General features: G+C 45.8%; 1 protein-coding gene and 1 long non-coding RNA gene across 7 annotated transcripts; both read right to left on the bottom strand.

Annotated features, from left to right (window-relative positions):
* Positions 1-2,687: 2,687 nt before the first annotated feature.
* On the bottom strand, positions 2,688-5,422 carry LOC135918682 (uncharacterized). The gene is made up of 2 exons (XR_010569732.1): positions 4,665-5,422; positions 2,688-3,711 (listed from the first exon to the last, which is right to left on the bottom strand). It is a non-coding gene; the product is annotated as an uncharacterized lncRNA (long non-coding RNA).
* A 20,474-nt stretch (positions 5,423-25,896) lies between these two features.
* On the bottom strand, positions 25,897-129,308 carry l(2)k09022 (HEAT repeat containing 1 homolog l(2)k09022). Of its 6 annotated transcripts, none has more exons than XM_065452369.2 (42): positions 129,041-129,308; positions 123,686-123,854; positions 122,052-122,268; positions 120,757-120,898; positions 120,083-120,184; positions 118,214-118,468; positions 116,171-116,271; positions 114,944-115,171; positions 112,543-112,662; positions 103,142-103,364; positions 99,915-100,007; positions 98,575-98,660; positions 96,438-96,631; positions 92,176-92,282; positions 89,823-90,108; positions 87,393-87,544; positions 83,639-83,852; positions 79,939-80,107; positions 77,992-78,130; positions 74,566-74,814; positions 73,721-73,849; positions 68,683-68,780; positions 68,046-68,189; positions 65,485-65,677; positions 61,338-61,466; positions 60,198-60,422; positions 56,541-56,658; positions 55,720-55,856; positions 54,962-55,147; positions 52,867-53,007; positions 49,502-49,711; positions 47,484-47,659; positions 40,093-40,192; positions 39,145-39,297; positions 37,468-37,605; positions 35,918-36,022; positions 33,571-33,641; positions 33,083-33,180; positions 32,665-32,810; positions 30,155-30,310; positions 29,593-29,701; positions 25,897-26,015 (listed from the first exon to the last, which is right to left on the bottom strand). In XM_065452369.2, the coding sequence occupies exons 2-42, from the start codon at positions 123,828-123,830 to the stop codon at positions 25,927-25,929; spliced, it is 6,273 nt and encodes a 2,090-aa protein (XP_065308441.1). In that variant the 5' UTR covers positions 123,831-123,854; positions 129,041-129,308; the 3' UTR covers positions 25,897-25,926. The 6 variants fall into 6 exon arrangements, with proteins under 6 accessions (XP_065308441.1, XP_065308439.1, XP_065308443.1 ...); XM_065452367.2 differs by lacking the exon at positions 129,041-129,308 and adding an exon at positions 124,763-125,025; XM_065452371.2 differs by lacking the exon at positions 129,041-129,308 and adding an exon at positions 124,795-125,025.
* Positions 129,309-144,179: the final 14,871 nt, after the last annotated feature.

Genomic DNA, 144,179 nt, shown 5'->3' with positions numbered 1-144,179 from the left:
CTTGATAGTGTTGTTCCCTGAAATTCATTCAATGTTTTCTTGATGTTCTGCATTCCTGTCAATCATTCTACGGCACTTGTTCGATGAACTTTTGTTGAAGTGTTATCATACGTCAAAGTTCCTTCCATATCAGTTTTGTATTTGTGATGTATTGCCTCTCTTGTGACCCTCACATGAGGGTTAACAGTATGTTGTAATAAAAATAAAATTAAGGTGTGGTTGTAGGGCTCGTCTGGGTAGATCCGGGGATGACGGAAGCCCGGAAAGGAATTTCTCGGGCGAGCAGGTCAGCTCCTTCAATGCCCGGCATACCCTGCAGACCTGTGATCCAGACGACTTCGAGAGGTAAGTCTAGGTAGCGTTGAATTTGTTGAGCAACGTGTGGGAGCGAATCACGTATTACACGCTGTCAAAGTGGCTGTGGAGTCAAATATAATGGTGACAGAGGCGATGACAGCTAAGGGAGCATGGGTAATAGACGCTCCAATGGCGTGTGATTACGTCATGCAAGGCTCAAAGGGAGCAAGGATTTCTGTGTGAGTGGTATGCGAGTAGTGATGTGTGACAGCTATGGCCGTGTGTGTTCCAGACGTGCTCATACTTGTCTGAAGGTAAGGTCGGTGTGGATTGCCGGTGGTGCAGCGAAACTAGTTTGCCGTGCATTGAGTTCATCGGGCTGAACTGAAAAGTGGATGCTGCGCTGATACAAATATGATATAAGAAGATGTGAGCGAGTAGCAGTGGGAAGAGGTACGTCCCGTAGAAGGGGGCGGATGGGACATATGGTAACCTAGTTAGGCGAAAATTGGTCCCTGTCGAGTGAGGAGAATTCGGATTTCCTGACAGCCTCTATGGATGGCAACTAGTAAATTTCAAGCACGCGCTAGGTGCTGGCATTGATTATGAAGTCCATGGCCAACTTCGTCTTCTACAGCAAAGCTATTTATGGCTAGAGTTCCATGCATTTGTCGTGTGTCAAATCTGTGTGAGCAATAACTATCACCACCATTAATGGCTCGTGCCACTGCGTGTCGGTGCGGTGGTTTTGGTCTCAAACTGTCTATATATCGCGACATGAAAACACGAATACACTGAACGAATGTAGAACACGAATCAACGCGGATAAATAAAGGAGGTGTGTACGTAGCTTTCGTCACGGTGACCACCTAACAAGACAAATGTGTTCGTACCTTTGTTCAAAATTCTATGGGACCTCTTTGTCGTATGTTACACAGCTACGCTGGTCATGCACCTTCACAGAGTCGAATGTCTCGTGATGGTAATGTGCACAGATGCCGCCACTACGACCTTCTAGGTCGAGGATGATTTTGAGAATAGCATCAGGAGGAGGCTCAAAGCCTGACTTCGTGTGTTTGTTTAATAAAGTGGATGCAGACGTTGCTAATGTGCCAGTGATCGTAAGGACATGTGTGCTTCGAACATATGTCAACACTGTTGAGGTTTTCACATTTGTGGCAGCACGAGAGTAAAACAAAGCACGTTGTAGGTACGGCCTGCACATATACAAACCGGTAAGTTGTAAGTGGTGCTGGTGTTAGGGCAGCCCTTGCCGAGTACTTTGGCCATCGTGAGCAACTCATACAGTGCTGCATGCATATAAATGACCCTGGACTTTTCAGTAAGGCTTCAGGTGAGCCTAGTTATAACATATTTCGGCTTACTGTGCTAACTTTCGCACAAAACCTGTGTGTAATTTCCCTTGTATTTAACCAGAGCAGCAAGCTAAAACAGGCTCACCTTTTTTTAAATGCGAAGCATTTCTTTGCGAACATTTGCCCCTTTGACAGTATTTAGCCACCTACGCCTTGGTGCTCTCATTGCCGTTTCGTTAAGTTTGTATGTACCAAAATTGGCATACTATGACAAGAGTATGACGAACATAAAGGATATAGGTCATGATATGCGTGTAATGTAAGCCATAAAGGGCCGCCTACGTCTCGGTGCTCTCATGGTCGTTTCGTTAACTTGGTAGGCTCCCCGCACACTGTTTCGCATAACATCAATTCCCGCAGGGCGTGGGAACTGCCTATCTTTTTCTGACAAGTTGCACTCTGCCCTTTTTCCTCAGTTATCACTTTTACTCACTCGGTGACATTTGCTATTGCTGCAGTGGCTGTAACGGCTGAAAGAACCATAACAGATGTTTCCCCACACTATCGCCAACCCCTTTGTCGTTGTGGGATTGCGAGGCGACGCCATGTCCTAGGGCACGGAGTCGACACACACACATACAGAAGTCGTTTACTAAATACGGCGAGCGTACGTCTTCCATTTGCGCGGGTTCTGAGCGTGCCCTGCGAGTCACGTTGCATGTACAGTCGAGAGCAAAAGTCTAGAGACCACGGCATCATCAAAAGATCAATTTCTTGTAGCATAGCAGTGCAACGTGAAATTGATTTAACGCACGGCGCTGGTCAAACGGGCACACGTAGGCTGCACTACTTGATTTTAGCGCTTCAGCGATGGAAATCGCTGTTGGTGTTTCGAAGCAGCTGTTGAAGCAGAACTTCATGCTTTTGGAGCAGAAAAAAATGCTACGGAGCAGGGAAACCATATGAGAAAAACAGTATACATTAAAAATATCTGCATTTATTGCAAATCACATTCCACAGATTCAGTTTACTAAAGAACATAAAATGAACACTTAAATTCTCAAGGCATACGGGACAGTTTTTCTTTTGCACATTATAACAGTGTCACAGGAATATTTATTATCACAATGAAAATACAACGTCACAGATTATTCAGCACTAAAAATGCAACTCAATATCACCGTGAAATTTATCAGCGAGCCACTAAATTGAAATCTGTACTTCTAGACTGCACTTTATTTGATTCTTTAGGCCTGTAAAGGTGCTACAAAATTTGCTATGTGCACTTTGTGCGAATTGCATTGATTCATATCCAGCAAAGTAGGATCTACGTCCTCATTTAAACGTTTCTTCAACGTCAACATGACATTGGGCCCATCACTGCAAATGTAAAGCATGTTTCTCTGAGGCAAAGTTTGGATATTTTACACGCGCTAGAATGATACCTGCTGTTGCATAGCCCAAGTGAAAGGAGTGCAGATCCTGAACTACAACACGTTTTTGTGCACCGAAAAGGTGTGTGACGATGACGTCCAGCTGTTGGCAGCATTCTGGGAGGGGTGTTTCAGCATTCAACATCGTGTAATGTTACGTGTTTGCCTTGTTAAGTTCGCATGACTGCTTTCTTAGGGTAGGGTCCTAAACCATCCGATATTATGCGAAAAATCTTATTTCGCCCACACTGGAACTCTCCGGCAATTTTGGAGTAAGGGGACATCAACGGCATAATCCATGTGGCTGCATCCCAGAATGAATAGGTATCCAGACATGGAAACTCGAAGTTCAAAATATGCTTCCGTTCGAGAAGCGCGGTCCACTTCTGAGAGTCCTGGTCCAGATGAGAACATGACTACAGTTGAATTTGACTGTAGCAGGGTTCTTAAGGATCGCCAGCACATTCCTTTGTTGGTTGCAGACATTCAATGTGGCGCTTATTCGCAGCGTGACGCGGTTACTCCGTGCTGTGAACAGCTAATGACTGCGTCGCAGAAGATGCACAAGGTTTCTTTGATGCCTCCGGCGCAGTAACTAGTGATGGTTTCTCCACTGGCTTCAACCTCGCTGAGAACTTGTACATTATAAAATTTGCTGTGACGACCTGAAAAGAAACGGTTACTGAGATTATAAGAGCTGATAACGCAACCACACGAAGTCTCCTTATAGACTTAACGCATTAATAGCTAAGCGATAATAAATTTTTAGAAAATTTCTACGACATTCCTAAGAAATGTTCGCGTTTCGGGGAACTTGGACCACCCAGGGTCCGGCGCTAAATGCGAAGATAGCGAAGAAATAAGAAAATAGTGGGGCGAGCATACACACGAAGAACTACACGTCTATATTTGCCTTTCGGTTTTCGCCTCCACAACGAACGCACGGCGTGCCCAGAGCATTCGAAGGGCGAACTATGGAAAGCGGGGTTCGGGGCATGCACTCGTCGAGCAGCTGCTCTTTCGCTCAGCGCGGGGCCCGAAGTAGTAGCGCTTCAGACATGACCACTGGAAACACGAATAAAAATAACAAATGCGCGCAATTATCCCGAGCTGCTTCCTATGGAACTCACATTGCTGCCGTTGGCTTTACCAGGTGTATAATCGGAATGATACAACAAGTTGTCAGACGCGCGCTTCGGTTAGCGCAGGCGAGCGTCTGCGTCTAAGGCACGTGGTCTAAGGTAACCATCGGCTACTTTCCGCTGTTCTCGAGATTCATTCAGGCCCATACGCACGGACGTTCGGCTAACTTGGACAATTTTCGTGGTTCCGTGGAATCAGCACGAATTAGATTTTACTGGTTGTGCTTGCAGAAGCTACGTAGAGGGTGACAGTTCAACACGAGTGCTGTCAGCGGCAAACAGCACGCCATAGAATCGCGCGCCCACACTAAGCTGCGTGAATATATGCAACGTCATATACACCGCAAATTGTTGTCAAGGCAGAAAACGAACTGTAAACAGCGAGAGCGGTAAACAGCGTATAATTTTGCACGCGCTATCCATGCCCGCGTGGTTGAAACAATAGATGCCCACGACAACACGTATTAAAGGCTTACCTTTAGGCTTCGAAAGGGCCATTGCGGTTTAAAGCCAGGCGTGCAGGGACCCACACAAGTCGGCAAACTCCTGCGCTTCAGCGTCTTTGCGCACTTAAATGCGGCCCCGATGCGATCACAAGGAAGTCGAGCGTGCTGCTATCACCGCAGGTACCGCTCGGCTTGGTTGCAAAGATATCATACCAAAAGTTTTGGAACTATTACAACCCCGCATATTGTGTGAATGTGAGAGGTTACGCCGCTCATGTGCGCCTTCGCACAGGCGTGAGGCAACTTACGCGAAAAGGCGCAATTCGGCGCAGCATGTATCAGTATTTCTATTTCGACGCAAAATGGTGCACATAGCGCGGCACTTATCTTTGGCTAGGCTGCGAAGAAACATGTTTATCAGCACTTTTGGTCCCAAAAGCTTTTGCTCTAAACTGTACATGCAATAATCTAGACGTGTCTATGATTTCTACCTCGGCGCCGGGTGTATGGGACTGCACGTTGAATGGAACAGTGTTCACTGGCTATATATTCTGTATCACATATCGCGAAGCCTCGATCCTATGACGAGCATGCTGCATGTGTGTATATTATGCGGTGGGCGCTGTCACTCATGACTGACTTAGTCCGTTTGAGGTGTTTCTTGACTTGTGATTTTTGCTGCTCCGAATTCGTATTCCTTGACAATGGTCTGTTAGCTGAATGTGGTCCCGAGGCGGAGAGCACAGTAGAGGCAGTGGAATGTACGCATCGCGGAAATTCGCAACGAGCGCAATGAACGCAAGTTCACCGTTGAAGTGGAATCTGAAGGGGAACTGCCGTTCCTGGACACCCTTGTCAAGGTGTTTAGGAAGCACACTCACACGGGCCGCTATACCTAAACTACAAATCGGTGCACCCTGCTTCGCAAAAGAGGTCTGTTGTCGGCTCTCTTCTTCGTCGGGCAAAAAACGTGTGCACAACAGCGGAAGACCGCATGGCGGACAATGCACTTGTGCGGAGGGAATTAATGGCTTGTGGATACCCTGAGTTCGTCATTGACTCAGTAGGGTGCCAGCTGGCTCGCACAGTACCCACTCAGCCTGGACCCACCAAAAGAGGGGCTTCGATTCCGTACGTCCCCGGCATAAGCGAGACTCTTGCACGCGTCCTGTAGTCATATGACGCGCAGGCTGCGCACATGCCCTCCAGGAAACTTAGACACGAGCTCGTGCATGTGAAATACCCTTTGGAAAAGGACAAGTTCCCAGGCGTGGTGTCCGTCATTCCGTGTGCGAACTGTCGGTATGTCTACGTCGGTGAAACCGGCAACTTCAAAACAAGACTTAACACATGAACAGTGGCGTAGCAACAGGGGGGGGGGGGGGGGGGGAACCGTGGGCCCCGGGTGCAAAGGGCCAGTAAGGGGGCGGGGTGTCATATACGTCTGAAGACACCTCTCTTTCCACCGGCTACACCCGGGGAGGGGGGGTGACAGAAGACCTATGGGCCCCGGGTGCCAGACGACCTAGCTACGCCACTGCACATGAATGACGTCCAGAAACGACACGTTGCATCAAATGCCTTGGCCGAACACTGCGCAGCCACATCACATAAGATTAACTGGGAGAAATCTCGCGTGATTGCCAAGGAACGAAATCATTCTTCGCGTCTTTATCTAGAGTCCCTAATCATCCAAACCACGGTGCACACTCTTAATCGCAACGAAGGCAATCTGCCGCCCATGTATGCCAGGTGCCTTAATCATGTTTTGAGACGCACATATAAAGGGGCGCCAGCTCTGCCGCTTCTTTCATTGTGAACAAGGCTCCCGTGGGGGAGCCGAAACGTAAATAACTACTTTAAACGATTTTTGGTCGGTGTCCAGACCTTCATTCTAAGTATGTATCATCCCGATCAGACGTGCTTCCGTCATACTCTCAAGTTCATCAATGTACGCATCCTAGCCTAGCTTCATCATGGTTTGCTTGTGTGGATCATACATGGACATCTTGTGACAGACAGCTCATTGTGACCAATGCTCCCGTATGAGAGCCAAAACGTCTTAATTTTTCACTAAGCGTTTTTTTTTTCTTGGTCGGCGTTCTCATTTTTTACAAGGTGCACATCTTGAAAAAATGAAGTTCAGTGTAGTCGGCGAGGCCAATGCAGCTCTTGGGCATGTTAAGGAAGGTAGCGAGGAAGGCCGGTGGCTAAGTGGCGCAGTGGGGTCAATCCAATGTTTACGTTTACCTACCGCTGAGCGGATAATATGGCAGCCTCTATATCCCTACGGAAATTACGAAAACTTATAAACTCACGCATATTTCACTGTATCACACACTTCGGTTGGGATTCGACGCCCGCCAAAGCATAGCGTGAATCTGCTGTTGACTTGCATTTCAGCCAGGCGTTCACCTTGCAGTGCTTTAGGATAAATCTGACGCCACGATGACGGACCCAGCTTCGCCTGCAGCCATCGTACTAAAACAGCCCAAGGAGCCACCTACCTTCCGTTGAGCTTCAACGGACGGCCCAGAAACCTGGCTGGGGACTTTCCAAAGAATCTCAACCTTCGGCGAATACAACTCGGAGGATAATTTGCACCGTGTATATTGCTGCTTGGAAGGCAGAAGTTGGTTCGCCAATAAGGAGCCTTAAAAACTGGGACCTCGTTCACAGCAGCTCCTTTAAGGTTCTTACAAGCGTCGTCCGTATAGAACGCGCAGAACTTGCAGCACAATCCCCAAGGCAGCTGCGCAACGAGAACATCGCCGTCATCTCGGAAGAGATCACCCGTCTCTTCCGGCATGCCGACGCAGAAATGTCTTGTAAGAAAAATGCCCGCTTCTTCACGTAGCGCGTAGAGAAAGATCTCTTCGCCGAACTGATCCGAAACCCGTTGAAGTTTTGACAGGGGCGACGACCATTGAGAAGACTCTAGAAATGCGCAGCAGGCAATATAACCACCAAGTATTCACGCCGCAGAGCGACATCCAAGCACTGGGCTCCGACGACCTCCAAGAGATCAGCAAGATCATTGTACGCGATGAACTCCGCAAGATGTTCCCTTCTTCGTATCCTCAGGTGGTCTCGATCACTGACATGGCCAAAGACGAATTTCAACGGTCACTGAGAGTTTACGAAGTACAGCCCGAATCGCCGCTTTCCATGCCAGAAGTGATGACGTATGTCGCCGTGAAGGTCCTCCTCCATGCCCGCAGCAGGACCCCGTCGCAACTTCCTAAGGAAGACTGGCTTACGGCGCACTCCAGACCCCTGCACCCTCTTCTATCACTGCGGTGAAGCGGGTCTTGCCTACCGCCGTTGCGAATTACTGCGAGATGGGACTACGACGGGTCGCCGTCAAGGCTACACGGTCCCAGCAAGGCGAGCTGCCTTGTGACCATCACCGACTACCTAGCCGCAACTCAGTCAAGCCCTTGACGACACTCCCGATCGCCGTCGCCAGGCCCCTACCCGTCGCCGCAGCGCCGACCGCACGCTGGCCGAAGCTGTGGCCGGTCAGTTAGCCCATATCCTGAAAACTAAGAGCGGCAACCGATGTAGGTGCGGCTATTTGTCGAAATGTCCAAGCTCCTCCGTCGCTGACGACGGTGCAAGAACCGCCTCGACGACGTAGCAACGACACGCCACCACCAAGACGAAGACTCGATGCAAGGAAGACGCCGCCGAGACAAGACGTGACGACGAGACATAACTGAGGGACAAGGTGACGCAGCCGTGACCGGACGCCATGCCCTAACTGCAATGCAAGACTAACCACCGACATCGACGTGCTTCTCAACGGCCACGAAGTCACCGCCCTCGTAGCACAGGAGCCAGCTATTCCATCCTAAGTGGATCCTTCGCCGCCGAGCTGAAGAGTCAAGACTGAATGGCACGGCCTTCAAATCCGGAAGTTTGGGGGACACCTTAATAAAGTAGATAGGAATCTGCACAGCAAGAGTTAAAGTTCATGACCTGACACACTGAGGCATTCGTTATCCTCCAAGAATGCTCACGGCACGTAATTTTTGGCATGGACTTCCTCAGCCATCACGGCGCAGTGATCAAACTAAGTGGATAACCATGTGCACCGACCAAGTGGTACTACCGAAGAAAATTGTCAGATTTTTCTTGTACGTCCTCGAAGACCAACTCGGCAAACCGCCTCTCTCCGGCGGCATTTCCGTCGGCACCGAAACATCCGCAGACCTAGAAGGCGTCGTCGTGGGCGAACACCTACTGATCGACCGTGAAATTTGCGTCGCAAGGGGAATCGCTCGACTGCACAAAGGGAAATTTAAGCGAACGTGATGCTGGCATACTTCAGCCTCGAATACAAACACATGAGCAAGGGCTAGGCGATCGCCTACATAGAAGAAATTGTCGAAACCAGGAAACTACGGACAGCCGACGCTAGAAGCTTCGACGAAGCTATGTGGAATACCAGTCCGGCGACCATATTTAGATTTGGACCCCGATACGCCGACGAAGACTTATGGTATCCTCGACTTGTCGCCTGTATGCCCCGAAGCAGAGTCGGGTAGATCGGTCGTTTCCCGAGCTCAAAGGTAGAGGAAAAGCGCGCAAGCCGAACGTGCGACTCGCTCTCGGAGGAGGAAATTGCTGATGCGAAACCACGTGACTTCTGCCAACGTACGATGTTTCGCCTATCCAAAGCTCCCGGCGCTGCCGGAAAAACCGGCGACGTGCCGGCGGGACGAACGTTCGTCGAGACGCCAGCATGCAGTGGCCTAGGTTGCCAAGGTTACGGTGGGCCGTCGCCAACAGCAGAGACGCGGCGCTGCGATGACGTTTCAATCTCGATGACTGCTCCGACGACAGGGCTCGGAGAGTAACTCTAGGCTCGGAGCGCCTCTGAGCGCTCCAAGGTAGAGGAGAGCAATCCAGAAGAACCAGCCGAACGCAGGGCGCGCACACTCTTTCAACCAGCCGAAGACAACGCCGCTTGCAAGAGCGCTCTAGAGTGCTCAGAAACGACCAACCGAAGATAGCATTAGTAAAAAACTTTCGCAACGCTATTTCGGACCGTATAGAAGATCCTACGACGCATTGCTGAACGGTAGTAAAAGGTCGTGCCGGACGGCATTACGCAATCACAGCCGCGCCGCTCATGACCTTAAATAGCCGATATGTTGCACCTGACGCTATTCCACTACCGCTAACGAAATCTAAGACTATTTATTGCTTGTTATTTTTCTTTCCTGCGCGTGCTTTTGCTTTCCGCTCTCACGTTATGTTCGGAGCATCGAGATGATGCTTTTTAATAGAGGGATGTGACACGCGTACTTTATCTTTTACCACAGACTGCGTTTCACCAGTTGATAAACGTTAGAAGTTATCATTCAGAGCAAGACGCACCTGCATGTATCAGAACATTCTCGATCGTTCTCGCCGATTATATTGTCTATGATGTAGCCGAACCTTTTGTAATCAGATCGCACGCGCGACGCGAATAGTGTTGTACATTTTGGAAGTCACGCGACCGCCAGCGATTACCCGTTCATCTGCGACGAGTGGGGCGTTCGGCAGGACAAGAGGTGAGCTCGAACCGTGGTTCGGGATTGGACGGCTCGGCAGAACAGTCGGGACGTCGACGGCCCGGTAGGACTTGCTCCAGGAGCAAAGAGCAGCAGCAACCACAAGGGTTGTAGTAATGAGACACTACAGGAAGCTTCGGTCTTCCGTTGTAGCAAGCCAGTACAAGGCATGCAAGGAAAAGGCGTGACATACATCTCATTATCCGGAAGCATGAGTGGCGAGCTTTAACATAGCAGCTGAGTAACGAAGTGTAAAAGAACCACATGACCAATGGTCCCATGATTAGGACACGAGTTCCGCGAAGAGTAGCCTCCGCATTATCGTAAACCGCGGCCAAAGTGGAAGAGCGTGCTATCTAAAGACAAATGTGCTTCAAAAGAGTGTGGAGGTTTGCTACTTTGTGCGCTGTAGGATGACCATGTACTCAGACAAATTTTGAACATCACAGTTGCGTCTTTATTGCAAGTGTCAAAAAAGCACCAAAGCACAGAGAAGCGGCTAGGAAAAAGGAGCAGTGGTTTTGCGCGAGCTCGTGGAAGAAGCGAAAAGAAAGAGTTCAGGGCTCCACTACGCTAGACCAGGTGCTTAACGCGCTTTATACGCCGAAATATGGCTAATAACAGTGGGACACTGCACAGGGTGATGGAACATTTTCTCTTGTTAGTACTCTTTCTTGTCGCGCAAGTTTATGGTAGGGATGTTACTACATTGTGTGTTCTTTTCATTGCTTGTGTGTGATGCGCGCTTAGATGTTGCCGTTGTGCCACCTCCGGACTCAAACTCGTGACACAACGTACTGAAAGTGGGGGTGGAGTGACGAGTGGGGCGTTAGGCGGGACGAGAGGATGAGGAAGAAAAGGAAGAGTGCGCGGTGGTGCGTGGCGGGTGGCACGCGAGAAGAACTCGAGCTCTCGAGGTTCGGGATTGGACTGGTCGGCAGAACGGTCACGAGACGGCGCCGGCCTGGTGGGACCTGTTCCAGGAGCGATTGAGTCGGCTACCGGTTCGTCTCGATCGCTCAGCCGGGCAGCCCAAGCACGAGGGGCTAACGGTCCACTCGGGCAACCGTCCGAGCCCCCTGGGGACCAGGGAACGACTCAGGCAGCTGACGGTCCGCACTGGTGGCCGTTCCTCCGCTAACTTTCTACCCTACAGTGGCAAATAAAGTTGTTTCTCTCTCTCTCTCACAACCTGAGAGCCGCCGCCTAAATCGAACCGCGCTGCAGTTCGCGTGGCCACCATCAGTGCTTCCGGTCGTGTTACGTTGGCAGGAACTAGGAGTGCTCGCCGCCAACGGGCCTGTCATGCTCCTCGAGACCAGAGCGGTGAGCGTCTTCGCCCTCTTTCCCGTTGCCCGAGCTTGGAAGTTCCACGAGACGACACGGCTGCAGTCATTCGGAGTACCTTCAGGACACCGCCGTGGTTCTGCGCGTGAGTTAGTCGCCCGTCGAGTGTGAGCACCCGACGGGCAACACGAGCACCCGACGTGTCTACGCGACAGCGAACTTTGCCGCGTAGACACGGACGACTAGAAGAGAACCGGGAGCTTGCTTTTTTACTTGTTTAGGTACTTTATGGATGCTTGTATTTTGTGTGCATGTAGATGCTCTGCGCACCCTGGCATAAAAGGTATGTAGACAATGTCAATTCTCCATGCCTTTCTGGCTGTGTGTTGAGCCCTGGGCCCGCGAACCCCGGTGTATATCACACATCTTCGACGAGTAATGTATACACAGCCGACGTGCTTGACCCGCGTAATGGGGTTTCGATGATTGTCCAGTGTGCTCGCCATTATCATTGTGCTGAGTGTTGCTTGTTTTGCTGTGCACAGGCTCGCCCAATAAAGAGTTAAATTTGTGCCTAAACCAGTTTTGACGTGCGTCTTCCTTCACTGCCGCTACAACGTGATAGTAAGCAGGGCAATTTACCAGCACGGGCTACGCGAGCGTAGCTAGAGTAGGAGAGAGCGTAAACTTTAATTTCAAATCAGCAAGATTTGAGTCCGGCGTCTTTTAGTGGGTCTGGGCACCCGCCGCGGACGCGGTTCCGAGACCTTGTCTCGAAGCGGCTTCCTCGGCTCGCTGGACGGCCCAGAGTTGTGTTGTCAGGTCAGGAAGTAATTTCTTTTTAATTGACGTAGAGAAGCTGTAGCTCCTCCTGCCAACACAAACCTATTTTTATAGTAGAAGTGTCGAACAAAACTACACTTTTCACACCGTATTTTGTGTTAGTGTAGGCAGCAGACGACAGAAACAGGCTGGCGTTGCAAACGCGTGGCACCATTTTGTCTGCGACTGTCAAGACTGTCTGTGCATATATGTTCGTGTGTGTGGTGACGATAGCTAGTGGAGGTTCGCCGCAGGGATGGTGGCACCGAAGTGACCGCATGTCACACAGGAAGGTGTGCGAATCTTCCCGGATATTATACCCACGGCCCACGGGTGATGTGTACTCAGACACAGCGAAGCTGTCTATGTCTAGGATGCCAAGATTTCTCCGTGGCGTAACGTTGACAGGAAAACATCTATGGCTCATGCCCCCATAAGGCAGAGGCTACAAGCATGAAGTGTATTCTGCATGCTGCAGAATGCATGCATTCTTTGAAATCACGCATACCACATACAGAAGAGCATACGCTTCATTAAAGAACATGCTCAAAACAAGCATTCGAAGCACACAATGATAAGGCGCTCCGACGCTTACATGCAATGCTAAGCACGTAGCGCTCCGCGCATAGGTTTCCCGGTGAAGATTACTGTTGCACAAGCTGCCGTGGCGACGGCAGCTTGACTGTAGCACACGATGCAGGGAGTGACGTAACTACACTTCCGCACGTAAAATAATTAAGAACCCCCCTAGCAGCTGATTTGTGTTGTGGCAGTACTATGGGAAGGCCCCGTACAGCGAGTACTCCTGAAGAGCAGCGTGCACCATGCAGGCGCAGCGAATTGCTCTGTTCTTTGGCCCACTCTGTGTAGGTGCACGAAATACATAGCGGCGCAAGCCAAGTCGAAGGCCGTCGAAACGTCTTAGGCGAATAATTAGGCAAAGTGCAAGTGAATGTCGCCACGTTAATAAGCTCAACCTACGTCGCAATGGATAATCGTTCTAGTTTACAGCTTCGATGTTCGGCCACCTGTACAGCATGGATTGGAGACCAAATTTATATATATATATATATATATATATATATATATATATATATATATATATATATATATATATATACACACACACACACACACATTTGTTACGGGGTTATAACAGTCAGACTTGTATTTACAGAATATTTACAATTATAGCAGCTGACAAGATGGTAGACAGCGCGCGAAGACCAGAACATCGTCTTCTCCCGACGATGATTAAAACATCTTCGTCAGCGTGTCACATGACCCCCGGCGGCTGAAGCACCGGCTCGGTGCTGGTTAGGAGGCGGGCGAGTGATACAACTTGAGACGCGCGACGTGGACCACGTCGGAGCGACGCTGAGCCACGGTTGGCTAAAGAGGGGCGATTTCGTACGTGACGACAGTTACTTGACGCAAGACACGGTAAGGGCCGGAGTAGCGTGAAAGTAACTTCTCCGAGAGGCCAACGCGTCGCGACGGCGACCAAAGGAGAACCAGGGCGCCCGGTGTGTAATGGACGTCACGATGGCGGACGTCATACAAGCGCCGCTGATTGTCCTGCGACTCCACAAGTCGACGTCGAGCAATATGGCGTGCTTCTTGTGCTTTGAGGATGGCTTCACGGGCGTACTCGGATGTGGAATTCAGACTAGCAGGCAGAACGGTGTCGAAAGCTAACGTAGGGTCGCGACCAAACAAGAGGAAGAATGGCGAGAAGCCTGCGGTATCATGGCGAGACGAATATACACACACACACACATAAGGAGTCTGTTACCATGCGTTGCGCATTCGCGATGTATTTATCTGCAGTTCGTGCCCATGTGTTGCTGAAAGGAAACTGTTACATCGGCTTTTAGTGCTCAGGAAAGGGCGCATACGCAGCTATAGCGGGTGCGAACACAGGCCCAGTGTGCTATTATAGACCACAGCCCAGACATTGCCGAGTGCAGCACACGTGGTCATAGCCTCTGCCCGCACTCATCTGCACACATCTGCACGAAGTGTAGGTATAAGAAAAATATCCCTGCTGCAGTGTAATGAACTCTCGGACATGGTCAGGTTGACAAGAGCAGGCAACACTGCCCCGTGGAATGCCGCGTTGGGTGTTGTGGTTCGGGGGCGAGGCACCGCCCAAGCTAAGACAGTATGCGAGGCCGCGAAGGAACCGACGAACGTAATTATATGTTCTGGCGCCACAGTTCGGTGCTTGGAGCTCCTCTAACGTGTTATGATGATAAACGTTATCGAAAGTATTTTCGAAGTCAACTGCAAGAATTAGTTGAGCTGTGCCAAGGGCGGAGAACATTGCCTCCCGGAGTGGAGCGCTTCTTTGGTTGACGTGTCGTCGGTACCCAACGAGCGAGTGTGGGAGGCGTCTCCCGTCCAGGCGCGTGTAAAGAAGGCGGATAATTACCCGCTTCACAAGATTTCCAACAAAGCGAAATGTTTCAATGGGCGTAGAGTGAGAAAGCTTGCGTATACGCTTACATTTCGGTCGCCGAATAGCCGCCGTATTGTCCACCCCACGTAACGTGGATACATGGTGAAAAGCCGCCTGCCCGCTCCGTCGTCGTCGGTGACTCGGAGTGGCCATAGGCTTATAGGCCGTTAGCGGTATAAATGGAGAGGCGGTCGAAACAGGAATTACGGAAGGTAATCCAACTCGTTCTGGGAAGTGAAGGGAGAACACTTACAAGCAGACGACGCAATCCGACGCTGGTTAGGGGTATCCGCCGTACTTCGAGAGCCGCAGCCATTTCTGGACAGACCGATGCAGACACGTCCGACGGCGTTGGGCAAACGGAGCGCCCCACTCGGACCGCCGAGGAACAGGCCCACCGATGTTCCTGGCTACGTAAACCTGAGGCGAACGCTTTGGGCCGCACGGGCGCGTGATACCGAGGACGCCTAGCTGGTTCGAGATAGCGCGCATTCGTCTGAGCATGCGCCGCAACACAGACTGGGCTGCACTGATCTTTTTTCGCCTTACCGGTTACCGAGACTTCGTCAGATGCAATCATGTGTTATCGCCGGGGAAAACGCCGTAAGATCGAGGAGCAAAAGCGAACACCTAAACTCTCAGGGTAGCGCGTTCCGAAACGTTTCATCTCCTTTTGCTCAGCGGCCCTTTTTACATGCTAATACGCGTCTTTTAGCTAAGCAGCGAAAACCTTTCAGATGCCGCCTTCGCATCCTAATCACCGGCGCTTGATATCAGGCTGGAAGGTGCTTTGGTCCGCCATGTTCACCGTAACGTGGTGGTACGACGCTCTGGACAACGGAGTGGACGTTCAGGATTACAACGTGTTTGAACTTCAAATCGCCTAAAATCATGCCGAGAGGTCGGTGCAGGAACCGTGTACCTTGCTGAGCGCTGCTATAGCACAACGTTTGATACTCTAATGGAAAACCTTGGAGCGCTACAAACACGCAGGACGTAGAGAAGCAACACAGACCTCGCGCGCTCACCCACAACTGATATTTAATGCACGTATAATGGAGAAAAAAATACATATGTAGAAAATGAACGCGTCGCGCATGTCAAGACGAAGTATACAACAAGCACACATCCAAGCCACGTGTTAACATCGATTAATAAAATTGGATTGTTTGTCATGCAGTAAAAAGGATGGTTGGCTTACAAACAGTGCGGCGTTCTTGGTGATATGATGGGCTTCCGAGATCCCTCGTGTGGTTTGGTTAGGGTGACGGAACAAAATGACCGTGTTTTCGAAAATGGGTTTACACGGACACAATTTACAATGTGAGGCAAGGTGAGAGGATGGCACCCCGTTTAATTAATTTCCATGCTCTCTGTTTAATGAATTTCTGTGCTCGACGTTCATACATCGGCCTGTTTCGCCAACGTGCGTATGACCACAGCTTAGGGGAATTTTGTATACTGCTCTCGAGACACAATCGACAAAACTACTAGCACGTTTCTGACTGCATTTTCTATCACTCAGTGACACGTGACCTGTGCCCTTCCGTGAACAATGGAGCTAATACGACTAAGCCTGTACAGAAGATGCCTCCCGAACGCCATAACGCCTTGCTACAGTTTTCAGGCCGCGTGAAATTTCATGTACGTAGCGAATAACTGCCGATTCCTCGTTTCCCTCGTTTTGAACAGGACGACGCCCGCATTTTCCTAGCTTTGCAATGCACACGAGCTTTTCGCAAACTGATAGAGTGCATAGGGTAACCTGCGGCCTTAAGGCGTTCCACTCGCATTCGCGAATCCGTGCTCAGCTTGTGCACGCAAGTTCTTCTTCCAGGACCACGCCTAAGCACGACTAAACAATTCCGCGTTTTACAATTTCTGAGTGCTTCGACGCGTAATCTAAAAGCGGTTTTGCAGATCGTGGATTGTAATGCCAGCAAACATGATCCGCACCAAAATTCACGCACACATCAAGAAACTGCAATCTGTTATTACTCGGCAGCTCGGAGGTGAATTTTTATACCCAGGCCTTCTTCAAAGCAGTCAACAATGTATCCATTTTTCTGTGACGCGCGCGATTTGTCAATAAAAATCGACTAATCCGTCTACATACCTGAAGACTGATACACCCTCCTGAAGTTTGGCATTTACAGCACTATCTACCGCGCCAAGGAAAAATGGAACTTAAAGTTGGCGCCACGCAAGAACCTATTGAGGCGCCTTGTTTCTGCGTGTAAAGTTTTCCGTGCCAAATCACGAAAGTAAACTTTGTAGAATGTAAAACTTCGAAAAAGGACTCAACCGAAACACCACATCCATTCCTAAAGGGAAGTTCGTCGTTAGCTTCTACAATACAGTCTTCAACGCGGCTTAACAATTGGCCGTGAGGCAAGGAATAATAAAGATCAACTACGTCAATGCTGAAGGCTGTGAAGCCAGCAATGTCATTGCTGTTAAGGTACTCCACAATAACGCCAGAGCTATCAGCATAGAGAGGGTATGGTATAGTTAAGGCAGAAAGGTGCTTCTGAAGATACTTAAACACGGCTAGCTGCCAGGTGTCCTTCTGTGGCACAATTGCTCTAAACGCCATTTCCGGTTTTTGCGTTTTAATAGTGAAAAATATTTCTGTCTCTACACCTTTCATTCTCTGAACGCTCGAGCCAAGTTGTCCTAAATTAAGCCTTTACAGCAGGAGCTTCGCTCTCGTTTTCACCTCCTTACTTTCACCGAAACTGGTTAACTTCCTTGACTTTTTCGGTGAAGGCGCCATCATTAATAGTAACAAGAAAACGTTCTTTATCAGAAGTAAGAACCTTTAGCTTGTTTTTGGAACAAAAATGTGCCAAAGGACCCATACTCAATTTACGCTTATTGCTCGAATTTCGCTTGAGATTATGTCAACACATCCCGAAACACACCCATGTCGTTCTTCGTCTTTGGCCAGCCTAGAGGGCTGTAGCTACGCTTTCTTCCGGGCGGAGGGAAGGTTCCACTGAGAAATTGGGGCGCCTCCGTAGAACATGCTGAGACCTCTCGGGCAACAGCACGTCGCTCGGGTTTAGGACGCGCCCCTCAGATGAAGCTTGCCTCTTTCTCCACTGGAAGTTTGGGCCGGACGTGGTTCCATATGTATTCCGCCATCCGGTCCGAGGTCTTACGCCAGTCACCGAACGTTCCACGGTGGGTGAAGCTTCGCTGAACACTCAGGTCGCACGAGACCCGCAGCCAGTTCTGGTAAAACCGGACTTGCCTGTACACCTCGGAGCGAAGAATGCGGCACATCCTCTTCGAATGACCATAGTGACGGGTTCACTCATCCAAACGACAGCTGCAGGTACGCTGAGCACGAGCCTTTTCGTAAGTGCCACGAAGCAACCCGTGCGCGACAAGTAGACACAGCTATCCACGATGCTAAAATAGCGGGGTCTTGAAGAGAGGGATTGAAACATGGAAAATAGCCCTGTGTAATATAAATGCATTGAAAAAGGATAGGTAGGCTAGTTGGTAATGCATTGGAAAACTTGGAGCGCTATAAACGCATAGGACGTAGAAAAGGAACATATACACCACGCGCTCGCTCAAAACTGATGTTTATTACACGTATGGAAAAAATACACATATGGAAAATGGACGCATCGCGCATGTCAAGACGAGGTACAAAACAAGCATATCAACGGCACGTGTTACCATCGATTAATAAAATTGAATTCTTTATCATGCAGCAATAAGGATAGTTGGCTTACAAACAGTGCGGCGTTCTTGGTGATATGAGAGGCTTCCGAGATTTCTCGTGTGGTTTGGTTAGGGTGACCGTGTTTCGAAGATGAGTTTACACGGACATGATTTACAATGTGAGGCAAGATCAGAGGATAGCGCTCTGTTTAATGAATTTCTGTGCTATCTGAGGCGTAGGTTGACACATCGGCCTGTTTGGCCAATGTACGTATGAATATATAAAGCTTAGGGGAATTTTGTATTGGGGGCGAGCTCCACCACTGGAAAAGCTGGCGCCACCATCGGCGTGACGTGGCATGAGGGATCACGTGGACTCGGCGGCCGCGTCGGCTGCTTCGGAAGCGCCGAAGCGAGCTGAAAACGACAGTTTAAGGTCCTGCCGGCCCTGTGGTTCTGATTAATGGGTGAGGCTTTCCCGCCTTGGGTGTCTGCTTGACAACGTTTGAAAGCAATATAATAGGTAGTGGCTGCCTTTGGAGGCGTGCAGCATGGTAGGCTACTGCTCGGTGCCGCACGTACGCAACGGAGTCCGGTTTCAGCATTATTCACACATAGCCGCAGGACAAGAAGCTGCGTGAAGTCTGGCTCGCGAAAATTTCAACCGGCAGACAGCCATCGGCTACAACTCGGGTATGCAGCAAGCACAGACGCGAGGAAGATTTCTGCTACGGCGCCGGTACTGCGATGTTCGGCGAGTAACAGAAAACGCGCACTGTGACGCTCGCTCGCACCCACTGCCCGGCTAATGTCATGACGGTTTGGTCTATGAACTTGTTGATGATAGATACTGGCAATCTCACTGGAATGGAAAGGGAGCGGTAAGAAGCACATTTAAAGAAGGCATGGCATATGGTCATGTTTGTGTTATGAATTAATGCACTGGATTACGAAAAGGAAGCAGCGGGAAATCACACGCTGAGAAGACCGATAAACATAGATTCAGACGCAACTTGAGACATAAAATTGAATCGTCCAAGAATTTAGAAGAAGAAAAAAGATTGAATCGTCGCGACGGCACATCACAGTCGCTGTAGGCGTCGAAGTCTATATAACAAAATTACTTTGGACAGTTCTGATAGCGTCCACGCAACAATGGTTGCTTGTGTACTGTCAAGTGCTTGTATTCTGCGGCCTAAAGCTCACGGCCCGTTGCGAAAACGCGCACGCAGCAAAACATTGTGCGGGAATATGCATGAAGACGCACACTCGCTCACTGCGAACCCGTGCAATCGCTGCATTGAGGCTTCATTCTGTTATGCTCCTTTTGGTTACACAGACAACCCGCTGTGAGAACATATTTCACATAGTTTGTTCTAAGCGTTTGCCTACCTCTCACGCAAGAAGCCGGTTCGGGAGACTCCATCGCGGCGACCGCGCGCAGTGGCGTTCACTGTGCGTATTCGGTAAAGAGATAGCGTCTGTAAACGATTCTGTGCATTCAATTTGCCCAAGATTATTATTTAGACAGTACAAAACTTCCCTCGTTTTGAGAGTACTTACAGAAATGTCCACACAGGCTGCCGCATGGTGTTTTTATTGAGCGTCGCAAGCGAAACCTGTGAGGAGCGCGCCGCGTGATTCCTCGTACTACGCAAGGGAGGCGCTTCCGACACATGGCGACTCCGTAAGCCCTCGCCACCAATACTGCCCCTGAGACACAATCGACAAAACGACTAACATGTTTCTGGCTGTATTTGCTATCACTCAATGGCGTGCCAAAAGAAAGGTTTGGCATGTGCAAAAATTCAAGATTTCTAATACGAATCGGACAGGTTACTGCCATTCGATCCCCATTTGATTCGAGAGCTCACTGTTCGATATAGACGAATATTCGTTTCTGTTCGAATACAAGGGATAACCAAAGTTATTTCAGTAGCAATTATATGGACACTCCAGGCGAATTTCCGCCGTATGAAGTTCAAGTGCGATAACATTGCGGCTGCACGCTTTGTCCCGTAGGTACGAGCAAAAGCTTGCGAGGGTAAGCCGCTGACGAGGGGTTGTGTTTGCGAGCTCGCAAGGGAGAAATGCGGGAGTAGGGAGCAAGCTGTCTTCTCAGGCGCGCAAGGGAGGAAGCGGAGACACGGGCGCGCTATGAGAAAGGGGAGGGGGTACAGGCTAGTGGGCATCACTTCTACTCCAGCTGCGGCGGCGGCGCGTGCTATCGTGGAAGCAGTCTGAGACGGGTTCGAAGGCTAGCCGACCCAACATAATAATAATATTTGGGGTTTTACGTGCCAAAGCCACTTTCTGATTATGAGGCACGCCGTAGTGGAGGACTCCGGAAATTTTGACCACCTGGGGTTCTTTTACGTGCACCTAAATCTAAGCACACGGGTGTTTTCGCATTTCGCCCCCATCGAAATGCGGCCGCCGTGGCCAGGATTCGATCCCGCGACCTCGTGCTCAGCAGCCCAACACCATAGCCACTGAGCAACCACGGCGGGTGACCCAACATAGCTGATGGCTTTGAGTGTGCTGTGTTATCGCTCGCCTAGTTCGAGTTGCGAGAGGCGGCACGAAGGGGAATTCGCTCGCCACTGCTGCCTCTCTTCATCACGCCAGCCTTCTGGCAGAGGGTGTCCGCGGTCATCGAGTGAGATGTGTTCGTGTTGGCCTCTGCGCGCGTGACAACATGCTCGTTAATTTAGTCAGTAGGTGATGGTTTACAGCAGTTTATGCAGCTGGTAAAACGACAACCCTAACTTCCTATTGCAGTCTAATAATTTGCTAGAGCGATCAACGCTTCGTCTTTCGGGCGGAACTGAGTTCTTGAAGCCTCAACGGAAATAGACCGATGAAAGACGGGCGTTTTCCCAATGATTCTGACGCAGGAGACCTAAGACCCAATCGCTGGCCGGCGTCAGCATGCGCCTACTCGTCAAAAGCGTCGGTCGCGAACAGGATGACGCGTTGCGATGCGGGGATATTCGGACGCCTACCAGTGTAGCATACCGTGCGACGCGTCGCCGGCGTCCACCAATCCGAGTCCACAACGACTCCGGCTGCTATGTCTATGCGCGCATAGTCCGAAAAATCGCACGATGAAGGATTTCAGCGTCCTAAATTTCAGAGGTCCTTATACATTGGCTCCATGGGGCACGTGGAAAAGCCGCGAAGGTGTCCGAATTACCAGGCACGTCCGAAAATCGGTCGTTGGCTGCATGTATATAATGCACATAATTAGATGGCTTCGGGTGTAATAAATGCAAAGCCCATAATGGCGTTTTGGTAAGCGGTAGTAAATTTTCAGTTGTGGATAGTCCAGCAAATTAGTTACTATTCAATTAATTGTCATACGAATTAATTTATTCAGTCTTTAATTGTTTATACGAACAGTGCTGACAAGCTCCGGAGTCAGTTTTCCCCTAACTGAGATAAATTTCCTAGATTTCCCTAAGTTTTTGTAGATATGGCTGTTTGTCAACATGGTCTCTGTGAAGATACATTTTGTTTTTATGCAAATACGCGGCAAATTTAGTTTAAACTTGCTTCTAAGCTCGTTTTAGAATATTTCAATAATGATGCAACTCCAATAGAACTACCGCATTTCCAGGTGTACAACTCGCTTTTCCTTTCTACTTTCAAAAGCTTTCACCAGTGCATCTTGTGCAACTTACGTGTGTAGAAAACCATGCATTCTGGCGCAACCAATGTGTGCGTTTTTATTATATTTTTATTGTTAAGAGTACAATAAATCTTCGTGTAGCAGCATTCTGAAATAAACCCAATCTTGTAAAAGCAGTGGGGTACAGTTGCTAAAGATATTATCTCATAGCTATGTAGACAGCGTGGCAGCAGCAGTGAAAACTGCCAGCTCCGTCATTAGAGGTCCCACTAGTTTGCTGTATAGTTTCGTTTTTCTTTTCAAAGAAATGTTAGACCCGCAGAACTGATGCAATAGGTAACTAGAGGCACCACAACTTTTTACTGTTACATTGTGGCGCATGTGATCTACCGTTTCCAAAATGTAGCACTTGGGTATCATCATCACCAACTGCCCGCACAAGAAGTTGCAATGCTTCCGTTTTCTGCGGTGCTGTTCTGGCCCACTGTAATATTCCATCACATTGTCAAATTTTGTAGTGGTGGCACTGTGAGCCAATCGGAGAGGCTGTAGCAGCCCTCTGCGCCTGTTCTGGGTCAATCAGCGCTTACCAAATGGTAATTTCGACAATATGATGGAACCTGACAGTGTCCACAGCAGAACCAACAGTTAGAACAGGGTGTCTACCAAGTTGACATTTCCAAATTTCCTGAGTTTTCCAGGTTTTCCCTGAGTGACTTTGCACATTTCCCTGAGTGATGCAGAACTATGTTTTATGTCAAGACGGGCTGAAAACATATCGCCTGATTCTGTCACTCTCGAGTAAGCACATGAAAAAAATAACAAAGCGACTTAATCCAATGTGAATACTAAGGAGTGGTGTTTATTCAAAAAGAGAATAGAAGGCAGGAGTTAGTAAAATGCACAGCAAATAAAGTGTCTTCGAAATAAAATTGCAAATGAAGTCGGACATTCACAAACACGAATAAAAAAGAGGTGCACATAGAGGCAAATATATTCGAATATGAGCTATTTCTATCAACTGATACCAAGCTCAGTGGTATGAGGCCCAAACTCTGTCACAATTGAGATTCTCTCTCAACCACTCGTAACTCAACCTCAACTGTTCTGACGTACTCTCAGCCCAAGCACGACGCCTGCGTGTTGTGTTTCACTGCTTTAACGAGTTTATTTTGGTTTGGATGAGGGACACCTGCATCTCGGCATCAGCCAAAACTTTGTTTTTTGAGCTCAAGCTCCTTCAAAACGGCGACAGCAAGCTTCCTTTCCCGTTTATTCCTCAATGCGTACATCATTTCTGTTCTTGTCCTCCTTCTGCCACTCGTTCGCCTCAAGGACCATTTGAAGCATTTTGGTCAGTTGCACAGTCCACGGCCGATTTTTAGAACTCCCTAGGGGTCGCGAAAATGTTCGAAAAATCGGCCAGTTGGGAAAAAAAATAAATTCGTGTCATTTACTGTCCTTAGGGGCTCAAACCGCCACAGGCACGTTCGAAAACGCTCTGAAGGCATGTCGGTACACATATTAGGCATATCGGCGCACGTACTGTGACAGGAAATACCGGGTGCACGTGTCTATAATTAAGGAATACATACTGTTTTCAGTGGCAATAGCCCCTTCCCACGCTTGTTATGCTTCACTGCAATACTTTTGCGTATGCTTCGCCATGTAACATTTCTGCACAAAGGCGAAGCTAACTTTCGGGAACCGGCATTATGCAACGCGCCGTGTTTTCTAAGTTTCTAAGGTAATAGCGGGGAACCCAAAGGCGGAGTCTGTGCCATTGCTGACAGCAGCTAATTCTTTCAATAAATAACTCGGCATCCAGCGGCAAGAAGCTTCATAGCGAACGTCGAAGCAGCTAGGCCTACCGTTGCCGCAGTGGTGGCAACGGCTGCCAGCGGATCCGTGTGCGAGAGTGCCGGTCGAGGTGGCGAAGTAATCAAAACGGCGGCGGTGGTGCCTTTGATTATTGCCGTTTCAGACCTGCGGTCAGGGCAAAACGTCCGGAAAATCGGAGGGCGAAGAGTTCTTGCATCCGAAATTTCACACGTTCTGATACGTTGAATCTATGGGGTACGTGGCGGTGCCGCGAAGCCGTCCAAATTGCCGGGAATCCGGAAAGTCGGTCGTTGAGTGCACACTGGCAACTCCTCCAGCCGACGACAGGGCATCAAAGGCGATTCATTACGATTCCGGTCTGTTGCTCGAGCCAGCATTACCACGACTTTCGACCTTTTCAATAAAATTGCCGCTAATTTTCCCTGATAGAGGCCTAAATTCCCTGAGTTTTCCCTGACTTTTTCCAGACTACTCAAAATCCCTGAGAATTCCCGGTTTTCCCGGTTGGTAGACACCCTGTAGAATGTGCTGGAACCTGGTCGCCATTTTGCTTTTTGCATGCATGTGTTCAGTCTGGTTCAGGCGTGCTGCGGTCTTTTGCCTGTTCGTAGCGAGCACGCCGCACCACAGTGGAAATGCCTGCAATGTGCTTACAACGCTGTGAAGCCGACAACGGTTACCCAGTGATGCTGCCGACTAAGTTTCTAACAGTGCATTGGAGGATGAGGCCTCCAATGGCTTCGAGTGAAGTGCAATAAATACTGCACTGTTTGCTGTGCCTAAGAGGGGTGTTAATTGAAGAGTTTTTCTGCTGGAATTTGTGGCTCATAAAAATCTTGTATACAGAAATTTAATGCCCTGAAGTGGACAAGTTTGGCAACTTGCGATAAGTGTACATGCACGCATCGTTTCATTATGCCAACCAAAAAAAATAGGCGAGTCTTACATACTGGTGTGACTTATGCATCAATTTCTTTTTTCTGCGAAACTCAAAAAAAGTGGGGGGTGCATCTTATACTCTGGAATATATCGTAAAATGATGTCACAGTGCCGAAACACTGGCCACTTCACGACAATAATGTAAAATTTGTGCGATATTGTTCTTGCACGCCGTGACATACTGAGGTGGCATCACCACGTTTACACGCTTACATGTTGTTTGCAGCGCAACATGCAAATAATTCTTTTTCTTTTTTCTACATGCCAAAGCAAACATGTGACCACTGGGACTTTACAATGACTATGTCCAAGGTTGATCTGCCAAAGCTCACCCAAACACGTGACCACTGGGACTTTACGACTCTGTCCAAGGTTGCTTTGTCTATGGACGGTTCTGGGTAAACAGGTGTGCATATTGGCCTGTGAAGCCCCACAAACACCTTGTCTTGCTCAGCGCTAGGGATTTGTGTCCACTTGTGCCGAGAATTGCCTGTGCTCCTAAGGATGTCAGGTGTTGCAGCACACATTTGCATTGCCAGTTACAGATAAATTATTTCATTCTAAGGGAGCATAAAGCAACAGCACAGCTGGAGGTACAAATGGCAACAGTGCAGTAGCTGTGCTCAGTTAACAAAACTCGGGACATCCCGACCTTGTCATTTACCTGGCGATATGCAGTCACTGCACTGCAGTATAATCATAACTCAAACTTCGCATGCTAATGCAAAAGTAATTTTAGGGGACTGAAATCAAGATACACCATGACGTCAGCAGTTCCACATATTGGAAATCGTGGCGTCGCAACTGTGGTTTTTCAAGTCTCCCGAAGTTTTTTTTTTTCCATTACGTCTTAGCACAAATATTCCCTAGACTTAGATGAATTTTCCCTGGGGACAGCAGGACTGTCTCCACAGCCACCAATAAAGGTGAAAAAAATGTTTTTGTACTTGCTGAGTAATGGTGTCATGGCCCCTGTCGGGTTATTGAGCTTTTAGTGCCCTGCTACAACATTTATAGAAGTGAAGTAAAATGCAGACCTCACATGTTCACTGTTAACTTTATTGCATACTAAAAATATTTCATTAGTGGTTCACCGAGGATCTGCTCCACTTCAAGGATGACGTCTTGGCACAGGCTTTCCACTTCTGTGCTCTCATCTGAACAGGAGAAAAGGATAAAAAGATTTTTCTGTACTATAACTTTAGCTCCTTGCCTTCAATAAAATGAAACAAGTGCGCATAGATCTGTACAGGCAGAGATAGAGCACACCAGCAAGTGTAAACTGCGATGGCAGTGAGTATGGCTACAGACTGACAAAAATAAGATGATCTTGCAGCCTTCTTCAGAGAAAGATAGCTTTCTTGAAGTTTTTTTTACCCAAATGTCTAAGTTAAGATTGTGGCTTATACACTAATTAATAAAATATCAAAATGACAAAACAAACTGGTTTTTCAGTCCCTGAGCCCTGCTGTCTCACGAGTGCAGCTGTTATACAAAATTAGTGTATACAGTTAAACCTGGATGTAACGAACCTATATGTAACGAATTCCTGGATTTAACGAAGTTTTTGAATTCCCCAACGCTGCCCCCATTGAAGCCCATGTATTTTCGACCTTGATGTAATGAACGCGTTGCGGCGGTTAGCCTTGATGTAACGAACTCCCAAAGCTGATCAGTCATTACTTTTTGCACTTTTAAGGAAAATTCAGCCGAAGAAATGCTCTAGATTATTGAATATTAATATTGTAAGGAGCCAGCAGCTACGCGAACGCCAGGGATTGCCGCGACCGAGAAAAGTTAGCGATGATGATGATGATGGCGGCAACTAGCGTCGCTCCGTGCCTAATGTAGCAGTCTTTTCAGGCTTTGCTTGTCTAGCGTGACGCCAGGTGGCATTGGTATCGGCAGCTGATTTCTCTTTCAGATTTATTTTGTTTCGTATAGATTTGAGGACAAGCATTCTTATTTAGTGATTTTTATTTGTTTCAACGGCTTAGACGCACTTATGTGTAAGAATTCACTTGAAAAGCAACGCTGATAGCCGGTTCTTTCATTGCCAGGGCGCGGGAAGGGAGAGGGACGATGACGAACGACACTCCATGACGAACGACATGCGTCACTTTTTTTTCTTTCTCTATGGATGCGTTGCATTCGCCATTTTGAGTATTGTCCTGCGCTCTGCACGTGTGCGTGTGTCAACTGTGCCCTGGTACTGGTGTGTCCGACTTGTTTTGGAGGTGCTAGGCCTGCCTGTCGGCGTGTAGTCGTGCGTCTCCGCTTCTAACTGCGTCGTCGGTTGGTCGTGATGAGTTCTGCTGCCAGAAAACGAAAAGTTCTGTCTTTTGAAGACAAACTCGCAATTTTAAATGCTGTCTCCGCGGGCGAGAAGAAGAAGGACGTTGCCGCCCGTTTCAGCATTCCAGCGAGCACATTATCAACGATTTTGAGTGCGGAACACAGCATCAGAAACGCAGTGGAGTCGGGAACAAGCTCGAAGAAAAAAAGACTGAAGCTGTCCACATACACTGATGTGGACAAGGCAGTGTTCACATGGTTTTTGGACACGAGAGCCAGAAATGTACCCATAAGTGGTGCGATCTTGCAACAGAAGGCAAAGGATTTTGCGTGTATCTTGGGCCATGATGATTTCAAGGCAAGCAACGGGTGGCTGCAGAGATTTAAGAGCCGGCATGGTGTCGTCGGAAGAGTAATCAGCGGCGAATCTGCCTCCGCAGACAGCGATGCTGCTGCTTCGTGGGTGGCTGACGAGCTGCCTGGAATCCTGAGTCGCTTCGAGGCGGCTGATGTCTACAATGCCGACGAGACGGCCCTATTTTATCAGATGCTTCCGGGCCGCACGCTAGCGTTAAAAGGCGATGACTGCCGCAGTGGAAAGCAGAGCAAGCTCCGCATAACGATTCTGCTGTGTGCCAACCTCGACGGCACAGACAAGCGAGTCCCGCTAGTTGTCGGCAAAAGTGCCCGTCCCAGGTGTTTTAAGGGGACGAAGCGTATGCCCGTGAAGTATGTGGCGAATTCCAAAGCTTGGATGACTCGGCCAATATTTTCTGAGTGGTTGAAGGAATTTAACCAGGACATCAAGCGGCAAGGCCGTCAAGTTTGCCTACTGCTGGACAATTGCTCGGCGCACCACGTCGAGGGCCTGCAGCTGTCGAACATCGAACTGCATTACTTCCCGGCCAACTGCACGTCTCTAATACAGCCCCTGGACAAAGGGGTCATTAACAGTTTTAAATGCTGTTACCGGCGCCGACTAATCCAGAAGATACTTCTCGACATCCGTCTGGAACGGGAGATGAAGATCGACATTTATCAAGCAGTCGAGATGCTTGCTGCCTCCTGGCAAGAGGTCAGGGCAGAAGTTATCGCGAATTGCTTTTTAAAGGCCGGAATAGCCAAAAACGCACGGGCTGGTGCCGACGAGGAGGTGGAGGAAGACCTTTCTACTCCGTCCGATGTGGCCGAAGCGTGGAACGAGCTATGCACTAACGGTGGTGTACCCGACGACGTTGAACTGACTGACTTTTTGTTTGCCGACAACGCCGCCGTGGCTACAGAAGAAATGTCTGATGCAGCAGTAGCTGAAAGCGTGCAAAATCCCGATGGCGGTGATGATGGTGCCTGTGAGGCAGATCCGTGTGACGTGCCTTCTGCAAAGGGGGTGATGAACGCAATGGACGTTATGCGCCGTTTCGTCGGCTCGCTCGACGATGAAGGAGCTCTGCACGATTTAGCTTCTTTGGAGCGGCGTGTTGTGCCGTCACTTGTGCCGAAGAAGCAAGCGCAAATTACGCAGTTTTTTGGTGTAAAATAAATGCTTGAAGGGTGAGTTCACCTTCGCGGATATATTGAGCTATTTGGTTTCGTTTCTGCATCATTCGTACGAGCCTTCACGCGAAACCTGCATGTAACGAAAACCTGCATGTAACGAAAATTGCGAGCTTTTGTCAACTTCGTTATATCCAGGTTTAACTGTACATCAGTGCAGGAGAACAATTGCTCTCATCAGATTTTTCTTCCCCTAGACGATCTGGAACCCCCTGAGCGTTTTCCACTACAGCAAGCTGCATTCTGAAAGGGAGAGCCACAAATGTGGCTTTCCCTCCCCGCATTGGTAACTTGAGCTTAGTTAAGTAAAACTGTAACACATGAGAAATGGCAAACTACTACCTTACCTTATGGTAAAAAAAACACACAGAGAAGGCTTATCCTATGCTCATTGTGTGCTAGTTCGTTAGTTTTCATAGCATTTTTAACTCAATGAGAGGAGTGCAGAACCATCTAATGGAATGACCAGACAAGTTTCTACTTTAACAAGATCCGGACTGCTCTTGTTAATGTCCCACAGCCGCTGTTGTGTGACATGTATTGTGTGACATGAACACTTCCTGTGAAATCATGCATACACATTCCCTATCCTGCTTCCAATAAACATTCATTGATAACACTTGCATGTCTCGCCTCCTCTGACCATACTTCGATGTTGTACTATTACTATAAACTTCTAGATGCATGACGTTGCTTGCACAGGTATATAACTAAACTAAGTGCAAGTCAGAAACTATTACTAAAACCAGCCAGCTCTTTGCATTTTTACTCTAATAAGCATTGCTGCACCGTGCTCCTCATGCAGCTGGACATGAAATATCGACCTCTAAATGAAATAGCTCTACCAAAAAAAATTTGTCACAATGTAACACAAGTCGTTCATACCTTCCATAAGCTCAGCCAGGAATGGAACAGCCTCAGGTAAGAAGGACAGGTAGTCATCACCCAGCTTCCGCACCGCCTCGCGGAACACCAGCAGCGTTGTGTAGCGCACCTGCAGAGCATAGTATCGCGTGCGACATAACTTTACCATAATTCTTGCTGCCACATTTAAAGCAGTAGACAGGTGTATGGCTCTGAATAACAGCAAAAGACATCTATCAGTAAATGTCCTGTGGCAGAAAAATGAGCCACTCCTTGACCACTGAGAACACATTTATGATACCAGTGCTAATTGAATCGTCAGTGATGTTGGTATTTCGTTGCGCAAGTCAGAGACAAACACACCCTTCCACCCTTTCCACCGTTGCTCTTGGGAGTGCAAGTTATGTGGAGTGGTACACCACATGTGTGAAGGTACAGTGATAGTAGTACCAGACACATGCGGGCGTTATACAGAAGCACAGGGTGCACAAGACGGATATTTCTGCATGACCTTTGAGCTACATTGTGAATGGCCTAGCATTTCTTTAGAGAGAGTGCGATGGTCATTGGTGACTCGACGAACCTGTGCCGAAGAGTTGCGCATCTGGTAGAGCAGCTTCTGGTGCCACTCCTTCCTGGTGGCGTCTTCGCAGCCGGCAGCAAAGCTTGCCAAGCATGGCACCAGGTGTCGCTCCACTCGCTTCTGCGTTGCCTCCTCGCCACCCAGCTCATTCTCCACCTTGTCGTAAAGAAGGGCGACATGGTAAGACCTCTTGCAGAAAGTATACAACCACATTTATCTCATTTTTAAGGTACCGTATTTACACGATTGTAAGTCGACCCCTTTTTTTAAATTTGAAAGTCTAAAGTTGGGGGGTCGACTTACAATCGAAACCGAAACATGGCCCCGCCAAAAAAAGCGATACCAACAGGATCTACAACGTAGTTAGAATTTTATGTTTGCTCTATGGCCCTACCCGTATCTTTTCGCTATCCCGCGTGTTTGTACGTTTTTCGGAAGGGTTCTTCAACATTTTTGAGAGTTTTAGAGTGCATGCAACGCTCATGGGGGGGGGGGGGTTGATAGTTGATGGAAGCGCCGCTGTTCCCATTTGCGGCGGCACCCTCAGAACGGCGGCGCTTGCGGGGAGTATCGCTAGTTCATGGAAGAGCAGTCACCGCTCGCTGGCTGCTCATGGGCTGCTCTTTCTCTGTTTGAAGGCATTGGCATTGGTTTGACGCGTTCCACTTGACTGCCGGCTTTGTGCTACTTCTATGCTTCCCCAGTCATCATGAGTGCTCCAGGCCCACTAATCGTTCGGCACTCGTGGCATCCTTTACGCCGAAGAAACAAATCACTGCACAGCGGGCTGCAATTTCGATGTTTCTAAACGGGTGGTGCGAGAGTGGCGACTGCAGCAAAGCGAAATTTTCACCTGTGACAAGTGCGAAATTTCCCACGTGCCAAAGTCTGGACGCTTTCCGGAGCTGTAGGCTAAGCTTGCGGCGTACGTCGCTGAAATGCCTGATCGGTCCCTGCCAGTGAAGTGCGACGTGGTCATGAAACAAGCCCGGACCTTCGCCTTAATTTTAAGGTTCTGCTCCGCCGCGAGTACAACGAGTGGCTGGCGGCAGAAGACTGCGAAATTACGCGAACTGGACCTGTCAAAAGAGCCTCCCTGACGGCTGCGTGTGGTTGGGTGCATTTGGCGTGGGCTGCTGTTCTGCAAGATGTTCTGGTGCGGTCGTTTGCCAAATTTAAAATTTCGCTGGACTAAGACGCGCTGTGGGACTGCAGCAACGATGACAGCACTAGTGAAGACGAGTAGTCCAGTGACCATGTCAGCTACTAATAAATTTTCGTTATTGAATGTGCCCTCAGGTATGCTCTCTTTTTTTTTTTTCGGTCACTTACAATCGTGTAAATACGGTAAACGTCTGGGAACTTGAAAACTAAGGTCGTAATTGTTTGGTTATTTACACATTAATAAAGAGAAAATGAGACATCCACCCAATCGTAGCAATTGCTATGAAGGAAACCGATACAGGTTCCTCGAAAGAAAAGCCTCACAGTTTAACAAAAATTCATCCTGGTCCGGAACTCGAACCCGGGAGCACTGCCTTTCCGGGACAGCCGCCCCATCATCTCAGCTAATCAGGCGACTAGCAGATGGCAGAGTGGCATAGCAAAGTCGAACTTATCAACAGCTAGAAGCAAAGGCAAGAGTTCGACATAATAGTTCTGTGGACACCCCCAAGGTGGAGAGAAACAATTAATAAAGGGAGAATGAGACATCCACCTAATCAGGCAGTATTGGCAGTATATACAAATGGCAGTAATGGCAGTATTTACAGATAATGCCATTTTGCATAGCAAGACACAGCAGGAGTGTGTACAGATTGCAAGCAAACGTGACACTGAATACAGACTGTGCAAGAACAAAGAGTAATCGACAATCACACAAATGAAAATACATACTTCACAAACCTATCAAGAGGTAAGTCATGCATAGAACCTTCAAGATCAACTGCTCAATAGCATTTGAAAAAAGAAAGGCAACTTAAAACAATACATATGACCAAAAAGGAATAATATGCGCACAAAATCTATCGGCGATTGACCAAATGACCCTAAACTGCACAGTTTTTCAAAGAATATTGCTTGGCCGAGTATCATGGTGTTGTCCACAAACTTCCGTTTGCCATTGTGAAGCTATAGCTTACCATTAGCCTGAACTGGGGACGTATGCTGTAGGAGTCCACCTAGTGGACTGTCCATTTCGGCCGTAGCTGATTGGCTGGAACCGCTCTTCGCCTCCTCGCTTAAACAGCTCCATCCAATCAGCAGCGGCCGAAATGGACAGTCCACTAGGTCGACTCTTACAGAATACCCACCCCCTGGTTGGTGAAAATTTCGAATATGTAGAGGGTAACCTACATTAGGCATCATGTCAGCCATTCCTTCGCCCCCCCCCCCCCCCCCCACTGCCCTCCCCACAACTTACTGAAAGAAACCAGTTACATCGGACTGAATTCTAATGATGTCTACCCTCTACCTTCAACAATGCACTAAAACTAACCCTCATCACATACCTGGTTCACCAATGGCTTAAGCAAAAATGCAGCCCTCTCGCGGGTCAGAAACTGCTTGCCTCCATGATGAAAGCACGCCGTCAGAGTTGCCAGAAGATGGTTTAGCAGGCGACAGCTTTTGGCCTCATTACCAAAATAGTCTTCCTCTGTGGAGAAAATAAAAAGCAGGCATAGAAATAAAAATTTCAGTTTGCATTTTTTCTTTAAGCAAATGGTTAAATGTCCGAGCAGTTCATGAAATGTAGCTCCAAATAGCATTCTTCATTAGTATCAAGGTTTTTCCACTCAGAAGTTTCGACACCGTGATGAGGTCACAACACCAGAACGACATGTGCATGAGTGTAGCAGCTATTCTAAAGAGAGTAGGCAGCAGAAACCAAGCTATGTCTTGGAAGAATTAATGTATGGCAGCACGCACCTGTTTTGGCAGAGTTCGTTGCCACCAACAAGTCAGCCCCATGCTCTACAAAGACGCCAGCAAACAGCACAAACAGGCTCTTGAGCATTTCTGATAACCTGCAGATTAAAAAAAAGAGAAAACAATAAATAAGTAAGGCAGCAACATAAATTACAGAAGCTGCCTGCAGCAGCTCAGAACACTTAATCAGTGCAATGAGTCACTCCATATGCAAATCGTGCTCTAGATTTTACACAGACATAAAATTACAGAAGCTGCTGTAACAGCTCAACGTTTCATTAGTCCAATGAGTACTCTTTGCTCACTTGCCTCCACTCTTTATCTCTTAGCTCTTATCTTATTATGTCAACATCTTGACAACACAAAACTACTCGTACTAGTACAGACAATAACTGCACCTCCATAAAGTGCATGCAATCTAGACTATGAATAAAACGTTCAACTACTAATCGGAAAAAAATGTGTACTTCTTGCTAGGAATTTTTTACCTTTCAGTGAGGTGGTAAAATGTGAGGACCTTGTTCTTATCTGGTTCTTCGACAGCAGCCCAGTTGTATATCTGAAAATGGTTCACAAGAAGCTTAATTAAGGCACTGACGTAATAACTGCTCCTTATAGCAGTTCTCAAATGATGAAGATCAGCTCAGGTTGCTTTGCAAGCATGTGGAAACAAAAAGTGACCTACATTCCTAGCCTTGTGCACTGCATATGCTGATTAGCATTAATAAATTTAGAAAGAACGTGTTGTTCATGAACAGAAAAATGTCCCTGTAAATCACCCAATAAAATAATGCAGGGATGTTGTACATATTCTGACTATATTAATATGACATCAGATGGGAATGTTGCAAATACACTTCAGAAGCAGAGCTGCAGTGATATATCAAATTTTATTTATTTATTCATTTATTTGCTTACTTAAAACAATATATAACACTGTCTTGAGAAACATGACTAAAGGCACTGGCTAATGCCCCAATTCAGACACTGGAAATATTTTGAGGTGCTAGCACTGTTTCCATGGAGTTAAGGATGCTTTATCAAAATCTCTTCTGGAGTCAGCCATCATAGGCCAAATTCTATGCTCAATTTCAGGACTTCAGAGACTTATTTTGTATGTTCAATATTCTTGAACGTAAGTATAAAGACAGGATGGTTAGAAATTATTTATATAAATTAAAAAGTTAAACAGAACAAGTTTCACTCTACTGCACTATACATGTCTGTGTGGCAATGACATGTTCTGCACCCATCAGACTCGTGAGCCTCTAAATATAGCAGAACTTGAGGTATAATAGAACAGTCATTCAGCACAGTGTATTGTAATCATATGCATGATGCGTATGCTATAATGCTAAGTACCAGTTCAGAGTTCATGCTTTCTTACAGAAATGAGAAGTTGATAAAGCAAAGACATTACAACTACTGTAAACTCGAACAACTTGTAAAATAATCGTTCCTTATGCATTTCGAAAATGCTGGTACACTTTGTGGGAGGGAGTACTGCAATGCTGCAATGTTTTTTTTACCTCCAATCTGTCATGGCACCGACATATTGAATACGCTTCAGCCAAGGCGTGTAGGGTACTAGGTTTCTTGCGACGAAATGCAAAACATTTTCCTACGGAAATTAAGCAACTCCTGTATCATACGAATGTTAGATCTGTCCTCGATTATGCTTGCACTGTATGGGACCCTTGGCTAAAGGGTGACATACAAAAGTTAGAACGAGTGCAAAATTTAGCGGCTCGTTTTGTGTTCCGTAATTACTCTAGGCATTTCAGCGTATCACGTGCGAAAGAGAATCTTGGCTGGGAACTATTAGAGGAACGAAGAAAGTCACTCAGGTTAAAGTTCTTTCATAACATATTTCATTCTAGAACTGGTATTGAACGCGAAAAGTACATACTTAGGCCTGATTATGTATCTTTACGTCTAGATCATGTGAATAAGGTAAGAGAAATAAAATGCAAAACCGAAATGCTAAGAATGTCTTTTTTCCCCAGGACGATTTCGAACTGGAACAGGTTACCGCAGGAATCTGTAACAATTCTGTCTAACGAAGCATTTTTTTCTTCCTTGTCATAACATGTTCTTTTGATGAATGAAGTTGTGCTCTAAGGACCAATGCTGTCTGAAGATGTATCTTTCTTTTTCTTCATTAAGATATATTCTGTTACTGACTGAAGTTGTGTTTCTCGGGATGTATATGTTGTGCTGTAAATTATTTTTGCATTTATTATGAAATGACTTGTACTGTTTGTTGTATATACTATATGACCCCCCCCTCCCCCCACTGTAATGCCACACTGGCGCTGTGGGTTCTGTAATAAATAAATAAATAAATAAATAAATAAATTATAAGTTTCACACACTGGGAATTGTAAAGTTCAGGAAATGTTACCAGAAATAAATTAAGCACAGCTAATTTGCTGGTAATGTGTTATGCAGAATAGGGGTTGTGAAGGACCAGATTTCATTGCTTTGTTCACAAAGAAGTTTAGGAAAGAAACTAAAAGTGTGGTAAAGGAAGCAGAAGTACTAGTTCTGCAGCACCATACCAGAGAAAACACTGCCTAAAACTGAATATGTAGTGCATGTAAAATTGATAGTTAATGTTTAGGTGAACACTTAAAGCTTCTTTTCTTACATAACTTAGGGAGCTGTCTAGGCCTGCATTATTTGGCGACTGCTTAAAGTCAACACCTTTTTGGTGCCTCTTTGCAGTGCCTTCTTTAATTTGTTCACTTGCAAGTCAGTGGGGCTTAGAATAATACACAAATTAAAACAAGAAATCAAAGTGCCATACAATACAGGCTTAAATATGCAACACACCTTGTAAAAGAATGGGCGGAATGTGACCTCTGAAAGCTTGAAGGACAGAGACGTCACAACACCAACGATGCCGGTCTCGACGGTGTCAACGTCCGCATCTTCCATCTGAAACCCCAGCACAAAGGTCGTCAAGGGTCAATAAGTTTGCACTTACAAAAGTGCTAAATGCTTGCCTAGATTAAGCAGTAAAACAGTACAGACGTAACACGTACACAGGTGGTCACAGACACTAGCACACACAGCACGTTTGAAATTAAGACTGCACGACAAGGCTAAAAAACATTCAGCTTTTATTGAAATATTGTTATCTGAATTTTTTGTATTGTCCAGGTCAACTTAGGTTCGAGGGTGCGCTTTTACTGCAACCGCCACACAAATAAAGTCACCTCGCGGCCACAGTGTTCAAGGGACTATACTGCAGCGCAGTTTCAGAAACCTAGCAGCATACCACTAGATATCGGAAGCCATGACTGCAGCTGATAGGCTTGACGAAAAACATAGCCTACTTGCAGCGTCGTGCACGAAGAAAGAAACAAATCAGCTGCTCGATTTCCTTGACATGGCTTACTAAGCTGAGACCGGAACTGCTGTAGCCACTCTATCGAACCAGGCAGAAACGATGATGATGAGCGGGGATTTGCAGTAGCACCACTTCGTGGGGCAGCAAGGAGGCTCCGTTCAAAACAAAAATGGCGTTCAGCAAGTTGAACAATGCACCGGTCAGAGTCGTTGCGCGGTGTTCTCGATCGAGTTGGCTCAAGCAGTGTGCGAAAAATCTGACGAGTGGTTGCAAGGTGTTCGAACTTTCGGCAGTTGTTATACATTATGGTCTATGGGGAGAATGGCGGTGCCGCGAAGCAGACCGAATAATCGAGCATGTCCAAATTTTTGGAGTCTGAAAAATCAGTCGGCGACTGTACTATAATAAAAGAACATTGACACACATGAAGTTTGTTTTGAGGTTCTGCCTCACCTTTTCAGAAATGTAAAATAGAATCCTTATCCTGCCAATCTGACAAATGATACGTCAAAGCCAGCAAAGCTGTATACTATACAGTAAAACCTCGTTAAACCGTACCCGCTTAAACAGTAGTTTTGTTTTAAGTACACCTCGCACTGAATTGAAACGAAACTACTCTTTGAATCAACAGCTGCCAGTGAACCTGCGGTCACTATCAGCAGAATCATGGATGGTGACCATGCAGTTCTGCAGGCACACAGCCATTGCGGTGTCATGCGAGGCAGTAAATGCGCGATTAAAATGCCATAAAGCATTCCCGTCGTGCTTGTACAGTCCCTGCTGATGAGGACTTATGCACAGCATGCTCAAAGGTTGCACGAATTAAACGGCGCACAGCCAAATGCATCCAAATTAACGGGAGCTGGATGCCATTATATAATGCACACGCTTGCCTGGACCAGTGAGCAAGCCCTAGTCATCAGATTATACAAATTAATGAGGGTTCAATTAACAAAATTTTGCTTAATGAACTTGTCTTTCAATCCGAATGTCACTGTCATTTTCTAGCGCTCGTACATCACCTGCTCACCTGCGGGTTGTCCCGACGGAAGGACAGCAGCTGGAGGACCAGCTCCTGAAGTTGGGGCAAATGTCCTTTCAGGTCAGCCTTCTCCATGGAGGTAATGAACTCGCCTAGCACAGACATCAGGGGGGCCAGGGCAGCTGCCTGCAATTGCAGTACAATGGGATGGTTCACAAACTCATGATCAATCTGCTTGCTAAATGTGACAGTGCTCAATTAAGTGCTCAAACTTAAGTTAATTGCGTGCTTAATTAACAAGTTAATTCAGTGCTCAAACTTAAGCAAGGAGGTGTACAAAAATGTACTCATAATTTTGTTTAAAAAATTTGTACAATGCACAAATATTACAAGTTACAACAAAAATAACACTTGACTTAAGAAACGATACCTGACCTAACTTGTAATAAAGATGAGAACCAAGCGACAAGAACCGCAGCTGCTCGCTGCAGCAGCTTCCCCACAATACTAGCATGCACATCTCGTGTGAGAACGCTGGCGCGCACTCGGTTTCTTGTTCCGGTATACAAGCTAATCTCCTCCTGGATCGTCGCTCTGTATTCAGTGTTATCGCCACTAACCCTATTGCAGTGAGCATCTTGACCTATCTGTTTCACAGAGCGTAGGGTGTGGTGCTGTTAGAAGTGCACAGCGTGCTTTCAATAGGTGATAAGCCGAGCACGCCTCCATTCTTTGCTGTGGGCAACTAAACGTCATGTTTTGCGTTGGCTGCATGATAGGCATTGTATTCTGGTGGCATCGACTAGCTTGATTTCGTTTCGGTTTCCCGCCACAGTCTTAAAGCACTAAGCCATATGAAAACAGAAACGCATGTCTGGAGTCACTTGAAAGTTGAGCCCCACCAGCTCAACGTACATTGGCACTTCCTGCTGCAACAATTCGTGTGGAGTGGGCACATCAAAAGTTCCCGCCGAAATACACTGCGCGAAGTATCTTCCGACACAGGCCAAATACGAGTAGCACAAATGTAAGTTTCCTGAAGCTGCAAAAACAACCAAGCGCCTCTCAGGCCCCACCACCTCGGCGTGTGTCAGCGTCTCATGTTGCAATGATTTGCGCGACGCAAGCATTACGCAGATGTCAACTACAGCTGAATCTGTCAAGGATTTTAATGACTTTGGATCGTACGTTTTCCCGGTTATAAGCAGTAAAAGATGCTAAAAAACAGGACAAGCTAAAACAGGACACAGACAACAGCGCTGTTGTCTGTGTCCCTCTCCTTGTCCTGTTTTTTGGCGCTGTTTACTGCTCGTAATCATGAACCAATCAGGTTAAATGTCTTCTTTCCGATTATAATTTCTTTCTTTTTTTTTTTTAGAGAACTTACGAACAAGGTTCTATTGTACTCATGTCACGTTGATGCTATGATTTTCCCCAGTGATGTGGTCTGTTAGGGGTTTATTGCAGGCCTACTCTTTAGCCTACATTTCCAACACACTAAAGGCATCTACAGTCATCAGCGATAAGCAAGAACGCTTGCTGATGGGCCTGCTTTGAAAGCAAAATTACGAACACCAGTAGTATCACCAGTTGCTGCTGGGCTAGTTGGTTCGTACTTATTAGGAAACGTTAAGACGCAAACCAAAGTGAAATTCCCGTTTTTGTCGTGTTTCACTTTGGTTTGCATGTTGACACTTGGTAGTAAGCATGAACACCAGCACTTACCGAATGGCTGAGTTTGTGGAAGCTTTCTTCGATCGCTGGGATGAGGACACGAGCTGGCACATGGTGAGCAATGTGTGTCGATATGGACTCCAGCCGCTGGCCAATGATTCCACTGCCAGTCTCCTTCGTGCATGACACATGCATCAGGCACACCTGTTGGCAGTCGATCCAAGACGAAAAAAAAGCCAATAAATAAGTCGCAAAATTTCATTCAGTCAGTCAATTGACAGCAGCTAAAAACATACACAACACAAACACAAGAAGCACAGCTTTTTTTTTCATAGATTCAATTATGCATGATCTGAAAACCACAATCTGATTATCAGGCACGTCGCAGTGGAGGACTCCGGATTGATTTTGAATACCTGGGGTTCTTTACCGTGCGCCTTAAAGTATCAAAGTACACGAGTGTTTTTTGCATTTCGCCTCGAACAAAGCTTTTTTATCTATTTCATTCAGAGGATGGAGGTTTACTAACATAGACAATTTGAACAGATACGAGGCATAAGAAAAAAGGAACAGATACGAGGCATAAGAAAAAAGGAAGAAAAAAGAAAAATATTAAAGTGCCGTAAGTTGTTTACCCCCATTGACTAACACAAATCTTGCAGCAGAATCAAGACAACAATTTGGCATGTAGCAGTCCTGACTCTGTGTATAAAATACAATTTTCTACCAAGCTCACGCCATGTTTCATAGCTCTAAATTTAGAATTTTAGATGCAGCTAGTAATATATGATTCCTGCAGTGGAGATTGTAAAATTGTAGCAAGCTCGGAAAAAAAAAATTCAATTCAAGTTGATGCAGCGCAGCTGGAACACTTGAGAGCTCTCAAGCTTACCAGATCCAAAAATGAAAATAAATTCCCAAAGAGGCCACCACACAATATTTTTAAGGCTTGCTTCAGCAGATAAAGCAATACAGAGTAAATTACTTGAGTGCACTCACCTGAACCAGGATTGTGGTCAAGTATGCACTCAGGAATGGTGCCAGGCTTTCAACCAGGCGATGCAGGGCTGTGATGAGTGCCATTGTAACGACATCTGACCTGCAATGCCCAACGATGATGGAATGCGTCAGGCTTGGGTAACATATTTCACAGAGGACGTTTTACATTATGTCTCCACTGTTTCTTTTTTTTGTTTTTTTTGTGTTTTTCTCCTTATCTTAAAAAGAAAAGGTAGCAGACCCTAATCTTTGACTTGGGTGTCTCTCAGTAGCACTCGGACCTCAGTGTTGGCGTTCTTTAGGTTAAGTTTGGGCAAACGCAATGCACAAACCGAATTCAGAGGCAACTGCTTTCCATTAATTAGCCAGTTAGAAATCATGCCACATTCTTGTGTGTGAGATCATTAATGACGTCATTACTTCCGCTTTCTATTTCCGGGTTTCCAGAAATTTCGCTAAAGTCGTGCTCACGTGGCGGGTCTACATTCTAAGAAGTCTAGGATTCTGTGCTTTGATGTGAGGTAATCAGTGATTCCAAATTAATTCTAGTTATTCCAGACACTTCAGTAACTCAACTTGTAACTAAACTTTTGCTCTGATATCACATCTACAATGAAACCCATGAATTTTGCACTCTATTATTTTTTTCTATTTCTAGTTTATTATGAATTTCCTTCCCGGTCATCTCAGGAGGTGCACAAGAAACAAGAGTCAAGAGTATCACTCGATGCTCGTGCCACTAAAAAAACAAGGTAACCAAGGATGTTGTGAGAGAGACTCTTGGCTTAATATGTTGCCAACACTGCAAATATGGCCAGCGGAAACATAAACCGTGATAGGTAACCTCCTTAAAGGGGTACTGACACATGTAGATGCGATTGCTGCAAGCACAGGTATCATCTGTAAAGTATTGATATCAAATACAGCTTAGTTAATTCGAATTTGAAGTTCGTGAGAGTGAGGAATCTGACAGTGCAGCACCTATTGGTGTAGTCATTAGCGTAGTCCCTACTAGTAAACAATGATACGTCAGGAGTTTCAGCAACTGATTTCAGTGACGTGTGACATCATTCGCTTGTCTTGCCTTTCACAAGACATATCAGCACTGTTTGCATTGGGTCTCTAGCAGGCACGTACCCAGGATATTTTTTGGGGGGGGCCCACCACCTCCATCATCATCATCATCATCATCATCATCATCATCTTCTTCAGCCTGTTTTATGTCCACTGCAGGACGAAGGCCTCCCTGCGATCTCCAATTACCCCTGTCCTGCGCCAACCGATTCCAACTAGCGCCCGCGAATTTACTAATTTCATTGCTCCACCTAGTGTTTTGTCGTCCTCGATTGCGTTTCCCTTCTCTTGGTACCCATTCTGTAACCCTAATGGTCCAACGGTTATCTAACCGGCCCATTACATGACCTGCCCAGCTACATTTTTTCCTCTTGATGTCAATTAGAATATCGTCTATACCCGTTCGCTCTCTGATCCAAACCGCTCTCTTGCTCTCTTAACGTTATGCCTAGCAATCTTCGTTCGATCGCTCTTCGCGCGGTCCTTAACATTGCTCTCAAGTCTCTGCCTCATATGCACTGGCGAAATGCACTGGGAAATGCACTGGCAAATGCACTGGCACTGGACATTTTGCACTGGCAAAATGCACTGACTGCACACCTTACTTATCAATAATAATGGTAAGCTTCCAGTCAGGAGCTGGCAATGTCTGCCGTATGCGATCCAACCTATTTTTATTATTCTGTGAATTTCTTTCTCATGATCAGGGTTCCCTGTGATTAATTGACCTAGGTAAAGTACTCCTTCACAGTCTCTAGTGGCCGACTGGCGATCCTGATCTCTTGTTCCTTTGCCCGGCTACTTATCATTATCTTCATCTTCTGCATATTAATATTCAACCCCACTCTCACACTCTCTCTGTTAAGGTCTCCAATCATTTGTTGTAACTCGTCTGCATTGTTGTTGAATAGAACAATGTCATCGGCAAACCGAAGGTTGCTGAGATATTTGCCGTCGATCTTTACTCCTAAGCCTTCGCAGTTTAATAGCTTGAATTCTTCTAAGCACGCAGTGAATAGCTTTGGAGAAATTGTGTCTCCCTGTCTGACCCCTTTCTCTGTAGGTATCTCCCTCCTTTTCGCGTGTAGAATTAAGGTAGCTGTAGAACCTCTGTAGATATTCTTACGCGAAGGACGAGTCAGTAAGACGAGAAACTATTTACAGATTATATTTACAACAACGGTTGCAGCGCTGACCGGTTAGATTCACAGCGCGAGCCCAGTTCGTTCTTCCTCCTCTTTTCTGGAGTGATGGTGCCTACGTGCCTCGTTCAAACAAACAGATACCACACGCATGTAGCAATATTTTCCAAGTTTTTTACGTGAGCGTTCTGTACTCCTTGATTACATGGTGCCTCTACGATTGCTGCTATCTCTACTGAATCAAATGCCTTTTCGTAATCTATATAAGCCACATAGAGAGGCTAATTGTACTCTGCAGATTTCGCGATAACCTGATTGATGACATGGATGTGATCCATTGTAAGGTATCTCTTCCTGAAGCCAGCCTGTTCCCTTGGTTGACAAAATCCAGTGTTGCCCTTATTCTATTGGAGATTATTTTGGTAAATATTTTATATAATACTGGGAGCAAGCTAATGGTCCCATAATTTTTCAATTCTTTAACATCTCCTTTTTTGTGGATTAGTATAATGTCTGCATTCTTCCAGTTTTCTGGGACCCTTGCAGTCGATAGACACTTCGTATAAGGAGCCGCCAGTTTTCCAAGCATTATGTCTCCTCCATCTTTGATTAAATCGACTGTTATTCCACCTTATCCTCCCGCTCTTCATCGTTTCATGTCCTGCAGGGCCCTTCTGACCTCATCGCTAGTTATAGGAGAGTTTCTGTATCCTGTTCATTACTGTTTCTAAGTCAGGTATCGTGACTCCTCTGGGTACTGTATACAGGTCAGCTTAAAATTTTTCCGCTGCTTTTACTATATCTTCGAGATTGCTTATGATATTATCCTTCTTATCTTTTAGTGCATACATCATGGTTTGTCCTATGCCAGGTTTCGTTTTTACTGATTTCAGGCTGCGTTCATTTTTTACGGCTTCTTCAGTCTTTCTCATGTTATAGTTTCGAATATAAGTTATTTTCTCATTGTTGATCAGTTTTGACAGTTCCGCGAATTGCGTAACGCTGTGTGGCCGCCAGTCCCATACAACCGCGTAGAGCGCAGGACTCTGCGATTCTAGACGTACTGCGCTCACCGCGGAAGGTTAGAAAAACACCCACATGAGCACAGCAGAGAAGTGGCTACGTGAGGCGGTTCGACCGATAAATGTAGAAGCGTCATTCAAAACAAGTAATTGTTCTCCACTTCTGGCGGCGTTTTCTCTACTTCCTTTTTAAATAAAAAGATGTTCATCCATAAATATTCTCATAAACAACTGTTAACTCTTTTATTATTCGCTTTTGCTTGCAGTTTGGCTGTTGCCTTGGCTCTCTCCCTTAGTAGATCGCTTAATTTCTCAACTCCTTGCGATTTTTGTTTCCAGTTGCCAATTTTGTACGAAAAGTGCTATACAGTTAGGGAAAAACAGACGAGGTAACGGGCGACAGTCATCATGCTTATGAGTTTAAGGGTTATTGCAGGGTTTCATGATGGACGCTCTTTCACATTATTTTATTTCCCACCTTATCTAACCCATATCACACGTATATGGTTGCGGGCATCTGCCAGCGTCGCGGCTAGCCGTAACTCAAGGAAATAATGAAGCAAAGGGATAAGTTAAACGCAATTGGCGTTTTCTCCGGCCGCAACCTGTTCCATGAGAGTAAAGACCAGCTGAGTAACAGCCGCATCCCTCTACTGGTCCCAGGATCAGCCTGAACAATGAAGGTTCAACTAACCAAAGCAACAGCTATGCGCGTGATGGTTGAATAAATGGTGACAACTGAACGCATCTCGAGTTAATCGCGCGGGTGCGGAATCTATGCGAAAACTGTCCTTCACATTACAAGAGATGCCGATAACTACCGCCATCTAAAGAAGAGAAAAAGGCAGCATAATGCTGACCGATGAACAGCTGCCAAGTCATAACATTGATCTGGCGGCGCTTTAGGAATGTGTGGGGAGTGGTGGCGTGGGTGGGGAGGGGGGGGGGGGGGTATGCCACTTGATTTCGGGGGGGGCCCGGGCCCCCCCAGGCCCCCCCCTGGGTACGTGCCTGGTCTCTAGCACTGACCGCACACGAAACGTATGTATATGCGTGCACAAGAAGCGTACGTGCAAACTTCTCACTGCTTATGGATTGTCAGGTTACCGCAGCTGTGGCCGGCAGTGGCAGAGCTGCTGGCGACACCTTGTGACAACTTTTCCAACTACAGCGCAATCACAACTTTTTTTTTTTGCCGCCTCAGTGCTATTGTTGAAGGGAATTATCATAAAGGTATGGTACGTTAGTAATTATGTTGCTACCAATGCTTTACACCAGCAGTTAGGTAGAATATGTCAGTTGCAGTACAGTTAAACCTCAATATAGTAAAGTCGGTACAATTGGTGATTTGATTCGTTATACAGAAATACTGTTGTATTGAAATTCAATCCTCTAGGCAAGCAAGTACAGTCACAGATGGATTTTTCTTACATGTAAGAAGGACCGCAAAATTTTCTTAATTATTCAGCAATGGGAAAAAGCAAATTTGAATGAGAAAAGAATAATTTCGTTAAAATTGAGTGTCGGTGACGAAAGGTTCAGCTTCATGCCGTGTCGACGATATCTTCACATCCATGGTACAAAGGGAAGCCAGCCACGCTTTCACATCCACTTCGCTCCCTCTGCTGATAATGTCGCTCACAGTGAAATGACCCTATCATGAAAAGCGCCAGCAATGGAGAGCGTATGCTTCATCAACGTGCTTCCGAAACTCAAGATCACGCAACCTCGAGCATTAAATGCACAGGAAGATGGCGCACGATGCCACGCCTTCTTGGCTAACCAAGACTTTGCACACGGAGCAGATTACACCTAAAACAAGGCGTGCTAGCTGCGCATGCGCTCAGCCACACTTGCAGTCATACACAGTCACGGCCGCACTATAAAATGGAGACGGGTCCTAACATGCCCCCCACCCCCTTCTGTCTTTTTGCATGCTTGATCGGCCTCACAAGCTCACTCCCCGCCCTGGCTTTCCCCTTGCTTGTGCAGGAAGACGACTATCATCAAGTCTCCATCCTTCTTAGCTCACCCTCACACGCTTTCACTCACACCTAGAGCATAAAGCACGTGAGGCATATAGAATCTTATCGCATTTGCACTTTATAGGGAACATGACATCAATCGAAGTGGTTGCTCTTGATTGCTTCGCACGTGATTTGAGAGGTGCATTCGAAGTCAGCTGCATGTAGCTCAACCATGTGACCATCTGCATCCACATATTTTCCATTTATTGTCTCGGTATTTATTCGCAGTGGCAGTGATATTGCATCATACAGTCGAACCCGCGATAACGAAATCCCACGTCAACAAAATTCTCAAAGCGACTAAATATTTTCGTATCCCCGGCAAACCACATAGGATTCAATGCATTCCGTACCTCCCAAGAATTGAATGTCGCTGAACTGCAATCCTGCTGCAACGAAATTTGCCAGATGTAAACCCGCATATTACCTACTCAGGCAAGGCTAGCAGGCTCCATCAGGTGCTCAAATGTGCTTGCTTCGCACTAAAATTTTGTAAAATACCACCACATTACGCTTGCATGGTTGCCGCCATTTTCGTTTACAAAAACAACCAAGCGCCGTAAGCAATCACTAGTGCCCAAAACATGTGATGGCCACCATCTTGTTTGTTGACCACTCGTTTGAAGCAACAGTGAAATGCATATAGTGCTGCTCAATGAGAAAAGTGCAGCAAAAACAAATAAATCCCATACATACAAGTCCCACGCACCATATACAAGTCCTGATGTGGACTTGTATATGGTGCTTGAGGTTGGCAGCCGCAGCGTGGACTGCCACTCATCAGGCTGTAATTGGGCAATCATCCAAGAATACGCGTCCCTTGCTTCATGAACGCTGGCTTCGGTGCCACCCAACTAGCATCGCATGCGAATTCAGCACCGGACATAGATTTGCACGAAAGGGCGGCCATAACCTAGATCGATCACCTTCAGGGACATGAGATACCATCACTTTGGTGCTCGGCACCAGATGCATTGGTGTCTATGGGCGACAGCATGCACTGGAGAAACACTGCTGCGAGCTTGGAGTGCTGTTGCTCCGCATCCGGTGCCAAGCTAGGCAAACTCTTGCAAAGCGATCGTATCAAAGATAGTGATCGAATGAGAATACTGCTCCAAGGCAGTGCCGCCACCACTGATCGACACATGGGGCATATTTGTGCTGTTGGCAATGCGGTCCTCGAGCAAGGCTTGCCAAAGTAGAAAAATGGAGTTTTGACAGTAAATTTTCGTTCTGTAATGCATTCCCTATCTGTGCTGCCTCATTTTGCAAGAACCAAATTCTTGCAAAATCAAATTTTCTCGCAAGCCCCACTGATTTCATTATTACAAGGTTCAACAGCATTGAAATTGGGTATTTGCACGCTTTGCTATACTGAGGTTCAAAATACAGGGTGCTCTATGTACAAGAGGTCATAAAATGTTAAATACTTTATTGTATCGAGGTTTACTGCATTAGTTTTGCATGTTCTCCAGTGCTCTCTGCGTGCTCACTTTGTCGCCAGATGTCATTACCAGCGTTCTTCCGTCGTACACCACTCTGATTAGTACTTAGTTAAGTGCGAATAGTAAGGAATTTATTGACATGCTAAAGCTCGCTAATGCAAAGATCATACTACATAGAACAGTTTTGCCCAAGAAAGCATTACAATGATGTCGCAATGCACAGGTTTCCCACCAAACTAACAAATAAAACAGGCGCATAGATGGCACGGTAGGTGGTGCGCCAGCATGCTTCACAAGTCATGTGAGTACCACATGATCAGCTCACAAGCTCACATGATGCCGATTCTAAGCATGCCTCCTACGTCAAGTGCTCTTCGAAATCAAAACCACAACTGGTCGTAACATACGAGCATCGTTTGTTGAGACTGTTTAGTTAAATAATCGCTATATGCTGGAGCAAATTAGTTTCTTTACCATGATTACTGGGTCAATAGTCGCTGATTAATTGCAAGAAAGCCCAAAAGATTTTGTTTCAGTACTCTTTAAGCGCTCTGATACTAACCGCTACAGCCAACCCCTGTCACAAAGTTGGCATGGCAAAAGTCACAGAAGAAATGGTCTATTGAGCAACGACAGCAATAAAACCAATGAAGAGCAAGGGAGAGGTTGGAAGGTGCTGACCCTTCCTTGCTCTGTTCCTGCAGGATGTTGAGGAAGGGCGGCATGAGACGGCCGAAATGAGCAATGGTGGGCGTCGGCAGGCTGTGGCACAGTTCGGCAAAGCACAGCAGTGCGCTGCTCATCAGCAGGGGGTTTAACCGCTCGTCAGACAGCAGCTCGTGAGCCAAATCGTACACCTGCGTGAAGGAAGCACCGATGTAAATTATCATTGCCCTTGTTTTAAGTTGCCCAGTTGCAAATCAGCAAATGCACGAATTCACTCTATAATTTTACAATTTGAGTGTGGCATTCGGTATTAGAACAACTTGATCCCTTTTATTTCTGATAATAAAGCGTAAATGTTAACCAATAATATTCACGCAGAAAGGGAGTTGTTTAAGTATGTATAAGCAATGTGTCACGTGCTCATCTCCATGCAGCCTGGTGTCATTACCAATGCTACGAAACTTTATCCGACTAGTATAAATGACAGCGTTGCGGTGGCACGAACTGCCACAGACAGCTGCGCAAAATGGAGTGCCGCAAGCAAGCCACTGCAGGGGACAGCGCCGGGTGCGCTGATGCCGTTCCGGTCATTACGAGCCATTACCGCTCTTTACAACTTATCTATCCATGTCAGACCATTATCAACCGTGGTCAAGCATACTCCAGCGGCGGCTGCATATGCCGCTGCTGGAGTATGCTTGATCTGGAACACAGGCCGCCGGGCAGGCCTGTGTTCTCGCCGCTCAGTTCGCGTTGAAGCAAAACACATAGGCCCTACCTTGAAAGTGATCCGCGATGGGGACACAGTGCGTCAAGTGCTGATAGTTTGACGTGCACTGTGTTTGTATTTATTTTAGCAGAAAGTTCGCATTTAGTTCGCGCTGAAGCGAGAGGCAGCAGAAAGGTGAATTCGCTTGCTGCCGCCGGCCCTATCTTGAAAGCATTTGTCTTACACAGCGGACGGAAGGGTTTACTTGTTGGGTAAGCATAGAAATGCTTATGCATTTAAAAGAAACAATGAAATGTTGGAGTAATAAATAAATAAATTGATCATTTACTCAGGAATTAGTAGCTGGTTTGCTAAGCTATCCACAACTAAAGCATTGCTCTAGCACGTGAGAAAAGCTACTGCGCCTCTTGTGTTAAGTTTCTCGTGCTTAAATACTCACTTTGAGGTATTAACGTATCAAACTAGATATGTTGGGCTTTGAGGGGCTAACGCACATGCAGGAGGTGCCCAATACACTTTCTACTGCTTGAAAAGTTGTGCAAGAAACATAACTACAGCTGTCATTTCTGGTGTAGGTTTGATTTGACACTTCACTAAAATTATGGCTGAAATTCGATGCACGTGAGTGACACTGAAGTGCTTTCAGCAGCTTCAACACACGCAGACAGCTAGTGCAAAATACAAAGTGCACTTAAATTGTGTATGCTATGGTCAAGGAACCAATTAAATCCAAATTAAAGAAATAAGTAATTTAGTTACATGTAAATGAAAGTGACATACTAACTGAAGTAAAAGTGTTTTTATTATTTCTGTTAACAAGTCCTCTCCTCTTAAAGTAACTAAAAAGGAATAAAAAGCCTGCCTAACTTACATGCTTTCTGTGTTCCGAGAAAGTTCAAACTAATGAGGTTAAACTTAATTCACATTAACTAAGTGGACGATTGGGGCGGTGGGGTCACAGAGCAACACACAGGCTGTGAGAGAGGCTGCAGTGAAGGGTAGCGAATTAATTTTGACCACCTCAGTTTTTTTCAACGTGCCCCACAAGCATTGTGGCTCCTACTCCCATTAAAGTATGGCTGCCTTGGCTTGGAAGAGAATGTGCACCCTTGTGCTTCACAGTGGAACTTCGAGTCTCTGGGCCAGCGTGATGTTAATTAGGTAGATAGAATGTCGGTATCAAAATTTACGAACCTCCAAATATTCACACTGGCTTTCACGTCTGCAAGCCGCCGAGCAAGGGCAAAGACAACTCCACAACTCGAGTGACCACCACTCACTGCGATCCCGCCTTGGCACTCACCTCGGCGAAAGCGTCGCGATGCTCGGCGCCCAGCGTCCGGATCAGAAGCTTGAGTGACAACAACGCTGTTTGACGATTCAGTGCTGCTTCCTCGCTGGAAGTGGCTCGAGATGTTTTGTCGCCATCAGCTGGCTTCACTGGCACAGTGGACGAAGATTTGCCACGAGCCATTTGCAGCAGCATGGGAACCAGCTCTAACAGGGACTGCGTCTGAGGGAACCGTGCATAGAGAATAAAATGAGTAGGGGTGCGCAAATACTGAACAGTAGATTTCGAATGGAATATCAAATCGAATTGAATGTTTGATATCAGAAAGTTTACCGCAAAGCTTTACGCTTAAAATTTTGTCAAAAAGAAAGTAAGGTGTCGCACATGCCCAGGAGGCTACTCACATTAAGTAACAAGAATCTTGCTAGCTCTCAGTAACTTAGGTAGCTAGGAATCGCGATGTATAGTATGCTCTACTCTCATTAAAGGGAACACCAAATTAGTATGCCAGCACTAATAATTAATTCAGTTCGTACACAAAGGTCCAGAAAATATTTTTTATATGTAGAATATCTGCTGAATGGATTCGAGTGATTTTTTTTCCTCTGAAGCTGAAGAGATAGTTAAATTGTCCTAAATACTGATAGGGTTTTCAGTTTAATAGTAGGCCATACTGTGCTTAGTGGGTGTCTTGTATTGCTTAGAAAGTTTTGCTTTCCAGATTAAAGCAGCTCGTTAATGCCAATCCAAGCGAGAGACAAAAGCGGGGGAACGCGCATCACGTCGCTCAACACTGCTCTGCACGGTCATCGATGCCGCATGGGTCGACCATGGTCAGCAGTTACGGTAAAGAGTTCTGAAATCAGGAGGCCCACTGCAAGTTTGCACGACATGACCCCCCCCCCCCTCCCTCCAACTCCGTTTTGTCTGTGCATCCATCTCCAGTCTGTGTAAATGTGTGTACAGGCAAGGGTCAGCATGCTAGTCACATGATACAGTCAACGTTTGGTTTTTTGGACTCGCTAGGCGCCGTGAAAATGTCCGAAAAGTCGGGCAGTCCAAAAAAAATGAATCCATGCCTTTTACTGCCCCCAAGAGCTCAAATCGCCACAGGCACGTCCGAAATAGCTCTAAAGGCCTGCCAGTATGCTTACTAGCGGTGTCGGTGCTCTTACTGTGATAGGGGACGACAGGTGCACACGTGTATATTTAAAGAATACATACAGTGCCCCATGACAATTGCCCCTTCCCACTGTTATGCTTCACCGCAGAACACTTGTATTGAGGCGAAGCTGACTTCCGGGAATCGGCATTATGCAACGCGCCATGCTTTCCGAGCTTCGAAGCGAATGGTGAGGATTGCAAAGGCAGAGTCGGTGCCATTGCTGGCAGCGGTGCAATCTTTCAGTGGAAACCACAGCACCGAATGCCAAGAAGCTTAAAAGCAAACGTGCTAAGGCTGCCAGCGGATCTGCATGCGAGAGCACCGGTTCCAGGTGGCGAGATAATCAAAATGCGGCAGCGGTGGCTTTGATTAATGCCGTTTCGGGCTTGCGGTCACGACAAAAGGTCTGAAAAATTGGACAGCAAAGGGTTCTTGTGTCCTAAATTCTAGACGTTTTTATACACTGACTCTATAGAGTACACGGTGGTGCCATGAAACAGTCCGAATTATAGAGCATGTCCAAAATATAGGACGTCCGGAAAATCGGCCACTGACTGTATTTTCGAGCCTGCCATGTAAATACAAATCTGGTTTTATGATTGGTCACTCGAAACGACTACGAGAGACAGATGTGTACCTATGAATGGCGTTCAGAACGAGCGGCAACTGTACAGTGTTTTGCAAAGATGGCGGCTGTTAACAATGATCATTCAGTAGACTCGCTTTCATTGGCGAGGCAGTTTGTCGGCTTTCTGAGTGTAGTGCGACCGCTGTGGATAGACCGGCGTTGACTCGGCATGAAACCACAACTTCTAGTCGTCAACACCTGACGGCGCAGTACCGATTAGGCCTAACGTGCTAGAGACAATGTGGTCAATGGTGTGGCTGTAACGAAAATTTGCTGCTGGCTGATGTAATAACGAGCCGCAAACCATTGCAGAAAGCTTGTCGCTAATACGTTCCCACAGGTGACTCATCAGTGATTGGTCACGAGATCACGTATACGGGTTACATTAACATCCGCTGAAGTGGCATTTGTATACACGCTCAACCAGATGGCAACTACCGTGAGCAAGCGAGCCAAGTTTGTCTACGCGCTTGCATATGAGCAGAAAGCTCCAACTATGCGAATCTGCACGCGTGAACATTGAACTCGCGTATTCTATACGATCCCTTCCAGTAGCTAATCGGCCCAACCTCCACACGTGCTTCCATGCTGCTTTCCACACTCGCTGCTTTTGTTGTTCCCTCTGTTTGCACAGCGTTAAACATTTCAAATGGTCCACACAGACTGCATGACATGGCAATGCTGAGTGCGTCAAGGCACCGACCATGGCCGAGTCATCAATCGTATATACAGAACATTCGGAAAGATGAATATTCGAGAAATCAAATACTAGATATTCAATTTGCAAATCAAGTTATTCGAACGTTCACTATTAGAATGAAACTGAATGAGCATTCACATGCCCCTAAATACAAGTGATTGTTTGTTTTGCTCTTTTATAGTTCCATTGCTGCTTGATTGCCGGGTGTCCTTTTTCTTTTTTTTTTCTTTTTTTACTCTTGATCAATCTACAATGGGCCAATGTTAGTCCAATGTAAAGTCAACATTGGCTCAAAATGCCCCCATGTCAAGCTACATTGGCCTTGCTTTTTTTTGCTGCTAGAGACACAGTAAACAGTAGTTTTATGCCCAGTTCCAGGTACTTGCAAGGTTAGGCAATAAATCAACCTGATCCTGCACAATCACTTGTGAGGAGCTAAAGGTGCAATGCTCCAGTATGCTGCAATACAAGATCACCATTGCCGCTCTGCCTTCCAGAGTGCCTTAGCCAAAAACATTTTTTTTTTCCATACTTGTGCACAGCATAAAGAGCCAGAAATTTGGCTGGCAGCAGAATTATTGTGGAAAAGCAGCATGAATACGGGACACAGAGGACAAGACATAGCGAAGTGTTCTCTATTTGTTGCCCTCTGTATCCTGTCTTTCCACTGTTCTTTTTTTTTTTTTCGCGTTAAGATTTGCACGAACCAGCCTAAGTGAACACAATTCTGGGAACAGACACCACTAACCTAGTATGTCCCCATACAGTGCTTTTCCAATGGGCAGCAATATTACTGATAAGGCTAGCACAGAGAACCCAAAAGTCATGTAATGAATCTTTTAACAGCTGCTCAGTCTAGAAGGCTCAACAAAGCACACACTTACATCCTCCACTGCAAAGTAATCCTTGGCAGCCAGCTTCTCATTCAGCATGTCCATGGCGCTGCGCCGGATGGACGAAAGTTCGTGGCACATCAGCGACCGAACCACGGATACAAACTGCCCACTCGGGAGCAGCCCATTCACCTGGTGTGCCAAAAGTAAATGATCGGATGAAATTAGTAGGCGCAACAGAAAAAGTCAACAATAAATGGATAACTGTGTCACAAATGGTAATTGGCAAAAAAAAAAAAACTTGGAACAAGAAAAAGAGTATGACAAGACTCCTTGTGTTAAATTCAGAATCACGCTTAAAATATTATGCAAGATACTGTCTTTTCCACTCTCGCTGGTTGTGAGCTTCACAAGAAGGCAAGCTCAATGATTAGATGACAAAGCTATGCAGAAGGGTTAACCTCTCTATGCCAGGGAGTACGGGTTTTCAAATAGAGCGTAACACCGCACAATGATTAGAAATGACAGTCATGGCAGTCACAGAAACTATCAAGGGCACAATTGTCGCACCTTTAGCAGATGCCCACAAGTGATGCAGTATTTATGCCTCACTGTTGTACGAGTATGAAGCAAGCATCCTGATCAAGCCGCAATCTCACTGAAATGCTGTGGGCTTGCATGCTGGCTCCTTCAAGGTGCAGTGCAAGGACTGACTGCGTCTGCTAAAACGTGCCAATCATCTTGCCAGAAGTCATGATTAATAAGCTGTGACCACACTGATGCATGACTGACAACATTCTAAACGCACAAGAAAAAAAAAAGGTCGATTCCCAGGTCACCACTGCTTTGTGAGGCCACAAAAAGTGGCAGCAAGCTGCCAAGCAATTGCATGGAAGTAGTGACAGATAGAAAAAAAGGGGAAAGACATGCAGGAAGCGAGGCCCTGCGTCTGGTTCAGCTAGCGAGCTGCTGCCGCCAAGCAAAAGCGATTGCAAGCAATGCTGCCCCACTGCCTCTTCCTTGGTATTATCGAAGTCAAGATTTCGAGATATCTGGAGTCCGGCGAGAAAAACTTTTCTACATAAGAGGTGAAACGCACAAGGGTTGAAACCACAGTCAGAAAAAATGTATCTGATATTTCAAGACACCAAAGTTTAAGTCAATGAGGGTTTACTGTACAGTAAAACTTCACCAATTCAAACCTCATTCATTTGAAAATTCGGATCATTAGGACTCGTCCTTCGGTCCCAGCAGGCCGTATGCATTATTTAATGACATCCAACTCTCGTTACTTTGGATGTGTTTGGCAGCAAACTCATTATTTCGGACAACCCTCAGAGCGCGGCAAGCACAGAGGGTTGCAAATGTGGAACGGAAAAGAGCAAAGCGGCATATGCGGCCAACGAAAACGAAGCCGCAGAGGTCCACATCGCCATAGTGATCAGCAAAAACCGTACAGGAACAAGAGCAACATTGAACACTTCGTGTCTATTTGAGCGTTTATGTGTTTATCACCACACAAAGCCACACGTGGCTACAAAACTGCAAGTTCGCCTTCCCTGATCACGTCGATAATGACCACAGTTTGGCCGCAGAAGTTGCAGCAAACAGTAGTTTCGTTTTTACTCAGTGCGACATTGGCCGTATTCCTTCAGTACTGCATGGTCGCCTTTCATGATCATATCAAAACCAACTATGACTTCATCTGCAGCGGCTGCGGAGAGCAGTATTTTCACTTGGACTCAGTGCACGTGTTGGCCGCGTGTCTTCAGAATTGGCATCGATGACCACGGTTTCGTTGATAACGGTCACAGCAGGAGGCAGTTTCATTCAGTGTACGCATTGGCCAGGCACCTCCAGAACTGTGCAGCCACCATGCATGATCACGTCGATAGCGACTGCAGTTTCGTTCGCAGTGTTTATGGCAAGCAGTAATTTCCGTTTTTACTCAGCCTAATTCACCTATCAGTGCCTCGCATATTAGTGCCTCAACAGTTCCTGTGAATACCCCTCTCACCCTTTATGCAATGCCTCTAGAGGCCTCTAATAGTAGTAGTAATAAATAAAAATAAATAAATAAATAAGTAAGCAAGTAAGTAAATAAATAAAAGCAGTGCATTCAGGGGTTGCTGTCACATTCACGCACCTTGTGAACGACGACATGAAGCTTTGACAACAAGGCCTTCCAGACACGCTCCTGGTAAGGGGTCTTGGTCGGGCTGTTACTCCAGCGGCTTACGTGCTGCACGAACTGCAAGCAGGCAGACAGGCAAGGCCCGCAGAGGGCCTCTGTTGTGCCCTGATCTCCCTTACCACCCTGCAGTGCTGCCATCTGGAATGGAAGGTGGCAACATAAAAGTGACGGTCTATTCCGCACGAGGAAAGGCTGATCAACTCAAGGGGTGTAACACCCCAAAGCAACACTAGGGAAGCACGTGGAGGGTTCCGAATTGATAATGGCCACCAGGGGGGTTCCTTAACATGTACCTAAAGCACAAGAGCGTTATTGCACAGCGGGGAATCGAACCTTTGACCTCATGCTCAGCAGTAGAGAAGAGAGCATAGCACGCATTTTTATTTTTTACAGAGCACGTACCTTCTGTGGGGCACACAACGTGCGCTTTTATTTTATTTATTATTTTGTTTATTATCACCTTAAAGGCCAGCTGCAGCCTAGCATTTATTACATTACATTTATTACATTACATTTATTATGATTTATTGCATTACATTTATTATCACCTGTGACCAGCTGCAGCATTACATAAAAATACCTGACCATGTCGGCAACATATTTACAAACACCATCCAGTCTCATACCTTTAATGCGGCGGACTTGAAGCAAGGCAGAAAGCCTTGGACATGAAACAGGACTCAACTCTGACGAGAATTCAGAATGCTCACCTGGCCCAGGAAGGTTGACGAGCCCAGAAGATTGGCCACAAAGTTGGCAACACTCAGTCGGAACCGCTGCAGCTGCTTGTCTGAGTAAAGTCGCAGGTCAAACACTTCGGGGTGGCTTGGGGGCTCATTGCTGTTATCTGCAAGGCAGGCAAGGACATGGCATGTGCACCAAAATGGCTTGACGTTTGGCAAGTTTGTGAGGAATCTTGAAAAGGTGCTGCACTGCAAGGGCTTACACAAAGACAGTACAACTTGTAGTGTGTCGTTTCATTACTACGAAAGTTGTATTGTGTATATGTTGCAGCTCTGGTGTAGCTTTTCTATATATTTGTCGTGTTTCCCTAACTGAAACAGCTAGGCACCTAGAATCCCTACAACATGCCCTGCTAAAAATGTTTTTTCCCTAAGGCTGTGCAAGAAACAGGGATATGTGACAACCATCTTGAAGTTAATGCACTTGAGTGGCCAGTATTAAGTTGGAATCTCGACAAGAGCACTAGTAAGAATTTTGTAACTATAACACTGTGAGATGAGCCAACTGATTTTTCTTTCAATTGCGAAAAATGTCACCTGCACAAACTGATCATGACACAAAGAGAAGACATACACAGCTCCTTGCACTCCCTTCAATTTGTGCTGGTAGTACAACAGCACCCTCATTCCTAAGATCAAGCCATGGTAAGAAGTGCTCATGGCAGTATAGCACCCAGCACACTAAGCAGCCACAATCCTCACAAAAAGATCACACAAATCCGTTTACTGCTTGGCGATGCATGGTGACACAATGCAATCACTGTAAAGAAGAGTTTCGTGCGACGCACCTTTGACGGCAGGCAAGCTGGCAGCAAAACTGAGCAAGTGCGTCATCGTCTGCATCTGGACGGGCACCTCGAACTGGCCACACAGGGACAGGCCAAATTCAAGGATGTTTGACGTGGACTGGGAGGAAATCGAGAAGGAAAGTCTGTGTGAGCTCAGGTGCAAGTCATGAGTACAGTATGGCCATGATGGCAGCACTGTTACCAGCGGGCAGGTACCAGAACTGGTACCAGCGATGCACAAAGGCGGACAGCTAGGCTAGTTGGTATAGTATAGACTTCTGTTAATTTGACTCCAGTTGACTAGACTTTTCGGTTAGTTTGATACTGACAAAAGGTCCCAGCTGGCACCCATACGTTTTTATTGGCCCAAACTTTCATTATTTCCATCATAAAATTGACCTCCACTAAATAATTTGAACTTACCCCAATAGCAACCCCGTGATTGGCAGCTTTTATCTTGGCAGATCTTAATGGACAGTGAATGCGTTGAACACACATTATCTCCTGCCGAAAACACCTATGTTCTGCCTGCCCTAGGAACTGATCACGGTATTTCAGCGATTCTAACGCATGCCTCCCCACCAATAAAACCGAGACAAAAACCACCTTTGCGTCGTTCATATGCTTCGCCGCATAACATGGTTTTAATGCGGCAAAGCTGACTTTCAGAAAATGGCCGCCCAAAAAACAACACATATCAGACACTTGCCAATTTTTCATGCTAAAGCATTGAGTGGCCATTACATTTCTACCTTATTTAGGAACTTTATTGTTAACTCTATGTTATATTTCTACTTTGGACACACTGAAAGTGCACAGACTTTTGATTTGAGGGAGCGTTAGAATTGGACAAATACTGTCAAATGAATCAGCAGTGTATTTTGATGTTTTTAATAATAAATCTTGTGTAATTCGACCTGCTGGCTAATTCAACCGATTTTGCTGGTCTCATCACTCAATTTTAAGTGTGCGCCTCTGTTTGCGCTTCAATACTATGACTAGTACTTGAGCATACTTCTGGATCAGCTGCAGAAAATTGATAAAGGTGCTTTCCACCATATCTGCTCAATTAGAGGTCAAGCTTTTATGGATGGATGGATGGATGGATGAAAAACTTTATTATGGTCCTTTAGGGCGCGCCCTAGCGCGCAGCGGGCCGCTCCCACGTCGGGACAGAGAGGCCGAGCCTCTCCGCTGCGTCGCGGGCCTGTTGGACAGCCCATAACTGTTCTTCGAGGTTGGGGCTGTGTAGGACAGCATCCCAGCGTGAAGAAGTGTTACTTTCATCACTGCGTAACGCGGGGCATCGCCAGAGCATGTGAGGTAAGTTCGCCAAGTCATTGCATAGTGCGCATGCATTTGTCGTCTGAATTTCGGGGTACATCTTGTGAAGTAGTAGGGGGTTTGGGTATGCCCCCGTCTGTAGAAGCCTTAGTGTCAAAGCCTGAGGTCTATTGAGTTTGCAATGTGGGAGGGGGTAGATCCTCCGAGCCAAGTAAAAGTGCTTGATAATTTCGGTGTACGAGGAAGGAGAGTCCCGATTGTCAGTACCCCCGGCGTCACGCTGCCCGGTAGCTACGCGGTTGATGATCCCTCGCGCAGCTCCGTGTGCCGACTCGTTGAGGTTGGGCGGGGCACCCTCGATCTGTCCCATGTGAGCTGGAAACCAGATCAGTGTGTGTGGCTTGATTTCTTTGCTTCGTAATATCCCTAAGGCCAGCTCGGAGATGGTTCCTTTGGCAAATGCCCTAACAGCTGATATGGAGTCACTGTAGATTGATGTCCTCTTGTTGTCCAATAAGGCCATCGCTATTGCAGCCTGCTCTGCGATTTCAGAGGACGTCGTCCGAATCGAGATTGCGTTCGTTATTTGGCTTTCATGATTTACGCTAACTACAGCGAAGGCCTGTCCGTCGGCGTAGCGCGCTGCGTCTACGAAACTGTTCTGCGAAGCCCGTTCACGAGCCTTTTCTAGGAGAGCCTTCGCGCGCGCCCGACGTCTTCCCACGTTGTGTTCTGGATGGACGTTTCGTGGGATAGGCGCGACAGTGATGCGGTCCCGCTGCTCTCGAGGGATGCTGCAGAACTTTGTTTTGATTACTCTGGAAGGAACGCCCAGCTCCTGTAAGATGTGCCTTCCAGCTTGTGTGGTAGATAGCCTGATGAACTGGGCCCTCTCCTGTGCTTCCGCTATTTCCTCTAGCGTGTTATGCATGCCAAGTTGAAGTAAGCGTTCCGTGGGAGTGTATATGGGGAGGCCGAGAGCTCTCTTGATTGCCTTCCTGATTAATGCATTGAGCTTATCCCTTTCCGATCTTTGCCAGTTGTGCATGGCCGCGACGTAAGTGAAATGACACATTACGAACGCATGTACCAATCTCACGAGGTTATCTTCTCCGAGGCCTTGCTGCCGATTGGCCACTCTTCTGATTAGTCTGATGGCATTGTCCGTCTTCTTAGTGAGCCGCAGCACTGTCTGGTTGTTTGAACCACTCGACTCTACCATCATGCCGAGAATCCGGATAGCATCCACCCTCGGAATATAGCCTCCGTCTTTTGTGCGCAGTTTTATGTCGCATTCGGCGAGTGGCTTTTATGCTTTTATGCCGGAAAAAAATTAACAAAGCGTGCTACACACATCACAATTGAACACTGACCTAAGGTTCCAATAGCTTCATCCCATCAAAATCAACTCAACAAAATGGCACCCTACTATTATTCTGTGTTTGCCTTTGGCGCTGCTGGGCTATGCAGCTTACACATCGATAAGAATTTGTGCACACCGTTTACTGTGCCTTTTGCATTTTAGCAAATGGCTAATTTTTCTCTGCATTTCGATGTGCTTAGTGTGCCAAAATGAGCATGCTAAAATTCTGAGAAAAACAAAAGCTAGTGCATTACCCCGCATTTTTTGGAAGCACTTTGGAAGAAAATATGAATCGATGAGCGAATGCAGTTAATTCGAGCTGGGAATGCAGAGACAAAGAAAACTGCACTGGTGTGCCCCATGGACTACATGACTATAAGGTAAGCATTCAGCATTAATCATTCATTGGCAAAGCGAAATGCCTTAAAGGCCCGATTCTTTATGACATCGTAAACTTTCTGATGCACTGATGTATGGCAGACGATGAGCTAATATGCTAATATGCTGCTCGTCCGGCACTTTACCCCGGTTATGTGGAGAGGCGGTGCAAGCTTTGTGGGCCTAACACATCGCGAAGAGCTAGCTCAAAATGCACCATTTCCATGGTAGGCATGGTTATGGTAGCTAGCGACACATCAGGCTTCGGCCTTTGGCTGAGGTGGTCCACGAGAGCAAGAAACTTTGTTCGAAATAACATAGCGCAGTCTTCAGTTCTAAAAAGCAGGAATTGTGCCCCTAATCAGCTGCATGACACCACCGGAACCAACCAATCAGTTTGAATTATTGATAAATTCAAATTATTAGTTTTCACTGCAATTGAATATTGCAATGAGCTCCACTGGTGTACACTATAAAGCGCAAGAACTCTGTAAACTTACTAGCAAACTGACGCAGCAAACTGGCATAGATTTCTTTCTTACATGTGCCAAAAGGTAGCACGAGTAAGGACACCATCAACATAGTTATTATGCAGCTGAGCATAAAAGATCAACAGCAAGCAGGCAAACCACCTCATCTGTCTCCATGGCGGCCACCATCTTTGTGACGTGGTGCTCGCCCATCTGTGCAGCCAGGACCCAGAGATGGTCACCAGCACCCAGGGTTGTGGCCAGCTTTGTGAAAAGTGGTAATCGTCTATGCTCGGGAATGTCCAGGAAGGCCCCGACAAATACCCGGGTCACCGATGCCACCGCACTTTCCGAGGCCTCGGCCGACTTGCTCTCGCCAGCGCAAGCCTGCGGGAACACGTGAAAACAAGTGGGTCAGCAATGTTACTGCTTGAAGAATGAAGAAATCTTCTAGGATGAAGCTGCAAGTGAATATGTTTTTCATCCATGCGGGACTCTGTCTTTTGCAGCAAAGCTTAGTTTGTGTTCTGATAATCATAACGCATACGCTTCGTAAGAGACCAGGGGACATGAAATGTTCTCACTATAACATGAAAATTTAATTTCTGGTGCTTTTTTGATAGGCATTTTACTTCAAAACAATTTCTTGTGACACAACTTTGAGGAGATGCTGATTGGCTAACCTAAAAGAAACACAAAGAAGCAACTTGTCGGTCGACAGGCATGACTTCTCTGCCAGTATTATTTCCTGATCCCACATTCGTCAGTGCACAGGTGAATGCATGGACAAGTGCATTCACTTGTGCCAATTAATTCCTATGTCAGTTAATGCAGGATGAAGAAACACATTTCTATGTTTGATCTCACAAGGTTGGGCAGGTAGTGGATGACAGCATGCTTCATCAAGCAGTCTGCCCATGAAGAAAGGCAAGTACTCATGCCCCCCCCCCCCCCTCCTTTATTTTTTCTTTACAATTCAGTAGCAGTGGCAACAGGTAACATGACGGAGAGCATAACCATGATGTCAATGAATGACCTTTACCATGGTGAGACATTGCATCAGATACTGTTTCCCGTGAAGTGAAAGACCCACATTTAGAGGTCACCATAAGTGCATTTGGACTTAGCTAATGCTAAAGCAAATACAGTAAAATAGCCACAAGATTAGCTCATTCAGCTGGTAACTAAAATGGCACTCATACAGCCTGGTACAACAAGATGGTACATCCTATTCAAAGTGAGTTCACTTTGCAGCAGCAAATGGCTTTCATGCAGGACCAGGAGCCCTGTTAAGCACACCACCTGAAGCAGGGCAGGCACGACCGTTTCAACCGTCTGCATGACTGTCTGGAAGCTGTAGTTGTCGTCCAGTCGCAGAAGGCTGGCACCCATGAAGGTGAACACCGAGGTTACATTGTGGAGAACTTCCTCCTGCAGAGAGGTTAGTAATGCAAAGTTACCACAATGACTTCATTTCCACAGCTTCAAAAGGCAGACAATGTTATTCCATAAGATACACGCAAGCATGAAGTTAGTTTATAACCAGGGGTGTACGATTATAAAAATTTTCTAATACAAATCGTATACGAATACTTTGCATCGAATATCGAATTGAATGATGATGTGCACATGCACTTATCAGGGTGTCTAACAAGCTGACATTTCCAAATTCCCCGAGTTTTCCAGGTTTTTCAGTACCTTTGCGAAATTCCCCAAGTAACACAGAACCATGTTTTATGTCAAGACAGACTGACACCACGTCGCTCGATGCCACTCTCTAGTAAGCATGTTAAAAAATAAAAGATAACTTAATCCAGTTTGAATAGTGTGGAGTATAGTGTTTATTTTATTCAAAACGAAAACAGAAGGGAGGCATTAGTAAAATGCACAGCGAATAAAGTATCTTTAAAAAAAATGGCAAAGCCCATTGCAAATCGAGTCAAACATTTTCAAATAAAAATAAAAAGACATGCATACAGAAGCAAATATTTTCTAATATTAGCTACCTACTTCTATCAATTGACAGCATGCTCATTGGTATGAGGCCTGAACTTTGTCACAAGCGAGATTCTCTTAGCAGCTGGAAAGTCAACCACAACTGTCCTGACATACACTCAGCCCGCGCAAAACGCCTAGTGTTGTGTTTCACTGCTTTAAAGAGTTTATTTTGGTTTGGATGTGGGACACCTGCATCTCAGCATCAGCCAACACTTTGATTTTTGGGCTCAAGCTCCTTTCTTTCCCATTCATTCTCAATGTGTCAGTCCTTTCTGTCCTCATCCTCCTTCCGCCACGTGTTCACCCCATGGACCATTTGAATCATCCTCTTGGTCAGTCGTACAACCAACATCCTATTTTTCGGACTCCCTAGGGGCCATGAAAACGTACGAAAGATCAGGCAATCCGAAAAAATGAATTCATGTCTTTTACTGCCCTTAAAGGGCCTCTCACCAGGCCCCACAGAAAATTTTGGTTATATGCTCGAAATTGTTATGTGTCCTCTAGGACACAAAACACTTCTGCCGAAAAAATGTTTCAAATCGGCTCATTAATTGCCGAGATAGAAATATTTCAGTGCCACGAACCCAGGATTTCAGCAGCTGGCCTCCATTGCCAAGCCAGATGCTCTCTCCACTCACTCCGTCTAGCCTTCGCAAGCGGAATTCTTTCCCTGCGTTCTCCCATACCGGACCTCGAGGATCGCGTGACGCATACATCACAGGCCTCGCCTTCATTTTTTTTTCTCCTATTTATTTTTTTTTCGGCACTACACACTTCCGTTGATGGCACCGCACGCACTGTTGTTTCATTCGCGCAGCACACAAGGAAACATGACTAGCGGTATAATTCAGTGCTACACGAATACTGAGGCAGAACAAGCGGATCGCAGAGCGTGATCATGCACTGGAGCATGGTAGAAAATGCCACAGTTTCGGTACCTGCGCATGTGACCGTACGACTGTGGGAACAAGCAGACAAAGTGGAAGTACACCTCTCTTGCTTTGGTACGAAGTAAAACAAAGAGCATGCAGACATTCCGTTTCTGTGTTTTATTATTTCTCTAAACATCAATTCGTCAATTCAGGCAACAGATCGCACAGATAACAGATGTTGTCGTGAATAATTCTCAAAATCACCTGTCACCACGAGCGACGTCGCACTGCGGACACCAGTACGTAGGCGCAGGCACATGAGTACATCATGCTCTGGCTTGAAACGCGGCGACCACGAGGAGAAGGAAAAACGGCGTTCAGTTTGAAATTTCAGATCTTTCTGCGGCACGTAGCGGATGGAATATTTTGCAGACACGATCGTTATCGCGCAATGTATGCTCTGCGCTTGTCAGCTCAAAATGACCAGACCTGGTGAGGGGCCCTTTAAGGACTCAAATCGCCACAGGCACGTCTGAAAAGGTCTGAACGCCTGTCAGTACACTTATTAGGCATATCGGTGCTTGCACTGTGACAGGCGATGGCAGGTGCATGCGTGTGTAATTAAGGAATACAGTCGCCGACTGATTTTTTCGGACTCCGAAAATTCGGACATGCTCGATTATTCAGCCTGCATCGCGGCACCGCCATTCTCCCCTTAGACCATAATGTATAACAACTGCCAAAAGTTCGGACACCTTGCAACCTCTCGTCAGATTTTTTGGACACTCCTTGAGCCAGCTCGATCAAGAGCATCATGCACCGACTCTGATCGGCGCATGGTTCAACTTGCTGAACGCCATTTTTCTTTTGAACAGAGCCTCCTTGCTGCCCCACGAAGTGGCGCTACTGCAAATCCTCGCTCATCATCATCGTTTCTACCTGGTACGTGGCTACAGCAGTTCTGGTCTCAGCTTAGTAAACCATGTCAAGACAATCCAGCTGCTGATTTTTTTCTTCGAGCACGACGCAGTAAGTAGGCCACGTTTTTCGTTTGTGTGACTGGTGTCGGCGTGACAGCGTGGTTATGTTTGCTTTGTGTGCTGTGTCGAGGTTGCGGTGATCCAATGCGGCATATGGAAACATCGCATCAAGTGTCTAATGGTGCCGACAGTGCCCGCGCAGATTGCTCTGGGGAATGCCTGCAAGCGGGTGCCGGGAGGCCTAGGATTTGTCGCCTTCCGATGTGCTCCCTACTGACACCGAAAATGTTCTGCCGAGAACTGCACAGTGGTTGCATTCCAGACACCGTCTCATTTGACAGTTTCACAGGTGTTGGCAATGCTTTACTGACATGCGCAGAACTCGACAACGGCGAGATCGTTCGTCAGGCTTTTGCTGCACCGCCGGACGATGACTCGATGACGGGCGATGACTCTGAGTCGGAAAATGATGCACTATATGCTACGCTACCGTCGCATGCAGAGCGTGTACAAGCAGTGACTATGCTTTCAGCTGGCTATAGTGACCGTACGACACTCTCCAAGATTCAGGCTTATCTGATTGCATGTAAACGGAACAGCGTGCAACGGCGCATTCACGATTTCTTCAAGCCTACTGCCGTGCCCGAATAAGTGAGTGAAAATAAAAGATTTTTTTTTTTAATCTACTTTTTCGGACACCTGTTTATTTGGACATTTCCGCAGTGCCCGTGAGGTTGAAATAAACGCTTAAACTTTACTGCAATACTTCGCGTATGCTTCGCCGCGTAACATTGCCATAATTAGGCGAAGCTGACTTTCGAGGAACCAGCATTATTCAACGAGTCGTGCTTGCCGAACTTTGAAGCCAATCGTGAGAATTACAAAGGCAGAATTGATGCCATTGTTGACAGCAGCGAATTCTTTCAGTGAAAAACATGGCTTCGAATGGCAAGAACCTTAGTAGCAAAAGTCGAAGCAGCTAGACCTAGCGTTGCCGCGGTGTGGCTATGGCTGCCACCGGATCCGTGTGTGAGAGCACCGGTTCTGAGTAGCCAGATAATCGAAATGGCAGCAGTGGTGGTTGTGATTAATGCCGTTTGGGACATATGGTCACCACAAAAAGTGAGGGACTTTGGAAATTTGGACCAGCTGGGTGGGGTTCTTTAACGTGCATCTAAATCTAAGTACACGGGTGTTTTCGCATTTCACCCCGCGACCTGCGTGGCTGGGATTCGATCCCACGATCTCGTGCTTAGCAGCCGAACACCATAGCCCGCAAGTAACCACAGCGGGTGCGAGATAACAAAAATGGCGGTTGTGGTAGGTTCAAGTAATGTCATTTCAGACCAGCAGTCATGGCAAAAAGTCCACAAAATTGGACGGAGAAGGGTTTCAGCATCTGAAATTTCAGGCATTCTTATACAATGGCTCTGTGGGGTATGTGCCGCAAAGGCGTCCCAATTATCGGGTATGTCTGAAAATTATAGGTCGGCCAAAAAATCGGTTGTGCATTGTATAGATAAAGACACGAACAAACAACGCTACGGAGAACGTAGGGGTAGAGAGCACCACGTAAGAGAAACCACAGCAACCTACCGGGTACTTTTGGGCGGCGAGGTTTAGCAGCACCAAGGAGAGTTGCTGGGCCTGAGCACTCTGTGAATGGCGCAGGCACTTCACAAGGGTGGCCAGCTCGTGCCATGGCGCAGACAGGCCGTGTGCCTGCAGGCATGTCAGCACGCACTGGCGCAAGTATTCGGCATGTGGTGACTGGTCCAGCTCAAGGCTCCTGCAGTGAAAAAGAGGTGATCGGGGCACCACAATTTTAGAGCGAAGCTGTTAAAGAGACACTAAAGGAAGACATTAAGTGAAGCTCAACTGAAAGATTAGGCTTCTGTAATAATGAATTTGTCATTTGACTTAATAACACAAATTTTATAAGCAAGAAAATCATAAAAATAAAAAATCAGAGCGGCGCCAGCTATTTTGGACTATGGTAACTTCTCATGTGACGCCAGTACTGGCTGATTCACAGAGAGCAGCAGAGATGGTTGGTCAAGTGAGGATTATGTCAACACATAATCCTCCAACACATAATCCTGTTGCAGCAGCTGCTGCAACCTGGATTCAATCCTGCAACCTTGTGCACTGCAGCAAAATGCCATAGCTGGAGTTACAGACAACCATTGGTTTATTCCTACCCACCAATGCCAAAGTGCATAAATACATCCCAAGAGCTGGGCTTTGCTGAATGTCCATGCGTGCATTCTGTTGCTAATCGCATCCAGTGTTTTCTAACCTTTACTGACCCCAAAAGCTTAGTTGCTTCAAGGGCAAATGTGCCTGACCGTGAAAGGGCTAGCAACAGCCTCTGAGCCCTAGCAAAGGCAAACTACAGTAGAACCCCGCTGTTACGTTCCTCACTGCTGCGTTTTCCCGGCTGCCACGTCGTTTTCATCCGGTACCGGCATAGCTTCCATAGGATCCAATGTATAAGGAACCCCGCTGTTACGTAGTAGCTGTAAAACGTTCCCGCATGATATGTCGCAACTTAACCCCCCGAACCTGCCTGGGCTAAAGTAGGCAATGCGCTCCAACCGCCATTTTGACTTTTGACGAGTTTTGGCCGGGCTTGGCTATGGAACTGGCTGCAAGAAGCCGCACGCCAGTTCGAGAGGCCGCCATCAAACTAACGTGCAACTTTTTGCAGCCAGTTCCATAGCCAAACCCGGCCAAGCCCGGCCAAAACTTGCCAAAGCCAAAATGGCGGTCACATACGACGACTACGTCGCCGTGGATGCTGTCGTCGTGACGTCAAAGTGTCAGAGCATCGCTGAGATCGTTGGGAACTCGGTCGCGAGTGAAGCTGCAGACTGCGATGCACGAGCCCCATGATGCCAGGGAGTTGCCAAATTCTAGCTTTGGAGAAGTCGTCGCGGCTCTGGACCTTCTCCGCAGGTACGTCGCACCTCACAGCGACACTGACAGCAATGCGGCCCTCCAGGCTATTGTGAAACGTGTGGTGATTTCTAGCGAGCGAAAGAAACGGCAAGCCACCATTCTGGGCTTTTTTTAGGTCCTAAGCACACTCTATGGAAATAAATTGTCTATAGTTGAAGCTGCACTTTTTTTCATTCATTTTCGGAGCTTTCCTCACTGTTGCGTTTTCCTGGCTGTTACGTTTTTTTTCCCCAGTCCGGTGAAAAACGTATGAACGGGGTTCCACTGTATTCACTGTCAACTCCACTGTACAGCCAAACCTCGTTACAATGAAACGTAATTTAAGAAAACAATGAATATAACAAAGTAAGTGAACTTCCCTTGAAATACTCATAAACATTCGTAGTACAGTGCATGTAGTAATGGATATAACAAAGTATTTCTGGCTGCTCCTCCGACATCATTATGACGAGGTTTTACTGCATCTCCTTGTGAATTCTACCAGTGTACCTGCGTCACTGATAGGCCAACATGCTATGCCAAATATTCGGCCACCTAGCAGCAGCACAAACTGTTTGAGCTGGTTATGTTGAGAACAGCAAAGTCTAACAACTCTTAGCACCACTCAGAAGATCATGCATGATGCAGCAGTTAACCCTTTCAGCTTTGTGTATTTCTTCATATAACTACAGTGCTTGTTTTGTTCTGTTTTTTTAACGTAAGAAAATTTCCTGAAAGACAACTCACACACGAGAAAGAAGCAATTTTGCAATTTTGATTAAAGTTATGGATAAAGCATCAAATTATACCATAAGGGCTGAAAGATTGTAAACAGACACTTCTCGTATCCTTTGAAACACAAATAGCCTCTTTCCAGTGTCCATTAAAGGCGCCGCAAAAATATTCTTCACATTTCCATTTAACGTCGTCATGGACCTATAAAGGTAAAAAAAATATATATATATATATATATATATATATATATGCTAAAGAAAGGTTATTGCATATGCCTGGTTTGCTTTTTCGGTTCAAGAAAACATTTCTTGTCCTACTCAAACCCCAGCTACTGGAATTGCATAAAGACCGTCCAAGTTTCGCATTCCTAGGTTAATTTACCCCATTCATTTCCTTTCTTGATGCCTGCATTACTTTTGCAATATTTGAGCCACCTTATGCCACAAGGGTCAAAAGTGCTGGGTAGAAGCGCACGACCTTACCTCTTGAGCAGGGCGTACAAGGGCGCCACGAGGCGTGAGACGTCTTCAATCGACTTTCGGCTCTGGATCATCTCCAGCAGGATGAGGATGCGCTTCCAGTGGGGTGACTCAGCCGGGTCCTGCTCTTCCGACGCATCCATCAGCCTGATGGCAGATTAGCAAAATAATTTTTAATGAAATTCAGGTGTTTTATGTGTCAATATAACAATCTGATTATGAGGCATGCCATAGTGGTAGCCTACTGGTTCATTCTGACCACCTGGTACTCTTTAACATGCACCCAAAGCACAGCACACAAGCGTGTGCACGTTCCGCCCCCATTGGAATGCAACTGCTACAGCTGGGATAAAACCCATGACCTTACACACAGCACAGCAATGCCATAGCCACTGAGCTACAGTGGTGAATTGGCAGAGAAGTGATGTTGCAGCCTGATGCTTGGCCACAGAGGCAAGCACTCACTGATGCGAAGTAAGAAATCAGAAACTGAGAAATAAAGAAGGGGCTATGGTGGACTGGTACTTCAATTAGGCATTTGTTTCCATATTTGCCTGCCCCCTCCCTGCCCCCTGAACAATTGTGATCTGCACGTGAATGCTAGACAAGTGTGTTGATCAATGAATATTGAACCACTTGCCTCATCTTCTTGGCTTCCCGAACTGTCTTGGCTGGGCTTTGCCGCGACGTGCTAGTCCTCTGCAGAGGTTCCACGAGAAGACTACCAAAGGAACACACCTGCAAGCATGTGCATGAAACATTCCGCAAGCTGTAAGCGAAGGCAGTACTTGCACCAGACAGCCATCTGCAAACCTTCATACAGTCCACGCTTGATACACCAGATCCGCACGCAACATGTTTTCGGACATAACAGACCACTCATCTCACTTTGGTCTGCCTATATTATCAATGCAACATGCACCACTTTTAACAGATCCAGCTATAACGAACTATCAGTTCTAATGAAGTTTTTGGGAAAAGTTGCTCAAGGTGGTGTAAATACAATGTAGTTTGCTGTGGTGATCCGTGTGTGCGGCAGGGCACTGCACGCAACTATTTTCGGCCACTTGCAGAATCAGTGAATATGCACTTTTTCGTAAGGAATGAATACACTAGCGGCAAGCTTCCCACTATGCAGTGCCGTGCTATGTGCCGCCGGCAGAGAGTATTCGTGTTGGCCACGCAAGCAGCCCACTGTCGGCTGTGCCTAGAAAGTGCCAATGGTGCCACAAGGCTTGATGAGCTTCGAATCAAAGCCATAATACTATATATGGCACTTCAAAAACAACCACTGACAATCATAATATGCAACGTTCTGAGAACACTTTACTCCTCGTTGCATCAATCTGCACAAGATAAGATAATGGCAACAAGATAGGGCTATAGGTGGCAGCACCGTCACCGCATTAGTGTGAAGTGGCAGTCAGCACCGCAAATTGACATGTACACAGCGGCGCTTCAATGTGAGCGATCTGGGCCAACTGTTTGGTAATATTTTACATGATTATGTGCATGATAATGATGAAAATACTTTTCAATTATTTTAAGACCCAACATTATTATGTTATTTGTTCTATTTATGAAAATAATGGCACTACTTCTGTCAAGCTACCACCATGCTAAACAACACATTATACAGTAGATCCCGGATATATCGAACTCGAAGGGGATCGCGAAACAGTTCGATATATCGATAATTCGAAATATAATATATGCATGTCAAAAGCTTCTCTAACAACTCCACACATCTCAAGACAGTTTACCGATGTTGTAACTAACGGGAACTTACCGATCTGTGCCTCCAAGGCACGTAACAAAACAAAAACAGAGCGATGACCAGTGCACTTTATTTCGGAAGAAAAAAATCTGTAACCATTGCTTGCTTTATCTTCTCCACCTTCAAGTTCAGTAAGCTGTCCTCAAGCTTGTTGACAAGTGTCCAAATGAGAAAGGCCAGCTCCTTCCATTGTACAGCGGCGAATGACACTGAAAGGTGATGCAAGTTCAGCTGCAGTGCATGGTGGTTGGTCCTCTTCGTCGGAACCTTCACCGCTGCTCGAGTCTGCGTCCTCGTCACCCATGATGTCAGTCACAATCTCCGCATCAGCGCGATTCGCTACAGCTTCCACGCCGTTGTCAGCGCTGACGAAGTCACGTGCTGTAATGCTGCCTGGGATGGTGCCTCCAAAACCCAGGCGTACAATGCCTTCTCGACCTTGTCAAAGGTTGGGACGCACACACGACACACTCCAGGGCGAGTGGACTGAACTGCCTTCAGCTTGTTCTTGAGGATTGTACTCGGGGCGTTGCGAGGAATTCTGAGCGCCACGGCGACCGACGACTTTTTCTCGCTAGCCTCCACCTGTTGAATGATGTCCGCCTTTGTTGAAAAATCCAAATTCTTACGTTTTTTTCGCGGCCATGGCTCCGGAACACGTGCCAAAAGCGGAAAGAAAAACGCACTGCACCACACGAGTCTCAAGCCTTCGCGTTGGCCTTGTGAACAAAAGGAACAAAGCGAATCAAAAGACGCACCGCTCCGCGTCTCCGCACTACCACAAGCCCAAGCTGCACTGACCTCGTTCGTCTCGCTGGGCCAGCGGTGTCAGCCAACCAAAACACAGGAAACGGGCGCCTGCGGTCAGCGTGGTTTCTCCCTCCCGCTTCCCTTTCACACCCAATCGCACTCCAAGTGCTCCTCGTCATGTGCCTTTTACCCACACGCCCCTTTCTCAGAGTGCGGGGCTGCGTGCGTGAGATCGCAGGAACATCACGAGAGCTTCGTGAGGAGAAGCGTACTTGCGGGGGTGGGATGAGATGGGAGAAGCGCACTTGCAGGGGTGGGGTATGGTGGGAGAAGCGTGCTTGCCGGGGCGCAGCTCAGCATGGAGTTCGATGCATCGTTATGCCGGTGCACGGGAGTTCCATATACGCGAACAATAGCGCTATACTTTTGCATGGGATTCCCAAGGGGATTTTTCAGCTGTTCGATATAGGCAATAATTCGATATAGTATCCGGGTTCGATATATCCGGGATCGACTGTATTAGCCTCCAGCAGCTCAGTATTGCGATGTGCTGTATCTGGCGACTGCAATTTTGCACATGATCTCTTGGAATATTTTATCTCCGCTTCCCTTTTCTAATCAAAGTACCAAGGCGCAGAAATTCACCTGTGAGGTAAAATTATTTCTGCCTAGTGGGATATGAATGAAATGCAGGGTTCGAACTTTATTCTTCCATTTTATTTTTCATTCATTTCCTAGCATCGTGTCGAACAGCCAATGCAATCAATAATCACTGCAAAGTTGCTGGTTCCTTGCCCGAAACGAAACACGTCATTCAATAAACGTAAATTAATACATGGACAAGCTAGAACCTTCTGCCTCACACAAACAATGTGGCAGCAAAAGTTTCTAAAAAAAAAATACAACTATCCTATGACAGATCCAAGTGTTGTGGTAAGTACAGAGTGCAATAAGCCTGAGCAATGTTGACAAGGAGCTTTTTAACAAAATTTATATGCCTTCTAAAGTTGACATTGACACAGTCAAATCAATAAATGCCAAAGTTTTGCAATGTCAGGTCCTTGGTATTTAGTGTCATATCCCTTTATCACCACACCAGAACTCACCTAGATCATACATTGCTATGCTGCAAATTGAATTCTTATACTGATGTTATTGCAATTTCCTCTGGTTACTCATCTTGTGCCAGTTTTTAGCTATATTGAGCTGTATAACAATGCACAACTTCCAAATTGGTTTTTGCCTTGAGTCAAAATTGATGCCTCTTATGTGACTTATAACAGGAGGACCCGCTGCCATTGCAGTTTCAAACTTGGGGACCTCTGTCTCTGTAACACACCAATACTACACAGGTACCACTGATGATGAAACAATAAACTGAACTGAAAAACAGGATAAAAAACAGAACCAGGGTGTCTACCAAGATTACATTTCAAAATTCCCTGAGTTTTCCAGGTTTTCCCTGGGTGCCTTTGCAAATTTCCCTGAGTGATGCAGAACTATGTCTTATGTCAAGACGGGCTGAAACCATATTGCCTGATGCCGTCACTGTCCAGTAAGCACATGAAATATAAAAAAGGCGACTTAATCCAATTTGAATACTAAGGAGTAGCGTTTATGTGATTCAAGAAGAGAAGGCAGGGGTTAGTAAAATGCACAGCAAATAAAGTGTCTTCGAAAAAAAATGCAAATGGTGTCGGACATTCTCAAATACGAATTAAAAGGACATGCATACAGAAGCAAATATTTTTGAATATGAGCTATTTCTATCAACTGATAGCAAGCTCAGTGGTTGAGGCCCTAACTCTGTCACAATTGAGATTCTCTCTCAACAGCTCCTAAGTCAACCTCAACTGTCCTGACATACTCTCAGCCTGCGCACGACGCCTGCGTATTGTGTTTCACTGCTTTAAAGAGTTTATTTTGGTTCTGATGAGGGACACCTGTCTCTCGGCATCAGCCAAAACTTTGTTTTTTGAGCTCAAGCTCCTTCAAAACAGTGGCAGCAAGCTTCCTTTCCCGTTTATTTCTCAATGCGTACATCATTTCTGTTCTTGTCCTCCTTCTGCCACTAGTTCGCCCCAAGGACCATTTGAAGCATCTTGTTCAGTTGCAGAGTCCACGACCGATTTTTGAACTTCCTAGGGGCCGCGAAAACGTCCGAAAAATCGGCCAGTTGGAAAAAAATAAATGCGTGTCATTTACTGCCCTTAGGGGCTCAAACCGCCACAGGCACATTCCAAAACGCTCTGAAGGCCTGTCGGTACACATATTAGGCATATCGGTGATCGTACTGTGACAGGAAATACCGGGTGCACGTGTGTATAATTAAGGAATACGTACTGCGTTCCGTGGCAATAGCCCCTTCGCACGCTTGTTATGCTTCACTGCAATACTTTTGCGTATGCTTCACCAAGTAACATTTCTATACAGAGGCGAAGCTGACTTTCGGGAACCGGCATTATGCAATGCACCGTGTTTTCCAAGTTTGTAAGCCAATCGCGAGGACCACAATGGTGGAGTCCGTGCCATTGCTGACAGCAGCTAATTCTTTCAATAAAAAACTCGGCACCCAACGGCAAGAAGCTTCATAGCGAACGTCGAAGCAGCTAGGCCTAGCGTTGCTGCAGTGGTGGCAACGGCTGCCAGCGGATCTGCGTGCTCGAGTGCCGGTTCAAGGTGGCGAAGTAATCAAAATGGCAGCGGTGGTGCCTTTGATCATTGCCGTATTGGACATGCGGTCACGGCAAAACGTCCGATAAATCGGACGGCGCAGAGTTCTTGCGTCCGAAATTTCACACGTTCTGATACATTGACTCTATGGGATACGTGGCAGTGCTGCGAAGGCTTCAAAGTTATCGGGAATACTGAAAGTCGGTCGTTGACCGTACACTGGCAACTCCTCCAACCGGCGAAAAGGCATCAAAGACGATTTATTACGATTCCTGTTTGTTGCTCGAGCCAGCATTACCGCTACTTTCGACCCTTTCAATAAAATTGCCGCTAATTTTCCCTGATAGAAGCGCAACTTCCCTGAGTTTTCCCTGACTTTTTCCAGACTACTCAAAATCCCTGAGAATTCCCGGTTTTCCCGGTTGGTAGACACCCTGAGAACAGTGGAGCTCATTCTAGCTGTTTGGGTCTTCCATACCTTGCGCAATGCTCTGAGCACTGCCGAATGTTGAACAGCTGGTGGCGTGTCAAGGGCCAGGTCAACGAGAGTGTCGAGCAGCGCCACCTGATTCTCTTGGGGAAGTTTCTTCACCAAGTCTTTGTTCACCTGTGCAACAAAGGAAAGCAGTTTGAGGCAAAGAAGCTTTGCAGTGAAGTTATGCGCACAGAAGCTTGGCAACAACCCAAGGTGGGGATCTCGACACCATTTAATTGGTGCGTCATCATTCTCTTTAATCTCCACCCATCACTGCACTAAGCAAAAGTTTAATGCAATGAATAGTGGAGCACGGTGATCCACTTCCACACGATCACAGCGGCACGCACATCTTCAAACCTAGTTGGAATGACAACTGGATTTAACATTACGCACTATGCTGGAGCAATGGCACAGGAACATGGAAACCAAAAAGCACTTTTTAGCACAGGTAGAACTTCATAAGGTACTGGCTACAGCCTATCCGAAGATATAACCATATGTGCATGGAAAATGAATACATAAGTGTGTGTCTTGTCTCATGGCATCGCAAGTCTAAAGAGTGCCTGCCTAATGAACTGTTACATCTCTGTACTTCTGAGCTTCCACCCACCTCATGGCAATAACAAGAAGAGCAAGCCAATGAACATTCCAGTAACACATCTCAGCAGATCTACCGGGAAGCTATTGCTTGACTACTTCGACACTCGAACTCAGGTGGTTCGTGCTCAAACCTTTCGTTCGTAAAGATTAGCGAAGAAACAGCCCTATTACAAAACATGTTCCACATCTTTCATAAAACATGGTACAGAGCACATTTCAATCATACGGTGCCAACGTGAACTTACCACTTGAAGTGCCATGGTAGCCACAGAATCACTGCCCTCACACGTCTTTGTGCTGCGCAGCGCATTTTCCAATGTCTCCACAGCTCCTTCGATGTCAGCCAGTCGATTAACTGCACCTAAGTTGTACTTTGCAAAGCAAGCCTCAAGCAGACGTGCCTCAGCAGCAGGTAGTGACGACGTGGGTGCGACGTCGCGAGCTTCAGGACCAAGCGTTGCTCTGATCACTTTCACAGCTGCCTCCAGCATGGCCTGCGTGGTTTACGTTTTAATTATTACTCATGTAAAAACCCACAAAAACACAGAAAACCCCACCCATAGAGATAGACAGACATGGAAGAAAAGGAGGGATACTACACACAATGCCACTGCAGTGCAGCAGCAATCAACTTCTAAGCAAGAGGTCATGGGTGCAACTGTCTAGCTGCAGCGGCAACATTCCAAATAAGGCAGAATGAAACAATACTGCTGCACAGTGATATCAGTGAATTTCAAAGAAATGCAATCCTGCAGTGGTTGTGTGGAAAATACCACGAAAAACATTCAGGCTCCTGTCAAGTTTGTGTTAATGTAATCATATATTGGAAACAGTGAAAAGTAAGAATGATAGTAATTGTAGACTGGCATCAGAGAAGGCAGAAAGCTGCATAGCCTCAACTTTAGGTAATTATTGAGCTCTGCTTAAAAGGCAACGTTGTCAGATTGTAGAGAGGGTGAAGAACCAGACAGTTCCAAAACTATGAGTTGTGAACTTGAATGTTTATTGAGTGAACACTGGTGTAGTATAACTGCAGTTAGTTGGTGGCGAAAAACAGTCACTGGAAAAATATAAACAATGTATGCGTGTGAAAATGGTTCACATCGTCGCAATTTTCACAGATGTGAATTATTTGTATAACACATATATGCTCTTATGTCCTGTCAAACTGTCTTTGAGGTTCCGACGGTCTCACTATCTGGCTGAGCTAGGTCTTCGAAAACAATGCAACACATCTACGTGTGATTGTGCAGTTTCATGCACTGCTGCAGTCATGTGTGCACTTTCATGGCACAATGAGCTGACAGCATACTGCAGCTCACAGGGACACTTCAGGGTGTCTACCAAGTTGACAGTTCCGAGTTCCCCGAGCTTTCCAGGTTTTCCCCGAATGCCTTTGCAATATTGCCTGAGTGACACTGAAACTTATGTCAAGACGGGCATGACGATGATGATAAAACATGCATAAAACGATGACAATCTGAAATTTTTCTTGCTGATATTTGCACATAACAAACATATGCTTATACCAAAAAATTGGATATAACAACGCATTTTTATGCTGAATACGACTTCATTATAAAGCAATTCAACTGTATAATATTAACATGGTAGCGTTAAGGGCCCCGTGTCACAGAAAATCTGGCGTCGGCATCCCGCATCCCACAAATCATACTGAACTATGCATACCCAACCATGCATACCCCTCCGTGTACCTGAAGAAGTTACTGAACTAGTACAGTGGAATCTTGATAAACAGAAATTGCTTAAATGGAACTGCCTCTTAAACGGAACACCGTTCTAATGGTTGGTTGGTTTTGTATTCATGCAATTGTATTCAGCTTTGTCACTCAGTAAATGGAACTCCTGATAAACGGAACCAATTTCCATGGTCCATTGAGGCTCTGTTTAAAGAGAGTCCACTGTAATCGAATTTCTCAAAGTAGAATACATCAGAAAAATTGTAAAGCACAGCTTACACACAACCTACAGACATGATAGTGTTGGACTGTAATTTGAACATATAAAAAAAATATAATTTTGTTATGTGGAAACTCAAACACAATCCCCTCTTCCAGCGTTTCTACCATTCATAGACCAACCACAGCATCCAAGATTGGCGCGCACCAGTACACACAAATCTCGAAGGCCACAGAGCAGCGTGCCTGATTCCTTGCAATACCTCCAGATGGCGCTCACCTTCACCGCACCGCAGGCCATGCAAGAGGCCACGTTTCTACCAGAAAGCTCATCTTCATGAATAGCGTTTGCCGCCACAATTTCCTGGTACACACCATGGTTACATAAGCTGCAGTTGCCGGGAAGCGTGAGAAGCTGTCAGGGATCTTTGAATGCTATCGGCATTCCACTTTTAAAGGCAAAGCTTAGGCATCCTTCAAATTTTTACAATTGCAGATGCAAAGGCATTGCCTTTCATGCTTTCAAACAAAGCGATTATTAATAAACTGAATGAATGTCCTCTGAAATATCAGACAGTCTGACTGTCCACAGACACTATCAAAACTGCGACTGTTAGGTCATGACTGCGGACCGCGAGCGTGAGGCTGTGACTGCAGACGCCTGTGATCAAAGGCTAAAATTAACTGAAACTTAAAACAGAAACTAAAAGGGGCCGTTAAGTTAAAATGTGAGCAAACTACACTTCTACAATAGCAAAGTTACCACTGTTACCACAAGAGGAGGCTTTGCAAGAAAGGATACAAAAACGAAAGACTCGTGGCAAAGCCACTGACGTTAGCACACCAGCTCAGCATCACGTCATCGATCTTGACAGTGTCAACTCAAGTCTAGATAAATGTTTAATAATAAATTGTGTGCTTCAATGAATAATTCAGCGTTTTCTTCAAAAAAGCAACTGGAATGCCAATGCATTTCGTCGAAACTTTGAAAATTAATACCTTGAATCTGGTGCACTCCTGAGGAATTTCATTCCAAGTGAATACGCTCTGTAAACTCACTGGCTATAATTCGTAGATTGAAATAGTGGCCATAATGTTAATAATTAGAAAATTAATTAACATAATTATGTTGATTATTTAGTTAAGTAGTTTGATTTCTCATGGAAGTAATAAAGAGTAATTTAGATCCATAATTAGAATTCTATCTGCCACAGGCAATTTTTAAAATTTTGGTGTAGCTAAAAAAAAAGATAAGCACCCTGAATATTGGAGGCTATAAAGTGGGCCGCTAGAAGCCAAGCCAGCGAAATATACAACATGGCGGCATCCAAGTAGGGTGGCATGGTTTGGAACGAGCGATTTAGTCCATAAAATCAAACTCTGGGGCCTAAATTCATCCGAAAAATCAGTTGCGCAAATGCTCTAGCTCTATGGGAACCCCGAGGGTGCATTTATTAAGTTTGAAATATCCATCAAGTCCGAATTTTTCGGGTCCAAAAAATCCGTCGGCGACTATATCCATTGGCAGGACAATTTCACTTTGTTAAAACGGGGTTGTACATACGTGTACATATCTCTATGGGGATTTCAAAGGGAATTTGGTTTGCATCACTATACCTACTATTTCGTTAATATCCCATTTCATTATAACGCAGTTTGAGTGTATTGCTGCTCCTTGATGGCTGTATTTAGAACTACTACAACTTCAACCACGTGCAACATTACTGAAGCCACAAACTGAGAACACTGTACCTTGGAGTCGATGCGCGACACCAGTTTCAGTATGCCGCACCTCATCGCAACGGGAACCTGTTCGTGGTTCAGCAGCACCAGCAACGTGTTTGGCTTCTTCAGAGTGGTGTCCCAGGAAGCGATGAGCTTCAGCAGCTTCCTGCAGGCAAACGGAACACGAAGGCAAGACTTTTAGATGCCTTGTGCGAAGCTCAGACATTCAGAAGATCAGGCTCTACAAATATCTTTTGCCATTGATAATAGGCTGATTACACTATGATTAGCAACATGCAGCCTCTACTGCTAAATGCTGCCGATAGTTCCAGGATTTAGTGCAGCAAACAGCAGCTGTTCACAACCGCCCAACAAAACTTTCATTGGGCCAACATAATGCAGTACTGTTGGACCTTAATATAATAAACTTAAATTTCGTTTGCCATGGTTTGTTTTCATGAGTACGCTACTGCTAAAGTAACCAAAAAATGTGAGACACAAGAGAATACCAGTACAGGCACAAGGTAAAAACATTTATTAAGCTGACTTAGGATCCCCCCTGCCTTCCGTTCATGGCACCCTCACTTTCCATGTGCTAATGCTCACTTTTTTTTTTCTTTCCTTGATTTAGCCCGAAGCATGCAGTAAAACAGCACCAATTACAGTGAAGCAAAATATTTGTTCAACAGCTCGAAATATGTATTATGATTTATTATGCTAGCAAAAATGTGAAGTACTAAGCAAAAGCTACGTGTAATGGCACATCTAGACGCACAGGTGCATTTTGGTTAGTGGCCTGGCTGGTGAGCGCCCGACACAGTAAAGCCTCATTAGTTAGGCCCTCATTAATCAGGGAAAATCTGATAATTTGGACCTGTCCACTGGTCCCGGCAGACATATGCATTATTTAATGCAACGAAACTCTCGTTAATTCTGACGTATTTGAGCGCACATCGGTTAATTCGGACAACTCCCGGAGCTCAGAGCACTGCAAATGTGCAACGCAAAAGAGCGAAAACGGTGTTACCGTGCACCAAAACAAAGTGGCGGAGTTCACATCACCATAGTCATTAGCAGAGATCGTACGTGAAACGCCAGAACGCGTCATGCCTATTTGTGCCTTCAAAGGCTTTCTTCTTGCGTTTATGCGCTGCGCTTAGCATTGCATTGGCCACGTGCCTTCACAACTGCATAGTTGCCGTACATGATTGCATTGATAGCAGCCGCAGTTTTGCCCACAGCGGTTGCGGCAAACAGTAGTTTCATTTTGACTTGGTGCACGCGTCGGCTGTGTGCCTTCATAATCGCAAGGTCGTCGTGGGTGATCGCATCGACAGCGGCCGCGGTTTCATTTGCAACAGTTGCAGCAAACAATAGTTTCGTTTTTACTCAGTGCGAAGCTGCCGAGGATGAAGAGCACCGTCTACACTGCGATGGGCGGCGACCTGGCAACAACGGCAAAACAATAATCGAGACGTGCGTGTGGTAGTGAAAAGCGTCCCAGAGGAAGACGCGCGCTGCAGCTGCGAGGCAATGTACAAGGCAAAGCCGTGCGGCAATACAGACGCAATGTGTTGCGGTGAAGCATACTAATATTAGAGAGGGGCAACTGTCACGGGACACTATATGTATTTTCACTACAATTTTCTTTATTTATACACACCTGCACCTGCCATCTCCTATCACAGTAAAAAAAAACAATGCGCCTAATAAATGTTGTGGCAGGCCTTCAGAGCTATATTGGACGTGCCTGTGGCAATTTGAGACCTTGGGGGCAGTTAAAGCCATGCATTCCAATTTTTCTTTTTCTTTTTGTTCTTTTTTTTTTCAGACTGCCTGTCTTTCCGGATGTTTTCACAGCCCTTAGGGAGTCCGAAATGCTAGACGTTGACTGTACAGCCAAATTTCATACTTTCATACCCCGCATCAATCGAGTTTCCCTTTTAGAAAGCATGCTTCACTGAGTAAACCTACTTTGTGCCCACAGATACGTCAGCAGCATGTTTGGTAATCAGCTGAAAGAGGGAATGGAGTCCACTGCGTCCCTTGTGGGAACAGGCCACTGATGCCTCCACCAAGCTGACAGCCAGATCTCGAATTCCTTGTGTTGGTGACAGCAGCGACAGGATGATGGACAGGAACACTGCACAGTTCAAAGTAAGTGGAAAATTAGAAAGAGAACTTGTCCGAAAGTTGTCCCCATTCTGTGCAATCAAAGCAATACAATTGGAATGGTTGCAGGTATATTAACAAGTTATTAGCCCTTTGACTGCCACTCACGAGATAACTCAGGCAGCCGCACTTGAACAGCCCCTGCCACTCCCAAGCATACATTGTTTGTGTTTTCAGCACACTCCCTACATCTCCAGAAGCAACTCGTGTAAAAAATACATTGTCCACCTGTTGAGCCATGAATGGAAAGGTCATCTAAACACACAGAACCCTTGTAAGTTTTTCACGGTAGGTGAAGCAAATGTCCCAATGCTCTGTCGCTGTCACGACAGGCATGGCAAGCGAGCATGGCAGATCCATAAGAACTTTGACAGGTAAGCGGATTTATGAACACTTGCATGAATTATGAATCAGAAGAAACTGACAACAGAGAATCCTTTTTTATGTACCATGAAATGTCTGTTGAGCCATAAGAAAAAAAGAAAACAGCTAGGACTGAGTACTGGAAAAGCAGCTGTGGCCATGATCAGCATATCTCACATCAAGAGAGCGCTAGACAAGCCTAGACCTGAATTTAAAAAAAAAAACATGAAAATGCCCAACTTTTTGGCGGGGCCTTGCAGCCTTGCGCTCTTGCCATCCCCCTCCCCTGTGTAGCTTCCAGTGCAGTAGTGGAGACAAAAGGAGAAAGAAAGCTGTGCATCAGTGCAACAAATACGTCTAATTCCACTTACACTTGAAGGATTCGAAAAATTTTTGCAGCAGGAGAGTTGTGAGGCAACTTCCTTTATAGTGAAGCTATTATATGATTAGCCAGAGGAGTGGTTCAGGGCCCCTTTAAAGTGGCCCTCACTGAGAGATTAAAAAGTATGTTTTCTGTCACTGCGGCCATCACACTTCATGGCATTGATCTTTGTCCTTCTAAAACGAATATAAGGGGTGCGCAAATATCCAAATGTTCTGAATAACCAATTGAATAAAGCCATATTTGATTCAGTTTTCAAATCGAATAATCCCTACCTATAAATACGAATAGTTTTTCAATATTTCAAATTGGCAAATGCGCGCGATAAAGCCAGACTTCTCCAGCTAAACCACTGTCATTCGCATTCGTGAATAAGTCCGGACTATGCAAATAAGCCCCTCAGTTAATCATAATGCTCCGTTTATGCTTTTAATAAACAATGCTTCATAATTGTAAAGTGATGACTGAAACTTCCTAACGCTGTGAATATACTAGGATATGAAGACTGCTCTCTATTAATGATAAGAAAGCTGTTCATTGTTCGAAATCTATTAGAGATGTATTAGATATTTGATTTGATTCTGGCACCACTTGATTTGTATTCGATTCGGCCTTGAAAAGTACTATTCGTACACCCATAATGAATATAGAATACAACGAATGAAATTTTAGTACAAATGCGATTTCATTATGCAGCAGACATACGTTAATTCCCCTCTGGTTAATTCAACTCTTACAGCGAAGCTGCATAACGCTAGAGTTCCGTGCATTTTTGTTCTCCGTGAACAAAAACTATCATCATCAATGGCTAATACCGTCGTAAGCATTCATATTCCCGTAAGCAAGCAAAAAATGCAATGGCTCATAATCCTAAAAGGCAGAGGCTACAAGCGCTCAGCAAAGTGAAGCAAACAGTTCTTAAATTCTTCCTAATCATGCATACAACAAACAGAACAGCATGTAGAAAATTGTGATCATCAAGGGCTCATACCTCCGTAAGCAAGCAAAAAATGCAGTGACTCTTGGTCCCATAAAGTTCATGGCTACTCTGCGTGAATAAGCTGTGATGACACTACCCCTGTTGTTGTCATCGATGATTTCAAGGTGGATGTGTCAATACTGAAAAGGGAGCAATTTACGCATTCTGTGTTGTGAAGATATCCCTTGCGATGTCACATCGATCCAGCCCAACCGACCACCCAGCTGTGTACGTGCATCGATTTGACATTATCAAAGAATGTAATTACAGTTGCGAGTGAAATAATGGCCGTCGATCATGACAATAAATGAGTGTGCATACCTTTCGTCACAATGACCACCCATCAAGACAATGAATGGGTTCGTACGTTTGTTCGAAATTACGTGTCACCTCCGTGTCATGTGCTAAACAGCTTCATTGATCAACCACATTCACAGAGTGGAATGGCTCGTGATTTTTGGTTTATTTGATCCTGGCCAAAGGTCCCGACCAGCACCCATGCATTTATGGGTCCAAGCTTTCCTTATTTTGATCCTAAGACTGGCCTTCGCCGGATAATGCAAACTTGACTAGTCAGAACGCATGTGCCTGACCTCCATGCTGACCGCAATAGCCACCCCTTTAGTGGAAGCACCTGTCTTAGCGGTGCTTATGGTACGGTGAACGTGTCAAACACACACCATCTCATGGAAAACACCTTATTTTAGACCTGGCCTAGGAATATTTGCAAGCAATAGCCGTTCCTCACAATGTTTGATTACAACATTTACCCAATTCTAACAAGCACTTTTTTTTTTTCAGGACAACTGGGCTGTATACATATGGCAGCGCAGTCGGACACAATACCAAAACCACCTTCGCAACAGTCGTGTGCTTTCCCACACAACACTACTGTAATGCGGCAAAGCTAGCTACAAATAACCATGTGGCGAAGTTGACCTTAAGAACCCGGCCGCCATTGTGCAACACATATTAGACTCTTGTCCATTTTGATTGCTAGAAACTGAGGTGCGCATTGGATTTCTGCTTTGGTAAGTAACTTTGATGTCATTTCTATGTTAGTTTTCTACTCCGAAAATATCAAGTGGGCGCGCATTTATTCCAGGGGTCTTTTAACGCTAGAATCTGGAAAATACTACCAAATGAGTCAACAGTGTGTTTTGACTTTTATGCGTTGCATATTGCAATCACTCAGTTCAGCCCTTGGGCGCGGCCGGGCAGCCACCATTGAGGGTATGAGCCATTGTTTATTGCTGCGCGTCTCATATGTGGGTCTATTCTCTTTTAAGTTTGCTATGTTTGTTATTAAGTTGCTTCTATTTTTATGCGTTGCATATTGCAATCACTCAGTTCAGCCCTTGGGCGCGGCCGGGCAGCCACCATTGACCTTTAGCGCAACCACGTAATGTGACATCATGACAGCCGGAGGAAAAGCTGGGCCCCAACTCACGCAATATGCAATGCATTCTTGGCTTAACCAAGCTAAGCCTGGCCATTTTTTTTTCTGCATCTTGCTTAATTCGACCCACCGGATTAGTTGGTTAATATCGCCGGTCCCATCAGGGTCGAAATAACAGAAGTCGACTGCAGAGAGGTTCAACTATACTATGAGAGGCGAATGAAATATGAACTGCAGGCCGGTTAAGATTGCAAAATTTTCTAACCAATTTCACCACAAATGTAGGTATAAAACATGTGGCTTCAATAATGAAGTTGAATGCAAAACATTTTTCTGCTTCTAAGTTTCTATGTTCTTCTGCCTTCTAACATGAACTTACCCAGATTCTTTTCAGCCAGGATCCACTTGATGTCCTCTGCCTCTCGCAACAACTGAATCGAAACTGCAAGGGCCAGTGACTGAAGCCTCTCTTTATGGTGGATTGCTGGCACCCCCTGGGAATCGATGCTGGAAGCACTGCAGTTGGCATCCAGATGTAGCAGCCACAGGCCACTTAAAAAGTGCACTTGGTGCTTGAGGCTGGGGCAGTGGACCTGAAGTAGAGAAAGTGCAGGTGAAAGATGCAAGACGTTTTTGTTACAGCATTTCCATCCAGCATTTCATGTACGAATGTGGCTTTGTAAAGCACAGGCTTGACTACTAGGCTTGACTACTAAGTCACAGGCTTGACTACTGGCCTCAAGATCTGCATTTCAATGGTGGCAAAATGTGAAAACATTCTTTGTGCATTCAGATCTAGGTACCCTCATGCACAAATGTGACAAACCCTGCCCCCCTTCCCCATTTGACCTTGACATTTTTTTCAGCTGACAAGGATGCCATGATTTTAATGCGATTAGCATTCTTTACCTACCTCAGACATTTTGAGCCTCTTATCTATTTATCTATCTAGCCTCTTACGCCAACACAGCAGCCTAAGTTGTCTTCCAGCTAAGGCGACTGGGGTTCTGAGCAGGGCCGTGATGCCGTCGTAGTCATTACATCCTTATGATTCTAATTTTGTCATCTGGTTCTCGTCATGCCATCATCTTTATGCCATGGTTGTCACACAGTCATCATGCATTTGTTTTCATAATGCCATCATGATGCCGTCGTCATCCTTCCATCGCCGTCACTCCAGCTTCATCATGCCTCTTGTCATGCCATCATCGTGACACCATCTTTTCAACGTGTCGTCATCATAGAGTCATCATCACACATTCATTGTAACACTGTCATCGTGATGCTGTCACAGGGTGTCTACCAAGTTGACATTTCCAAATTCCCTGAGTTTTCCAGGTTTTCCCTGAGTGCTTTTGCAAAATTCCCTGAGTGATGCAGAACTAGTCTTATGTCAAGTCGCGCTGAAACCATATCGCCCTATGCTGTCACCCTATAGTAAGCATATGAAAAATATTTTAAAGGAAACCGACTTAATCCAATTTGAATACTAAGGAGTAGTGTTTATGTTATTCAAAAAAAGAATATAAGGGAGGGGTTATCAAAATGCACAGCAAATAAAATGTCTTCAAAAAAATTTTCAAATCGAGTTGGACATTCTCTAGTACAAATAAAAAGGAGATGCATACAGAAGCAAATATTTTCGAATATGAGCTATTTCTATCAACTGATAGCATGCTCAGTGTCATGCAACTGTCCTGACATACTCTCAGCTCGCGCAAGACGCCTCAGTGTTGTGTTTCACTGCTTTAAAGAGTTTATTTTGGTTTGGATGAGGGACACCTGCATCTCAGCATCAGCCAACAATTTGTTTTTTGAGCGCAGGCTCCTTCGAAGAAGCGGTCGCATACTTAATTCCCCGTTCATTCCTCAGTGCGTCGATCCTTTCTGTTCTCGTCCTCCTTTCACCGCGCGTTCGCCCCACGGACCACTTGAAGAATACTCTTGGTCAATTTACAGTCAACGTCCAATTTTTCGGACCCCCTAGGGGCCGCGAAAACTTCCGAAAAATCAGGCAGCCCGAAAAAATAAATTCATGTCTTTTACTGCCCTTAAGGGCTAAAATCGACACATGTACGTCTGAAGAAGCTCTGAATGCCTGTCAGTGCACTTATTAGGCATATCGGTGCTCCTACTGTGACAGGTGAGGGCGGGTGCACACGTGTAAAATTAAGGAATACATACAGTGTCCCGCGACAATTGCCCCTTCCTACGCTTGTTACGCTTCACCGCGTTACATGACTGTAATGAGGCGAAGCAGACTTTTGGGAAAGAGCATTATGCAATGCGCCGTGCTTTCCGAGCTTCGAAGACAAAATTATTGCTGTCAGCGGAGAAATGAAGAAACACGGCACTGAACGACAAGAAGCTTAACAGCGAACGTCGAAGCAGCTAGGCCTAGCGTTGCCGCAGTGGTGGCTACGGCTGCCAGCGGATCTGCGTGCGAGAGAACCGGTTCAAGGCGGCGAGGTAATCAAAATAGCAGCGGTGGTGGTTTTCATGAATGCCCTCTCGGACCTGCGATCACGCAAAACGTTTAGAAAATCGGAGGGCGAAGAGTTCTTGCGTCTGAAATTTCAGACGTTATGATACATTGACTCATGGGGTGCGTGGTGGTGCCGCGAAGCCGTCCGAGTTATCGGGAATCCGGAAAGTCGGTCGTTGACTGTACACTGGCAACACCTCCAGCCGACGACGATTCGTTACGAGTCCTGTCTGTTTCTCGAGCCAGCATTACCGCGACTTTTGACCCTCTAAAAAAATTACAGCTAATTTTCCCTGATAGAAGCACAAATTCCCTGAGTTTTCCCCGAGTTTTTCCAGACTACTCAAAATCCCTGACAATTCCCGGTTTTCCCGGTTGGTAGACACCCTGTGTCATGGTCATTCATTCGTCGTCATTCTAACTTCGTCATCCGACTCTCGGCATGCCTTCGTCGTCGTGCCATTATTGCCATGCCATCATCGTCATGGTGTCATTTGAGTCCATATCAATTAAAAAACATCAACCCACTGTCATTATGCCGTCATCATTGTTAAGCCTATGTCATTCCATGTCATTCCGCCACTGTCATTTTATCTTAATCATTCTGTCATAATTTAATCGGGATTATACTAAGATTACGACAGTGTCATCATTGCGTCATCACCAGAGTGTCGTTCTCATACGTCTCTTGTAGTACAATTATCATCATTTCATCATGGTTCTGCCATTCTCGTCATTCCAGCTTCATCATTCGTTTGTCATACCATCGTCGTCACGCCATTGTCGTCATACACTCATCGTCATCCCATTGTGTTTACGCTGGCGTCATCACACTGTCCTCACTTTGCCATTATCATCATTTCAGAAACATCATCCCGTTGTCATAATTATGTCATCATAGTGCCTTTGCCATTCAAACGGCTTCAGTCCGTCTTCATCTTTCTACTGTCGGCACGACGTTGTCGTCATACACTCATCCTCAAGCTGTCATGCTCATTTGCGACGTTGGGAAGCAAGTGCCAGAGCTATGTGGGTTGATATTGGAGACATAATACTATATACTGAATATAGCCAAAGCAAAAGAAGTCAGTATGACTTTTTTCCCAGAGCAGGGTAGCAAACCAGACGTGCCCATCTGGTTAACTTCCCTGCGATTCCCTTCTTCTGTTTCTCTCTCTCTCTAAGAATGACGTTTTCAGATAATAAATAAATGCGACTTCAGCAATACAGTATGTTGCTACGTTGCTTGAATGCTGATTGCATTACTGTCAACACTTATCATGAAATGGGTTCTGCTGTAATCTTTTTTAACTAGAGAATGTTCCTTATGTGTACGTGTATGCCTTAAATAAGAATTAACTACCACTGTTTCGTCAGGTGATGCTGAATTGTAGTTTGAAAAATTCTGGGGGACTGTTACTTTTGCACATTACTTTTGTACACATGAAAATGGGGTCACAATTTAATCTGAAGCAATATTGAATGGCCTTGCTTAATGACAGGCTTAGCAGAGTCGCTGCAATCAATGCGATAAACCACATTGTGAGAACAATGAATCATGGAGGTATGCAGCATAACCTTGGCACTGTTATCGAGTTAAGCAACCAGGTGTGCATGCAAGACAGAGAAAAAAAGGCTTGGAGCACACCTTGAAGAATTTCTGCAGCAGCTGGCGAAAATGTAACCGGCAGGTGCTCTTGACGATCGAATTCTCTGCGACCATCTCAAAAATGTTGGTGAGGAGGTCCAACGTAGCACGAGTGCCTTCGTCTTGCTGTTTGAGGACCCACATCGGATTTTCTACATGGCCATTAGAAAAATTAGGGTTACAATGAGTGCCCTGCCACTAAGTGTACATTAAAGAAAAGTATTTAGCAGGCTACATTGGTTCATTGCAGCGACATAGGTATACTGGTCACCTCTGGAGTGGACAAATGTTTGGCATGCAAGAAAATGGCATAAAAGATATTAGCAATCACGTTATCTGTAAGTATATGACACTAATTACAATTTCCAAAGTTCATGGTGCTTCTCTGCAGTGTCACACTACCTGGCCAATGACAGCTTATAAGTTTAGGACATAGAAGTTCCACAGTCCTGGTGTTCTCTGTGGTATCATCCAGTATCACAATGACTGATCAAGGCCAGATATTTGTGCGTGAGCTACACTCGACATATTCTAGTTTGGCATCTGCTAACTTGACTATGTCCAAGAATGCTGCAAAATATGTCATTTTGTACTTACATGCATTTTGTACTACTGTATTTTGTACATCTAACATTAACTTGTTGCGCCTTCCCCTCTACAAAATGCATGTAAGTACAAAATGACATATTTTGCAGCATTCTTGGATATAGTCAAGTTAGCAGATGCCAAATATATATATATATATATATATATATATATATATATATATATATATATATATATATATATATATATATATATATATATATATATATATATATATATATATATATATATATACAATGCATCAAAAACCCTGAGGGAATTGCAAATACATAAATAAATAAATAAATAAAATATCTTGGAAGCCTTCCGATCCGCATCAAGACATTCTTTAACTTGAACAGCAGTCCTGCTTGGTTCAAGCCAATGAAAGTGGATTGCACATGTATGTAAAACACAGTACAAAATTTGGTCATACGCCTTTTCTCAACCAAATTGTGTAAAGGTGGGGTTTAGAGAACAAATCTGCAGTGTGACATCATGTTGTGGTTCCCCTTAATTGTAGAACTTGTAGAACTGTGGTTCCCCTTAATTGTATATCACCGGCAGAGTCAGTGACAGGTCAAAAATGCAGGTGAGATTTCTCCCACAATATGTGCTATTATCAGTCGCTCAAGGCTACTGGAAAACAGTGCCCTCATATGTTGCACAAGGTGAGAAGGAGGTGACCTTCTAGGTTAGGAACATCGTGAACTATGAACACTTGCTCAAAAACTACCGTATTTACTCGACTGCAACAAGAGCTTTTTTTCTTGATTTTCATTGCTTGATGTCAACTCTATGTTACAGTCGATAAGGGCAAAATTGACCAATTTAAAACAAACAATCCAAATCCTGTGGTGCTTAAAGTTACACAAGCAACCTTTGTGTCTCGATCCAATCTCATAAGCAAGTAGCCCAAATTTAAAACTTGTTCTTTGATCAAATCGACATTGTTTTCACTTTGTTTGTGACTGACATTACGGTTACGGTGCTGCAATACCCTGCAGCCTTTCAGGCTTCAACTACCATGTATGGGAAAACAGAGACAGAAAAACAAGAACACAGTTTGCACACCATTCGTTTGTCTGTGTTTTCCTCTCTCCATGTTTCCATACATTGCGCCAGAAGGAATAATGAATAGTGAAGGTCACAGTCTGGAAAAATGATAGCAGATCGTACATAATCCTCTTTTATTGATTTCTTTGCATACCTACACAGGAAGACAGATGACAGTGAGGGTATCTGACAGTGAGGGAAGTGTGACTGAGGCAGATTCAAGATCACAATAGCTTTTACTGACACATAAATGACCTGCTAAAGTGGTTCAGTAGCTGTGGTTAAAGCTACTCCCTACATGTTTCTGGTGATCAGATTAAGTACTGCCAACCTAACCTCTTCCTCCATGCATCTCTCTCGCGCATCATCATCATCTCTCTTGCTCATCCCTCAACCTCTTCTCATGCATCCCATCTTGCTCAAGCTTACGGGGTCAAGCAGTACTTGCGTCTTCTTAGCTCCTGGTTTTAAGCAGAAGTGACCTCATCTTCCATTTGCTACCGCTGTTCACAGGTGCGGGCGTGCAACGTCGGTGACAGCACATATGCAGCAAGCAAAAGTTCTGGAAGCAGAAATTGCAGAAGCAGAACTGGCGTGATCAACAAATAGTGAAACTGTGCTGCACATCAAAGGTCCTAGTGAAACAGCGCAGCAGTGCAGCGTGGATGGAGAAGCTCTAGCTACGGCACTGCTGAGCACAAAGTTTTGGGTTCGATTCCCCACTGCAGCGGCCATATCCTGAAGGAGGTCGTCTTTAGACGTACAAAACGGCCTACAGGTCAATCTCACCTTTTAGAGCTGCCACAGGTTCCACTCCACTGATGACTGCCGACAGGCCACTGATGACCATGGCAGAGGGAATGCACCCGTCCCGCACTGCAGCCACAGCAAAGTCATACTCGCCGCAAGCTGCCTTTTCAGCTAGTAGTCGCTGGTAAAAGTGCAGTGCTTCACGGAACACTTCTGCATCCTTCGTTGAGGATGCCAGGGCATTCAGGAGGGAGCCACAGATGCACCTAAGCTGCGCCGCTGCATACCCAGTGCTTGGGAAGCACACCTGTTCCAGTGTCTTCACCTGCGGTTGGGATGGCAACTCATCATGTGCAAATGTACGGGTGTACGGATGTGTACGGAAATGTACGGAAATGTACAAAAATGTACGGATGTGCAAATACCGACTAGTAGATTTCAAATCGAATAATCGAATATTGAATCAAATCAAGAAAGAAAAGCAAGCTATCGAACTGAATATTGAATATCAGAAAATTTATCGCAAAGTTCAATGCTTACAAATTTTGTACAAGAAAACACGGTACTGCAGATGCTTGGTGGTCTCCTAGCATTGCTTAACAAGAACATAACGAGCTATCAGCAGTTTAAAGGGACACCAAAGGCAAATACTAAGTCGACATGGGTTTTTTAAATACCATTCCAGAAACCTCGCAAAGCTTGTTTCGTGCCAAGAAAAGACTTAGTTTATGAGGAAACTGCACCTCAAGGGTCCGAACACCTTTTTCGATATTCATATCTCCCGCTACCCAACCAGTGGAGTGGTGGCGTTGCATATGCCATCACCACCCTTTGCTGCCGTCGGTGAGTAAAACGGCACCCGACAGACGGCGGTATCGAGCCAAGAGAGAGTGGTGGATTCGCCGCTAAAGCTGCTTTTGGTCAAGTGGTGCAGACCGTTCGGGCATCCTGCGACATCACATGGAAGTTGAATTCTCCACCACTTGGAGTTTGTGCGAGTTTCGTGAGCCAGCAAAACCAGCGCAGCACTAGGTGATAACAAAACTACTGAAACACGAAAGCATGGGCGGTGCAGAGTCGAGCGAAAACGAAACCTTTTGACCGCCCCGCCCCTATTGTTGTCAAGGGTAATTTCAATGAGCCTTTTTATTTTATATATAAAAAGGAAATGGAACTGGACAAGTAGCATTTTATCTTGTCTTATGATACAATACAAGGATATTTTTTGCAACGAACGTTTGAGTACTAGTCACAGAATTTAACTAAGGAGTGCTTTCGTCATCGAGCAAGTACTTGAATGTCCCAGGGGAGTCTCTAATCACGTCCTGCGGTTACCTCAATTTCTCAATTATTAAGGCTCTGTTCATGATAATATTGACGCCTTAGAGTTTCTCGAGCATTAAAATATCCCTTTAGCTTGACTTAATATTTGCCTTGAGTGTCCCTTCAAGTACATAGAAATCAATATATATACAGTATAGTCTACTCTTATTAAAGGGATCACCAAATTAGTATACCAGCACTGATTACAGCTCAGTTCTATTATGTGAAGGTCTGGAAAACATGTTCCTTTAACAAATAGAATTTCTGTTAGAACCAAGTGTTCTTTTCTTCCTCTGAAACTAACGAATTAGCAATGTTTTGTTGTACTGGATACCAATGAGGTTCTCAGTTTAGCAGTGAACCAATGTCTTGCACAATCCTTTATTTATTGCACAGAGTTTTGCTTTCAAGTTTTTCTACAAAATACTGAAGGCCTATCACAACTTTACGGCAAGTGGGTTATCGTAAGGCCAGTCTGCGCAACAGACAAAAGGACAGTGCATCACGTGACTCGATGACAATTCTGTGTGTAGCCGGCGCTATGGTAGAGAGCAGAAGCCATCCGCACAGTTTCATTGTCACGTTCGGCACGAATATTCAGAAATCTGGAGGGGCGCCTCTAATTTGCGTGAGCTGAAACGAATGAAACGCTTGCTTCGGCAGCACCGAGCATAGGAGTCCTTACGGTGCATGTAACATGTGACATAAGTGGCACTGCGTGGGTCTATACACCAAATATATCGAACATTCAAAAAATTGAATCAGCAGATATTCGATTTGCAAATCAAATTATTCAAACTTTCACTATTGGATTCCATTTCGGGATGTTCGAGTATTTGCCCACCTCTAAAAACAACCTGCACCCAAAGGGTGTTTTTCCACAGTGTAACGAATTGACCCCATGACTTCAGTCATCATGGGAATAGAAAGAAAGAAAAGCTATACGCGGATTCAAGTAATGACTCTAAAATACTGCTGATCAAAACTGCTGCAGTGGAGCTTATCGTACCAATACATGCCTTCTAAAAAGATTTCCCAGCGCTGTGAAAAGTCAAAAGCTGCCACTCACCACAACAAGAGGCTGGTCAATCTTCCCAACAGCCTCAGAAATGTCGGCCAGCAGCAATTCTGTGATGGTGTCTAGGTCCTCAGCTTCCAATGCAGATGTCATTCTCTCTGAAATCAAGTTAACTGTTAAATGACACTCTAGCATTGTCAGCATACATTTTCTTCCTCAATGGGCAAAGTATTGTGGAGAACCACAGATCCTATTACAAGTTTTGAGTTGGGCTGCAGATGTTGTTATCATCATGCTGATCCTTCAGGTGAACTCAATTAGGCCGAATTTCCTTGTAAGCTGAAGAGTTATGTTTACTTAGTTTTAAATAGCCACAGTGCACATAGCAGGTTCTGCACACTATCTTCTGATAAGGCAGATTTCTGAGGAGAGTACTTCAGAAAGGTTACTCTCATTGTGTAACAAGTCTAGCAAGCTGAAAAGCAATAAAACTGCTCCGCAGCAAAAGAAAGTCGTCTCCTGTTCATGTACATATTACTAGGCTTGTTCAAATAGTGAAATTTCCAAATCGAATACAAATATTCCAGAAGAACGACCTCCAAATATCAAATTGAATATGAAATGTTTTATTTCTAAACGCAGTGAAATGTAGTTTGCAAGGAACCCTCTTGGTAAAAAAAGATGCTTATTGACGTTTTTCACATGGGTTATTTACACACATAATTTAATGCATGTAATGCCGTTCACAATAGGACGTCCGGTCAACTAAGGAGCTTGTAAATTTGAAACTGCTTTCAGTTATCTGATGCATCATGACAATGACAGTATTGGTAAAGAACATCAGATCACCTGTTACATGTAGAGTGTTGATTTCGTTCAAGGAGAGAAGTGTGAGACCACAGCTCTGCACATTATGTTAAATGGGTGGAAGCATTGTGCGAATGGTCAAAGAAGAAACCAACTTGCCTAACTGGAGGGAATTCGTACATAGGCTGCCTAAGCGTGAGGCATTTACAGCGACTATCGTCATTCTCTCTCCTTTGAGACTCCAATAATCGTTTTCCCTTACACAGCATTCAAGAACGAATGAGCATTCCGCAGATTCAAATACAGTAGAATCTCGATAAACGGAAATCGGTTAAACGGAATCAACGCTGAAACGGAACAAACGCCTCGCAGTTGGTTGGTTTTGTATTAGGGCAATGTAAAAAAAATCTCGTTAATCGGAACTCGAATTTTCAGACCACCGTATAAACGGAACCGAAAATAGGCTCGAAACCGCAACTTGACGTCTACGCAGAGCCCCATCGCGGTACGCATCACTGTCTCCCAATCAAAGAAAACGGTTGCGAGAGCTCAAACAAGCAAACATAAAGTCCTTTTTCACAAACCAATAAATCGCAGTTGCCACTGATTTCCGCGGAATAAGTGGACTATTGAGATTTTTTTAAAATTTTAGATGTGCTCTGAAAAAAAGTTCATTGCTTACCGCTTTTGTGCAATAAAGTTTGTGCCCATAGCGTACCGCCCTCTTTAATACCTAGATTTTGCATCTGAGATCCGCTTCAGCGGAGACTGCCAATTGCGCGCACGCCTGCCTCGTCGGGACCAAGCAGTCTGGAACGGATTGCGAAATCCTGAACCTTCTCTCTCTAAACGAAACTCCTGATAAACGGAACATATTTTCCCGGTCCCTTGAGGTTCCGTTTAACGAGATTCTACTGTACTGCATTCTGAAATCAAATACGAACCGAATAGCAAAAACTATTCAATTCATATTCAATTTGAGAATTCATTCATACTGAATGACTCTCATCTTTCCCTCTCCTTTTAAACTCCAATAATTGCTGTTACGCTTTACATATTCAAAATAAATGAAAATTCGACCATTTCTAACAGTTCATGCCTGAACCAAATCTGAATCGAATAGCAAAGATCATTCCATTCATATTCGAAATTTCTAAAATTCACACACCCCTACATATGACCAACCACAACATACTGAAATTTAAATTAAATTAAATTCCGAGGTTTTAGGTGACAAAACTACGATATCAGTGGGGGACTCCGCGTTAATCTGGCCACTTGGGGTTCTTGTAACGTGCATCTAATGCAGGGTACAAGGACGTTTTTGCATTTTGCCCCCATCAAAGTTTGGCCGCCGCAGCCAGGGTTCTATTCCACACCATCTGGCTTGGCACAGCATACCGAACACTGAAGACATGAATGTTAGCAGCAGCACTGGTAGCGACAGCTAGTGGTGCGTTGTTCAACCACAAAGTGTGCAAAATATTTTTGGGCTGCATAACTGCTACCACAGAACGAAAAGGGCCACTGTAAATGAATGCATATGTTGGTGCTGATGCTTATGCACCAGCAGTTAAGTAGCATATAATCCGTCAATGCAACAATAGTTTTGTGCGCTCTGGTTGTGCACTGAACTTCACAAGATGGCATCATCGGCACTGTTGCCCATGTCCACATCTCCAGTATTATGCGAATGGTAAACTACATACCAACAAACTTGATGCCCCTAAGAAAATTTCCGTGCAGATGTATAAGTCAAGCCATGTTTCATTTAAAACTGTTTAGAATAAGCACCCATTGTGGTTCACAAGTTATTGCTGCGTGGAGCTGCAAGAAACAGATTGCTTTGCACTAACTAAAAAGCACTGTCAACACATGAATTTATCAAGTGGTAGCAATATTTTCTCTCAAAATTGCAGTGTATGACAGAGTCTAGTGGTCCATGTTTGGGCACATTAAGTAACTGATTCAGTTATGCATGACAATGTCTATTTGTGAAACAATGATTGACTGACTGACTGGCTGTTGATGAACACTGACTCAATGACCAACCGACTTACATCTCAACGCTACACTACATGCTGCTGAACACCAAACTAAGGAACTGAAGAGTATGTTCGACCACTTCGATGTGTTATACCCCTGTCACACTGGACATTTTAATGTCGTTAGATCCAAATGACATTTGGTGCAACAAATGCCATTCAACCCATACGTTGGTGCTGCTTGGGAAAAATTAATGTCATTCAGTCATGATATAAATGGCAATCATTGCAAAAAAAAAATTTTTTTAATACTGGTGAGAAAAGTATAGCAAGGTATGTGTAGAATGTCTGAAGAGTCAACCTATTTATTTTAATATAAGTATGGGGCATCGCTTCACTGAAATAACATGCATATAAAACTTGCAATTCCAGAATTTCTGGCCACTGTAAGCAAAAACAAGGCTTGGCCAGCTTAGTAGCGATAGCCAATAAATTGAAGACAACGTGACCGATATAGCAGCGCTGGATGACGACGCTCAGTAGCAATAGGTGAAGTGGTTAGTAGATGTGTGCTTTGCATGGCGAGCAAAGCGTACTAATGAGAGGAAGAGGCTAGATCATCAAATAGATGCACATGGCATTTGAGACGCCTAAAACATGTGCATACAGGCACTCGATTGTTTACAGTACGGCCAACTAGTAAAGTGACGGCCGTCAGACGTCAGTGAGGTCTGACGGTGAAAGCCTGCCTTACAGCTTTTCTCTAGGTAAAATAACAGGTGCCTTAAGCCACGCAAAATAATTACCTCTTTACTGAATCCTTATGAACGCTCAATGTCATATTTTGCCTTGTCTCTAGGCTAGATAGTATACCTTTGCCTCGAGTGCGAAGCCGAATTAGTTTCTCGAACTCATTAGACTGCGGAAGTCATTCAATTCAAATGGCATTAAATATCACTTTGTAGCAACCGAACAATGTCATTCAATGCTAATGCCATTTGATTCGAATGACATTAAAACCAGTCTGACAGGGGTATTACTGTGTGTCACAGCTGACACGAAGGCATTTTTTTTTTTTTCACCTACATAAAAAGTTAAATGTAGCCATGAAGAATTGCTATGGAACCGATGACTTTGAGCTTGGTAGCCCAGGGCCACATCAAGAAAGAACCATTTTTAGGAAATACATGACTTTCCGCATACACAGGTTTGCTATCACTAAGGCTTAGGACATGATTTTAAAAATCTACAGTTACACGCAGTTACTGTTACTTTCATGTACTATTTGTAGTTTAATTTAGTAACAGGGGTCTAAGATAGCACAGTTTCATGCCAGTTATTGTTTTAGAAATAGTTTATTGGATGGCTCCTTTTCAGAAAAGTATGGTGGCTGCCTGCTCTCGGTTAAACAAGAAAGCAAATCTATCGATGGAAAACACTCTGTCAAGACTGTCTAGGGCTAGAAAACCAAAGCCACCAAATAGCGGTAACTGTCACATTGCACATGTCTTTGGTACTTACTGTCGGTGGTGACAGTCTTAAACATCGGAAACCGCTGGAGGGCTCGACTCGCATATGCCACTCGGGCAAGTGACACCTCTGACCTCTTCGTTGGCATTAGAAAAGGAAGCAGTGTTGCCAGCAGCTGACCTTCGTCCACAACAGAGCAGAAGTCATCACACACGAATGCCAATGCTCGGGTACGAAGGTCAAACCTGCAGAAATACAGAAGAGTCTGCTCAGGGGCTAGAGTTGGTGAATGCTATAGCCGGCTAAAGAATCAAAACACATTACACTGGAAATGGGATGAAATGTAGCTCGACCACAGGACATGGAGACGAGAAACGACAGTTTCATGTTTTGTCTACGTCCTGGTGCTGCGCTACATTTCATGTCCCAATTCAAAACGTCTGACCAACAAGCCCCCCCTGTCGTCAACATTACGCTGGATGGCTTGCTGGGCTATTGCGACGCTAAAGTGGCACTAGAGACAAGGGCACCAGAAGGCAACTCGACGAAACACAATGCCCCATTGCATTGCCTTCTTTCCCAGCACTCAGAGTTAGAAGAGTAACTTCATTTACTGAATTGCAGCTTTTCTTGTTCAAGCAAAATGAAGTCCACAGTGGGGCAAAATCCTCACTCAGAAATATCTCAATGCATTTGTCCTGCTTCAACCGTAGACACATTAGACCGTTGACTTCTGTTCATTCAGCCCTAACAAGACCAACAAAACTTATTTAATTATTCAATTTGTCAGGTCGAATTTAGCAATATGCAGAAAGAAATGCCAAAACACACTGATGATTCATTTGGCAGTATTTGCCCAATTCTAACGCGCTCCCTAGTCAAACACATGCCCACTTTCTTTGTGTCCAAAGTAGTAAATTAACAGAAATTACATTAAAGCTTTTAAACAAAGTAGAAATTTAACACGCACCCAACTTTTGAGCAAAGAAAAATGGGCAAGACTATTATGTGTTTCACAATGGCTACCGATGTCCTAAAGTCAGCATCGCTGCACAGTAAGCTTCACCACAGTGCAAGCTAATTATGCAGTAAAGCATACAACCGATAGGACTCCAGTTTGGGTTTTGCATTCAATCGCACTGTGCAGGCAATTTTCGGCGCACAATTTTCCTGGAAAAGGAAAGGGGCCATAGGGATCAGGCACATGCATGCTGGCTGGTCAAGTTCGAATTTCCCTATTTTAGTACCTCAATATTGAATGTCTGGGCCTGTAGAAATGCGCGGGCGCCGGCTGGAATCTTCACTCGGGATGAAATTGACTGAACAATTGAATTAATTGGAGTCGAAATAATGTGAGTCTACAGTACTCGCAAATTTCCTGATAACGTCACTCCATCCACTTCTCTGGCGCGCTCTACACCATTTCCCTTCCCTATGAATCTATTGTCACTTAGGTAGATTGTCATTTATCTGTTCCATGCATTGCGTAACCTTCTCAGCTAAACATGTTCACTCTAATCTTGACTAGAATATCAGCTAGTAGTACTTTCATTTGAGTCCTATCAGTACTACACCTCTTGGTGTTATGTCTATCATTTTTCTTTTCTGCACTTGTTGCCCAAGTCAGAGCTTCCTTGCAAGTAGTATAGAATGCATCCTTCAAGTTTTGGCTACCGTGAGCTGTTAACTGACATAGTACTGTGATAGCACATTTTTCAAAGAATTCAGTAAGCTGCTGTTCACGAGAATACGCCTACCAAATGCACTGCAACCCCGGGTAAAACCTTTCCTTCTCATGGTTCAGTTCCTTTGTGACTACTTGCTTTAGTCATGGTTGAGGTAGACAGAATGTACACCCCACATACGACTGCCTACCAGTAAGCCGGAAGTCCCAAACTCCATTGTACGACACAACAACACCACAGCACATAAGGCTTTAAGCAAAACAGAAAACCTAGAAATGAAGGCATCAGCAAACTAATTTTAAATTCATCTGGCACACTATACGCAAATTGAAAATATATATTACATCGGTCGAACAGAGGGTACATAAGTTTGCCACTAGTCCTAGGCTGACAAGAAAAAACTATGTTGGTCTCTAGACTTTTGCTCACGGCTGTGCATGCCTAATGTGACGCCACAGCCAGACCTATGACAAGAGAGGGCAAGGACAACAGCAGGCACACACCAGTTCTTGCTGTCCTCCACGGGCTCAAACAGGATTCGTCTCAAGATGCTAAGGACAAAGCTTTGCTCCACAAAGTTGCAGAAGTCCTAGAAAACAGGGGGAGACAAGTCAAAGGCAAGCATAAAGAAAACAAAGCAAGGTTTGATGTCTTGTTGGGCTAGCTGTCAAGAACATAACACAGCTTGAAAATGCAATGATGAACAAAGCACACATAGGCATGCAACACTTGTGACATGAATCCTTGCAAGTTTTGTAGTTCTTTTTGTTATTGTAATTTTGTGATGTAATTGAATATGTTGTTAAGAAAGAAAGCTTTGTCAACACTGCCGACTTGCTAAAGAACTCATCTGGCAGTGCCTCCCTTTGCTGCTCTTCCAGCGAGACATATCTCACCAAGACGTGCCAGGGATGCTTTAATGCTGACGATGCAAGACAGCCTGCCACAGCAAGCTAGCAAAAGTGAGAAAATTAAAAACACAATACATGGTGTCCATTGTGCTTTAAACACAGTAAATAAGCCACGGTGTTTGTAGATGTGGGAAGCGAGCTCAAAGTTTGCAAGAAATTGACAGAAAGAAAATCTTGTCTTGTATGGTTATCTCACACTGCTAGGAACACAGAAAGAAAGCTAGATACCAACAGCATGCTTTGTTATAGTTGAGGTGTTTCTTTTACTCTAAAGATAACAGAATGAGAATTCAGAAGGCTGTTATTTGATTATCTTTCTTGCTACCCAATGAAAATGACTTGTCCGCTGTTCACTAGAAAAAGTGCCGTATTATTTGAACACAGGTAGAACACGAATACAGGTCGGCCCCTACAGTATATTGAACTCGCCGGAAGATAATAAATTATAATTCGAATATAGGTCAACCCATATCTTACTAGAACGAAAAACTTAGAACATGAAACGTCTTTATATACCACAAGCTCAGCTACTAAACCTCGCCAGTCGATGGCACAAGCTGCACCCTCGTCAGAAGTTCCAGAGAACTTGTCCTCGTCAGATGCTTCACAGCCGCCCTTGGCATTGTTGTCCTCGGTGCCATCGAGTGTGTTGAATACGCAGAATTTCTTAAAGCCAGTCTAGTCTAGTCTGTGAGCTTGGCATTTTGTCTAGCTTTTGATCACAAATACAGGTAGAGATTCTTTGGTCACGAAATATAAGCTGACAGCTCATTTCGGGCAACATTTCTTGGATGAAAAAAAAGGTAGACCTGTGTTCAAATAAATACGGTAACTGCTGCTGGCATGTTCCAACTTGCTAAACTGCAAGCTTAGGTTGAAAAAAAAAGAAGAGAGAGAAGTGAGCAAAGATCCACTTGGAGATCGGCACCAACCTTGCCAAGTGCAAGCACCGCTTGTACCACTTCCGGCTCTGTGTCCGCCAAACGGCTCCGTAGCGATTCTCTAACAAACTTTTCATCGACATCCTGCATGCAAGAGAACAGTTTTACACCCAACCAGACCGGGAACCTAAAGAAGTATGCATAGTCCGTGGCAATGTCAGGCCAAAGCTGCAGATTTTCAGAGTAATAAAATGAAATGGCATTGTATGACACTGTTACAGCAAAATGCAGCTTGCGCTGTGTTTCAGCGTAGCAACAGCACGGCACAACAGTTCTTTTCACAGAGACAATTATGTTTTTCTGAGTCGAACACCTTGAAAAACTAGTTAGTTCATTACCACAAATGAAACTGAAGCACAACTGAAAGAAAGGAACATTACATAAAAATGCACACAGAAACAGTGTAACCTACAAAAGGCTACTGACTGATTTTACTGAAGTGAAGAAACACCCTTATAGTATGCTTCTGATTCTACCTAGAGAGCACCATGTGCCGACAGCAAACAGCAACTTACAGCCCATACAAAACTGACAAACACGCACATACAGAACTCACAAAGAACGCAAATTAGTTTGATATACTGCGTAATTTCATGTAGAACTTTTAAAGAACTGGACAACTAAAAAGCACATACAATTTGTAACGGCACTTTATTGACAAAGTCGCCTCACACCAGTGCCGCACAGCCACTTTCGATCGCAATCGAGCCTGATCTGGATCGGAATGCTCGGTCACAACTGGCTTGCTCCCACAGCTACAGCAAAGGAGCCAAATACGACTTGACAAATTCGATCCCAACTGGCAGAAGCCCAATCGCTATCTAAAGTGCACCGTGTGACAACCGTATTATTTTCGGATAACCTTAGCACGAACTATCGTATTTACGGGAGAAAAAAACGGGAGAAAAAACAAAAAACAGGAGAAATAACAAGCCCTCAATTGTAATGTACACCTGTGTTCCGTGACCTAAATAAACAAAGGTCTTTTACAGTACCACGCACCTCATTATTTCAAACAGAAACGGAACTTTCATTTGGGGAAACAAAGATTTACTCCCAATGCACTAAAGTTGCAATAAGTAAAAAAACGAAAGGCGAAGCATCGATTGCGATAGCAAATTAGTAGGCAGCTAAACGAAAAGTAAGTTTCATCAGCTGTAAAGTTTTTAAACATTCGCTTACTAACTAAATTAACAAGCATGATGTCACGCGCACACAAGCAAACTTGAACACGTCTCACTCAATGACTGCGGAAACTTTTTATCACGACACTAGAGTAAGAAACTGCAGTAGCAGGAGCGAGCGAATTGACCTTTATGCGGCCTCTTGCTTCCACGTGAACTAAGCGATGAGAACACAGCGGGGTGCGTCTAGGTGCATAGACTGTCTCCATCACAGATCACTTTCAAGATAGGGGCCGCGCGGCCATGCCTATGCAGCAGCCGCCAGAGTAGAACACCTCTCCTGTTTGCGCCAGTCCCGCATGCAAGTTTCAGGAACTCCAAACGACCGTGATGCAGCCCCATTCCCACCCATCTCTGCACATGTGATCACTTTCCATTTAATTGCGGCATCGTGATAAACACTCCGCATGTCTTCACAGTCGGTACTTCCATGCTGATAAAGCAACCGCAGAAAAAAACGGGATGACGGACAGTGGACTATCCAAAGCACACATACTACATCACGTGGAGGAAGCTACGGCAGCTAGGCTCGAAGCGCGTACTAGGCAGCCATTTTGAAATGTCGATGGCACTATCGTATGACAGATTTAGGGTCATACTCGATTCTAACACGCATGCAATTTTTGGACCTGTTTTATCAGGAAAAAAGTGCGCATTAGATTCGAGTAAATACAATAGTCCTGAATTTTCTTCTGCTTCAATAACTTCCAATTCCTGGTTGAGCATACATTTTTTGTTGTTGTAGCTGTCGAAGGCTGCAACCTCAGCCTTCCATGTTCATGCAGAAGCACCCAAACAGGGCAAGTGCGTGCGTCACATTTGAGCAGGTGGCCATGGGATCCAAGTTGTCCTCACTGGGTTCCCTTCAAGGATGTCCAGATCACGATGTTGCCAAGGAAGTCCTCATACTCAAGCTCTCCCGTAGTAGCGGCAGCTTAGTTCACATACACAAACTGGTCAACCTTTAGCCAGAGAATGGCTAGTGAAAATGTTGACACCTCGCTCTAAACTTCACTGCACTCCTCAAAAGACTTTTCACTGTTTTTACCAGAAACGCCAAAACTGGCATGACGGAACCAGTTCTGGATAGCTTCCTTCGTAATGGCAGCCCAGGATTCTGTGGCGGCGTCATATATTTCCCCCCCCCCCCCTTTGACTTGATGATATTTCACTTTGGAGTGAACAACAGGTACAGTCAGTTCACGCTAGCCATCACGCAAAAGTAAAGGAAACATGTGGAAACAAAATAATATGAAGCTACCACGACAAGAAACCCTGATTGGCTGTGTGAGCGAGCGCTGCTGGGCAGACTGGGATAACATTCTTTAGGGAAGTGGCCGGCCACGGTGCACCAGAGCCACGCAGGCGAAGCCTGGCTAAACAACTTTTTTAAGGGAGTGCTGGTAGCTCGCTCGGCCGCCACACACGAAAGCCAACTTCTGGGACAGTTTTGCACTATCTGAAGTTCAATATACCGGTACTGGCTGCTATTTTTATTCAACGTAATCAGTGGAGAAAAAGAAATGCAGCCATCAGAATAGGGTAAATAATGCCATCATTCATTATGGGCTACCATTTACTTGAAAATCTTCCTATGGTAGTTGGAAAATAGGCATTTTTGGCAGGGGATGGCTTGTGTTTGACGTATTCACTGTCCCCTAAGCTCCACCAAGACAGACAATGCCGTTAAAGAGACTGCGACTGGGTTCACCATTGTGGTCAGGTACAAGCATGCTGACCATTCAAGCTCGAACTACTTTAACAAAGGCCAATTTTAATATCCAAATGATGCAAGTTTGGCCCCACAAAGATCTATGAGAGCCAGTCGAGAATTTCAGTCTTCAGTCGAGATCGAATGAACCGGAAAATCTAATTACCCGGAGATGAAATCCGGGAAGTTTACTGTACCACCTATCTGCAAGATAGGGAGTGAGCCAGCGAGTTAGTAAGAGGAGCTACATATATCTGACTTCGTTATTTATGCAATTTCCACTACAATGGCAAACTCCAAAGCATTCCAACATGGCCACCCACCTGCTTCTTCTGGAGAGCGGTGACCAGTTCCCGTACGGCTGCCACCCGGTGGTGCTTGCTCGCACTGTTCATTGCTAGAAAGAGAGCACTTCCTGTGGCCTCCACCAGGGCGTGCTCCCGACCAAAGGCGTTGGTGCGGGTCAGCTGCTCCGCTGCCAGACGCGCTTGCTCATTGTCGCCGCACAGGTGGCGCTCCAGACAGGCGTCAACCTCGTCAGGACACCTGAAGGCAAACCAGAGGACAATGTGCATCATCACAAGATGGTATCGCACGTCACTCTGCCCTTTCTCTGGGTCAATACTCAGGTCAAACACCTTAAGCTGTACTCTGCCTCAATAATTCCGTGCAGCACTGTGGGAGCTACGGGTGCCTCGACCAATCAGAACAGCAAACGCGTCTAAAAGGTATCCAACTGCGCCTCGTCATCATGGTGCACTCTTATTGTCTTTTGCCCCGCTGCCCTCGCAAGCATCTGCATTCGCAAGCCTCACAGCCTGGGTCCTGCTGCATGGAAATAGTGCCCAGACAAAGTATAGGGCTCCACTGGTGCTCTTTGAAGATTCTGCCAGCTTTGCCTAGCACAAAATGAATAAGTATTAGCAGGAAAAGTAAACAAGCTTCCCTGTCTCTGATTTCATGCCCCAGCTAGAGAACTATTGGCATCTTGGCATACTACCACATTTGCACCACCAATCGTAGTGCACAGTTAGATTACCACACAAATATCCAAAAAGATAAAGTGGTGCCGATTCTACTGCACACATCAAGTACTGTGTGGAAATGATTTTATAGAACATGCAAAGACAAACAGACACACATACAGCTCAATTTTAGCGACTAGGAGCTATCGGATTCCAACAACACCTTCTTTTCGGTGTCTACTGACCACAGAAAGTAATCTCCAGTTCCATTTAATGCCTTAGAAATTGTACGCTTCTAGAAGGCTCATGTAATCATCGTCTGCAGGAGGGCATTCCACGCACCTTGCGATGTCTCAGAGCATCGCTTTCCTCATATGAACCATTCAATGACAGTGTGGCTAGCTAACTTGCATTGAACTTTTTTAGTAGGGATCAGTTTCATTTTTGATTTTGAGTAGAATTAGTTACAATCATAACACACATGCAAATTTGAATGCATCTTTTATACGAAAAAGGTGCGCATTAGAATCGTGCAAATACGGTGAGTAGCAGATTTCATGGTAAGCAGTTTCAAAATATTTCAACTTCTTTTGTGCATGATCATGTGTGCCAAGTGTGTGTCTCGTAGGGTTGACAGCTGGACAAAGGGGGGCAGTACAAGAACATTTAGATAGATGCTAATGTACTTAGATTTATGACCCCATAAGATTTATGTACATGATAAAGGGCCCCCTGACTGGGCCACACAGAAAATTTGGTTATATGCTGGGAGTTGTTACGTGCACTCTTGAGAACGTTCTACCACAAGAATTTTTCAAACTGTTTCATTAATAGCTGAGATAGAAATATTTCAGTGCCATGAACCCATGATTTAAAAAGGTGAGCGCCACTGCCTACAGTGACGCTTTATCCACTTGTCCCGTCTAGTCTCTGCAAGCAAAATTCCTTCCTTCCCTATGTTCTCCCATACCGCAGCTGGAGGATCGCTTGACGCATAGGTGACAGGTCCCGCCTTCTTTCCTCCCTTTTATTGCTGCACGGCGCACTTCCGCTGATGGTGTCATGTGCAAGCTGTAGCATTTTTGTTTCACGCAGCTCACAATTTTGCATTCTGTGCATGAGAACACCTGACTAGCGGTGCAAATCAGAGCTACACGAAAACTGACGCAGACACAAGCAGATCACAGAGCACGATCGCACGCTGGAAAATGGCACAAAGTGACACACTTTCGCTGTCTGCGCATGCAACTGAACGACATGGGAGCAAGCAGACGAAGAAGGAAGTACATCTCTCTTGCTATGGTACGAAGTAAATCAGAAAAAACGCAGACATTAGATTTGTCTGTTTTATTATTTTTCTAAAGGTTAATTCCTCTGTTGAAACAACAGATTAAACAAATAACAGATGTCGCCTTGAAGAATTCTCGAAGTCACGCGCCACTATGAGCTACGTCACAGCATATAGTACATGTACCGTATTCACACGATTGTAAGTCGACCCCTTTTTTTAAATTTGAAAGTGCGAAGTTGGGGGGTCGACTTACAATCGAAACCAAAACATGGCCCCGCCAATAAAAGCGATACCAACGGGAGCTACAACGTAGTTACAATTTTATGTTTGCTCTATGGCCCTACCCGTATCTTTTCGCTATCCCGCGTGTTTGTTCGCTTTTCGGAAGGGGTTTTCAACATTTTTGAGAGTTTTACAGTGCATGCAACAATCATGGGGGAGGGGGTGTCGATAGTTGATGGAAGCGCCGCTGTTCCCATTTGCGGCGACACCCTCAGAACGGCGGCGCTTGCGGGGAGTATCGGTAGTTCATGGAAGAGCAGACACCGCTTGCGGGTTTCTCTTTCTCTGTTTAAAGGCTAGACGCGTTCCACTTGACTGCCGGCTATGTGCTACTTCTATGCTTCCCCAGTAGTCATGAGTGCTCCAGGCCCACTAATCGTTCGGGACTTGTTCACAGCAGCGTTCAAGAGGGCTGCCATCCTTTACGCCGAAGAAACAAATCACTGCGCAGTGGGCCGCAATTTCGATGTTTCTAAACGGGTGGCGTGAGAGTGGCGACTGCAGCGAAGAGAAATTTTCACCTGTGACGGCAAGTGAGAAATTTCCCACGTGCCGAAGTCTGGACGCTGTCCGGAGCTGTAGGCTAAGCTTGCGGCATACATCGCTGAAATGCGTGATCGGTCCCTGCCATTGAAGTGCGACCTGGTCACAAAACAAGCCCGGACCTTCGCCTTAATTTTAAGGTTCTGCTCCGTCGTGAGTAGAACAAGTGGCTGGCGGCAGAAGACTGCAAAATTACGCCAACCGGACCTGTCAAAAGAGCCTCCCTGACGGCTGCGTGTGGTTAGGTGCATTTGGCGTGGGCTGCTGTTCTGCAAGATGTTTGCCAAATTTGAAATTTCGCTGGACCACGACGCGCTGTGGGACCGCAGCAACGATGACGATGGCAGCACTAGTGAAGATGAGTAGTCCAGTGACCATGTCAGCAACTAATAAATTTTCGTTATCGAATGCGTCCTCGGGTATACTCTCTTATTTTTTTTTTTTTTTTCCGGTCACGCGATATGGGGGGGTCGACTTACATTCGAGTCGACTTACAATTGTGTAAATACGGTATGTAGACCCACATGCGCATGTACATCACCTCTCCGGCTGGGAGCGCAGCGCCCATGGGGAGGAGGGCAAATGGCGATTGGTTTGAAATTTCAAAGCTTTCCCTGGCGTGTAGCAATGTAATACTTCGCAGACACGATCGTTAGCGCGCATTGTAAGCGCTGCGCTTGTCAGCTCAAAATGGCCAGACCTGGTGAAGGGCCCCTTAAGAAACCCCAGGTGATCACATACCCACAGCCCTTGTGCAGGCTGTGCTGACAGATGGCAACAAGAGTCAAGATGCGCCTGCTCTACATGTGTGATTTAAACGAAAAAAGTCACAGTTTCGCCCGAAAGGCGAAGCATCGATAACGGTAGCAAATTAGTAGACAGCTATACGAAGTAAGGATAGTAGTTTTATCGGCCGTATAAACTTGGAAACATTCGCTTACTAACCGAATTAACAAGCATGGCGTCTGCCCGCATAAGCAAATATTGACACGTGAACTCGTTTATCTTTTGCAGGTGAGCGCTTTTACCATCCACAAAACGTTATCGTTCAGCGCAGGACGCGTATAATTGTATCGGAAATTTCTAGAACATTATCGATGCTTCTATCCACTGTCTGTTGTGACCAAACCTTGTGTAATTTGATTGCATGTGTGCGCGATGCGAATAATGTAAAACTTTGTGGAAGGCACGCGGGTCCCAGCGATAAGTCTGGAACATTCGATGACTGATGTATAAAAGCCAACGCGCTTGACCCGCTGATCAGATTTTTGATGATCGCCGACCGTGTTAGTCGCTATCATTGTGCTATAAGTGTAGCCTGTTTTTGTGGGCACAGGTTCGCCCAATAAAAGTTCTTGTCTTTCATAGAATTGCTACTGTGTTCTTCAACGTCACCACCACATGACAATATGAACACATCACGCCCAATGAGCCCGGACACACTCTGTCAAAATGCTGGCGTGAGCAAGCGCAGCAGCAGCAGCGAGCAAAGTGACCATGCCATCCGTCACTTCAATGCAAGAGCATCTAGAACACAGCACACATGAATATGAGCCATCTGCAGATCCCTTTCAAGATACAGCGCACACGGCTGCGTAGGACCGTGCAAAGTACACACTAGTTGGCGGAGTCAAAGCTGCCCCCTCCCTCCCGCAATGCCTTCCTGCTTTCCTCCATATACGACGCATGAAATTGAGCCGCGATTGTCAGTTCCCTTTGTGCTCGGTTGTGAAATGTGCAGTTGCTACCAGAGTACAACGCCACTGACCCCCCTCCTCCCTCCCTCCCTCCCTTCCTCCGAGGCTTTTCACGCAACGGAAGACGGCGCATATGTTCTCCACTTTTTCTTTTGCAAGCACCAGATTTAGCCACTATCATCGGCTTCTGCCACATGCTTTCATTTGCACACACAGCATACCAAGCACAGCGATGGTGTTATCGCCCTTGGACTTTATACGGAACACCATGGTGAGGGCAAAAATGCATCTGGAGTGTCTATATAATTGCTATCGCAATAAAGAACCATTATGGTCTACAGTAAAACCTCGTTAAACCGTACCCGCTTAAACAGTAGTTTCGGTTTAAAAGTAGTAAAGTCAATTCCCCGACTCAGCGGCCATTGAACATAATGTATTTTGTATCCGCATAAACCGTACCAGCTTATTGCGTACGCATCGGTTAAAACGTAGCGTTTCCACTTTTCGTCGCGCAAACACGGCGGTGCGTCGTCTCCATCGGGCGGCCCGGCAGAACAACAAGCCTCAGAGATCGGTACAACGGCCTCTAAGCGCCCTGTGCGTTTGCACGTGAAGCCGCATCAACATCAACATCATTTCGACGCCGCATGGACGCCGTGCCAGAGAGCGTTGTGGCATCGTGCAAGCGAGGACTCGCGTCATGCCGAAGCTAGGATAAAAGAGACGCCGGGTGCTCAGCATAGAAGAAAAATTAGACATCGTCCGTGTTACCGAACGTGACACGAAGAAGTCGGCGCTGGCCCGCGACATGGATCTGCTGTTGACTACAGTGTGTAGCATTTGGAATGCGAAGTTGCTCGGCAGCGCTGCTGCGACCGCGAAGAGAGATGTCGGCTACGAGGTTCGACTTTTCACCATCGTTGCCACTGTTGTTGCCGAAGTGTCAAATAGCGACAGTGATGAGGACGACACGGAAAGCGACAGCACAGGCTATTCAGGCCCGACAGTGGCAGAAGCTGCGCGTTACGTCAGCCACATGAATGCGATCGTCGCAAGGAGAACAGGGGCGCGATAACGTAACTATTCCAAACGAAAAGTTTTCCAAACTCCGGCACCCGGCAATGAAAAAGGCGCCCCGGAACTTATGCAGCACTACTGCGCGCGTGCACGGGGAATGCGTAACGCCAACGAGGAATCTGCCGTGCGAGTGTTTGCCGAGAGGAGGGGGGCTGGCTGAGAAGCTGGCACGCAGCTTCAGTAAGTTTGAGGCCGCTGTCGTCGTGCTAGGCCGCCACGACATCAAATGAAAATAACACTTACGTCCCGCGAAGTGAATAAATACTGCATGTTTTTTCCCCTTTCATCGCACTCTCTCTGAGTTCCGTTTTCGACAGGTAAGTGGGCGATCTCATGCTATTTCGCTTAAACAGTACTACCGTTTAGTACGTACTTTTTCCGAGCTCCGGCCGACTACGGTTTAACGAGGTTTCACTGTATAGGAACCTATGTTTCCAGTAGAGTCGCCGACCGATTTTCCGGGCTCCAAAAATTCGGACATGCCCGATTATTCGGTCAGCTTCGCGGCACCGCCATTCTCCCCATATACCATAATGTATAACAACTGCCAAAAGTTCGGACACCTCGCAACCTCTCGTCTGATTTTTCGGACACTCCTTGAGCCAACTCGATCGAGGGTACCACACTGACCGGCGCATGGTTCGACTTGCTGAACGCCATTTTTGTTTTAAACGGAGCCTCCTTGCTGCCCCACGAAGTGGCGCTACTGGAAATCCCCGCTCATCATCATCGTTTCTACTGGTTCGATAGAGTGGCTCTACAGCAGTACCGGTTTCAGCTTAGTAAGCCATGTCAAGACAATCCAGCAGCTGCTTTGCCTTTTCGCGCACGATGCTGCGAGTAGGCCGCATTTTTCGTTTGTGCGACTGGTGTCGGCACGGTGGTGTTTGGCTTTGTGCGCTGTGTCGAGGTTTCGGTGATCAAACGTGGCATACGGAAACATCACGTCAAGTGTCTAATGGCGCCGACAGTGCCCGCGCAGACTGCGCTGGGGAATGCTGGCAAGCGGATGCCGGGAGGCCTAAGATTTGTCGCCTTCCGATGTGCTCCCTACTGACGCGGAAAATGTTCTGCCGAGACCTGCGCAGTGGTTGCGCTGCGATTCCGGAACCATCTCATTTGACAGTTTCACAGATGCTGACGCTGCTGTACTAACATGCGCAGAACTCGACGACGGCGAGATCATTTGTAAGGTTTCTGCTGCACTGCCAGACGATGACTCTGAGTCGGAAGATAACGCACCATGTGCTACACTGCCGTCGGATGCGGAGCATGTACAAGCAGTGACTGTGCTTTCAGCCGCCTATAGTGACCGTACGACCCTTACCGAGATTCGGGCTTATCTGATTGCGCATAAACGGAACAGCGTGCAACGGCGCATTCACGATTTCTTCAAGCCTACTTCCGAGCTCGAATAAGTGCGTGGAAATAAAGGATTTCATTTTTTTCCCCCTTAATTTGCTTTTTCGGACACCTGTTTATTCGGACATTTTCGCAGTCCCCGTGAGGTCAGAATAAATGGTCGGCAACTTTATTACGTGGCAGCCAAAAGTGGGCGGCACAGGTTATATTAATTTTGTTCATGCAACTTTTGTTAATTTTTTTCTTTCAATCTTGTGGCACCCTATACTTCAACACCTTTAAAAAGCTTTTTCTTTCACAGAATTTATTTTTTGCAAAACTTGATGCGGCATTCCTAAAATCACAGAACAAAACTAAATGCACAAATTTTATAAATAATTCGGGAGAGTTGGCAGGTAAGCTTTTGCAACATTACGGTTGGGATTCCTTCCTGTGCCGACTTTTGGCCCTAGGCTCGTGCTACCCTTGAGAACCTGGCATATATTGTAAGGACGTTGCAAATGAAAATGCCAAAAGATGAAAGCTACAGAAGAACCCACTTATGATGAGACGTTTTAACAACATATTGAATATAACAACGAGCAGCCGATGCACCGTCAACGTTCGTATGAGCACTATGGTACAATAAACCACTTACTACAATGTTCCCATGTCACACTATCAATTACAACAATGAAATATGGTTACTGGGAGTATGTGCTGAAAGGAAAAAGAACGCGAAATCGTCGAAAAGGAAGAAAAAGAAACATGAGTCACTTCGCCACTTCTTGCCTTCGTACTTCGCACCCCGCAAGGCAAGCATTGATCGCATTGCCTCGGGGGAGGGGAGGGAAGGGGCTGCTTTTGTCACACCTGCCTCTGTGCATGCAGTCTCCACAGCGCACCTTCTAGCATCGCATCACTTTTTGAGCCTCCTATGCCCCTCTTCCATCTCCCATCCACCTTCTTGCCGACTTCAGAAGAGTGGAAGGGTGACGGGGGAGGGGCAACGAAGGCATGCCGTGCGAGATAAAAGGGCTGGCGTGTTGTTGTTTTTTTTTTCCTGAATTTTGAACTCCTTTTCTCTTCCGCAAACAACCAGCAGTAGCCAGGTTTTATTGTTATAGCCAATAATGCAGCATGAGAACAATCTAGCAAGCAGTTTATTTTACCTCAAAACACACAGAAACGTTCATAGTGAAATAGCTGCTCACTGTTACATCCAAGCATTGTTAAAACCAGTAATGCTATAAGGGGGTTCTCTACTGTCCCTCTTTCTATCTACCGTAAAAACCGGAATATAAGTCAAACTTTTTTTCAAAAAGTTATCGCGAAAAGTCGACCCTCGACTTATATACCGAACATTGGCGGAAAAACTATGGAAGTCTTGCAACAATGGGTGGATGAAGTAAACAGCCGCCTTCGCCATCGCCACCATCAGCAGTGCGGCGTTGGTTCTTTATTCAAGGGCGTGGCGACATTGTGGCACCGGCATTTTGCGTTTCCACTGTCGCAAAGTTATATTAATTAAAGGCTGCATTTTCATTTTGTTTCAAAATGAGCGGAAGCCGACGTCAATTCACCGTCGCCTTCAAGAAAAAGGCGACTGAGTACGCGGAAGCCCACAGCAACCTGGCGGCACAGCGCGAACTTGGAGTATCCGAAAATAGCATTCGGTAGTGGCGGAGGCAAAAGCAACGTATTAGAACTTGCAGCAACCAAAAGAAAACGTCATTTTCGTGGCCGGATCGCAGCGGACTGCAGAACTGGAAGGCAAGGTTGCGGAGTCCGTCCGAGAGCTGCGTGTAAGATCGCTGCCTGTTGTCGAATGCATTTGTTTGAAAGCGGTAGAGATAGTACGCGCCTATGGACTGGACAGCGAGAAGCACTCGTCATCCGACTCTGTTCAAACGTGTTGCTCTGATTCGGAGTAGCGCTTGCGGACTTCGTGCCCTTCTGTGTACTGTACACCCGACTAATTTTTAACAGTATCGCGCGACCGTCGACTCGCGTGTTTGTCAGCACCTTTTGTCACCACGGCACGGAGCGGCGAAATAGCGAAAGTAAGGGCATGTGTACACATGCGCATATCTCGTTTGTTTCGCTGCTCAGCGCCGTTAATACGGTGTTGTCAAGCACGCGGTTCGATGGTCGCGCGATACCGCTAAAAACTTGGCCAGGTGCACATGCGAGCAGCATTTAAATAAATACTGTCACTATTGTGCAACCCGCTGAGTCACATTTGTTTATAGGTAAGGGTGTAATGTCTTTCAGTACTTTTTCCACTGAAAAAGATTTTTTTCATTTTTAGAATTCGTTAGTTGGGGGATCGACCTATATTCCAGTCCGACCTATAGTCCGGTTTTTACGGTAAGTTGAAAGGTTTGAATTCTCATCTCCTCTGCTTTTTTTCGCGCAACCCGGTTATAACCATTATTGGTTATAACAATAGCATTTTCTTGGCACTTGAATATTTAAATAACTGGGTTCAAGTGTACTTGTAACTGCTACACAGAAGAAATGCTCACCTTTGACGCAGCATTTTCATTATGTCAAGAACCGCTCCATCACTCGCAGGGTCCGCTGCTTCGCTGCTATCGCTTGCTTTTGTGCTTGCATGGAGCTCGATATAAGTGTCGAAGAACAAGCTGCACAAATCCCAAGAGAGAAAGAAAGCATCTTACAGTTGAGTTCAGCGTGTGAAGTTCACTACACACAGTGTGTTATTCGAGCACATAATTTGCAGAACAGCTTCTACGGTTGTGTTCCAATTCTGCGCAGTATCGGAGACAAATCTACACAGACGGCTTCAAGCCCAAGTAATGCAATACACTCGATTTAAACTCTAGAAAATATTGTGAGAGGCCTCAGAGTGTACTTTTAGTTAAACAGTTAAATCTTGACATAACGAAATTCTCAACATAGTGAATTATTTAACTTTTTATAACTTGTACGAAATTTCACTGCCGCAGCAAAGAAATACCGAGACAATAATTGGAAACTTACATAGACACATACAGTCAAATTGTTGAATTACAAGCGGCTGCTTGCGAACACACCTCTCAAATCGCACATGCTACCAAGAGTAACCTCCGAAGCAGAACAGCATTATGTTCCATATGAAGTCCAAGTGCGATAAGATCTTATTGCACTTCACGCTCTGTATGCTTTGGGTGCAAGTGAAGGCTTGCAAGGGTGAGCCAAGGAGGATGGTGGCTTGATGAGTGCCGTCTTCCTGCACGAGCAAGTGAAAAGGGAGAGGGGAATGTGCATGCGAGGTTGGGGGGGGGGGGGGAAGGTTGGTGCAAGTCTTCTTTTCTAGCGTGGCTATGGCTGTGCATGACTGTCAGCGCGACTGTGCACATATGTAGCCCACACGCCCTGTTTGAGAGGTAATTTGCCGCAAGTGCAAAAACTGGCCCTGCCGAAATGGTGTTACATCATGTTCGCTGTCTTCCGGCGCTTTTAGTACTGTTAAATTATGGGGTTTTACGTGTGAAAACTACGATCCAATTACGAGGCAGGCCGCAGTGGTGGACTCTAGATTAATTTTGACCACCTGGGGTTCTTTAACATGCACCTAAATCTAAGCACACAGGTGTTTTTGCATTTCGCCCCCATCGAAATGCGGCCGCTGCGGCAGGGATTTGATCCCGCAACCTTGTGCCTAGCAGTACAACACCAAAGCCACTAACCAACCACACTGGGTACATTTAGTACTGTAGGTTGTGTAATATAAAGTTTCGGAGACGTGTAGAAGCTAGAGGCAAACGAAGCATTTGTTTCCTGTGGGTGATGCTATCAGCCATGCGGGTGGAGCGGACGCGAAAGCGCAGCTGGCTTCACTTCGTACCACCGATGTTAGGATACCTTCGACACAGCACAAAACCGTACCTTTGGGCACCGGCTCTCAATTTCAATGAAATACATTTTCTTTTCTCATTCAGATTTGCTTTTTTTTGTGTAAGAAAGATCTCTCGGTGACTACTTATTTGCGTAAAACGTTGAATTTCCATATAACGAAACAGATTGCTGATTTTGCCGAGTTTGCTATGTCGAGGTTTAGCTGTGATGCCTTTTCTGCAGCCAGTTTGGGTTTAGCTTTTCTGGAGGACACTGTGTTGTGACACCACGACACAGTATGTGGTCACATAGAAGCAGGACACTGCAACGTTTTGACATCCGCTCTGGCTCACTCAGTCGCCTTGTATGCTGCTACTCATTTTGAGGGCTGCATAGAGGACGGCAAAGTGAGCCGTATCGAGTGTCAAAAGCTCGCAATGTCTTACTCTCACATGAGCACATACTACGTCATGATATCCTAACACAGTTGAAATGAAACCAAAACTGACTGTAGAAAAAATAATGCGTATAATAAATTATTTACAGTGCTGTGAGGCTTGACAGTAGTTTTTCCAAGGTTCAGATGTACTGTATCTTCATTCAAAGCAAACAAAAAAGACCGAAATATTGTCAGCACCCCTTTAACACTCGTAACACACAGACAAATAGTTGATTCACCTACGTACATCTGGAACTGCCTGGAAGATGTTTCTACGACAAGAAGACACCTTGCGGTGAGAAGAAAAAGCTAAGAAAAGCACAGACTGTCTCCATGTTTTAACTCCTTGCATGTGCAAACCTATGGAAAACAGAATGTAACTTACAGTTTAAGCACATGGAAAAGTATGAATACGTTTTACTGTGAGCAGATGACCTTGTCATCAGTTTGCAAGCTTCCTGATCAGCCACCATTTTGTGTGGACAGCAAAGCAGCCTGCATCATTTTTTTATTTGATTGGTCCTAGGAAAGCTGTCTTCTTTGACCATTTCATCAGAGTTGTACTGAAAGTTAAGATGGCCACTGTCTGATTAGCCGTCTATAGCGAGTGCTGAAGCACAACCTATAGTGCAAGTGACAAAGCTCACCAGACGACAAAGTCGGAGTACTTGTCCAGTGACAAGGCAAGTTGGATTAGAGCCTTGAGGACGGCAGCCTTCTTGCCATCCTCGTCTTCACTGCGGGGTGACCCCAGCACGGACTTGGTCAGCTGTGCTAGGAGTGGCTTCAGAATGGGCGACACTGAATGCTTGGATGAAAGCTCCTCCAGTGCGGCCACGAGCGACTTCTTGTGCTTGACCAGTGCTTGAAATGAACTGGGCAAGATATGGCACACACATGTTAACAGAGAGAATAATTAGAAATGGAGCACGATGAGAAAGGTCAAAATGGGGGCCAGTAGTTCAACATAAAGGACGTTCTGTGTAGCTTGAAACAAACAAAAGAAACAAAACAAGTGATGCATCACAGGCAGATGTATCACAGGCAGATGTTACTAATTGTCTTCCCTTTACCGTAACCTTGAGCTATCCAAGATAGCTTTCGTCACTCAGAAAAAAAAAAGAAATAAAGTGATTGCATCACGTAATTAACAACACATACTGTGATCATAGCACATGAGCTTAAACCAGAATTCTGGACAGTGTGGTAGGCAGGGCCCTACATAGGCTAGCATTGTGGCTGCAAAGAGTGCCATTAAACTGCTTCATGCAATAGCAACCCTTGCCCCTCCCCTTTCAGCCTCCTTCTGCACGTTTCTACCCTCATGCCTCTTTGCTAATCTACATCCCCAGAAATGCATTTGAGTATACGTTCGCTGTAGTAAACACGAAAACATTTGAGTTGCCTGCACAGCTCGGATGCCTGGGAACTGACTTCGCCGCATGTTATAACAAAAAAATGAAAACACCTTATGTTTATAGCACAATTATGATATATACATTATAATACAAGACTGCAAGTTTATTTTGTCATATTTGTAGATGACATTTGAGTGGAGACGATAGGAAGGCTAGTAGGTAAAAATGTTGTAGGGGTATCACAGAAATGACACAAGAAGAACCTGCTAAATCCCCTTCACGTTGGCTCGTGTCACGTTTGCTCTAACTGTATGGCAATACGAGTTACTATATGACAAAGATGATTAGCCACATACGTGGCCGATGAGCATCAAATCTTCAAGGAGACAGACACCCTCAAAGGAAACACTGTTCGTATGGAGAGCATGAACTTTTGCACTCTTTAGTAGGGGACAGAAACTTCTCAGTACTCCTATGTAATCACTAGAAAGCCAAGAGGCCACTTCCATCACTCACGCTTTGGGCAACTCCTCAATGCCTTGCAGGGTCATCAGCACCAGCAGGCACAGAAGGCCGCCTGAGAGGCTTGCGCCCGAGTTGCTTAGCGGTTTCAGACTCTGGAGAGGAAAAACGAGAATGCACCACTGCAAACCTCACCGGGCTCATGCAACCAAAAGGTTTAACATGGGATTTGTCGTGCTAGCACTCGCTACTATAGAACCTTGATGACATGTTCCTGCTTGCTACGTTTTTCCAGCTCTTACGCTCTGAAGCACCAGTCTTGTTTAGTTTCCGTAGCGTCATGCATATTAGCGTCCTAGTTTGCCACATTTCTCTTATCGGTTTTAATGTTTAAAAAGCTGATACAGTGTGCCATTCATGTGAAATCACCTGTCGGTAGCACCCACATTTACAAATGCATGTCGCCACTGAAGACGGTCTTTTCATAATACCTGCCATATGGGGCCAAAGGACCATGTTCAATTCATCACTGGTTGCCGTCTTAGTGCGGCTCGCTAAGTGAAGAGCCGAGAGGAGGTGGAAGAAGATACAAGGGGTCCTCTCGCATGCACATTTTGCAGACACTGTTTCATGACTGTCTATAGCTTACGCAGTTACCCGATAAGCAGGACGGCTTGAAAACTGAAAATAAAAAAAAGGCTGCAAGTGCTCTAAATAAGGTTGTTATTACCAATGATTCGGCCCAAGCGTCACCTGGAAGTTACAATTCATTCAGTGCGATTCACACCGACAAGCGCTCCAAAAGGTTTTGACTGTGGGCTGCTGCCAACGCTGCAAACTCGGCTTTGATTTCATATTTGATTGTAGCGCACAGGCAATTTTTGGACCCACTTTCTCGGAAAATAGGTGCACGTTAGACCTGAGTAAGTACGGTACATATTCTTCATTCATTTAATGCAAACAAGCAATAATTGTATTAGTAATAATGTTCTCCCGATCACGACATCGGCCAATAGCTTTTGTGGGTACAGCTGCTTGCGATGATGCTACATGACAACAGTGCATAAGCAAGAGGAAGCAATGTTTCACTGTTTTTTATGCAAGATGGTAAATTCCCTGCTGCCTGCAGGGCAATAATATTTGGCTCACATGTTCATAGAAGCCTCATTAACGGATCGGCAACGTTTTCTTCCTGCACTCGAAAAAAAGTATTTCAGGGTCCCTTTAAAGTGAACACCTAATTACAATATATTCAAACCAACACAACCTGGTTATCAACTTCCTAGAGAAAAAAACAAAAAGGGCATATTGTGCCATGATAGGTAGATCGACAATGATAAAAAATCATCATTGCCAAGGCTTTCATTTCAAGGCTTAGTTTCAAAAAGACCCGAAATACTAATTCAGCGTTAACTTTGACAATGAACCGTGCCGCATATTAATGCGCTAGCGTTAAGGGCCCCATGTCACAATATATCCAATGTCGGCATCAGACGTCGCTTGGCAAAAAATCGTTTCAACCCACAACCACGCAGGCCCTCCGCGTGGCACAGATGTGTTACTAAACTAATTGAATTCCTCAAAGTAAAATGTGTGGAAAAATAGTAAAGTATGACCTGAACACAACCTACAGATATGATAGCGTCAGAGTTAATTAGGAAACATAATTCTGTTCCACGGAAACTCAAACACAAACCCCTTTTGTGAGCGGCGTGGCCTGTTCGATTCCTTGAAACAACCCCACTGAGCTCGCCTCTGCGCATCCTCAAGACAGCTGCGGTTGGCGGGAAGCGTGGCAACCAGTCAGGTATCGTTGAAATCTATCGCATTCCACTCTTAAAGGTGAAGCTTAAGCACCCTAAAAGTTTGAAGTTCCAAGAATCTTTCAAGCACAAGCAAGCGGTGACATGGGCTTATGCCTCTCATCACTTAGAACGTTGTCCTTCTCTTTATTTTCTTTTTAGCAATATCCAAGCCCCTGGCATTGAAAACTGTGAAAAGAATAGTGAAACAGTTCCAGCTTTCTCTCGCTTCCTTCCTCTGTACAGTCCAATTTGCCTGTAGAGAAGCTACAGCCAGGTGAGGCCATCCGCTCACCTTGGCAACGCGGACGACCAGCTCGTGTGCAAACTCTCGGTTCAGAACCGAGCGCCGGGCCAGCTGGCCAACGACAAGGTAGGTGGCGGCGCGATGGTCGGGAGTGACTGATGGAGCCAGGCCCTTGAGAATGTAGGGAAGCATCATTGCCACAGTCTGGTCAGTGATTTTCTTCATCGTCTCCAGCGTGCCCAGAACGGTGGACGCATACAGGCCGATGGCAGGACGTAGTGCCACGGGGTTCTCCGAGTGCACCTGTGTAGGGCGCATTGTCCCAACGTAGCGACGGTTAAGAAGCAGAATCAGGCAAATCAGTTTTGCGAAAACTTGAAAGATGGAGCAAGCTTCGTGTAAGGAAAAGAAATTGTTCCCTTAGACAGCAGCACGTAGCTACAAAGAAAACCAGGGTGAGTTTCCTTTGTAGCCTCCTGCCGTAATTAAAGTGAGCGATGTTTTCTTTTTTCCTTTCAAGAAGTGGAGTCGCTGCCAGAGAGAGCGAATAAAAAATATAGCTCTTGATTGGGCACACTTTTGCCCGTAAATGAATGCAACACTTGAACGATGACAACAGAAGCAAGGATCGGTAGTCGAAGCTAAACTCGCGAGTCAAGTCTATCCGTAATTTACATGTTACTGCACATCCCAGCGCAACCGCTGGTGCAGATTTTGGACTACAACACTATTCTCAACACATCTGCAATCTGATCACAGATTCCCCTCTAGCTATCCAATGGGTGACAATGTTCATGAAGTTCATAGGGATGTTCACAGGGACAATGTTTATGGACTTGACCATAGGGATTATATGATAAATGTTGTCAACAGCAAAAAGTAGCAGCTGTACCTCAATGGGCCCTTCACCAGGCCCCATTGCAAATTTTGGCTATATACTGGAAGCTCTGAAACACCATCTAAGAAACGTTTTACCAAACAAATTTTTCAAACCAGCTCACCATTGGAGGACATAGATGGAATTGTCCTGCTATCATGCCGCCAGGAGGCGAGCGTAACTGCCAATGAGGACATGCTCTCCGTCTGCCTCTAGTGGTGCTTGCAAGTGGTGTTCCTTCTCTGTCTTATGCAATAACGGAGCTGAGGGATATACTGTAATACAAGCCCGGCCTGCTTCCTTGCAGTGATACGCCTTCTGCAGTGGATGATCAGTCACGGGGAAACACGCATGGCGAATAGGAATGAGTGCATGTGACCGTGGGTCTCTGGCTGGGAGCGTGTTGCCTCGAGAGTGAAGGAACGAGTAATTTGCTTTGAAATTTCAGCTGTTTTCTCAGCGTGCAGCACCATCGTACTTTGCAGACACGATTGTTAATGCGCCATGCATATGCTGAGTTCGTTTATTAAGCATGCCCAAACCTGGTAAGGGGCCCTTTAAAATATCATGTTCAAGTTGTTTTTTGACAAGGTACGGTTGCCAATGACCAGATCAATAACTTGCCATCAACACAGCATGTGATCTATGCACTCTGGTTTCCTGAAAAACTTCACTTGGTTTCAAACTTCCAATGCTTTCAGCTGTTACTTACCATCAAGGCGGTGTTTGACTTTTGCATTTTCAGCATTGCTATAAAACACATTAAGTTCCAATCTTCAAGCATGTTGAGCTGCCAAAGAATTCGTCCTCACACTTATACTACCGTCTGCCGTCCTCTACAAACAGATCCATAACTATTTGCTTTTAAGATGCACCGTAATCCACTGACACTAACAATTAAAAAATAATGATAACCATTGATGTAAAGGCCTTCATGTAGTACTGCTACATGAAGGTTAATAAAATCAGCCTACATATAATGACGAAGCATTATAACAATCCCAACTATGTCATTCAACTTTCTTTTAGACTCCTCTCACCTTTGCCATGGCAACAAGAACTTCGCACACAAACTTGAGGGTGCCTGGATCTCGAGTGCACTGTGTCACCAGGGCCGTCTTCGTTAAGGACAGGCCGGGTTTCTAGAGGCAAACAGTTGCATTTAGTAGAATTCTACTAACTAGCCTATCGTAAGAATTGATTGATTCATTAATTGAGTGAGTGATTAATCGGATGATCTGGGCTTAATGTCTGAAGGTAACGCTGTTCAGGCACAAAGTAGTGGAAAAAAAATTTTTAAAGAAGAACACACATGTACTCTTGATTTACACAAGCTCAAGAACCCAGAGGGGCGAAACTAACTAAATGAATTTCCTTCACATTGGTGCTCTTCCCCGCCCACATTACATCTTTAGGGAAAAGGTTTAGCAGCATTCAGAAAAGGAAAAAAAAGGCACGCAGAGCGCTGGGAAATGTTCGTAATATGCAGCTCTGGTTTGCCTACAGCTCCGCCTTGACGACCTTTGGGATGTAAAACGTCGACAGTTCACCATGTAATTTCTCTTGCATTAGGTTACTGTGCACAAAATTAAGCAAGGGGAAGAACTACTTACACACAGGCACATGTACAAAATTAACTGAAAACTAATGAAACATGGTCCTGACAACGCTTGGTACAAGTTCCATTGATGCCCAGCCACACAGCGCGACACACCTGAAGGCAGTGGAGCCAGTGCCACTTGGAGGTATTGCTTGACAGGTCAAGCAGCTGCAGGGCACGGGCAAAGACGCGCGTTTCATGGAACGGCAGAATGCAACGCAGGAGCGCGTCCACGTTGTATTCGTGCACGTGGAACCTGCGAGTTGAAGAGGGGGCCCCCCGAGGGAGCAATGTTCTTTTTTTTTTCTATCAACTAATTGAGATCAAAAAGCTGACAGATAAGTTTGCACAGTGCATGCAGCATAATGAACTATGAATTATGCGCATTCTGCTGGTGCTATTGTCAAGTTTTAAGCTGAAAGCAGTTCATATACTTAAGCTGGACAGGTACTACTGAGCTTGCCTGCTCAGTGGGATAGCCCAATAGTTATTAATTAATTAATTAATTAATTAATTACTGTCCCTCTGGGCAAACAATGCATTAGAGAGGGGAGGGGACATAACCAAATACAAGCAAGAAAAAAAGTAAAATGGCACAGAAGGAAACAAGCACATAATTTGCAACTGGTGCATAACGCGTTACTCGTAGATGTGCAAAAAAAAAAAGAAAGAGGGTAGGATATAGGAAACTGAAGATATGTGCACAGAGAAACAAAAATTCAATTTTAGACTAAGAAAAAACCACCACAGAAAGCTATGTGACACAGGCAGCTCTGAAGTGAATAATACAAAATGCTGCTTTCCCTTTGCAGTTATGTAAAAGAATTTCAAATCCAGATGCTAATAGAACAGTGCCGTTCTGTCACTGACCCTGTGACCCAGCCATCCGTGACAGAGTCGGCACATCAAAACTATTGCATGCCTGCCAACTTGTGCACTGCAAAAATCTTGAAAATCCCACGGACGTGACAAGGGGTTTATCGCACATTGTGTTTTAAAGCTTGCCTTCCACATACACATAACTTATAATTTTTTTCGAATACCTGACACTTTGTTAACAGTGACTTGTTTTTAGAGGGAGCCCACAAGCAGCAGCAAGCTTTTAACGACAAATACTGAGAAGCAACACATTGTTTTTAGGTCACAGCGACATTGCTGTTACAAATTTGGCCTGTTCAGGAACTTGTCTCCCTAAATTTGCTCAAAGCAGTCGCACCTATCTCGTACTTTCACCATCATACTGCCTTCAACAAAAGGTTCCGAGAATGACGACTGAACCCTTTTCGCAAACAGAATTTATTTTTTAAGAACCTGATGCAATATTAATAAAATGATAGAACAAGCCCAAATTCGTTCATTGATGTTACAAAAAAAATACGGGCGAGTTGGCAGGTATGCCACTGCCTCACCTGTAAACCAGCCACTCGAGGGCTTTGTGAGCTGGCCGCAGCAGGAAGTGAGGCGACAGGTGAAGCAGGAAGTCCTCAATCTGGCCATCGAGGATGGTGTTCTCCTCGCGGCTCTTGACAGCCCGCTCGAAGAACTTGGAGTTCTCCGAGAAAAGGTTCTCCTCGAAGCTCGAGAAAGCCTCATTGAGTGTCGACAACTCCTCTAACCCTGTCGTGCCTGGAACAACCCAGCAGTGCAGGTTGACATTACAGAGCTCTGGTACATCCAAGCTGTTTGCGTGACCGCATGCACAACAGGTACAGCTTGCTGTACAGAACTCCTTCGAGAGGCTTATAGCGCTGTACAGAGAAGATGCAGAGCATGATGCAGTGAAAATGAACAGAGCGGTCATCAGATTCAGTGCAGGCAAAAGAGGTGGCCGTACCCATCAGTCGACATGTCGAACCCACCGCAGTGGCGGCTCATTGGCCAAGGCTGAGAGCTGCTGGAACACAAGGTTGCAGGTTCGATGCCCGATTGCAGCAGCCGCATTGTTATGCAAATAGAATACGTTAAAAGAACCCCAAGCAGTTGAAATTATTCTGGAGTTCCCCTCGCTATGGGTTTCCTCATGGCCTGCAAGTTAATAAGTGTGTCACGATGCAATGTGATTCAGTAAGATATTGTTTGTGCGGAAAAGAGAAGTACCAACTGCTTTTCCCTAAGTGGTTTCAAGAAGGGTCGCGCATCTTTTTTATTTCCAGAACATTCTCAAAGTGTTATAGGTACTTTGTACTTAATTTTCTCCCAAATTCCTGCGATAGTACATCCTACCTTGCAAAACCACATAGCAACCAGGCAAGGGTGAAAAGCAAACTCTACAACTCACTTCTCAATGAGCCCTGACAACACTTGCACTTTTTCTCGGATACACTTTAAAGAAAGGCTAGGAGAACTCTAACAAAATGCCATGTTTCACTCACCACCTAATGTTAGCACGACACTGCAAGATGCTATCTTTGTGACACAGTTACGACGCGCTTGCTACTGGCTCCACACTTCAGACGCAGCATTCACGGGAAACGGGGATGCCCCAAAAGCCCAACACATGAAAACTTCCTTGGCAATGCTCACAATCTGCAAAATCACAACTGTACGGCCATGAACATGTGCCAGGCTGCCATCCCACCAGGACCAGGTTTCTGTTTTTGTCAATAAATTTGCTCCCTCTCTCTCATACACCAGTTACACCGAACACACTCTATCGTAATCGAGGCCAATCTGGATCAAATTTTCCAATTGCAGCTGGTTCCTTTCCTCAGCCCGTGCCAATCAAGATTGCCTGTGTCAACGGCAATCATGATTGAGAAATTAGATCTTAATCGAAAGTGTCCCATGCGACACCTGTATTACACACATCATGGAATTTGCCCCAGATCCACTGATGACGTTTATCAAGACCACCTCACATCTCAAAGCCAACATTTCAAACTGTCCACTACTACTACTACTACTACTACTACTACTACTACTACTGCTGCTGCTGCTGCTGCTGCTGCTGCTGCTGCTGCTGCTGCTGCTGCTGCTGCTGCTGCAATTGTTGAGACTTAGTTCCAGCAATGTAAATATGAGAACAAGGGACAATTAAGGTTACCTATGGCATACGCAGTGTCGACGTCAAGGGCGGCCGCCTCTCGCGGGTCGAAGAGGAAGGAGACGCGAGTTTTCGTCTCCTTGAGCAGCGACGTTTGCGGTGCCGCTAATTTCTGCAGCTGCCGTATAAGCGACGTCTGCGCCATGGCGGGTCCTTACTCGTGGGTTGCCTGGACCATCAGACGAGGAAAGGCAAACAGACAGGTCGTAAAGTGTGCTATGTGTGATGTGTCACTGGCAACAGTAGCATCGCACCAGAACAGAAGCATTGTTTCTCATAGGTTTGTTTCACTGTAATGCGAAGGCGTATAAAGTAGCAACATGAGACCGGCACAAGGGAGCGCGAACCGTCACTCGAACAACTCCGGTAAGAGAAACGGTTTCTGAAGCAGCACGATGCGATCGCAGTAAGACGAAAACAATTAAACTTGACAACACACTTTATCACATTTCCATATTCACTAACATCGACAGCTGGCAAGACATGCTTCGACGTGAAGGGCAGCTCTTCCCGTTCAACATCTAGGCAGAAATTCCCAAACAATCACGAACTATAAACGCATTATGGATAGCGAAAGAACTTAGAACATGCATTATTTGATCCCGCACATGCTTGCATACAAAAATTCTGACGATACAAAAGCACGGCGACATTGCGTTTTACGCACTATAGCTTTTCGTGTTGCCTGGAGCCATCAGCAAATTTTAATGCGATTTTACACTGCAAACTGCTGGGTATGTGATCAAGGATCAAACCACCGTGGTAACTATAACGTGGCAGCTAATTGAACAGTCGTATTGTAGTCTTAAATTTCGACCAAAGCAGGGCCTCGGTTGCCTTACGCAAATAATTACTGAGGACTGTATGCATCGCCTAGTTACATTTCAGCATTTATCGCACCCAGAAAGGCACAAAAATTGCACAACGCTACTGACACTACCACCAATCAGCGAAAGCTAGACTGAAACTACGAAACACACCTTTCTACGTCGCAGAAGGGATAAACGAGAGAAACATACTACACAGAGCTCAAGACGACGCGATTTATCATGCACGATCGAACTACAGTGCACTTACTGTAAACGAAACAGAGAACATGTATGACCGACCTACCCGTGGACCGAACTACACACGTGGGACGCTTGTGTACGCCGACATGTTTTAGCAGGTTTCAGAAACGAACGTAAGAGGTCGCATGACTAGTATCTCAAAGCGCTGCCCGCAAAAAATGAAACAGTAGCTTAAGCGCTAGTGTAAAGTGCAAGGTTTATTTCATAGAGTTAGTAGAACAACTCTAGAGGAAAAGCTGGGCCGGAAAAGTGGGAACCTCTAGGGCGCCGCCCTGTTGCTACTGGTCAATGTGGCCAGCGCAATTACTATTGAAAGAGCTGAGAACAAGTACAGGTCACCTTATGCTTTGTCACCTAAAAACGCATACCTGATGGCTTTATGAAGGTGGTACGTTAATATTAAGTTTACAGAAAGCGATCGCTAAGTCCGTGACTTATGTAAATCACGATGTACGCATTCATGCAATAAAGGATGACGCGAATTTCGGTTTCGAATCTGTTTTTTGGATGCGTAGTAGTTTCGTTTGACATGCGATCGCGCGTCGACATCGGACGCTATGACACACTCGTGCCTTATGTGCCACCGAAGTGGTCTGGCATATACCTTCACATGTAAGTAAACGAATTTATCTCCTTGTTGAGAATATCACGCGAGTAGGCAGCTCTTGTGGTACATCACAATCGTTCGAGAAGCGTCACAGTAGAGCATTTTTCTGCATGCGGAGCGGTGTTTTTATTTGCAGGTTTCCCTTCAGTAGGAAATTGCTGGACAGGCGGACCAGCGCACCGGAATTGTACTGGCGAAGCCACAAGCAACTCAAAGAATCTGTTTAATTGTTGCACTTTGAACAATCATGCTTCTACAAAGGCCACAGCAGAAAAACAGCCTGATGACCGAGTATTTCTGTGCCACGAAGTAATCAAGAGGCGAGCGCCTAATGCGGACGAAATAGAGTGCATCGAGACTTAGAACGACAGAAAGCTGAGCTAGTTCGTAAGGATTCATTATGCAAAACAGAGGTGAGGCGTGCAGACAGGACACAAGAGTAGAGAAGTGGGCGGCGCGCGTGTTGTTTGCTTGTAAATACTCTACTCTTGTTTCCTGTCTGCACGCCTCACCTCCGTTTTGCATAACGAGTGCATCAAGCCACATATTAATAGCTTAGGCGTTTTATTAACTGTGCAATATTTTCAACACTTCCTTGCATGCCATTTCATGTGGCATATCTTTTCTGGTCACAAATTTGTGCAGCGAATCTATTTGCATGATCGACTCCGGGCCTGTGGGACCGTTCACTTGCACTTGATGCTGAGTCTTTTACATGTACCCATAAACTGCAGATATGCACATCAGATCCCTGCGAGCACTTTCAAAATTCAATTATTTTCGACAACAGGCACATATGCAATACTGACATAATCCGGAATACCACTAAGCAGCTGGGACACTTTTTTGTTGACCATACTCGCAGGTAAAATAAGTACATCATGTGGACAGCTCCAGCTCATTTTCCTTAAGTCAGTGTGTACAAGGGTTATGCAAAAATAATTTTTTTCTCGCGCACCGATTATTTTGCTTTATAAGCAAGAGAACCCACCACGTTAGTGTAACGTATCTTGTGCATCACACTAATATGTGCTTTCATTTACCAAGTGAGATGAGTTACTTTTATGGCTCATTCAGTCATATCACACTGCAAGCTGCATTCATCAATCTTCAATGGGATTTTGCAAATGTTTAATGAAACATGTTTCCCTTTTATGCAGATATGCAATGGCAAGCCCTTCCGTGTGTTCCAAAGGTAAAATTTAAGCTCTAAATTAAAGAAGACATTTCTAGTCAGAAACAAGCAAAAATAGTGAATGCAGAGTATCAGAAGCCCAAGGTACAGAAATTATGAGAAGTGTCGAATGATTTTAAGGAAAGAGTCGTATTTAAAAATGCAAGACCCTTTAGTGGAGGTCAAGCAAGTCAGTATAGGTAGAATACTCTGCAAAATTATGCGAGTGGGGGATGTCAAACAATGGGTCAGGAAATGCATTGTTTTTCTGCAAAACAAAAGCTGATTGCCATTACATAAGTCACTTTAGCATCATGATAAATTCAGAAATAAACCAAAAAACAAGACACGCAAAAATAAACAAAACATTTAATGATATTTCAGCAGAACGTTTTGTTGGGCTAGTTGGTGCATATTACTGAAGTACTATAGCGCCAAACAGACGACACAAGAAGAAGAGACACGGACATAAGCGCTCGTCCGTGTCTCTTCTTGTGTCGTCTGTTTGGCGCTATAGTACTTCAGCCATTTAATGATGCTCTCTCCACACTGGGATAAATAAAAACAAACACATTACATCTAATGTGGACATATCAGATGCCTTGTGAAACATAAAGGAACAATTCAGTTTCGAGCTATGGCACTTGCCGCATAGATGTGGGGGGGCCTTGCACCAATAGTGATAGTTACCACTGCATTTAGAAATTGAAAGCATTCGTGCAGACAAATTATATTTTTGGCTACCACTTCAAATGCCTCCACCAAGTGTTACAATGCTGCACGCAGCCATACTAAGGATCTCGCAACAACACCTGCAGGTAAAAAGCAGAAGCAGTCAAAGTGCTGGTGTGTTCTGGACACTATGTTTGAAAACTTTTAGGCAAGAAGAGTGCAAGAAGCAGACATAACTGCATTTATTTCCATAATTCCCCATTTAAATGGCCTTTTCTTTTTGCTTAGACAATGCCTACGCCTAGCCACAGCAGCTCCCTCATACAGACTCCGCAATCCAAGAGGCCGTGGAGGCAAATGCAGGTAAGAGGCAATAAGCAATAGCACTGGTATCGACATTCATCTAATTTCTTTTTATTTCGTTTAGGCAGCCAGCACACCTCGAACAGCCACCTTGACTGCGGGTGTGTCACCCTAGTCGCCAAGGAAACATTTGAGGGAAAGTGACAGGCAATGTGAACAGCCACTCCTCCATGTAAACAATACTCTTTCTCTCGGATGACTCCTACGCCTCACCACGCCAGCACACTTGTGCACAAAGATGCCGCAGAGGCACGTGCAGGTCAGAGGCAAGAAGCAGTGGCACTGGTGTCGACATTTACCCAATTTCTTTTTCTTACACTGAGGCAGCCAGCACACCTCGAACAGCCACCTCGACTGCGGGTGTGTTGGTTGATCCCTGTTGTACATATGCTCATAATAAACTTCAGTAAACTTGAACATCATAATAAACTTGAAGGCAAATGGTACATTGATGCATTGTATTTTTGAACATTTATTGTACACATACAATATATGTTATACTTTGCAGTGCTACAGAGCGTATTTTGAAGCTTCCCCCTATATTTTGCACCTTTAATTACGTATGTGTTGTGTGGCCCTCAATGCAGTTCATGTTGTAGCAGCTGCTTTGTCTGTGTATCGCACATTGGCTTAACCTCGTGATATCCACATACTTCTCTCACATATACAAAATAAAGTTCTATGTAGCCCTCAGTGTTACAACAAAAAATGAAAGTAAACAATCCGATCGTGGAATTGTGTTTATTACAGTGATTCCTATGACAGTTACTGACAAGTTGACAACTTGAACTGGTCAATCCGTCCATAGCCTCCTCTATTTTTCAAAAATAAAGGAGGCTATGATCCGTCATGGCAAGGAATTGTATGTATACATAAAAAAATGGGGCATGTGTGCGTGATTGTAGTGGGGGGTATAGGATTAAGGCGGTACGAAGAAATGTACCAACACCGTCCTCTAGACCCATTCCGTTAAGGTACCGTAACAAAGCCTATTATGCATAAAGTTCATACAACCAACTCTGATATTACTACACACGCCAGGCGACTCGAGCTACATTTGCCATGACGCATTCGCGACTGCACCGGATGCCCTCCATATTATTCTCCTTAATCATGCTCACTGCACCGAAGCAAAAGAAAGATCATGGGCGCAGGTGCCTTTAAGGTATCTCGACCTTGCGAGGCACTGCTGCGCGTGCCAGGGGAGCTGTCCGTGCGAACACTCTGGCACACACCTGCCGCGGACCCACCCTACATACCGTTCTGCTTCGAGCTTTGATCCCCCCACTGTCCCTTGGGTGCCCTGGAGTTCCTGCGCCGCCTGCTTTATTACAATCTCAGGCGCTCTCCTGAGACTTCCGTTTGTCGGTTACATGTGCCCTACAGCTGGATCAGTACTCATAATAACAAAAAAAAAACCCGATCTATCATCGCGACGATAGATCACGAAAGCGGGTTTTGCAACATACCGCGCCCGTGCGAAGAGAATTACGGAACGCCAACGAGGAATTGGACCACAGCTTCGAGCTCGTAACCTCGTCGAGTGACACTCCTGCAACAGGCGTGACCGCTGAAAACCGCATACCGCCGGAAACTTCAACAGGATCATCCCTCGGTTGCATAACTGCCACCTGTACGGCCAACATGAACCACACCCACACCGTCCCGCAACATAGAATAAAGAACCAACTTGTAAAGCCCAAACACACGGCTGCACGCACACATCTCGACACTACAAACGAGACGCCATGCTGCTACTGTTGCCGGATTAAAACTGACTACTGTCACCAAGTCTAGCAAGCGTCTCAGGAGCTGGCAACCTCGGCGCGTAGCAACATGGCGGCGCTCTTGAGGTTCCCGATTTTAATGCATGGGCCCTATGGGTAGCTTGTCCTCTAGAGTCAGTATAGTAACTCTATGGTTTATTTACTGTTGACGTGCATGACTGCTTCTCGAGGTGGGAAAGCAGTCTATGAATAATCATTTTATTAGCTTGAGACGCACCGCCAGCTCGCCCTCTAAATTTAAATTGCGAATCTTAAAGGCTATGCTTTTTCTGGTTGAATGCGCCGGATGCGACTGCGGGAACCATAAATACGTGCGGACGTCAAGTTCTGAACACCATTTATATTTTTTTAAAAAAAAGAAAAAAAAAACAGATCTTGAAAGGAACAAATAGTTGGCTTTCTCTGCTCTTTCTGCGCATGCGCGAGGAGCAGTAATCGCGAGAGAGAAATGTGGGGACTTTCGGTCCTTGAGATTTCTCTTCGGCTAGGTACTACAGGGAAGAACGTTATTAGCTCCGTTCGTCCCTAGCCGAGCTGGCAACACTATCGACAGGATGCGTGGCCGGCAAGGCGAAGAAGCCGTGTCCAAGGCGAGTTTGTTGCGACGGTAGCATATTAAATTTTTATAGTCGCAGGGGGATACGTTTGGAAGTGAGGTGTCTTCTCGGATGACTTTAGTGGCAAAGCATTACGTCGTGCCGATGCATTGTTCATTAGTGTCGTTGAGCAAGGTCAGCATATCGCACACTTCAGGAGATTCGCGGGAACGGAAGCAGTTTATGAATTCGATTGCCGTGCCGATGCGAGTTTGTTGCTTTTTTGTTTTGTTTCTTTTGCGCCAGTTTCACTTAAATTCTGATAGTCGCAGAGAGATACGTTTGGACGTGAGGCGTTTTCTCGGATGACTTTAATGGCAAAGCATTACGTCATGCTGATGCATTGTTCATTCGTGTCGTTGAGCATACCACACACTTCAGGGTGATCGCGGGAACGGAAACAGTTTGTGAATTCAACTGTCGTGCCGTTTAATTGGTTCTTAATGTAACTGAGCATACAACACACTTGGAGATTCGTGGGAATGGAACATTTTGTACTCTATGTGAAAGTACTAAGACTTGCGTCGCCATGCAATCTGAGCCGTAAATCGTTGTGAAAGCTGTACAGCCACACTGGCAAAACACTACGCCTTGTGGATGAATACGGAACACATGTATGCTAAAGAAAAATGGTCGTCATGCAATTTAATAGGAGTAGACCCTTGTGAAAGCTGTACAGTAACACTGATATTGGCTACGTGGTGCAGATTCGTAGCGATTCTGAGGTGCTTGTGCGCAAAAGTAATTAATGAAGGAGCGCGTATTATTAATCCCGGCTGTTACGATGTCTAGCTCACATACGGGGAGCTCTATGTGGGCGAAACAAGGGCTCAGATTGCTATAACCGCGTGAGAAATAGCTCTGAAGGCCTGCTAGTACACTTGTTCGCCGTCTTCGTGCCTGTACTGCGACAGGAGATGTGACGGCAGGTGCGCACGTATATATCACACTATATCCTCTGACAGTGGCCGCTTTCCACTCTTGGTATACTTCGCCGCAATACACTGCGCATGTTTGATTGCATGACACTCGTGCCGTACGGCGAAGCTGACTTTAGGCAAACGGCATTCTGCAACGCTCGAGCCATCTTGTCCGTCACTGCGGATAGAAAACGCATACATGTTCAAGCTATTTGAGCTGCATCATTTTGTCGATGTTTACCCCTCTTTGCTAAATGAAGAGGATAACGTACGCCTGAGTGGATGATTTAAAATTGATAGAAGGTCTGGTAACCTATGTGCAGTCAGTCAAAAAACACTATTTATGCAGGCGTCCACGCTCCTGTAAAAAAAGAAAATGCAATTCAGTGATGGCCCTCTGGAGATGGATCCGCACCTATGTAAGCACAGTCGGCTCATCAGTCACAAAGTAGGAGCTGAAGAGAACTTTCCACTACATAGATGACTTGCCTTGTATGAAAACGTTGTTTTCACCTTTCGCTCTCCTGTTCTCCACTTAAGCGTTGCGTATTGAGACGAAGTCTCACTGTTTAGTGCAATGCGTTAGTCACTGGTTGACCACAAATTAATTGTTATCAATGTTACATAATGAGCACTAAAAAGTTCTCTTCAGCTCCTACTTTATGACTGATGAGCCGGCTGTGCTTACATAGGTGCGGATCCACCTCCGGAGGGTCCATCATCACTGAATTGCATTTTTTTTTTTTACAGGAGCGTGGACACCCGCATAAATAGTTTTTTGACTGACTGCACATAGCTAGTTACCAGGCCCGTATATGAGCTAGACATCGTAACAGCCGGGATTACTAAAACGCGCTCCTTCATTAATTACCCTTGCGCACAAGCACCTCAGAATCACTACGAATCTGCGCCACGTAGCCAATATCAGTGTTACTGTACAGCTTTCAAAAGGGTCTACTGCTATGAAATTGCATGACGACCATTTTTCTTTAGCATACATTTGTTGCGTACTCATCCGCAGGGCGTAGTGTTTCGCCAGTGTGGCTGTACAGCTCTCACAACGATCTAAAACTCAGATTGCACGGCGACGCAAGTTTTAGTTTTTTCATGTACAGGGTACAATATGTTTCATTCCCACGAATCTCCAAGTGCGTTGTATGCTCAGTTAGATTAAGAACTGCATCGCAGTGCGACGTAATTCGTTGCCATTAAAGTCATCGGAGAAAACGCCTCACGTCCAACGTATCCCCCTGCAACTATCAGAATTTAATTAGCTACTGCCGCAAATAAAAAAGCTACAAACTCGCATCGGCACGGCAGTCGAATTCACAAACTGTTTCCGTTCCCGCGAATCTGCTGAAGTGTGCGGTAGGCTGACCTTGCTCAACGACACTAATGAACAATGCATCGGCACGATGTAATGCTTTGCCACTAAAGTCATCCGAGAAGACACCTCATTTCCAAACGTATCCCCCTGCGACTATAAAAATTTAATATGCTACCGTCGCAACAAAATAGCAACAAACTCACCTTGGACACGGCTTCTTCGCCTTGCCGGTCATGCATTCTGTCGATTGTGTTGCCAGCTCGGCTAGGGACGAACGGAGCTAACAACTTTCTTCGCCGTAGTACCGAGGCTACAGTGTACTAGATACTGAGGCGAAGAGAAATCTCAAGGACCAAAAGTCCCCATATTTTTCACAATCACTGCTCCTCGCGCATGCGCAGAAAGAGCGGAGAAATCCAATTATGATGTGTCAATACTGATGCAAGTGTAATGAAGCAGACGCGCCTCGTGTTTCCGATAGCAGCTCGGACAAGACGACGACGACCCGTGCTTTGATTACTAAAGATTTGCAAGAGACTCGGGCTGTTCGCTACTGCTAGGCTGCTGCTTATCTGCTGCTTCTCACTTTTAATTAAACGTTACTACATTTGGTGGAGATTGCTGGAATCCCTCAAGTCACCCTGGAGCTCATCATTACATAAGAAATTGTAGTTCGCCTTTTGTACCGAAACAGCACACCAGCAGGTTTTCAACAACGAAGGCTATTAAAACTTAAAGCCGACCGGGTCTAAGTTTGGCCCATGCAGCTGAAAGGGGAGTGACGTGGTTTGTCAAAGTGACTGCTCGCTCGAAGGTATCATTCTAATATCTAATTCATCAATCTTAAAATTCCGAGCGATGTCGCACAAATTTTCTCTTTCCCTTTCGTCCAAATGTGCGACCGAAAATTCCCCGAAAAAACGGGAAATTCCCTGCACGGAATATCATTGAACAGTGGTAGCCCAACATATGTGACCTCTTGCGTCCAGACCACGAAGCAAGAATCGATATTTTCTCAGGTGCGTGGTTCCCAGTAGATATGCTAGTAGTTCTTACTCGGTGCGCGCTTTTTCAGCAGCCCTGCCGTGGCTCTGCCTGCAGAGCGGGAACACTAAACCAACCACGCACTTAGACGTGCGATCACGTGTTGGACCACCAGGTTTGGCTTCAATTGCGTTGCGGTGTGCTCCCTCCCATCTTTTGGAGTCGTGGACAGCCTAAAAAAAGCCGCACTGAATAAAAATTACTGGCACAGACGAGCTGGCATAGCTAGTAGGATCCAAACGTCTCAGCAAATCTCGATTCTTGCTCCGTGATCTAGACGCAAGTGGTTACGTGTTGGGCCACCACTGTGGCTTCACGGAACGTTCGCTTGCCAAAGTACCACTTTCGTGGTACCTAGCCAAGTACTAGGGCCCGACTCCGTTTGCTTATGGAGCCGCTCTATCGTGGCGATTCGCCTTTGTCTGTGCCTTTCTGGATGAATATTTCTCGGTATAGGGGAGTCACCGAAACGTGTTTCCTCGTTTCTCTCGGCAAATCCATCAGCACATAGTCTACGCTGCGGATGTGGTGGGGTGCCCGCCCTGCTTGAGAAGATTCTACCCGCAGAGGTGCCGTTCAGTCGGTCCCTCCGCCAGATCAATACCACTGCCTTTAGCTGTGCAAGCCGAGGGCTAGCAGTCTCTCTGTCGGTGTGTAATGCGGCGGCCCTAGTGCCGCTTTGTGCGCGTTTCTGAGAGCATCCGCCTGTCTCTCATCGGTCTTGGTGAGCGTCTGATAGGATAAGGTGTACGTTGCCAAACTCATGACCAAGGCCTGGACGAGTCTGACGGCGTCTCCCTCCTCCATTCCTTTCGTACGACACGAAAATTCCCATAATCCTTTCGGGCAATATGTCTGGACGTCGCATTTATTGAAATTGAAAATGAGTTATTCAATATAGATTACAGGTTATAAAAATCAGCAATATACAGAAGGAGGTCGCATAGTCAATGACTGTATCGGGACCTCCTGAAAGGTCCCGATACTATCGCCACGATTGTGGCGGTCGTGTGCGTGGCATTGTCATTGTTCTGCATCCAGTAGCCCAAGACTTCGGATTTTGAAGCTTCGGAAATGGCGTTTCTATCAAAGCTCAGGTTGATCTCTCTATTACTCTTGTAGCATCGGGTGTGCACGCGGATACAGCGTGCACTCCCTGCGTCCGCTGTTCCCGGCATACTCTGAGACCACCGTCGCGGCCCTCTTCTGGGTTCTTCTTTTTGCCCTAGCGATCTTTTTGTAGCCCAAAGCGTAATGCCATCTTCGTACAACATGTATCCCAGCTGCGGGATCTCGACTAGAGCGCGAGCTAGACTACGTATCGGGATGTTAAAAAACATAGGTTATGATACAGTCGACCCCTTCGGCGTGTAGGGGGCATGAGGAAAGGGTCCGACCTCGTCTGCCCGATGCCAATGATCGCCGTACGACCGGAAGGGAAGGATTTAACGTAGTTGAACATCCGTTTGCCACAGCCCGTCTCGCTCACTTCCGAAACTATGGCCTCGTGTGAAATGTCGTCAAAGGTCCCCTTGAGGTGTAGGTCCAGTATGAGGTTGTCTCTTCCCACGGGGACTCGACTCAGGATCTTCTCTCTCATCAAGAGGAAGGCGTCCTGTTTCGAGAGCCCGGATCGGAATCCAAACGTCGTGGCGGGAAATAAATAATCCCGTTCAATATGTTATTGGAGACACGTGTGAATCACCCTTTAAAAAAGCTTGCCCATGCATACAAGACGTGAGTGAGACGGGTTGCAGAGTCCCGAGGGCTAGTCTTTCCCGATTTGGGGATGGTAATGATCCTGGCCTCCTTCCATTCCGGCAGCACTTGACCTCGCGACCAGCACTTTCTTGAATACGCGGCGCTTGCTGCTTTCCTGCCCAGAACGCAGAGTCACGCTGATAACTCGCATGCCGTTGGTGACCTGGAAGTACCGGGCGCGCAAGATAGATGACAATTATTGTTGTGTGATAAGATAAGCCCCGAAGGGTGCAAACTCTTTCAAGGATGTACGCTCTAACGCTCTAAAGAAATTTACACCTTTTGGGAGTTATCTTGTCCCCGAACAATAATCTTCTGCCACGTTCGTATTTCCTTAGTTGAAACTGAGCACATGCTTCCCGAAACTTTTTGTGTGCCAGGATACGTGGCATAACATGACATGCGACAACACCCGCCTGCACCCCCCTCCCATCTTGCGGTCAAGTGGGAGCACCCACCATTCGAAAAAAAATTCCCGGGTCGCCAACTGGCAAAGGGTGCAAATTCTTATCATCGTGCAAGCACAGGGAAGCACCTCAATAGGTGTAATATTAGCTACACTTTTAAAAAAGTTAGCACCCTTTGGGGCCTGCATTTCCCCATAAAACACTATTTAAAATTTTTTCTCACTTTGGGGCGTATCTTGTTCCACAACAATAATCGTAATCGGCCTTGCTTGCATTTCCTTTCTTTAAGGGGACACCCGAGAAAGGTAGAAATCAAGAGCAGGTATATTCACACTTTGTTTCCCACAGTGGATTGTGTCGATGTGTTTCACTGTAGAAAAGGCTACTGTTGTAGATAATTATAAAGACAAAGAGAAAATAATTAAAAGCTAGAGTTGTGCGTCAGTTAGCTTCCCGTACGGGACCTCCAGTGTTGAAACACTTCTTTCTGTATACGTGCCAAGCCATATAGGGAGGCTTTACGTAAGTCAGCCATGCTCTTAAGCTAAACATCAGAACAAGGAAAATCACAAGAACTTTATATGAGTGAGGTGTAAATGTGGTACTTAATGTAACTTATTCGTGTATTTACTGACGGTAGATTACAGCCGGTACACAATCTTCTTTTACAGGATGGCTTGTGATTAGCAAAAGAAGCCTTCCTCACATCTTTACTTACTCTTTGTGTATTTTGGCTCTTTATGCACCATGCGTATTGTTACAGCTGCGTGTGCGTAGCTAGGCATAGTTTAGTTGTCTTCATCATTCATGCACTATCTTTGTCGTAACAAAATACAGCTACCAGTGCAACATATCTTACAAGCGCGTTTTCTTTATGGCGTTTTGTATTAGTGCTTATTGCAATCTGTAAAATTGTCAGTGTCAACTATTATGATTGGTCACGAAAAATCATGTTTTTCAACATAAATAAAATGTTTAGTATAAATATTTCTGTATTTGTTTTTGTAATATAGTCAATTATGAAGTTTTTGTGCAGTGTTGCCCATCGTATGTGTATGAAAGAATACAATTGATGCATGGCTTTCTGATGTGGTGTTTTTCAGAATTTCCTTTCTTCAACGCTGCGAGTTCGGTACTTTCAAGTCACGAACGGTTTGCACGTTACCAGCCTATAACACAGCAATCTCGACATGACAGTAGCGAGGGCCGAGTTTTCAAGAAAGGAAACGCAAGCAAGGCACATGACGATTTTTCTTCTGGGACAAGATAAGTTACAAGGTTGCAAGCTTATTAAAGAGTGTTTCTTCAGAATCTGCGCTCGCCACTTTCCTGTCAAAAATGCTGCGTCACGCTAATAACGTGCATGCCGTTGGCTACAAGAAAACGCGACAAGACAAGAAGCGGTAAAGAAAACACAGGCACACAGGTAGATGACGTACCCGCCGTGGTTGCTCAGTGGTGGGCTGCTGAGCACGAGGACGCGGGATCGAATCCCGACCACGGCGCCGCATTTCGATGGGGGCGAAATGCTAGCACAGCCGCGTACTTAGATTTAGGTGCACGTTAAAGAACCCTAGGTGGTAAAAATTTCCGGAGTCCTCCACTACGGCGTGCCTCATAATCAGAAAATGGTTTCAGCACGTAAAACCCCGTAATTTAGTAAGGTAGATGACGTTACGTTTTGGGGAAAAGACGAGTTAAAAAGTGTGCAAACCTTTCTTTTACTGTAGAGTACGGATGTAAAGACTTCTTTAGGGCAGTGTTATATAGAGCATTTCAAGGAAAGCAGTGTTTGAAAGCGAAACAAAATAAGACTAACTTAAGATATATTTAGGCATTTACATCTCTCGATCAAGATGTGGCACGGGCAAATTTGGCCCTAGAACGTTACGGAGCACGAAGCTTATGCTTATGTACAGTCAACAGCAAAAGTTTATGGGATGCGGTTTCCCCTTCAAATGTGAATTCCTGTACTGTTAAGGTATGGCACTTCATATTTAATGAATCACTGAGTAGGTGGCGAAGGCTACTACATGCTGGAAAATTTAATTCTAGGCTGTGTGACCACGCCTCGCGAGAATTGAGCTTCTTGGCAGATCCTGCGTCCCGTAAACGTTTGCGGTTGACTGTATGGTTTGAGAACTATGCGTCAAGCACGTGCCGTGTCAAACGCTGCGTGCTGTTTCTTACGTGCTACTGCATGTAAGAATATCGCGTGATGCAGCAACCAGCACAACAGCCAATTATTCCACGCATATGGTCTTTCTACACGCCACGGCAAAATCCGGGACGAGTGTATTGCGGGCCATGCACTACTGGAATCAGCTAGCAGTTAAGCATCACTCATTAGGCTCAGTGTTATCTGCCTGCCAGCCGTTCAAATTTAGGCAGAATAAAATGTGGTCGATATAGAAGAGTCACACAGCATGCAACTACGCGCTGCTATGCTGTTTCAAAAAACGTTTTGCTGATCGATCGTCCGCCGCTTCGATTGTATATGTATTTATTTATTTAGTATTTATTTTTACGTCTGCTAATAAAGTTTCCAGGAACGAGTTGCGAAAGCTCTTATTAGGGAATCATTTACCTCTAACACAAACTCTCATTATCCTTCGCACGGTGAGTATACATAAATTAAGCCCATGCATACAGTTATACACCAGACTGCTGTCCTTTTTTGAAGGCTGTTGTTGTTCTAGCGTACTGGCTTGCGACATCGATTAGAACCCTTCTGTTTCCTGCAAGCAATGACGACAGGGCAACTGCATGTTTTCCGTCCTTATTCCTCAAGGGCCCCGCTTACGGTGCAGTCATTTTCTTTCACTTTGCCTCCTTCCTTGGATCCCTCTCGCCATCTTGACGCCTCTTTAAGGAATCGACTGGCTGACAAATAAGGGGTCCAAAGCGTTGAGTGGCCTCTTAATCTACACGGTGCAACAACCGATGACATTGACAGAAGGTGGGGAGGCGCCGGATCGAGGGAAACGAACAGGAAATTAAACGTGCTGCTGCTGCAGTCTTCGAAACGCAAAGGGCAAATGTGACATCAATTTGAAGCAATTATATACTCTGCAAGTATACAGCGCTACATTTAATTTCGCTTTTATTAATGTTTCTCTTTTTCTCTTTCATTTTTCTTCCTTTCTCGGGTGCCCTGCCGTTTCTCTCTTCCTACGTGACCGATCTACAAGGGGCTCCTAAGCGGTGATTGACAAGTTTCGGACCCACTATATGTCCTCGAGGAGGGAGGGAAAGAGATAAGTAGAAGGCAGGGAGGTTAACCAGAATAACGTCCGGTTGGCTACCCTACACCGGGGGAATGGGAAAGGAGGAAAACAAAGATAACAGGGAGAAGAGAGAGAGAGACAGAGGAAAGGGGAAAGACAGGGAGGTTAACCAGAGGGGAAGATCCGGTTTGCTACCCTACGCTGGGGAGAGAGCGGAGGGGGAGGCAAAGTGATAACAAAGTGGAGATATATTGGCAATACAACTCCAGTGAGGATGCAGTAACACTGGTATATCACCACAAGAATGATGCACACCAGGAAGCAGGTCTCCTATGTGCTCATGGGTGTTATGCTTGGCCTACCGAGAAAAGACGCGAGTGCTTTAGCGGAGTGCGCCCGCGAAACCATGCTGGACTTCGTGGAAACAACTTCCCCCGCAAAAGTGAACGTCGCGGTCGTCCCTTTCGATAAGTACTGGAGGGACGTCGAACACTTGTTGACGCGCTGCCTACCGTGACCGACAACGACTTTCGACATTCCCATGACCTGTGTGGCGCAGGATATATCGGGCACACGGGTCAATGCGTCAATGAGCGCCTCAGACAACAAAGGACCGAAGAAAACAGGACGAGCTCTTACACGTTTGAAGGTTCACTGCCTGCCAAGAAATCTGCTGTGTACGACATTCCCATGATCTACGTGGCGCAGGATATATCGGGCAGACGGGTCAATACGTGAATGAGCGCCTCAGATAACAAAGGACCGAAGAAAACATAACGAGCTCGTATACGTTAGGAGGTTCACTGCCTGCCAAGAAATCTGCTGTGTACGACATTCCCATGATCTACGTGGGGCAGGATATATCGGGCAGACGGGTCAATACGTGAATGAGCGCCTCGGATAACAGAGGACCGAAGAAAACATAACGAGCTCGTATACGTTAGGAGGTTCACTGCCTGTCAAGAAACCTGCTGTGTACGACATTCCCATGACATATGGGACCGGCCTTATACATGCATTTAAAGGTGTGTTCACAATTGACTTATTGAGTAAAGAGTTCATTTAGGGTTCAGGAAGGGTTTGAAATAAGATGTGTACAAAGGAAACACCTGTACTTATCAAGTGGCTGTTTTTCTTTGTTTCCGCACAGAGACTTGGAACTGTAGACGTTTAGAGAGCTGCCGTTAGAAGTCGGAATTGTTGATGGTGAACTGGATCTAAAGCTCTTAGTGTTGTGATACTTCTCCTTGGTTAGTGCAAGGCGAATTTATGTACCCACGACATTTTAAGGCTGTGCTGTTCTTTCAACTTTTGGGCAACTGTAGTTCTGCAGCCTATTTGTCCAAAACCATACAAAACAAGACACATGATGCCCAGAGGCCTCATCGCTGGCCTCCGGGGGGGGGGGGGGGCAGTAGTGGTTGCACAGCCCTCTGGGAAAAAAAGGAGGGGGGGGGGGGGGCTCGAGCTCTCCAGCCGACCGGTAGTCGGCGGCTATCGCTGCCAACTTTTTTTTTGTGGCACCCGATAAGCCCGAAAGTGTGCAAACTTCTTTAAGAGTCTATGTCATATATGCTCGAGGCGGCTCGGTGCCATATTATTACACTACAAATGAGTCTTGCCCCATTTGGGGCTCATTTTATCCCCAAACAATAATTATCTGTCTTACCTGCATTTCCTCCTTACTTGACATGGAGCACGTGCACCCCCCCCCCCCCACCCCCGAAATTTCCGTATACAAGAACATCCGACATAAAACGACGTGCTACAACACCCGCCTATGCTGTTGCCGCCCCCCGTTCAAGTGTGAGCCCCCTTATACATACGCCACTGGGAAAGGCTGCAAATGTTTGTCAGCGTGTGCAAGCGCCGGAAATAATCCTTATATGAGGTATTTTATCTGCGCTATAAGAAAGCTTGCACACTTTGTGGCGCATCTTGTCCCCAAACAATAACCGTCACCAGTCTTGCGTTTCCTTTCATCAGAACTCTTTGCTCGCCACCTTCCTCTCAAAAATGCTGAGTCACGCTGATAACGCGGCTGCTCTTCGTGATCTGCAAGTACCGGGCGCGCAGCGTTGAAGAAAACAAAGTCGTACAGTTAAGGTAGACAGCGGTTATGTTCTAGGGACAAGCTAAGCTAAGAATGTGTGTAAACTTTTCTTTTACTGTGCAGTGCCGATCTATAGACTTCTTTATGGTAGCTTTATATAGAACATTTCGACGCACGCAGTGTTTGAATGAAAAACAAAACGGGACTAAATTACCATATAATTAGGCATTTACGTCTCTCGATCAAGGTGTGGCACGGCAAAATTGGCCCTAGAACGTTCCAGAGCACGAAGCTTGTACGTACATACGGTTTGAGAACTATGCCGTGTCGTGTCGTGCAAAACGCTGCGTGCCGCTTCTTTCGTGGTTCTGCATATAAGTATGTTGCGTGATGCGCCAACTCGCACACCAGGGAATTATTCCACGCGTGTGGTCTCTCTACACGCCATATCGAGATCCTGGACGAGTGTATTGCGGGCTAAACACTGTTACAGGCTGCTAGCACTTATCCATTACTCATTAGCCCCAATGTCCTCTGCCTGCCAGCCGTTAAAGTTTAGGAGAAATAAAATGCGGTCAGAAGAATCGCACAACACGCAACTACAAGCTGATAGGCTGTTTCAAAAGATGTGCTGTTAATCGATCGTACGTCGTTTCGACTGTATGCGTGTTTATTTATTTAGCATTTATTTTTTTCATCCGCTGTTCTAGTTTCCGCGAACGAGTTACGAAAGCTCTTATTAGGGAGTCCTTTAGCTTTAACACAAGCTCTGGTTATGCTGCGCTTGTTGAGTAGACATAAATTAAGACCATGCATACAGCTGTTCACCAGAGTGCTGTCCTTTTTTAAATGTTGTTATTCTAGCGTGTCGACTTCCGACATCAATTCGAACGCTTCTGTTTCCTGCAAATCATGATCACAGGGCAAATGCAAGTCTTCCGTGCTTATTCCTCACAGGTCCCGCATACAGTGTAGTCATCTTATTTCACTTTGCTTCCTTCCTTGCATCCATCTCGCCATTTTGACGCCTCTTTTACGAATCGATTGGCTGACAAAAGAGGGGTCCAAGCTGTTGAGTGGCCTTTTATCTTCACGTTGCTACAAGCGATGATAGTGACTGAAGGTGGGGAGGAGCCGGATCGAGGGAAACGAACAGAAAACAATGTTCCGCTGCTGCAGTCTTCAAAAACTTACGTGGCATATGTGACATCGATTTGAAGCAATTATAAGCTCTTCAAGTATACAGCGCTACCTTTTATTTCGCTTTTATTAACATTTCTCTCTTTCTGTCTCTATTCTTTAGCTTTGATTTTTCTCCCTATCTAGGGAATTCTGCAGTTTCTCGCTCGCTAAGTGACCAATCGACAAAGGGTTGCTAAGCGGTGATTGGCCAGTTTCGCATCCGCTAGAGAGAGAGAGAGAGTGAGAGAGAGAGACAAAAAAAGGGGATTGGCAGGAAGCAAACCAGATGGGTAGATCCGGTTTGCTACGCTACGCTGGGGTATATATTAAGGAGGTATATATTGGTATTGCGACTATAGTGGGGATGGAGTTACATAGCTCAGTCACCAGAAGAATGATGCGCACCAGGAGACAGGCCTCGTCCGTGCTCATGGTTGTTATCCTCGGCATACTGGGAAAATACGCAAGTGCATCACCGGAGCATGCCCGTAAAAGCCTGCAGGTCTTCGTGGAAACACCTACGCCGGCAAAAGTGAACGTTGCGGTCGTCTCTTTTGATGATTACTGGAAGGACGTCGACAATTTGTTGTCGCGCCACCTACCGTGGCCGAGAACGACTTGGAATTTGCGGAAAGGCGGTCTTCATCGCTATATCTTGGAAAACAACGCTGCCGACAGGTATACTGTCGCGATAGTTCCGAGCCCCTACGGTCATTGGCGGTATAGGGCCGGCTATATACGACGGACATTGTTGAAGGGATTCGTGCGTTGGATCGTAACTCACGACAATCTGACGTTTTCAAACAGCGAGGATCCAGTGTCGGTGCTGCACGCTTGCTTTGTGGGAACTTCGGAAACGAAGTATCTTAGTCGTGGCGTTCCCAATTCCAAACTTGATGGGCGTCCGTTGTTGTACGACCATCGGCCACACGAAGAGCTAGGAGCCTTCAAACGTGCGACAAAGAAGGCGACACTGCCGGGCAAGGCGATGAAGATTGGGTGCCCGTGGTCGGAGATTTCGCAGGACTACACTTGCTCAAAATATTCCTACGTGTTTGACTTGCTCGAAGCGAAGAACGTTTCGTTGGTGTACCACTTTTACTCAAGTTGGCTGACGACGGTCAACGATCTCGTGTGCGAAAACATTGACCTGGCAGCCTTCCTCATGCCTCTTCACGAAAGGGTACTTGCAGCGGCGACGTACAGCGATATTATACACACTTCAGAAACTTTCTACGCCCTGGAGAGCAAGACCGATGCCCCGTCTGTTTTCCAAACTACAGTCCAGTCCATGTTGACCGTTGCCGCGACAGTCGCGTCACTGACAATTTGCACCGGTCTCGTCGTCCTCACAGACCGCGCTCCTATACAGGAACGAGCACAATCCGAGACCCTGTTCCTCTTGGCTATCCTTCTGGGGACGTCAGCGCCGCTTCCGAAACCGAACGGGCGGGCGAGGACCCAGAAAGTTGTTCACTTCTTCTGGGCGCTAGCAATGGTGCCGCTCACCCAGTACTTTCGCTGCGTGCTCACGTCGCATGTGGCAGTCGTACGTCCAGCCAGCAGCCTGGACACACTGGAGGAACTGGAAGCTGCTCTTGAGGCCGGTGCCGTAGCACCGTGCGTTACAAAGGTATCAGCCCACATTTACGGCCTCAATAACTCGCAGCACCCGACGGCACTGGGAAAGAAGCTGCGCGCGTCGCTTTTGAAATACGGGGATCAGTTACTAACCGCTAATATAAGCGAGTGCATGGCCTGCGCCACGAGGCGCGATCGCGTGTGTTACGCACACCGCCGCACGTTGCTCGAGAAGAGCGTGTCTGCCCGCGTCGTAGCTTTCGACGAGAACTTCGTGATGCGTCTAGCCAGCATGCCACTTCGTAAAAGCTTCCCTCTGAGGGACGCGTACAGGGCCTTCCTTCAAAGGGTGCGAGAAGGTGACCTGCTCGCTTCGCCCTTGTGCAAGTCTAACTGGATTTGCAAGCCTTCTTCGCGCAAGGAGAGTGTTTCTGGCACAGTGCAGCCACTGTACGAATTGCGCAGCGTCTTCGTGTTCTATGCGACGCTGCTTTGTGGTACGGCGGTAGTCTTGGTTGTCGAGCTGCTCTTCGCACGTTTTAACGCGGCAGCGTTAAGGAGCTCGTGTCGCAGAAAGGCCGATGTCGTCGGCGTCGTCGGCGTTGGCCGTGAGCGATAAAGCCCAGCAGGCACTTCATGAATAAAAAACAACTTGCAAGATGGGCTGGGTGGGAATCGAACCAGGGTCTCCGGAGTGTGAGACGGAGACGCTACCACTCAGCC

Source organism: Dermacentor albipictus, chromosome 6 (assembly GCF_038994185.2).
Source record: "Dermacentor albipictus isolate Rhodes 1998 colony chromosome 6, USDA_Dalb.pri_finalv2, whole genome shotgun sequence".
NCBI classification, from domain to species: Eukaryota; Metazoa; Arthropoda; class Arachnida; order Ixodida; family Ixodidae; genus Dermacentor; species Dermacentor albipictus.
The sequence above is the reverse complement of the archived record's forward strand: the minus strand, read 5'-3'. Positions and strand labels throughout refer to the sequence as shown.